This window comes from Protomyctophum parallelum (assembly GCF_964188405.1).
Source record: "Protomyctophum parallelum genome assembly, chromosome: 7".
In the NCBI taxonomy this organism is placed as follows: domain Eukaryota; kingdom Metazoa; phylum Chordata; class Actinopteri; order Myctophiformes; family Myctophidae; genus Protomyctophum; species Protomyctophum parallelum.
In genome coordinates, this window is record NC_139705.1 from 10,286,667 (window position 1) to 10,403,064 (window position 116,398).

The 116,398-nt window shown below is 42.3% G+C and overlaps 3 protein-coding genes across 3 annotated transcripts in view; 2 read left to right on the top strand and 1 right to left on the bottom strand.

Annotated features, from left to right (window-relative positions):
- The window catches only part of LOC310861919 (IQ motif and SEC7 domain-containing protein 2-like), a gene marked incomplete at both ends in the record, with an annotated part of 118,298 nt that extends 115,850 nt beyond the window's left edge, over positions 1-2,448 (bottom strand). Inside the window, one exon of the mRNA XM_083769655.1 lies at positions 1,601-2,448. Within this exon, the coding sequence (XP_083625781.1) occupies positions 1,601-2,448 (848 nt within the window). The remainder of the gene's footprint in view (positions 1-1,600) is intronic.
- A 22,443-nt stretch (positions 2,449-24,891) lies between these two features.
- Positions 24,892-58,352, top strand: LOC310861921 (PDZ domain-containing protein 4-like; the record flags this gene model as incomplete). Its single annotated transcript, XM_083769657.1, has 20 exons — positions 24,892-24,951; positions 34,344-34,394; positions 38,882-38,984; positions 39,743-40,049; positions 40,779-40,863; positions 41,578-41,676; positions 42,326-42,388; positions 45,124-45,225; positions 47,916-48,054; positions 49,930-50,254; positions 52,081-52,276; positions 52,839-52,985; positions 53,079-53,358; positions 53,756-54,182; positions 54,501-54,571; positions 54,888-54,972; positions 55,516-55,858; positions 56,715-56,855; positions 57,223-57,335; positions 58,118-58,352. 20 exons carry the CDS (start codon positions 24,892-24,894, stop codon positions 58,350-58,352), a joined length of 3,372 nt encoding a protein of 1,123 aa, XP_083625783.1.
- A 4,232-nt stretch (positions 58,353-62,584) lies between these two features.
- On the top strand, positions 62,585-65,692 carry LOC310861922 (uncharacterized protein; the record flags this gene model as incomplete). Its single annotated transcript, XM_083769658.1, has 5 exons — positions 62,585-62,668; positions 63,878-63,924; positions 64,159-64,296; positions 64,564-64,696; positions 65,688-65,692. Exons 1-5 carry the CDS (start codon positions 62,605-62,607, stop codon positions 65,690-65,692), a joined length of 387 nt encoding a protein of 128 aa, XP_083625784.1. The 5' UTR covers positions 62,585-62,604.
- Between the last annotated feature and the right edge of the window lie 50,706 nt (positions 65,693-116,398).

The window sequence follows — 116,398 nt, forward strand, 5'->3', positions numbered from 1 at the left end:
AGTACAGTATTTGAGTAAATATACTTAGTTACTTTCCACCACTGCCCTGGCGCCAGGCCTGACATCAGCACCAAAACAGAACCACACCAAGTACCTATGGATCTTCAGCCACATGCGAACTGTATTTAGCATAGCAAATCTGTTCCATCGTGCATCAAGTGCTGCTAGGTATTACAACTGGAAAAGGGGTGAGGGAGGAGAGAATAAAGTAGGCTGCTGCCTGCAGGTATCTTGTCCAGCTCCACACTTGGTCAGAGCTATCTACTAATGATAATACCTCACACACTCTTTTTAAGCACCCTGCAATGTTTGAGACACCTGCCTCTGAGTCTGGACTGAGCCTGCGGTCAGATACCGGTACCACCACGGGTTAAATGTGTCCCATTATCTCTCTTGTGTCTCAATTAACATTGATCTCAATCACCTGCCAATATGAGGAAACATTATACAGGGGCATCATCAACTGCCCCCTCTCCTATGGGCAAGAGAAGACACTGGTAATTGGGAAACTTCTACAATTTACCACTGTCTTTGGTTGTTCTTGTGCAAAGAAATAAAAAAATTAAAGCTTTAACAAACAATAACACAAAAAAACAGCTTTGCTTTGAATAGTCACATTTTCTGTTGGTGGGGTGTAAGGCATAAACTTTCTGGTCAAATTTAGCATGTGGACACACATTCCCTGACCAACATAAGCCTGCATGAGAGAAGCTGCAAGGTTAGTAGCGATCAGAGTTGAAGATGGCACAAGAGTTAGGTAAACCAGACATTTAAGGCACCATTGTTCTAGTTTGGTAAACAACTATATTATGCCACTTCTGCATGTTAGTACATTCCCAGATTATGAATGTGGTTTTCCTTACTCTTGGTATTTCAATTAGATTGTGTTAAGCTACAGTACTGCACTAGCAGGAATGTAGCGTTAGTGACACAAAACAGCCAATGTACAGTACACCAACTGTGGTATAGTGGTATCCATTGTAGAAGTCCCCCTTTGTGTACTATTGAACCGATACTGCATGAGTAATCTTACGCAATAGCTTATACAGTATATGGTACAGTATATAACAACTTATAACTCTAGTATCTTTCAAGCAAGTATCGTTACCAGACACTCCCTTGTTTCTTCCAGCCACTGCAAAGAGAGGAGAATTTGATTCATATGAAACAATTCCTCTTGAGGAAGGAGCAGGAATGAAGCGTTAGTTTGGCAAGCATGCAGTAAACAGAGACTTCTACAATGGCAATGTGTAAATAATACCATATTGGTAAAAATAAATGCATAAACTCATCATATTAAAGGCAAAGGTTAGGGGGTCATATTTTATGGATTAATTAAAGTCACAAGATCCCTTAAAGAGGATATTTAAATTGACCAACAGGGCACTTTGTGCACCATAAAACGGGACTGCATCCGAAAAGGAATAGAAAACCAAAGGGTCACATACTGTAATCCTTGTGAGAGTGAAAAGCCCTACTTGTTTTTGAAAGGTACTATGACAATAAAGGCTTCCTTCCTTCCTCATCAAAGCAGGTTTGCCTAACTCTTGTGCTACCTACCGCTCTGGCAGACGTAATGAATGGTAAATGTGTGACTTACGGTTTGTGGTGGTGCAGGGTGTGGGCGTGTTGATGCGAGTGCGGGTGGTGGTGGTGGTGGTGGTGGCTGTTGGAAGCATTGACGGTGTGCATGCGCTCCAACCTCTCCTTCTCCTTCTCCACAAAGTTGGTGTTGGTTCCGGTGCTGGTACTGGTACTGGTGGAGTGCCCGCGGGAAAGCCGGGTGTGGGTGGAGCTCCTCTGCTGCTGCTCTCTGGGAGGTACCGGGGGAGGTGGGGGTGGAGGCGCCGGAGTCGCAGCAGGGGGAGGAGCCACGGGGATGGGCGCTGCCGGGACCTGGCTGGGGATCGACACAGTGCTCGGGGCAGGGGGAGGCGGGGCCGGTATAGCGGTCGACGCTACACTGTTGGTGCTGTTATAGGAGTGGTGGGTGGAGGTGTGATGGTGCTGCTGATGGTGCTGATGGTGGTGGTGGCTGCTGTGGTACAGGGGGACGGAGGAGGACGACTGGGAAGAAGGCGGAGGCTGGTGGTGGTACTGATTGTGGTGGTGGTGGCCGTGGTGGGCCTTGGCGGTCGGAATGGAGACCGGCATACTCTGGGACTGGGGCGGGGGCGGCGGAGGGGGAGGAAGCGGAGGGGAGGGAGGTGGCGGAGCGGCGGGGGGAGGAGGGTTGCAGACGGAGACGGGCTGCCGGTCCAGGCGCAGGTCCTTGTTCTCCTGGCTCAGCCGGTCCAGCTGCACCTCCAGCTCCTCGATCCGACGACGCTGCGTCTCCAGGAGCTTCTGCTGGCTCTCGATGATGTTGTTGAGCTCCAGAAGGTACTCCACCGCCCGGTTAGGGCTCTCCGGGCTGCCAGCTTGGCCCGGGCCTTGGTTAGCATCCATAGCTGCTTGGAGAGTTTGTGAGGGGGGCTAAGCTGCTATGGGAGTTAGCAGTGGCACACAGCTATGGATATACAGTCCTGACAACCAAGGCTCAATGCAAAATGCTGAGCTGACACTAAACTGCTGTTTTTACGATGGGTAAAAGCCAGCAAACTAATTACCAGCTAAATTTCAATTTTTTTGGCACTCAAATACAGAAGCCGTTGTGGTAGCTGTTGGCTAACACAGGACTGTTACAGTAGCTAGCACAGGGGTGGGCAGTGTGCTGACATAGGCTCATTAGAAAACAGGCTATGGCTGAGACTAGTGCAGCTAATTGAGCACTGAGGGATAAATTTCAACACTACAGCCTCAGAGCTAGTCTAGAGAAGTCTTACAGCCTAGTGAGCTGATGAATTTAAAACTAAGGAATATCCTACAATAACAATGTAAACGTTATATATTGCCTAGCCTCCTGGGGCCTAATCAAAGGACTATGCCCAAGAAATTAAGTAAACATGTATTACCAACACAATATAAGCGGTATACACACAGCTAAGCACTATGCACTTAACATGATGTTTTGATTTTTGTTGCCGTACGGCCTAATAATAAGTCTGGGTGAAGTTACTATAGTGACTATTGACTAGCCTATAATCTAAGGCCTACAAACTATATAAACTAAAAAACTACAGCCTAAAGCCCTAAGCCCTACACCCTAAAAAAAAAACTACACTACCCAACACCCTCCCCCCCACCCAGAGCTAAGTGGGGGGGAGAGAAGAGGTTTTCTTCTAAGAGAGTTCTGATTTGTCAGTCAGGATGGGCCACTTAGTCCTTTGTTCCAATCAGACAGTTTTATTGGTGCATCAACCATTTCAGGCTCAGTCAAGTGTGCCCTGGGTGGCGTGTTCAAATCATGCTGAAAACAGAATTAACGGAGCAGGACAAATGTCTGTAATGTTGTCTTCCCCACCACTCACCAAAACCCAAAGCTGTCTATATGTCAGTATGTGTGGCTCACGTTTTTGACTGTCTATCTAACTGCTGTCAGAGAGTCAGTTGTGTCCTCACAGTATGTACCTCCATGTACAGGTAGCAGAACAAAAAATCGATTTCCAGGGAGGAGGGAAAGACGACACCACTGCTTTTTGAGTTGGAGGGGATATAAACATTAGCACACATCTCCATTGTTCTGGTGCAACACCTGTGAAACAAGTGAGACTGAGTTGGTTTTCAGTGCAAGGCCTTCCCTGAACACTGCAACACACTGATACCACCTTCACCACCACGTAAAACAAACTTTAAGGTTCCAATCAACTGTTTGTCAGTAGGAATAGGAATCAATGTTATCAGCTCTACTCCAGCATTGGTTCAGAAATGCTTGCCGTAAAACCATATCCAAAATAAAAAAAAGAGTGATATGTTTGTGGGCAGTGGGCTGAGGTCAGGAAACACTACAGAACAACAAAAAATGTTTATGTCATTTGAAAATCATCTCCTGGCAAATGAAGATAGAAAAGAAAATATTGAACAACCTCGCTGACCCATAGGTTCAGTCTGTCATCCTTGGTTCATCTGACACAGGAAGCCATACATACATGTCAAAGGTCATGTCACACATTTCTCATCAACTTCTTCTTTTTCCCAGATCCGGTTAGGCGCCAGCTCATGGTCATTCTGGTTATCATCTGGGCGGATGACACGTCTGGAATGTTCTCCATGTTGTCCGAGAGCCATACAATGGAAGAGAGAAGAGGAGAGAAACAGCAGAAGAGAAGAAATAGTGAAGGGAGACAATGAGAGGAGGAATATAAAGACAATGCAGCTTACGAAATGCTGGACAAGCTGTAGTGTGACTGTGACTTTTACATATTAGTCACTTTAACCACTAAATAGGCACAAATAACATGACAGTAGTGGTGTAACAGATAAGAGAACTACTCAATTTATATATTTTTTATAATTGTATCAATTATACAAAAATAATCAAAAATAGATGATTTAATAAAATAATGTATTAATATTAATCAATACATATTTTGAGGCGTGTTATTACAGCCAAAAACTTGCCACATAGAGCTTGTAGATCAACAGGCGACTTAAAGGGACATTTCACCACTGGAAGAACTAGTATTTGTAGTAGATAACAGTAGCACAATTTGAAATTTGCACCCATATGGCCTGAAAAGTAAGTCTGTGTGTTTGAGAGGGTTTGACTGGATAGCTGAATTACTACAATGACCATAATGCTTTGCACTGCCCCTCCTTGTGGAGAGGGGGAGGGTGCATGGAGGTGTGACTTTGTAGTACAGGAAGGAAGTGAGACCACATTTTCATGACAGGCTTTTGGTCATGAACATGGTGTCATGACTAAAAAAAAACATATTACGCACATAAAAACCTCAGGAAAGTGTTTATTGTGTCCATTAAAATAAGCTCTGGTTGCAAAAGGGGTGAAATGGCCCTTTAAAGCTGCAGCGCTACATGAAACTGAATTTATAATAAACAAACTGTTCAAACTCTAATACCAGGTATGTATGCCAACAGGATTATGGTTAATACTTGTATGTGCATTATGGTTAATACTTGTATAGTTAGTTAATAACAACAACAACAGCACTATCAATACTATGTGTGATGTATATGGTTAATAATACTAGATTTAGAGACCTCTGACATGTGATGCTCTCTAAAGAAAACATCCCACAAATCACAATGAAACTAATATAGGTTAAGAATTCCCAATTCCCAACTACTAAATCCACTGTTTGTTCCTTATTCCTTAACCACTGCCAAAGACACAGACGCACACACGCGCAGTCGCGCACACACCCACACACAGCCTAACAACTCAAGTTAACAAACCCACAAAACAGACAGAGAAAGTAGAACAAACTAATTTGTCTTCTCTTTTTCCCCATCCCTACCTCTCTCCCTCAGTCTGTCACAGTAGCCTACATTTCTTGCTCTCCCTTGCATCCATCTCTTCCATGGTTATTCCTTCTTTATATACCTTTCTTTCCACCTTTCACTGTCTCCACTTCCCTCCCCTGGCCCTGGCCCTCTCTCTCTCTCTCTCTCTCTCTCTCTCTCAGCACACTGTTGTGTGGAACACTGCAGTGTTCTGTTCCAGTGCTATCCATTTATTTACTACGGAGGGGTTTCACCCCAAACAAACCCTCCTGTGCTTCAAGCTGGTTCACCGGTCTATTTGCAACATTTCACCGAACTAATCAATGTAATTGATTATTAAACAGATATTTAATAAGGTATTTTATAAGGTAATTCAATAAAAATCTATCCTTAAATTGGGCATGCCATATATGTGATAACTTTAAAAAAAAATCAGATTGTGCAAATAGCTGATCTACAAGCTCACAATGTTATGAGCTTGTAGACAAGCTATTTTCACACTTTTTGCACTTTTTCTTGTGTGACACTTTTGCTTGTGTGACAAAGTATGCTACATAGTGTGTTAATAAATGTGGTTAATAAATGTTGATATATAAAAAAATAAAAAAGTATTATATTATATTTATATTATTATATAAAAACACACTTCTTAATATATGAATGATAGGGGGACCCACTGGACCTACGAGGAGGACCCACTGGACCTGATGACATTAAACAGATTCACTTCTTCAATCTTCTCCCATTAATGGCATTCAATTATTCAAAGCATGCATAGATTTGGATTGGAAACCTTTCTCCCTAATCATCTCTCTCTCTCTCTCTCTCTCTCTCTCTCTCTCTCTCTCTCTCTTCCTCTCTCTCTCCTGCATCACACTTTTCTATCTCAGTTTCCATCTCTCAGTAGTCTCTCTCCATTCATTTATCTCTATTTGTCTCTACCTCTTAATCTTTCTTACCAGGCCTCCATCACCACCTCTCTAATAGACACTAATGCAGATTGTGTGCTCATGTCTGTGTGAGGCTGTTGCAAACATCTACATACTGTATGGAACCAGACAGCAAGCTACACTGGTGTTTGTATCATGTAATATTATTATCTGTATGGGCATGCATGTGTGCTCATACACACTATGTCAATTATGAATCAGCGTGCATGTAGCCTCATGTGTAGTAGACTGTAATTGTGAACTATAGCATGATTTTTAGTGTTTGAAAAGATGTGCTTATAAAATGTGCTGTGTGTGTGTGTGTGTGTGTGTGTGTGTGTGTGTGTGTGTGTGTGTGCGCACACGATTACACCATACCATACAACAACCATTCATCATCTAATACTGCAATATGAGCTAATTCAAAAGCCCAGCTACACATTAGCACACACAGAGAGATAAGAGAGCCTTTTTAAACTTAAATAACTCTCACACACAATGACACGCGCACACACACGTCACACACACACACACACACACACACACACACACACACACACACACACACACACACACACACACACACACACACACACACACACACACACACACACACACACACACACACAAAACATGTCAAACACTGTACATTATAGGCTATATCAGAGCGCGTGCGCACACACGCGCACGCACGCACACAGTGATGCAGCACCATGCAAGGAAATTTAAAAAAAAAACATGTTCTCACTTGTGGCCTGTAATATGCTGCAGCTCCTGAGACGACGCCGGATGGAGAGAGGGATGTGATGGCACTGGAAGACGTGAAGGAGGAGGAGGAGATGGAGGAGAAGAGAGCTATTGATCCCCGTTCATCCTCCGTTGCTCCTCTCTTCTTTCCTCTGGTCGTCTCTGCCTCTTCTCCCTCGCTTTCTCTCTCTCTCCTCCGCCACTGTCACCATTTCCCCCGACCAGAGACATCCGTCAGTTCGTATTGCGTTGCATTCGTGAATCGTGACGAACCCTCCGAGCTCTCCCCTCTCCCTCCGTTGAGTCAGTCTCCCGTCGCGGTCTATAAATAATATTTGTAGCCTAAATAAGACTGGTATGTATTCTGCGTGTCAGCCTGATGGCGCTGTCCCTTCGGGGAGGAGGAGGAGGAGGGGGAAGATGTGGGTTATTTTTGGTGGGAGAACCGTAGCCTATCCCCGTGTTTGTCTTCTTGTCCAGCGTCCGCATCTGTTCCCGCTCCTCGTGAGTGAGTGTGAGTGTGTGTGTGTTGGTTCGATTCCCGTTGACGAGGGAAAAACACCAGCTTGGTTGAGTCCACGCAGACAGACTGCCTGACTGCAGCAGTCAGCAGAGTGGGATATATAGTCTATAATAGGCTGGAACAGAAACACGAATATAGAACAGAGGATATGATAGGAGGGTAAATCCCCATGCAGTTCCACGGCGGTTGGTCTTAAAAACGGAATGAATAAATAAATAAATCACGGCACAGTCAGTCACGGCATGACAAACGCGCGCACGCACGCACGCCGCGCACACACAGACACAGATCGAGAATCACATCACCCCCAAAACAAAATCCGTCCTGCTTCGTCGTCGCTAATTCCCCGATCTGTGCAACTCATCACTTCCAATGAACGAGAAGACATGCTATTATTGATATCACCTTTATCCAGCTGCAGCGTGCAGCCTGGCATGGGCCAGCGGCCAGCCCGTGAATGTATAGATCGATATAGCAGGATCCCTCTAATAAAATCCTAGTTGTTTACAGTCAAATAAAACGGCGAAAGCAATCCAAGACAAGTGCGTCTTTAGCACATTAAGCGCAACGTCACAGATTCGAATTGATTCCCACATTAGCAGCAGCTGCGGAACCATGCTGGTGTTTCTCCTCCTGATCGCCGCTCACTGTCCCACTGCGGGCTCTCCTAAAAAACGATCCTGACTCCTCACTCCTGTCTCAACAAAGTTAAAAAGAAATGTCGACTAAAAGACTAAACTAATAGGCAAGTTAAGGCAACTACAGAGGTCTACGCTCCCGCCTTCCGCCGGTGGCGTTGCGACGCATTTATCATGTGACCGGAACGCTAATTAACGGTAGGTAGAGAGAGGTGCAGTTTGCCTGCTTGGGGAGAGAGAGAGAGAGAGAGAGAGAGAGAGAGAGAGAGAGAGAGAGAGAGAGAGAGAGAGAGAGAGAGAGGGGGGGGGGGGGGGGGGGGGGGGGGGGGGGGGGGGGGGGGGGGGATTTAAGCATTGCACTACGTGAGATGGAGGAGACGGAGGCATTCCCACATTGTGTCCGTTATGGTCGTTCTCGCGTTATTATCAGTGGTGGAAAAAGTAATCAGATTTAAGTAAAAGTGTCAATACTGCACTATGGAAATACTCTGTTCTGTTGCAAGTATAATTTAAGTAAAAGTCCGGAATTCAAAATGTGCTTGAAAGTACAAAACTATATTGACATCAAAATGTACTTAGAGTACCAAAAGTACTCATTATGCAGAATGTCCCATTTCTAGTTTTCAAATGTATACAAATCTTTTGAAAATAGCGGTTCTACAAGTTCACAATGTGTCGCATCGCAACTTATTTTTTTACTTACTGTACTACAGTTAAGTAAATAGTTACTTTCCACCAATCGAGTAACGATTTGAGGTTCCTGAAAGATGTGAGTGAGGTATATATTGTTGGTGATTGTGAGACAGTCCCATTTCTCTCTTTCTATACCTTTCATCACATTCTCCTTCTGCATTTACACCTTGTGAACTGTATTTGCACTGGGCAGCTCTCACACTGACCAAGGCTATATGGTATAGTGAACTGTGTTTGTACTGGGCAGCTCTCACACTGACCAAGGCTATATGGTATAGTGAACTGTGTTTGTACTGGGCAGCTCTCACACTGACCAAGGCTATATGGTATAGTGAACTGTGTTTGCACTGGGCAGCTCTCACACTGACCAAGGCTATATGGTATAGTGAACTGTGTTTGCACTGGGCAGCTCTCACACTGACCAAGGCTATATGGTATAGTGAACTGTGTTTGTACTGGGCAGCTCTCACACTGACCAAGGCTATATGGTATAGTGAACTGTGTTTGTACTGGGCAGCTCTCACACTGACCAAGGCTATATGGTATAGTGAACTGTGTTTGCACTGGGCAGCTCTCACACTGACCAAGGCTATATGGTATAAGTGCAATATATATAGGTCTGTTTGAACTGCCTAGCAGTGATGAAAGAATACTCTCATTTTCTACTTTAAAAGTATACCATAGGTGTGTGTGTGTGTGTGTGTGTGTGTGTGTGTGTGTGTGTGTGTGTGTGTGTGACGTTGCCACCAAGGACAGCAGGGGGCTGAGGAGAGGTTTCAGCACCAAGGACAGCACCAAGCACTGGGTCAGCGTGCGCCCGTGTGTGTGTGTGTGTGTGTGTCTGTGTGGAGTGTTGTTTGGGGCCTGAACAGTCTGACATTGCCACGAGCAGAAGCCCGAGGTGAAGTTTCAGCATGCAGAACGGACAGCACTGAGCACTGGGCCATGGGTAATGTGTCTGTTAACATACTTTATTTTTTTAAATGTTCGCCTTTATTTTGTATATTTTATGGAGGGACAGACAGTAGGCTGACAGGAAATGGGGAGAGAGATGTGGGGAAGACATGCAGTAAAGGCCGTCGGGATCGAACCCGCGGCACACTGCCAGACTGGATTACCAGCCAAGGGGCCTGGACCACTGAGCCATGGCCCAGGCTCTGTTAACATTCTTGATATGATGACACCTTTTGGAAATGGCTCAGTCTAAGAAAACCTTTCCCCTAATAAAAATTGCTTGTTTGCAACTTGGAATTGGTTATTGGTGTGGGGCAGTGTGTGTGTGTGTGTTTGGGGGGGGGTTGGAGGACACAGAGAGAGTCTAATCTCACAAACCACTGGACCGATGGGGGCCTAATTCCTTGTGCACAATGCTAGTCTGCCAAGGAGGTAATTCCCCAATTGTATTATTTTTCTAATTTTCAAAATTGAATTGCATGTTAAAACTACAAGACAGAAAAAAAAACGGGCCTACAAACACCATAATCTAAAAGCATACATAGATTTGGATTGGAAACCTTTCTCCCTAATCATCTCTCTCTCTCCCTATCTCTCTCTCTACTGAAAATCAGTTATTATTCCATTTGTACACTCTCTGAGTTAAATAATGATAATTTGACTGTGTATAAATTACTGCCTTTCCCCTTCAAGTTATTTCGCACTATATCTCCCATGAGTCCACCTTATTCTGTCTGTTTTTCTCTCACAACCTTGAATACGGTCCTTTACAGTAGACTCTCCTCTCATTCTCTCTCACACTCACTCATCCATTGGTGATGTGATCATATCAGTGATGTGTGTTATTTGCTAATACACGCACACCAGTGTGTGTGTGTGTGTGTGTGTGTGTGTGTGTGTGTGTGTGTGTGTGTGTGTGTGTGGGCTCTGGATCTGCAGCTCTCTGCACTGTGTAGGAGTACAGGAGTCATATACAGTAAAAATGCAGAGCAATACCACAAATAGATACACATATACTGTATAGTAGATTCGAATTATAATGTGAATAGGCCTATATGACAGCATAAATGTAGCTGTTAAATGTAAACTCATAGTACCAACCTCTTTGGCCGGCGCGGTGTGTACACACCTGCTCAAACACATACGGTAGTACACAACATGCCTGTTCTATTGCTCTGCTCCCTTCAGCCATGATGGGTATAGCCTACTACACTGTGCTTGTCGTGACATCCCCCCCTCTAGTGGACAAAAGCTATAACTACAGGTTAAATAGGTACTGCAGTTTACTTGTACTGGCAACAATAGTAACTGCAGATAACAAAACATAACTCAGTAGTTCAAACTCAAACCTTTTAATTTCAAGGAGCACCAGTTTGGTGTACATGAATACCCTTTCTGAGTTACAGATCTGTAAGGGTTCATTTGATTCCTATAACTATCAATAATTTGGATAGATTGGCTGGGACGCCCTGGAATCCTCTTAAAGGATGTCACTGCTGGAAGAAACTGCAGTCACTCAATGTTAATAGTATTTGACTATTTGTAGTAGATTTTAAATTTGCACCCTATGGCCAGAGAAATAATGAAGTCTGTATGTTTGACTAGGGTTTGACTCAGACTGTATTGCTGAATTCCTACAATTCCCTTAATGCTTTAGTGCACTTCCCCTCCTTGTGGAGAGGGAGGAGGATGCATAGAAATGTGACTTTGTGGTCCAGGAAGGAAGTGAGACTGGTTTTTGGTCATGAACATAGCATCATGACTAAAAAAACATATTACACACATAAAAAGCCCAGGAAAGTGTTTCTTGTGTCATTAAAAAGCAAATGCAGTTAAAATCGTATTTTGCTTCGATTCAGGTTGACTTTATTGTCACTAAGGCCTCACTCACGCCTGCACAACAGATTGTTGTATAGCTGATGCATGAGACTTGTTGACTGTTCATTTCCAATGGGAGTCACATGGTTTGACACAACATTTTTGTTGTTTGAGGGGGAGGGGGGGAGGGGGGCAGTCGAAACACAGCCAAAGCCATGTGACTTCCATTGGAAATGCATTGGGGCGGCCATGACACTTACCCTTTGTTTACATCTACCATGCAACATTGTTGTATGCTAGATGTATAGGTGTGAGTGAGGCCTAGATTTCACATACATACAAACGTATGCTCGGAAGTAAAAACATGATCATAAAACAATGATAAAAACATGATAAAAAACGTAGAAGCACTCAATAGACGATAAACACTTATAAATAATATCAGTCAAAAGTGCCTAGAGCAGAGTACAGAAGGTTATTGTACATTATTGTCACTTTTCATTTAACACCCCGGTAGCCTGGGAACAAACTGTTCCTCAGCCTGGGTGCTGGGAGGATCTTGTATCTCTTCACCCTTTTGGACTTATTGGGTAAAAAAATATATTTTGTGGGGGTGGGTGCATGGTTCTTCAATTGCCCTGGATTTTTTGAAAGACTATGGAACAGTGGAACATTGTCTGTATGTATGTAGTGCACGCTACATCTGTCCCCTAGGGGTCAGTGTGTCTCTTCCCAGAAAGGTATTTAATATTGATCACATTAACTGCATTAACTTTTGTGATCCTGAAACTATACATAATTTAGTTTTTCTATTGACATTCTGGGAGAATCTACAGGATTGGTTGAATACCAAAACAACTGCTCTCACAAGAGAATGAACACTGTGTTTAGTGGGACAGTAAGCGTGAGTTGATAATGAACTGCAGTTACCAAAAAAACTAGTCCAACCATGCATCCCAAGCACCTTTCCTCTCAAAGGAAAATCATCTTAGTGCTTTAAGAATGAAAATAAAACACGCAATGCCTCTCCTCAGAGCTTAGTAAGCAGTGTGTGTGTGTGTGTGTGTGTGTGTGTGTGTGTGTGTGTGTGTGTGTCACCAACACACCAACAGAAAAGTGAGACAAACAAGCCCACCCGATCAGCTTCTATTTTCCAATAAAAAGCTTATCTTTAGTTTATGGCTTCGTTGCTAACCTTTTTGCTTATCTCAGAAACAGGGGTGTGTTTAAGCAGTCACAGTGTGAGCCGACGGTCCTATATCCCCTCGGCTATATCTCTGGACTCCAAGTCTGCACTGATCAAGCTATGTAGTAGTTGAGCTATTGGAACCAAACAGGTGGATGCAATCATGATTCATATTTATTCATTATAAGGGTCTATCTATGATTGTTGCCGTGGGAAGATATTTACAGTAGGAGGTGCTGAATGTTCAGCAGGGGGTGCGAACAATTCACGTGCACGCTCTGGACCTGATCTCCATAATGGAGCTGTCCTGTCCTGACATCATTCCGACATCTGCACTCCATATTTGGGCATATTAGAAATTGATCACACCTGATCACCCCTAGATCTCCATATATGGAGCTGGCCTGTTCTGACATCACAATGATGAATATCTGGGTGTGGCATGCATTTCCAAATGCATCGTTCCAAGTGGGCCAGTGCCCAACGCAGGGCTGGACTGGCCACAGGACGTACCGGGCATATTCCCGGTGGGCCGCGACCGTAGGGGGCCGCCATGATTGATTTTTGGACAGTCAGGCAGGCCACCAGGAAAGGTCCGGGCGTGCAGCCATTCTGCCAGTGCCATCATGATAATGTCACTGTACCTGTATCAGTGAGTGACAAAAACCCTGTACAAAGGGTTGTGTAGTTGTCTGTTGGTTTGTATCAGTCAGTGCTGCAGTCCCGTAACCAGAGTCCAGACTCCATTCCCATGAATGGAAAGGCCATTTCAAGGGGAGTGGTTACCAAGGCCACGAAATATTTTGACGTGGCCAAAAAAAAGGCAGAAAAGTGGATCGAGAAAATCATAACAATTTACTCATCTAGAGATCTAAAGATCAGGCAGAGGTCTTTTGATGAATATCTACCATGTTGCCTAATTTCGTGACAAACGATAGCACAGAACTGCCAAAACTGCTAAAATGGTGGAATTTTCACAGAAACAAAATAATAATATAAACATTTCTTAGGTTATATTGGCCCTTTAAAGATAATTAAAGACATTAGCCAATTGTCATATTGACAGCAGGTGCTCAGTTGAGAGCTGAAAGCCTACAGAGCAACAGATTATAGAATCACACTCTGCCAGGTGCACATATAACACCACCCTGACTATGAGGAGACCCTGTTGAAGACCCATGGCTTACTTCATACTCATAGTAGGATTGACTACTTTAACCTCTCCAGACTCCTGTCACCCTCTGTTGACCCTTAAGTTAAGACATGACCACATAATCAATACTCATTTACTCTCTCCATTCTCTCTGCTTTATATCCTCTCTCGCTCTCTCTCTCTCACTCTCTCTCTCTCTCTCTCTCTCTAGCCACCATGTGTTGTAGAAATATGTTGGATCCATCATCATTTGAATAAAAAAATATTGAAATAAGAATTATTTGAATGAGTTGAATTACCGTATGCAACTATGCATCTCTGAGTCTGTATATTTCTTGCAGGGTCGCACGGTCTCACCTCAGAGGGTGGCGTCATTTTGTGATTTTGGTACTACGCAGGTCAACGCAATTTGGGATGACTAATCAGACGAGAGACCCACGGGCCCCACCCAATTATGCAATAACTGTTGTATCCTCGAGAACTATGCAAGTCGGGAATGCATGCCGCATCTGCTGGTGCATTAACCGTTGTACCTGTTGTCAGAGTATAACTGTTATACCCTTTCTCAGAGGCTGAGCACCCCGTGCGACGTGCGTTACCCACTAACTGCCATGAGATGATCAACTAAATATGGAGATACACCTAGGTGTCTCTAATGTCAGGAGTTCCATTCTACACAATACAACTTGCGCAGCTGCACAAACATGATGCAAACCTTGGCCAATCAGAGAGAAGCTGATACAGATACAGACAGATGCAGATAAATGTGGATTGGAAAACGGTGGTCCGACTGATTTGGCACTGCACACCCCCGGGTCATTAAAGGCTATTTAGTATTTAGGAGGATTAAAACAAAAATGTTTATAGTTATCTTTTTTGTGCATGGCACAATTGCCCTCATTTGGTTCTGTCTTCTCTCTCTTTTTGAAGAGGTTCATCTTATTCAATCCTATTCTGTTACTCTTTGTTTTAGAATATCCATACATCCTTCTTCCTCTCCCCCTTTTCCTCCCTCTCCTCTCCTCTCCTCTCCTCTCCTCTGTAATTGCTTGTCAAATCTCTCAGTCCTTTCATACAGAACACATTCTGTGTGTGTGTGTGTGTGTGTGTGTGTGTGTGTGTGTGTGTGTGTGTGTGTGTGTGTGTGTGTGTGTGTGTGTGTCTGTGTGGGGTGGGGGGGATGGGGGGATCCTGGCTGTACCACTAGTGAAGTGTCACCTTGTCATTTCCTGCCACCTGCTATGTGTGTGATGGATGTTTGTGTGTGTGTGTGTGTGTGTGTGTGTGTGTGTGTGTGTGTGTGTGTGTGTGTGTGTGTGTGTGTGTGTGCGTGTGCGTGTGCGTGTGCGTGTGAGTGTGTGCGTGTGCGCTCATAATACTGTAGTGTCAGTGATAACCCCCTACCCTGCCTCCCCCTTTCTCTCTTTCTGACAGACAGACAGACAAGACAGACAGACAAGACAGACAGACTCCTCATGCATTGAAGGAAACATGAGTCAGTCCGTGGCTCTCCCCAGGTTGGCAGAGGGAGTGTATATAGTGCCCAGGATTGCATTAGATAATTGACACATGTCTCAGTAATTCATGTTTTAGACAGACGGCAGAGCAGAGGTCTTCCATTACTGTCAATTTCAAAAGCATTTTCGTGTGTGTGTTTAGAAAGAGTGTGTTTGATCATGTGTGTGAGGTAAATGTGTGACTGATGCTGCTGACATGTACTCTGTGTGTGTGCGTGTGTGTGTGTGTGTGTGTGTGTGTGTGTGCGTGCGTGCGTGCGTGTGTGTGTGTGCTGAAGCGTGTACTATATGTATGTTCTCTATGTCTGCTGGCCTACAGAGCCATTTATCTCTGTCATGTTAGTGTACACACTGTACATGTGTGTGCGTGTGCATGTGTGTATATTTCGTGTGTTCAATGTCTACATATCATGTAGTGTGAACAATTTCACCTTGGTTGTGTGTGTGTGTGCCTTTAGTATGTGTGTGTGTACACTTGTGCATTTCTCTGAGCATAGACGTGTGTGTCCACATGTGTGATTAATGTGTGTGCGCGCATGCATGCGTGCGTGTGTTTTTGTCTTTGTGTGGATATGTCTCTCTTTATTTAAATAAGGTATTCTGTATCTACTGTGTGTGTGTGTGTGTGTGTGTGTGTGTGTGTGTGTCTGTGTGCGTGTGTCTGTGTGCGTGTGTGCGTGCGTGCATGCATGCGTGCGTGCGTGCGTGTGTGCGCGTCATGCCTGTTGACTGTGTGAGTGTGACCATCCCTGGGTAATTACTACTCTTCACTGATATACTGCCCACATAGAGCAGCACAGGGGCGAGAGAGAGAGAGAGAGAGTGGGCTGAGGGGAGAGATAGAGAGGCATATAAAGAGGGAGAGACAGGGGCAGAGCGATAGAGAGACAGCGAGAGATGATGAGACCGTGCGGGAGAGAGGAAGATAACTGAAAGAGAGGGAGACAGAGAGAGAGACAGAAAAAGACAAAGAGAGACCAGGGGAGAGATTGAGGAGGGCTGAGGGAGGGACGGCAGAAAGGGAGACTGAGAAGGAGGGAGGGAGTGTAGAGGATGAGAGAGAGAGAGAGAGAGAGAGAGAGGGGTTATAGGTAGGTCTTATTTCAGGCAGAGGAAGAGTTATTGATTCAGTCTTCTGACAACAGGACTGTATTTCATTTAGATGGGGCAAGGTCCACATGATTACACACACACACACACACACACACACACACACACACACACACACACACACACACACACACACACACACACACACACACACACACACACACACACACACACACACACACACACACACACACACACACACGTAAATGAGATTTTATAAATAGACACACATGAATAGCTTTGCATGAATATGCACACGTACACACTTGTTAAAGAGAGATATGAACGATAGAAAAGAATAATGGTACTGGAACGAGTATTATATTTAGAGTGTTCTATCGTAGTAGTACAATTTACACTCTGCATACGGCCCCGAATGTGCATACTCTAAATACTGGTAGCGTTATTAGTACTATTCACACTATAAACTGGTATGATTTCAATCTAAATGTTATTAAGTGTAATTTCTTTTCTATTTTAAAATACTGGTACTATTTACACTTTAATACAGTCTAAATGCTACTGATGGCAGAGGGAAGGTGCATTGCTTGGCTGTCGGCAGTCAATGATGTTTCATTGGAAGGTGCCCTTTTCTTTGTTCCTTAGTAGATTTTGGGATTATTGGCTTCTTAAGGCAAGACACCATCTTTGCAGGCCTCCTGAACTTCGTTTTGGTTTTATAGTACATTTTGTCCCAAACGGACACAGTATAATACACGCTTCTCCAGATGTATCAGCCAGCTGTTTCATATTGCATTCTGATTGGCTATGATTGGGTTTCCGGAGGGCCTCGTTCAGCAAGCAGTGACACAAATCATGAACACAGCATTTATCTATACCCCAAATTGAATCACACATTGAAGGGCTTCTGAACAACGCACCCAGGCAAAAGTGATTACACATCCAGTTGTCCCACCCTTGCCACAAATGCTATACAAATATCACTGTTTGTTGCAGAAACGTGATGTTTTTCCCACACCAAATTAGGCACAAAATGGTCTTGTGACCATTGATAGGCCATACTCCATACTGTTTGCATGTAATTGCTCAAAAGTGAGCCATTTAAAAAAAATCACACCCGTGTGAAGTGAGGGACGCTCTTGTCATCATACATCTCATCTCATTCCGGCCAATCAAAACTTGCGCCCTCACCTTTGTCATCAATGTTACGCAATGTTTGTGTTTACGCAAACACTCAAAATTGTCCATTCATTGTCAAAGGCATTTAATGTTGGGTTACATACAGTAAAGCTGGACATCTCAAAAACAACACGTGCACACACACACACTCACTCACACAAACTCACACACACACACACACACGCACGCACGCACGCACGCACACGCAAAACAACAACGCCATATATCATGAACACGACATCCAATCTTGACCAAACTGGAACAGAATATTGATGTCTAGAGCACACCTCCAAAAGTGCTTTCACTTCTGCCCATCACTTCTGCCCATCACAAACAGTTACACCATCAGTCATACAAACTCATTGCATCCTAATGGCCTTGCCTGGCGGACATCTGCAGTGATCTACTTTTATACTATTGGTAGGTGGTACTATACATTATAAAGTACATCCCCACTCTCCTCGTCTGTCCTGCCATCAGCTTTGTCTTTCACTGTCCTGCTCTCCTCCCCATCATTATTAGGCCTACTTATTTTCTATCTCTCTTGACCCTTCTCTCCCTTCTGTCTTGTTAATCATTTCACTCTCACTCTTACTTTGACTCCCCTTCTCTCATTATCTCAACCTCCATCTCTCTAACTCCTCCCCAGGCTGTAACCCCCCTCTCCCTCACGCTCTCTCCCTCAACCTGCATTCCATTTCTCCCCGCTTTTTTGTCCATTGTTTTCCCTTCCTTCCTTCTCCTTCCTTCCTTCCTTCCTTCCTTCCTTCCTTCCTTCCTTCCTTCCTTCCTTCCTTCCTTCCTTCCTTCCTTCCTTCCTTCCTTCCTTCCTTCCTCCTCCCTCCCTCCCTCCCTCCCTCCCTCCCTCCCTCCCTCCCTCCCTCCCTCCCTCCTCTCCTCTGTGAAGGTTTACTCATGTCATCTTTTTGCTATACACCTCCTCTCTTTCCATGTATCTATCACTGTCCTCTTCTCCACCCTTCTCATGTAGCCTGCCCCTCCCTCCCCCCCTCTCCCCCTCTCCCCCCCTCTCTCCCTCTCTCCCTCTCTCTCTCTCTCTCTCTCTCTCTCTCTCTCTCTCTCTCTCTCAGCAATTTGCAGCTGCCAGGATGGGACGGGTCGCCCAGGTAACGGCAGAGAGAGGGAGCGAGAGAAGCTGGGGGTTAGTGTGTGTGTGTGTGTGTGTGTGTGTGTGTGTGTGTGTACACATGTGCATGTGTGTATACATTTGTGTGGGTCACGTTGTGTGAGGCCCATAAAACGTGTAAAAACATAATAGATAAACAGATACAAAACAAGAGCAACACGAGTCTGAAATGAGGTGCAGGGACATGGGGAGGGATGCTGCTGTCACGCAGAGAGCCACAGAACCAACCAGCCATTCAGAGATGGGAGGGAGGAACAGGGGCGAATGAGTAGGAGGACGGAGGAGGGAGAGACAGTCAGACAGAGGGAGGAAGAGAGAGAGAGAGAGAGAGAGAGGAGGGGCATGCTATCATGGAGAGAAAATTAATTGCCGGCTGGTGAGTATACTGGCTGCCTGCACTATACTGCTGCTGTTAGTGCAGATGTACTGCAGGCAGCTGCCTTCAGATACACACACACACACACACACACACACACACACACACACACACACAGACCATATAGACACTAACAGCACAAACACACGGCAAAGGACAAACGCACAGAAACAGCACAGACCACACGGCACAGCACAGCACACACCACACAGCACAGCACAAATGCACAGCAAAAGACTAACTGAATGAACTAAGATATTTCGGTTTATTTCACAGCTGAAGTGGTTCTCCCCCTTCTAGACACTGGGCAGTTCAACAGGAGGAGAGAAGACAGAGGACATGAGAGAGCAGTAGAACAGAACAGAACAGAAGAGAAGAGAAGAGTGGAGCAGTGGATTTCATTTTAATCTGGACAGCCACAGTGAGTGAGGGGAGGGAAGTCAGAGGAGGCTGAGCTTCACCCCAGGAGGACTCCTCTGCTAGCGAGAGTCCAGCAGCGAAGCTGGAGGATTCACGTGGGATGAACAGCCGAATTCTTCAAACGAATAAGGGAGCACTATACAGATTTCTTCTCAACTGAGGCAGAATTCAGGCAGCGAGGGAGAAAGTGCAAAGGAGACACAGCAGAGAAGATTCCGGTGAGATTTGATCCTGGACCAGCTGGGGTATACTCCTCGTTCCATAAGTTTTCAACCTACACCTTCTGAACTGTACTGAACTAATGACTAGTGACTAATGCCAAGACGTTATACTTGTTTACTGACATCACCCTTTGCCCTCTTCAGTTCTGCGCCAAGAGTGGATTCAATATAAATCAAAAACTGGATAGAAGAAGACAAATTAAATAGTAGGGAATTGATCCCAGACCCAGATAAGACGTTTTACTGGGAGAATGTACCGGTGATACAAAATCAGCTTGGTGTGTGCGGTGCTTCATGGTGATACAAAAGCTGTGCACACACATACACATGCTGATCTGACCAGTGGTTGTGTGTGTGTGTGTGTGTGTGTGTACATGCGTGTTATTGCCAGTCACAGTTTTTGAGTGTGCGTCTCAGCCAGCTAGACAAGCAGCCTGTGCTTGTGTGAGTGTGTGTGTCGGCAAGTCAGCATGTCTGTGTGTGTGCACATGCGAGTATTATCCTGATCAGTGTGTGGAACGGTGAGATCTTCTCTCTCCCTCTCTCTATACCTATCAGTGAGTTCAGGAGTGGAACTAAGCCGGATTTAACCTTTTTGGTCGACAGAATAGAATGACAGAGGAACAGAGCGAGAGACGAAGAAAAGGGAAGGAGCAAGAAAGGGGTGACTGAAGAAAGGAGGATTGTTTTCTTTCTCTCTCTCTTATCTTGGGACAACTGCCTTCACCATTATTTTTAAGATGATTTGAATCCCTAAAAATACCTGCTCGAAACCAAAAGCCTCCCAGGAGGACCAGTTGGATAGCTGTCATAAAGCGCTTCTGGAAAAGGGAATTTGTATTTAATAATTTAAGAAAACTTTGCAGGTATACGGAAATTAGGCATTGAGAGGGAGGTAAAATATATATGATCAGAAGGACGAGAAACTGTCTAGCAGACAGTGGTTACTAAGTACAATTACGGAGCCTTTTCTAAAGTTCATCACTTCTGCATTCCTCACATTTTGCATTATTATTTACTCACACATATTCCACGATCTGCAGTAGTTAATTTATTTTGCGGTGTGTTTAACGAGGCAATGGATGATAAACGAGAGAAGCACACGCCAACATAGATTATGTGCTATACAGATTAACTTTCTGTTACCTCGGGGTTTGATGAAGGTGGATCTACTCTTAAATGTTGCAACAGTGTACACACACAGGCAGGAACACACAGGTCACCCACATTCGAGCATGAAGAGATATTGAAAGTGACAGTTATATGCCGTTTATATGTGTGTAGGTGCAAGGAGGGAGGGAGAGTGTGAGTATGACATATTTAATGTAATTTAATGTCAAGGACCATTGATAGTTGGACAGAGTTACAGGAGAGCAGAGGAAAGAGGAGACAGAGAGGCAGGAGAGTGATATTAGGAGAGTTAATATAAAATAATAAAGGATAAAGCTGAATTGCTACAAGGTGATGCTAATCAGTGCACATAATACCAGGTCTGAAGTTCAGTTCTGATTTAAGGACTAGTGTGAGGAGTATAAACACCCATTGTCATATTTTGAAGTATGATTTAAATACATTCTATGTGTGTACATTACACTATAGGCATGGTATTAAAAAGCTATTGAAGTTAAAGTTATTACTGAGACACAAGTATACTGGTCTCTAGTGCCCAAACAAACTGTTTATTTACAATAACAGTGAGTGAATGGTTATATTTGACACTGCTGCTAGATTTGGAACTATAGTCCTACATTACAGAGAAGATAAATAACACACGCACTGTTTCTGGTATTCCTACATTGTTCTTACACAAGATCAACTAATCATGGCAGTTTACAACTGTGTGGCATCCTTTTAAATATAATTATATGTGAAAGACCAACACAAAGAACATAAGCACAGATACTAGTGGCTATCAATTTACATGGACTAGTTAAGTTAACCCATATACAAGATTTGTACAAAAGACAATCCTTTAAGGCCGATGAGGAATATAGTGATCCTGTTTCTGAATGTATAGTTGTGTAATAGGAAGCCATAGTTCCAAGTGTCTCACTTGGTCAGTGTGTCAAGAGGAACAGATACAGGCTGTACTGGCTATGAGATACCAGTGACTTTATGGCATTTTGGTGCATAGATGACTACTATATATAGGACAGATCATTCATGTGTTGTTTTAACTGACTGCAAAGCATTTGCTTTGACTTTAATTGGATTGGTGAGAAATACCTTCTGTTGAGAGGCGAACTGGAGAACGGGGAAATGCATCATCGATTCAACTGGGCATATTAACTGAAGCTGAGATGAATAATTTCATTCCATGGTTCTGAATTACCAGGGAATATACGAGTATAGATGTGTCACATGCATAGACAGCTAATTAAATTACATGCATAACTAATTACCTAGGTAAGATTAATTGCTGGTAATTAATGTTGTATGCATAATTTATTTGCTCTTTTTTCCAAGCCTCCGTTCAATGGGTTAGGACTCATGCATACATAAATGATGATGTAAGGGGGCTCCATATCTGATCAGCTGGATAACTGATAGATACTGTAATGGATTGTTTACATATTGTGGGAGATACATATTGACCCATGTACACTCCTAAACGATCATTGGCTGAGTCATCAAACGGAGACAGCTCAGAGGATATATTACAACTGAGTTAGGGAGAATATAAAGTAATTATACAAAAGCCTTTATGCACATCCAACACAGGAACTATATATATAGTATTAATTTATATGAATCAGATTTCCATAACAAATCCATAATATTCCAGTGCTAAAACAAATTGTGCATTTTAAATACAGTGATTGCACTTTGCTCCTTGCTCATTCACTAAGCACAACTACCAGTATAGCAGGAGATGTATTTGTCAAAACTGAAAATTAGCTGATATTGTAAAGTATATGACTTTGAATAACACACAAGCACAATATGAAATTATTATATATATATTTTCAACTTCTTAAACAGTTTTATGGCCATTGTCCATCAGAATCAGAAGTTTACCTTTAAAATCTCTCTCTAGTTAAGATAAACACATCACATTCACTGACAGACAGCAGCAATTGAACCAGTCTGCACCAGTAACAATTTATTAGAAAACACTTTTATATTTGAAATACAGAGACCAGATATTGGTCATTTTATAACAGGAGGTGGAACTTGATTTGTTTTGGTTTGTCATGTTGGAACGAATCCCCTCGTGTTGAAACACACGTGAAGTATACTGACATGAAACACTGACCCATGCACTGTCCTCAACATAGTAGAATAGATAGAACAGGTGTGGTGATTGATAACATCGTTAGAAACAATGCGGCATTCATTTGATTGACTGCTTTTGGGGAACTGTGTGTCTTTCAGTAAACATACACAAACAGGAACGCACGCACACGTACGTACACACACACACACGCGCGTGCGCACTCGCACACACGCCTGTCGTGAGTGGGAGTAACTTAATGAAAATCCCCTGGGGTGAAGCAATACATTGAGTAAACAAAGAAACATTCTCACGCACGCACACACTCTGTGTGCACACATTGCGACACACCACACTCAGTGCTTGCAAACAGAGAAACACACACTAGGTGCATATATTCCCCGAGCGTGACTTCTCATTGTGCCTCATATACACTCTCCCTGGAGACAAACCCCACCTCCTCTCACCTCCTCCCTCTCCCCGAGCATTCCACCAAAAGTCAGCAGGAATCCTCTTGAAGGCACGGGCACAATTTAACCGCTCTCTTTAATTGTTTATACATATGCACGACTGTTTGATATGAGACGTTGAGAGAGCTCATTTCCAGCTGTCCCCTGAGGACTCAACAATCTGGTGATTTATGAATAAAAATTAATTTCTTGCGATAATTAAAAGAGACACTGCGTTTCTCCCTCCAGAAGCGGGGAGAAAGAAAACAGCCTGTTTACTCAGAGAATCGTTCAACACAACAACAAAAAACATCAAACAGTCGCCTATATCTCCCACCCCCTTTTTGTTTCGTCATTTTCTGCTTTTCCATTTGTTTTATTAGGGCTTTTTTTGTTTTCTCATGAGCACAAAGAAATTAAACGCAGAGAGCTTGTTTGCAATTTGCCTTCAGTGCAGTCAGATACTGACACAATAAAGGAGCAACGCATGTGAACTGAACTGTACTTAACTGTATAACAGAGGAACTGTATTTGACTTTTTTATTCCATCGGGTTGCCTGAAGGAAAAACCATGATGTTTTTCTTACCTTTGAATTCTATTTGAAGAACTTTTTTTGTGTGCTGAAGGACCCTGTTGACCTGCACTGATTTCAGCTTCCTGGAAGTCTTTGTGGAGGACTGAGTGAGAAAAGAAAAAAGCACATGAAGGGGGACACAACTGTACGTTACGGCTTTTCTATATTGGAAGACCTGGAACCACTCCTTTGTGCCTCTTTGGACCTATACTGACCACTGATAATAACACCCTGACCTCTTTGTCCAAGACCTAATGACAATCAGAGAGAAACCATTGGGAAAAAAAGAGAGAGTGAGAAGTTCAGTAGTAAAGAGAGAGAGAAAAGGAGAAAGAAAGAGATCTGAGCTGGAAATAAGAGCTAATAAGTGAAAGCGACAAGGAGATAACTGTGCAAAGGGCACAGGCACACACAGCCCTTCAGGAGGGCAAATGTCAAGACCCACGAGGGCAAAAGAAAATAAGGGATAAAAGACAAAATAGGGACCCAAATCGTTCCACCCCCTGAGGACAAGGAGCGAGACAGAGAGATCAAAGGAAAAGGTCAGAGAGAAAAGAGGAGAGAAAAGAGAGGACATCAGAGGTGGAAGAGTATCGACCTTGAACCGCGGCTGCTGGGCTCCCTGCAGCGTCTAGAAAACCCCACAAAGAGAAAAGGTGACAAGAAGAGAAGGGGAGAAAGAGACATAAGAGGGAGATAAAGAAGAAAGGAGCACAGAGAAGAGAGGAGAGAGACATCATGGGGTGTAACATGTGCGTGGTGGATCGCCCAGAGGAGCAGTACAGAGTGATGTTCCAGGTAAGACCGCCTCCGTTCAATCAGTCTGTCTGTTAATACTGCTGCATGTCTGTCTCCTAGACAACCAGTGGTCCGGGGACCATCAGTGGTCCTTGAGGGGGTTCCAGGTGGTCCTCAGCTAAATGTTGGAGAGTTGGTAACCAAATGGACACTTATATTACTACTGCTCTCAAGAGTTCAATTAGGGTTAAACATCTGCATTATAGTTAAATTACAAGACGTCTACACAATTAGAGAATAATTGAAATTTGGATCAACGTTTGCCTGTTATCCCTCCAACAAAAATACAGCATGGAATTGTGGACAAAATAGTATCCAATGATAACAAATTCAATATTCTAAGTCTTGGGTCTGAGAGGCTAAGTCTCATCGAATGGTGGTCCGTGGCTCAAATGCCGAAAAAATAATGAGACTTGATGTGGAAAAAATTTTGAAAACCACTGTCCTAGACAGCAAGAAACATATAATAGAGCACATCGTGGAAACAGTTAAACCTGTTCAACCAACAGTACTAAAGAGAAACACTGTTGTATTCTATGGAATAGATGGATGTATTGGAAACTAGTAATAGAGAGAGACACACTGTTATGTACAATGGAAATAGAATAGGGTATATCATAGTAGAATGAGCTGAGAGAGGAGCTGTCCTTGGTGCTGAACAGCAGCACTCGATGTCATTGACGCTGAAACACTCACTACTTATAGGCGATCTCTTCAACCCTGTATAGGCAATATTATGTCTATGTCTGTTATCAGATTATTTTGCAGGATATGCTCTCTCTCTAAAGGTTTGTCTGCAGGCCCAAGGATCAACCGGGGGTGTGTGTCATGGCAACGCATGTGGCCCGTCACAAAAAGGCACATACTGTAACGTCTGAAGAGATTAATATAACACCGATGTACAGTATATCAAAAATGCATGTGTATCATGCGCCCAACAAAAAGTCACACTGTCTTGTTGTGAACATCCAGATGCCACTGATTGTCGGTACTCATGTGTGAACTAATGCATCATGACGTTACAGTAAATTAGCCAAAGGAAGACATCTTAGACATATTAGGCACATAAATATGCAAGGACGCGCACGCACGCACACGCACACACACACACTTTGTATACACTCCATTTATCAGTCTTTTCATGCACACTACAGTTACCTCTATTCATTTCCCCCTTACTTGCCAGTTTCCACATGTCTGTCTCTCACTCACTCCATCATTATACTGTAGGTCTTCTTTTAGTAGCTTTAGTCTCTCTCTCTCTCTCTCTCTCTCTCTCTCTCTCTCTCTCTCTCTCTCTCTCTCTCTCTCTCTCTCTCTCTCTCTCTCTCTCTCTCTCTCTCTCTCTCTCTCTCTCTCTCTCTCTCTCTCTCTCTCTCTCTCTCTCTCTCTCTCTCTCTCTCTCTCTCTCTCTCTCTCTCTCTCTCTCTCTCTCTCTCTCTCTCTCTCTCTCTCTCTCTCTCTCTCTCTCTCTCTCTCTGCTGAGCTACAGTATTCTTCTCCACAGTGACATCACACAGAACCATGCATGCGATTAGTCCAGTCTGATGTCAGATATTCCCTCTGCTTCCATCCTGACAGAAACATCAAAACAAGACAGGCTTCTACAAAGGACTACTGTAGATCAAACAAAACACACACTCACGCGCACGCACACGCCCACGCACACACACGCAGTGTAAAGCTTATGTCAAAATAGTCGAGGGAATGTGCATCAGGAAAAGACAAATGATACTGTACTGTATGTCAAGTACGTATCAAACAGATGCTGTACTTTGAACACAAAGTCAGATCATAAAAGGATTCAACAGCTGGGCTGTATGAACATTTTATGGAGTACAAAGATGAAAAACATTCATTTTATTGACTGAGCACTGACATTTCACATGCAGCACATCAGTATGAAATATGAGACATGATTGTGCTGATGTACTTTGAATGTTTCAGCAATGATATTCGTCACTTTTGAGATAGTGTGCGTGTGTGCATGTGAGAGAGAGAGAGAGAGAGAGAGAGAGAGAGAGAGAGAGAGAGAGTGTATATATGCGTGGGTGTGAGTGCTGAAATCTCATGAGGTCATCAGAATCCATTAAAGACCTCATTAATCAGTGAATCACACACACACACACACACACACGCACACACACACACACACACACACACACACACACACACACACAGTGACATCCTATCATACTGAGCCAAGGTGAGAGGGGGCATTCACAGTGTGTGAGACTGTGTGTTGTGTTTCGTGTGTGTGTGTGTGTGTGTGTGTGTGTGTGTGTGTGTGTGTGTGTGTGTGTGTGTGTGTGTGTGTGTGTCTGCGTGTGCGTGCGTGCGTGCGTCAGTGAGAGACAATATGCCCTGATTAGATGGAAACTGTTGCTAGGGCAGACCATCTGTGAATAGCCTAGGGCTCCACATGGGTGTGTGTGTGTGAGTAATGTTTGTTTGTGTGTGCATGTGTGTGTGTGTGTGTGTGTGTGTGTGTGTGTGTGTGTGAGAGAGAAAAGGAGAAGGGAAGCGACAAACAAAGAGAACATGCATGGAAAAGTTCATGTGTAAAAGAAAGAGAGATGGAGACAGTATTTTAATCTGGGCAAATAATCCTTATCAATTACCACTATTAGTACTAATGCCATCATTGCCATCAAACCAACAGGGTGTAGTATTGTGAATGCGTAGGCGTGTGTCTGTGTGTGTGTGTGTGTGTGTGTGTGTGTGTGTGTGTGTGTGTGTGTAGTCTGTGTGTGACTGAATGGGTGGGGTGATAAAACGTGACTGCTGTGTAATGGATAACAAACCAGTGTGTGCGTGCGTGCGTGGATTGCATGCACTGATGTGTGTGTGCATGCGCCTGTGTCCTGACGTGAAGATTGGAATGATGATGATCTAACAATCCAACAGCAAGCCAGGAGTGCGTGCGTACGTGCGTGCGTGCGTGCGTGCGTGCGTGCGTGCGAGCGAGCGTGCGTGCGTGCGTGCGTGCGAGCGAGCGTGCGGACTAGTGAGTGTTTTACAGATCAGGTTGTAAATTCACAGTCATGTGGAACAGCATGGAGCTGCTTTAGGAATCAGAAACCTATGCATAACTCATCTGTGTGTGTGTGTGTGTGTGAGAAAGAAAGAAAGAGAGAGAGAGGGAATTCTATGTAAATGAGTGGTGTCTCTCTCTCTCATTGTCACTACTCTTCTCCTTCCAATCGCTCAACACTCCTTTTTTTTCTCTCTCTCTCTCTCTGTCCAAGCTCTGTATTCTTTCTCTCCCTCCGTATCACTCTCTGAAGCATGTCGCTATAGGATGTCGTTTCTATGGTAACCCGGACCATTAGGAAAGACGTACTTATACTGTCTCACCCTGACACTCACATGCACGCGCACACGCACGGACACACAGGGAATCCCTGAGCTGCGCTCATAAAAGATCCTCCCTTTGAATCATTAGACAGAGAGCGAGAGGGGAGGGAGGGGGGGGAGGGAGGGAAGGAGAGAGAGACGAGAGAGAGAGAGAGAGAGAGAGAGTAGAAAGGGTGAGATGTATAACGTGAGATACAGAGGGATGAAAGCGAGAAAATAAGCCAAGATGAAGTCAGTGTGGAGAGACTGTGACACCATTTATGGTGTCAGTGACATTATAACGCGTGCACACGCACACACACACACACACGCACACATGCGCACACACACACACACACACACGCACACACGCACACATGCGCACACACACACACACACACACACACACACACACACACACACACACACACACACACACACACACACACACACACACACACACACACACACACACACACACTTTGAGGTCAGATCACTGGGTCTAGTGCACATGGCCATATGCAGGACAAACCCTATATCACCACATGTGTCATATATACTGTATTGGTCACATACTGTACAATACTTTAACCCAGAGGCTGAACTAATGAAACCCTTAGCCTATACGGGTCAACACTGAGCATTTTACTACAGTGTGTACTTTCACAAACATTTACATAATAGACCTATGAGTGTACAGTATATGAATGAATATAAATAAGAGAGAAACACACACCCACATTATATGAGAGAGAGAGAGAGAGAGAGAGAGAGAGAGAGAGAGAGAGAGAGAGAGAGAGAGAGAGAGAGAGAGAGAGAGAGAGAGAGAGAGAGAGCATCATGTATTCATAGACATGCTCAGTCAAGACATTAGCATCACAATGTTCCTCTGAGGAGACCAGGATTCATATGAATGTGTGAATATTAACGCCACAACGCAGTTGAATTATAATACTGCACACAACTATACAGATTTTAGTGGGCAAAGGAAAATGTACATCATGTGTACACACACACGGACACACACACATTTGCCTGTGGGGACCATCCAATTATAGGGTGGAATGAATAGTATCATAACGTAATGTAAATAAAAAAAACGCAAATGTACACCATCAATACAATGTGTGTGTGTGTGTGTGTGTGTGTGTGTGTGTGTGTGTGTGTGCGTGTGTGTGTGCGCGTGCATGCAACCATCAGACTCATATCTCTGGGTTAACTGTCACTACACTGGGAGACAGAGCACTGACAGAGGTCAGGGGTCAAACATTGGAGAGAAATACTGAGAAAGAGAGAGAGGGGGAACGGAGATAGATGAAGAGAGGTCAACCAGAGGTAAACCAGGAGAGAGAGGCACACACACACACACACACACACACACACACACACACACACACACACACACACACACACACGCACACACGCACACACAAGATAAGACGAGAGGAGAGGAGAGAGAAATATAACAAATACAATCTTTAATTAAAAACGAATTAAAATTCAACCAATATTTCAGGCTACCAATAACTTTAACACCTACCAATAAACAGCATTGGATATTAAATCTTAACGTATACTGTAACACAGAACATACTGCATCCTTATCATTGTTTTATTATCTCAATGTTACTCATTCCTGATATTCCGAAAATCTGTAATCCATAATTATACTCTGGCTTTTTCCATTAAAAAGAATAATGGAAATGCTTCCTGCCCTCTATACTCTCTTCCTCCTGCTACTGTACATGGACAGTTACTGTAGTGTACAGTATGTCTCTCCTACTGTAGTGTACAATTGCATTTTGTCACTGTTGGGTAGAAACCTTGTATGTCCATAATCGTTAATGTTCAGAAAATGGAATGTCATTTTTCAGAAATCATGAAAATAGCAGATCTACAAGCTCACATTGTGACACAATGTGACACATTGAGAGCACATTATGCTTGACAATTTAGTATGATGAAGTACGGCATTAAATTAATAAATACAAGATTTCCGCCTGACAGCGACGATTTGATATAGTTGTCACAAAAAAACAGTCAGATTTTCTGTAAGGACTCCCAACATGAAGGCAGCTTCCAAATCATTTTAAAACATTCTCCTACATCTATTAAAAAGGTGAGAGGCTTTTGAATCAATGGCAACAAGAATTAAAACAAAAAATTCTCTATTTCTTTTGAAACGGTGTCTCTCTGTTCTCATCTTGGATTCTTGCAATCTCTTCCTTCACTGTTCCATGAACGAACAATGAAACCTCATTTGTCTGTCTCTTCCGTGTGTGTGTGTGTGTGTGTGTGTGTGTGTGTGTGTGTGTGTGTGTGGTGGGTAGCAGACAATGACAAAAGAAGCAATCTGGGAAGACTGTTGATTTGAACAGCAGTGTTGATTTGAACAGCAGGTTGCATGTGTGTGGCTCTATATTATGCATGCTATATTGGAGAGACTGTGACACCATTAAAGAACAGAATGATTATCATATTTATTATTTACTAACATATGGTGTCAGTCACATCATTATCTCACACACACACACACACACGCACACGCACACGCACACACACACACACACACACACACACACACACACACACACACACACACACACACACACACACACACACACACACACACCAATTAGAAGATATGGTGGGACATGGGAGAAGTCGTCCTAAATGTGTGTTGAAATAAATAACCCTGGAGTCAGACATACTGAACACATACTGTAACAGTACAGTCCTGATATATAGACATGACAGATATATAGGCACTGTACAAACAAGTTACTTCACACTTTTGACATTGACACGACAGCTGAGAGGGAGACAGTGTAGGAGAGACTGACAGTATAGGCTATATAGTTCATATAGATTTGGTATTTAGAATGCTTTCAGTCAGTGTTGATTTGTAAAGCAAATTTTTACTTAGTTTAGTCATAGTCTTTTGTATAAATAGTCATATTTTAGTCATCTGAAATGTTTAGTTTTAGTCTAGTTACAAAATGTACTGTACAATTTATTTAGTCGAATGTGATGGCGTTGAAATGCCTGATTTATACTCAGCTGTGTGTTAAAAATAGCAGATCTACAAGCTAACAACGTGTTGCACTGCGACAAGTTGTGAGCTTGTCGATCTGCTATTTTCGGAGCGTGACACCTGCAAACAACCAAGCATAAAATGACTTGTCTTTCTACTGGATGGTTCTCTTCTCCACTAGTCCCGCCCCAAATTTCATTTGTTGACGAAATTGTCAGTATATTTATTCATAGTTTTAGTCATCATAGCTTCGTTTTATTTTATTTTATTTTTGTCAGTGAAAAAAGTAGAGATGTCCTGATACTGTATCGGTATCAGCCCTTATTTATTGGCAAATATGCCAGTCTAACCACCCCTTACCCCTTAAGGGGGTTGACACTATGGCAAGTAAATAAAATATTAGGGCATGTGGAGTTTGCTCACTCAGATGTGCACATTTGAGTGAGGAGTCTGCTATAAACACAACACGAGATATATAGCTATAAACACAACACAAGATCACAACACTGGTATCGGTATTCGGTATCGGCTATTACAGAAATTGTGGTATCGGGATCGGATCGGAAACAATTTTTTCGGGACATCCCGAGAAAAAAGGTAGTCGACTAACATTTAGTTTTAGTCGACAAAATCAACATCCAGCTATTGCTATACAGGTATACTCTAGCCAGGGGCACAGCCAGAGGAAAGCAAAAAGTAAGGAGAACAAAAAAACTAAACTAAACATGAAAACCAGTCAAACTGTCTGTCATTCACATCGAGGGAGTAGAAACACTAAACAATCCACATAAAAAAGTATGACAACAACAGAGCGAGAGAGGGAGAGAGAGAGAGAGAGAGAGAGAGAGAGAGACGGTGTAGGGGAAATAGACAGTATACGCTAGTTGAGAGAGAGAGAGACAGGAGAGACAGACAGTAGGAAAGCTGAGGAGGAGATGGTTTAGGAGAGACACAGCAGAGAAAACAAGCAGACTTATGTGGGCATATAGACCAGCAGGTGATAAGCTGCATGGTGAAACCATAGAGCTGTTGTAGTCGTCGTTTAGAATTCGTGCTTATTCAATTCAAAAGGAAACTTCCAGCATGACATTCCTTCTGGGTGTGTTTGATTTAGGTGTTACTGTGTGCCTGCCGCATGCATGGGCAACTCCTGAATTAAAGTATTAGGATGGCGTCCCTAGAGTTAATTATCGTCATGGTAGCTACTACTGATGTACACTTGAATGAGTAGGAACACAGTGGGGGGTAGGGCACACAGATACACACCCATGCATACATATACACGCATGCACATTGCACACACACACACACACACACACACACACACACACACACACACACACACACACACACACACACACACACACACACACACACACACACAAGCCTCATAAACCACACACCTATACTCATGCACACAGTCTGCCTGCCACTCTGGAGAAGCCATGCAATGCATAACAATCAGCTTTGGGACAGAGGAGAGGTGGTGGGACGTGTGTGTGTGTGTGTGTGTGTGTGTGTGCCATTTAAAATGTTATTTAGTGAAACTCAAGGTCACCACTGCTCTCAGATCACAGAGAAACTCATTACACAATACTAATGACTATAGAACTGGGTGTGTGTGTGTGTGTGTGTGTGTGTGTGTGTGTGTGTGTGTGTGTGTGTGTGTGTGTGTGTGTGTGTGTGTGTGTGTGTGTGTGTGTGTGTGTGTGTGTGTGTGTGTGTGCGTGCGTGCGTGCGTGCGTGCGTGCGTGCGTGCGTGCGTGCGTGCGTGCGTGCGTGCGTGCGTGCGTGCGTGCGTGCGTGCGTGCGTGCGTGCGTGCGTGCGTGCGTGCGTGCGTGCGTGCGTGCGTGCGTGCGTGCGTGCGTGCGTGCGTGCGTGCGTGCGTGCGTGCGTGCGTGCGTGTGTCTGTGTGATATATTGATATTGATAGATATTAAGTCAATGACTGTCACCACAAGCACATTCTGAATAACAATAAAGCGTGCTGCATACTATATCTACATCACACACACACACACACACACACACACACACACACACACACACACACACACACACACACATTTCATATTCTCCTATAAATATTGTAACATGTTGGTTCCTAATGATATCAGTAAAGTGTGTTGATGCTAAATTATTCTTACAGGTATATTGGCTATATGCTAATGTACCAAGTACGTGTGTGCGTGCGTGCGTGCGTGCGTGTGTGCGTGCGTGTGTGTTTACCATTACGTTTTCATATAGCTTATGAGGGAAATGGAAATACTGTACCGATGTTTGATTGGACTTGCCGTTGGCGTGTCTCACATTTTTCCTGTCATTTAATGCCCATGTCTGAACCCATCTGAACATAATCTGAACACCTCTGAAAGGCCTGGACACATTTTGAACACATCTCAAAGAACAGAGTTAAATGGCTCGCCAGAGCTGTGAAAAAGCCACAATACAGTAATTAACAAGCAGTATGCTATACAGCATTCCCATAGAAGCTGGTCCATGCATGACTGAATCCATGAAGGATTGGAATGACCTTTCCTGTCTCGGATGCCCTTTCCTCTACTGTCTCTTGTGGTTTAAAAAGAAAAAAGCCATTGCAGATGAAAACCTATATGACTGTAATGATACTGCCTGCCTCCCTGCCTGCCCTCTCTTTCTCTCTCTCTCTCTCTCTCTCTCCCTCTCTCTGTGTACAGTATGCACATTATCAAATCAAATCAAATCAAACTTCATTTCTGGAGAACATTTACAAAGACCAGAAGGTCAACCAAAGTGCTGTACACAATCATCAAACAACATCAAAGCAACACAAATATTACACAGGTTAATTAGGTCAAACATGAACATGAAAGCCAGGGAGAAGAGATGGGTTTTAAGTAAAGACTTAAAGGGCCTCTAAGGAGCGGGCAGACCTAATATGTAGGGGCAGACAGTTCCAGAGTTTGTATACTACAACCTTATATACTACAACTAATGACTAAACTCTCTCCAATCCTCATCCCCCTTTTGTCCCTCTATCAGAGAAGTTGGAGCAGCTCCCTGAGGCCTGTAGACAGACACACCAGTGTAAAGGTAAGTTACAACACTTAAATTTAGGCCCGACGTCTAAATAAAAAAAAGTTCGCTCTGAAAGAATATATATTCAAAGATTTGTGCCACGATTTTTCAAAAATAGCAGACCTACAAGCTTGTAGCGCGCCACTCGGTGGCGCGCTATGAGCTTGTAGATCTGCTATTTTTCAATAGCTAAAGTATAACATAATGCTTAGTTAAAACACCAAAACGGGTTCCCGTCCAGAATGGGTAACGAGAGAACACTATTGTAACCTCAAAATCCACATGCCTAACTTTATAACTAAACACGATCTTTAACCGCTCACATTCACTAATTTGTCTAATGCGATTCTGAATATTTTACTAATTGTATCCCTAACTGTAACCCACCTTTTAACTCATCGATTGCGCAAAACGCTCTAAAGCGTTTTATTAATCTCGAGCGCCGTCTGCGCATCACGCTCTAAAGCGTTTTATTGGTGTTTTTACTGTATACTGTACATCAACTTCTCTGACGCCCGGACAACACATAATGTAACACTGATCATCTCCAGAAAGATCCGCTATGAGATCCGGGAGTTTAAAGCCCCCCACCTCCTGAAAAGAGGCCTGGTCTAACCACATTCCAGGCATGCCGTATCCATTACGACGTACTGGGGAGGCTTTTTTTGATTGATTGAAATATTTATTAACAGTTTGTAGAATTTACAGTACATTTTAAGCACAAACTCAATACAAAGACTGTCAACTGTGAGTGGACGACCCAATTAAGCATTACACTTGTTTACAACAGGGTCCACATTGTTCAATTCATCAAAACATTTAAAGACATACAGACATTTAGAGACATACAAATAGACATTTCTATGTAGCTAAAGTACAGAACAGGAATTCATCATATGGGAAGCAAAAAAGGGAAAAGATACAATATACAGTGAGGGAAAATGGGGGGGGGGGGGGGGGGGTGGGGGGGATTCAGATTTTACAGAGGCCAGTTTCGAATTGCAGCCATCCGTAGGTGCCCTTTGAGAGCGGTTTTGAAGGAGTCAAGGGATTCACATGTCTTAATGACTGTTGGTAGGGCGTTCCACATTTTGGTGGCATAGGAGCGAAAAGAATTTAGTCCCTTGTTTGTGCCGAATCTGGGTTGTACATGGTTTGTTGCACTCCCTCTGGTGTTGTGGGTGTGGACTTCGTTTACATTAAGGAAGTATTTAGACAGGTACATGGGTATCTTGGTGGTGTATCGAATCTTGTGGACCAGACCCATTGCAAGATGCTGTACTCTGTCGTCGACCCTAAGCCATCCCAGCCTGTCAAAGTGGGCAGGGGTGAGGTGGGTTCGGGGGGTGAGGCCAAGTAGGAGCCTGACCAGTTTGTTTTGGGAGGTCTGGAGCCTTGTTTTAAGGGCCTTTGAGGTGCTGTGGTACCAAGAGGTGGATGCATAGTCAAAGAAACCTTGTACGAGGGCTCCTGTTAAGGTCTTCAAGGTGTTTTTGCTGACCAGTGAGGAGATCCTGTAAAGGAATCTTGTTCTTTGATTGACTTTTTTGATTACGTTGGTGGCCATTTTATCACCGGAAAGATTGGCCTCCAGGATGGAACCTAGGTAGGTAATTTCATCTTTTCGTGTGATAATATTGTCACCCACTCTAACCAAGAAGCCATCTGCCTTGCGGCATCGCCGTCCTGCACACGGCATAGACCAACGCAGATCAGGGGATCTAAAATGGAGCTACCCATTTTCTAGTGTGTGTGAAATTTGTGAATACACTCGATTACCCTTCCCCTCCTGTTTCTACATGGTTTCTCCCGAGGCATCTCTCCATCGCATTACAGTTTCTTCCCCCCCCCCCACTCATTCACACAGATCCACTCGACACAGCCCTCTCTAATTCTTTCCAACGACAACTCACCGGTCTGCCGCCTCATTCTCGGAAATATAAACCCGTATATAAACCAAGAATAATCTCCAACGGTCGATCGCCATTTCACGCACACGGACAGGTATACGCGAAACGAATGACGTATTCTCGAAGGACCGCCATAGGAGAAGCAGTATACATCTGACCAACTGTCTTTTTTTCGCCGTCGCGTCAGCCATGTTTGGACAAAGAAGCAGTATACTAGGCTAGCAGATATCACACCGTGGAACCCCCCCCACACTGCGAGTTGCGATCGATCGTTTTGCAGTTTGCAATGCTACTCTCATTCTCGGAAAAAAGATTCTCGGCAGTTGATCACCATAATCGCCATAGCGCCTTCGCCAGCCAATTGCAGTGATAAGGCGTCTGGGACGTAATCGACCCGTTTGTAATGGATAACTAATACAATCCTAAGCTGCGGAAGCCATCGTGTTGTCTGTCATTTTGTCGAAATCACAGCCAGCCGGGCTACGCTTATCGCTCCTGTGGTTCATGTCCAGACATGTCGTGGAACCCCCCCCCCCCCCCCCCCACTGCGAGTTGAGTCGCTCCTGTGGTTCATGTCCAGACATGTCAACCTCTCAAGTCACTGTTATGCTATCAAACGATCTGTTGATTTTGTTTACTGAGACAATGATCACATATGTGCATAGAATCATCATCATCATGACGTTATCATGACAGGCAGATATAAACATAAATAAATTATCATATACATACTACACACTGAATGAAAGCCCTAAATGTCTAATTTTAGGAGGAAAACAAATAAAATACACATATCCCATATACTGTTTGTCAATACTAGACTATTGAATCCATTTCATTTATAAAATTCTCTTTTTCAGAGAGAACTTTAGCCCATTCTGACCTGAGATCAGATTCATACGAGGTTTCCACTGGACACACACTGGTCTGATTAGAGAAAGCATGGACCTATAGAACTATTATTCACAAAATAAGGCATATAGCGACATGTACATACTATATACCGTATGAAACAGAAGACTCTCTGCTTTCATAAGAAAAAAACTAATACTGTAATAATAATAAAAATCACACCCATGTGAAGTGAGCAGTGCAATGTTGTGAAGTGAGCAGTGCAACATTGCACTGCTCACTTCACAGGGGTGTGATTTTCATTATTATTACAGTAGAAGTATTTTTCTTATGAAAGCAGAGAGTCTTCTGTTTCATACGGTATATAGTATGTATAGGCCTTATTTTGTGAATATTTAGTTGTCAGTTCCTTGTCTTGTCTAAAATACTCTGAGGATTTCAGAAAATGCATGGACCTGAAGAACCATTATTCACAAAATAAGGCCTATAGCGACATGTACATACTATATACCGTATGAAACAGAAGACTCTCTGCTTTCATAAGAAAAATACTTCTACTGTAATAATAATAAAAATCACACCCATGTGAAGTGAGCAGTGCAATGTTGTGCAACATTGCACTGCTCACTTCACAGGGGTGTGATTTGTATTATTATTACAGTAGAAGTATTTTTCTTATGAAAGCAGAGAGTCTTCTGTTTCATACGGTATATAGTATGTACATGTCGCTATAGGCCTTATTTTGTGAATAATGGTTCTTCAGGTCCATGCATTTTCTGAAATCCTCTCTGGTGGGCGCAAGCTGCATTCAACAGCCAATTACTGACAAACTATACATGGGACCATGTGTATTTGTTTTCCTCCTAAAAGTAGACATTCAGGGCTTTCATTCAGTGTGTAGTATGTATATGATATTATTTGTGTTCATTTTTATATCTGTCTGTCAATGTCTGTCAACTTCAACCTTCCATATCTCTGCTGTTTTTTCAAAAGAGCAGCGTGCAGTGAAAAGCAGGTTTTAGAAAAAGGTCAATATCTCCAGAATGGAAGATGGTAGAATCATATTTTTTTTTTTAAATTGAAGTAGACTAGTTTGGCTTCCTTTTGATTTATGCAATGTGCGATGTGCTATAAGAGGCCCCTCGCTGTGGGCCCCTAAAAAGTTAAAAAGTCCAATGTTAATCGCTTAGCAGAAGCAATCCTGAGTAGAATTTCAACAGTTAGCAATCAATGTGTTAAGGAGCCAATGCCTGTAATGCATTATACACATACATAAAATGCTTTATATTGCTCTATACTAAAGTATTGTGAGTATTCATGGGTGATTATAAGATTATTTATAATTAGGCTATTTCCAATGCATTACTGATAAGGGCTTCAAAAAGTGTTACCAAATCATAAAGAAATGATGACCAGATAAATGCCCATACCAATCTACCAGATAAAATTTGACTGGTAGAACTTTATCTGATAAATTGCTGTTTATTTTATGCAGTGGAGGCTCATATACACTAATGGAAATAGGCCGAAAGCCTTTCTTGTGTTTTCATTCTCGGTGATGCATTGACTGTATGTCGGAAAGTGCTCTAGCTGTGCTCAATTTATGTCAACCAAAAACAAATCAATCAAATCAATCAATCAGAGTAATACAAACACACAAAGGTAACAATACTAGGTCATTACAACAGACAAGTTGACAGACTTGACAGGCAAGTGATGGTATCATGTAACCCCCCCCAGGTGCGAGGGAGGAGACCATCTCAGCTCCCATTGGACAGGCCACAGAACTCCCAGGATCCTTTGCACCACCTGGGTTCGGTCAAGAAGGGTCACCGTCGGAGAGGTGCATACATACACGCGTGGGGTTTATGAAGGCTTGTTGTGTGGCTGAATGGAGGGCTGTGCTCTGTGCACACACGCATGTTTCCTTTCCTCTCTCTCTCCTCCTACCTCCTTTTCTCCTCTTTCCCTTCCAAACACTTAAACACCCTCTGTCTGGAGCTTAGGGAACTAACATCACTTATCAGGACAGGGTAACATGCATGCCAGTCATTATGAGGCCTGCATGGACCCAGTAGTAACCTCGAAATATATTGTTTACAATTTACATGGTTCTCCCAGTGAACAATTATTGCATTAACCACTTGAGCCACATGTCACTAGTACAGCGTCATGTCACATATACAGTACTGTAGGGACAAAAATGCCACATCTAGAAGCCCACAACCACAACCCGTCACATGGCCATGTGAATCTTGTAGATTGACCTTTTTCGAACATTTTCCAGAATTGCCTACAATCATGCCCAAGATAGGGGCGCCATGCAGGGTTGATGTGGTTAACGGATATTTAGACTGGAGATTCCTCACCAAAGTTAATGTTAACGTTTGTCATGATTGCTGCTGGTTCCCACAGTATGTCTGTCTGCTGAACAGCCTCAGTGTCTTATCAATCATGAAGCAAATGGTTTGATTCTTCAGTGCACTGTGAAATCCAGAGTCATGCATTTAACTCCCAGAGAGTACAAATTGGTATGTGTGTTATCAGCATTACCATCATCGAGACCATCATGGTCATGATCGATTGTTGCCGTGGTTACAGGCGGCGTGTTGACGTGTGCCACCGGGAGCAGCAGCACCAGCAGCACCATCACCAACCCCGCCAGGTCCCCCGTCGTCATGGTGACGGTCCCGGACTGCGTGGACAACGGCACGCAAACGGACATCAGCCTGCACGGCCTCCTGACGCTGGGGGGGAGGGGCAGGAAGGGGAGGGGCGCTCCTCACCCTCATCATCATCATCATCATCAGAAGCACCAGCAGGATGGCAGAGGAGGGGGTGACTCCTCTCCCCCTCCTCCCCCTCCCCACCTGGGAGGATCACACGGGACGACGACGTATGACCAGTTGTAAGTGGACTGATAAGTGTTTAGTTATTAGAATCAGTGGTGCACAATTAAGCACTCGACTCCAGTACTTGAGTCAAAGTATAGATACTGACTACAAGTAAAAGTTGCCCAGTCAAATTTGTACTTGAGTTAAAGTAATGGAGTACTTGCTTTTAAAAATTGTATTCGAAAGTACAAATTACAAAGTAAAAAACCCCCCAAAAAAAACATTTCAAGCTTGTGGATCTGCTGCTATTGATGCCTTTGTGTGATGCTGTAATGATTAAGTAGGGCGTTAATTAAAAATCACACCCGTTTAAAACAAAAAGAAGAGACAAAATAGCCAATTTAATTTTCTCGTCCACATATGACGTAAATTCTCCATTCATTGTTAATGGCATTTAATGTTTGTTAGGACAAGAATCTACACTATAGCCGAATATAGGAAGGGCTAGTGTCCCTCAAAGAAATAAGAGGTTTCGGCCCAAAAGCAACGAAATAACTTCTGAAGGTCAAGTTTATGGCAAGCTTCCGCTCATGCTTCTGCTATGCTACGCAAGGAATCTCGGGAAAACTTGCCTCCATGTTGCCTTAAGAGAGACACATGCCTCAGAGCCGAAGGAGGCGTCTACCTTTATATGTTTATATTTGAATGGGTCAACACTGAGGATTTTACTATAATGTGCCATTCTTCCTTTATCCTCCCCTCCTCTACTTTTATTCTGTACTTCCCTCTCCTCTCTCCTCCAGCTGTGTGTTTGAGTACAACGACCCTAACGACTACTTGGATGTGTCCCACCATGAGGTGGACAGACAGGTGGACCTGCAGTACATGGTGGACAGACATGAGGACATGCTCTACGAGGTAAGGCCTTCAGACTGCAGCTAATATCAGACATGTGACAAGATTGTATGTATAGAAATGAATTATTGATGCCTTTATGTTGCATATAGCACAGTAGAGACAGGAAACGGAGAGAGAGAGAGAGAGAGAGAGAGAGTGTGAGAGACAGAGTGTGGCACGCAGCAAATGTGGTAGGCCTATATAATGTGGTATGCGCCTTAACCACTATAGGCCTCATAGAAATTGATTATAAAAAAGTGATATAAGAGTTAAATAGAAGTCAGAATGGTGTTTGACAATGCTTAGCTTCATCTGTCGGTGTATTTCTCAGGTCTGTGAGGTTACTGTAGGCCTATGTGTGTTGTTATTGGGTCTCTGAGGGCTGCATGTGATATATGGAGTTGTACAGTATGCTACCTCAAGGTCATAGTACTGATTCATGTGCTATACAGTATATTACAGTGCCTGCTTGCTTTATGTGATCAATGTGCCTTTTTTTACTGGCCTTTTTTAATGTGCTATCTAAAGTTGTTTTGTGTCTTTTTCTTTTTTTATTATTTAATCATTGGCAACCTTTAAGGGTTAGGTTTATCAACCTGCCCAGATAGTTACATCTGGCATATTTTCGTTACAAAATAGTGATGCCATGTGTATGTCTGTGTGCTAAACTAAAAATAAACTCTCTCTTTCTCTCTCTCTCTGTAGGAGGTAGAGTTGTATAAGTCCAGTCAGCAGGACAAGCTGGGTCTGACAGTGTGTTACAGAACTGATGAGGAGGATGACCTGGGGATTTACATAGGAGAGGTGAGGTCTCTCTCTCTCTCTCTCTCTCTCTCTCTCTCAGTCTCTCTCGCACGCACGCACGCACGCACGCACGCACGCACGCACGCACGCACGCACGCACGCACGCACGCACGCTTCCTCGGATCCTGACGGTTGCCAGTTTGATTAAAAAAAAAAGCTCTGTGTCGGCAACACAGCGTGGTGGAGATCTGTGGTCCACAGAGCGCACCTTCCTACAGTAGTTTAGTAGTGTCATCTCTTTCAAATTTGCTCGCTCGATAATGGTCATCAATCAGACTTCCGTTTGATCACTTGGTTATTATTAGTCATTCGTTCACTCTGTCTCATTCATACACCCATCCTTTATACCTTTAGATTACTCCGCTTTATTCGTCAATCTATTCATTCAGCCATATGTTCATTAATTCATTCTGACCGGGCACCCATTTTGGTGTCGGCATCATGTTATGCTTTAGCTATTTAAAAATAGCAGATCTACAAGCTCATATCGCGCCACCGAGTGGCGCGATACGAGCTTGTAGGTCTGCTATTTTTGAAAAATCGAAGAGCGACTGACATTTTTAGAATCTGATCTCAGGTCAGAATGGGTTAATTCAGACACTTGTCCGTCACTCATTTTGTCTTTACTGTGTTCTGTACTATTCTATAGGTAAACCCTGAGAGCATAGCGGCTCAGAACGGACGCATTAGAGAGGGAGACAGGATATTACAGGTAGGCAGGCACGCACACACACACACACACACACACACACACACACACACACACACACACATACTGTGTGTTTACAAGGCCAGCCCGGGTGACAAGGATGCACTGTTAGCAATACAACACACATACAGTACACTATATACACGCACATGGAGGTCGTACAGTATTCGAGTACACAGCCTGGGTACCTCATGGGAGTAAACACAGGGAATCAAATCAGCTCTTATGTATCATACGCATGCATCATATATAGACCCATCTGTGACCTCCGTCTTTGCTGTATAGCTCTGGGACACACTAAATTGCTGGCTGGGTGGGTGAAAGATTGAGTATTTATCACCATTGTATAAAAAAATGTATTACCTAGTCCAAAAGTTTCTATTGTGTCTGTAGACAGGGTGGTAAAATGGTGTTCAAATCAGGTTTTTTTTACAGCCTATGCAAAATTGAACACAGAGCCCGATGAGTCTCAAGGTGACACTTCCCATAAACCACAGCCAAGAAACGCATATAAAACCTGGACCATGCCAACACAGTCCAAGCAACACTTCTACAGACACACAGGACTCTAACAGAGGGAAACATTAACATTCATTTCCTGGCTGCAGAACAACACATAACACATACGCTGTGAGTTGCGACAGACAGACATGTCAGACATGGCCGCTGTTGCACTCTCGCCGCAAGTCTCTGTACATGAGAGCTTGTCAGCATAAGCAGCTGCGATTTGGAAAACAGTGACAGGTTACGCCTGTAAAAAAAACAAAAACAATGACAGCCCTGTCCAATCGGATGGAGGCACAGCCCAGTTACTGCTGACCTAAAAATAGACAGAGAGAGAGAGAGAGAAAGAGAGAGAGAGAGAGAGAGAGAGAGAGAGAGAGAGAGAGAGAGAGGTGGGAAGGAGAGAGAGGGAGAAGTAGAGAGACAGAGAGATAAGGGTGGGTCCGGTGTGAGAAATAGAGTGGGTAAGTGGTGCTGAAGATAGGGACAGTCAGTGGTTGTGGAGAAGAGAGCGCGAAGGAAATTAATCTAGCTAGGAGAACAGAGCAGAAATAGAGAGAGAATGGAGAGAGAAAGAAAGAGAAAGTCATCCAGGTGGCGTGGAGTATAACCATCTGGTTCCGTTTGATTATGATTAATGAACATCAGACCTTCAACGGCAGACTGTTCGGTTGTATTGGATCTGTTACGCACAAATTCATTGTAGAAGAAGGGGCTATTGAGCTATGAAAAGTTCACACAGAAGGCACAATTAGTCCTAATAATATTATTTATTGTAGACAGTTGAAAGCCAAAGTCATGTGGCTCGCTGCACAAAGGTTTCCAAAGCATGTGGGTGTACGTAGGTTTATTAGCAGCCTGCTGTTCGCCACTGTTCTTGCCAACTGCCTTGGATTTGAAGTCCCCAGACATATTGGCAGGCAGAGATCTCTGATTGTGAGACTAGGCTGCTTTAGTCTACTTGTATTGTCCCTCATACGTTTGGAAAACATACTGTAGTGTCACTTCAAGTCACAGTTTCCTTACAAAGTACAGTACCTCCAAACTTTCACTAATAAGCTTTAGAAACTTGACTCTCCGAGAATCATTTAATCATATGTACATCATGAAATATGAGTACACAGGTCTGGTGTACATTTTCTCAGCATGGCTCGGCAGAGTCAAGCCATTTAGAAGAGGGTCTATGAGTCTGTCTGTGCCGGGCTGGAGCTAATCTTTTAAAATGACGTACCGACCGCCAAATTGCCTGCGCATATTAGTGAGCAAGTATTTCCTGGATTGCTTTTTTTCATTTTTAATATTATATTTACTTCAAATTTATAATGAATGTCAATGGGACTGATTAGGCTGAAACCTCGGCCCAAATTTTGAGTCATAGAAATGCCAGAAACTGACTGGCCCACCACAGGATTAGATTTTTGAGCAGTGGTAGCCGCTCCAACGTGTGGCTTTTGTGTGCCCCCATCCCCCATAATGCCATGTGGCAGCCAAGTCTATGGAACTTTTACGGAACTTTTTATTCCATATAAACTTTTCAGGCCAAATCAATGCTTGGATATAATAACACCAGATTAAGGTAAGAAAACGGCTAGTCCGGAATATTAAGCTTTATACTAACCTGGAGAAACAGGAAAGGAGACCACAAGAATAGATCACCAACGCCTTCTGTCACCATGGTTACCAAGCAGCCGAGTGATGTCACTGCTGGTTCCCATGACAGCTGGGATGAGGAGGGGGTTCTTTTGTCTCCAGGGCAGAAAACTAAAATCAAACATCAAAATGCACACATCACTACCAGCCCCACATGATGGCTCAACTGTCAGACCGTTCTGCACCTGTGTGTGTGTGTGTGTGTGTGTGTGTGTGTGTGTGTGTGTGTGTCTGTGTGTCTGTGTGTCTGTGTGTCTGTGTGTCTGTGTGTCTGTGCGTGTGTGCGTGTGTGTGTGTGTGTGTGTGTGTGTGTGTGTGCGTGTGTGTAAAGAAAATTGACATGTGGGTCATGAAAAGTGCTGGTACTACTGACACATTAATTAATTACATTTATCTGAAAAGGTCCTTCCTAAAAGCGAATTTTATAGATCAAGATTAGTCTCTCCACTGAAGATTTGATTGGAAAAGCCTCTGATATGAGACTGAGATCAAAGTCCCCCCCCCCCCCCTCCAGATGTCTACATCTTTAGACTTAGAGACTACCTTTTCCCCACCACTCTCAATCTGTTCTTCTTCTCTCCCAGATAAATGGAGTGGACATTCAGAACAGAGAAGAAGCTGTGGCCATTTTGTCCAGAGAGGACAGCATCAACTTCTCCCTGCTGCTGACCAGACCGGACATACAGGTGAGACATCATATAACATACTAGCTCACATACAGTACAACTGACACACACACATGACACACTGTACAGTAGCTACACATAGGCCTACTGTACAGCAGTGGTTCTCAACCTTTTCAGGCCACAACCCCCCAAAATGATATTTGAACTGGGGACTTCCAACAACATGATCATATTTGAACTGGTGACCCCCCCCCCCAAACCTGACAAGCACTTGGAATTGGAGGAGTTGAGGCATCTTGTTTGACATGGTTCCACGGATAAATATTGTCAAAAATATTTGGCCAATATTTGTCGAATTTTTACAATATACAGGTAGTTTGTTGGTTGCTTTTGATGCACTTATGGTCTTTTTCTTTTCTTTTTTTTATGTATTAAAAAGGTCTTAAAAGTTGCCACTTGTCTGGCAAGTTGCAAAACCTGGTCAAAACGTTGTTTGCTTTTGCACATTATAAGACTTTAGCAGCAGTAGGATTTTCTGCCGACCTTTTCTTTCTTTTTGATTACCCAAAGACAAGTACTAGCCCAACATACAGTACTAGTTGACATAATACTTATCATCCTGACATGCAATTAACATAGCATAGCTATAGCAAATATGACTTAACACAACCAACGATGTCAATGTGAGAACACAAAACAAGGTAGCGAGAGGCTTTGAAAAGAAACGTTCACTTTTTCAAATAGCTACATTTGTTTCCTTCACAATCAGAAATAAATAGATTTGTATTTTCCATATAGGCCTACCACTCAATTTTCTGTGCACTAGATATACACAATACATTCATTACACCTGTCTCTGTAAAATCCACATAGCCACACCACAGGGCAGCAACCTACTTTACTAACCCACTTTGTTCTCATTCACTGCTGCCTTATGTAGAGAGCAGTGCCCCACAAAACAAACACACACACACACACACACACACACACACACACACACACACACACACACACACACACACACACACACACACACACACACACACACACACACACACACATGCACACGCACACGCACACACACACACACAGTAATTACTTTGTGTGTTTTAAAAGGTAACAGGTGTATAGTTCATATCCACAATAGCACAGTGGACTCCTCAGTGTTGATTTCACTCTGAGATTGTAACTGGATCCTTACATTGAGTAATCTCAATGTAAAAACAACAATCATATAGATATCAATGTATTGTAAATAAACAATACAAAAACAGATAGTTAAAACGGGTGCTGCTATGACAAGTTGACGGATTAACGGATATTATTATTAGGTTCCCAAGTTGCATCGTTCTCAAGTAGGCCTATGGCCGACGGGCACGTCGTACAGGTCTAGTTACATGAACACTGAGACTTGTACGGTGTACTGTGGGTCACGAGTGAGAAAATTAATGTTCATTTCCCCGGGTCAAATTAAAAAAATATATAATTGTCACTCTGTGATTAATGACATGAACTTGAACCCAAACCTTCAAACATTTCCATTACATGCAGTATGACACACTGGCTGTCCTCTAGTATAGTTCCAACATGCAGTACATGCACTGTACTATGATAAACGTGCACACGTGTGTGCGTGCACACACACACACGCCCTGCGTGTTGATGAATGTTCACCATTATGACAGTGGGTCCCGCAGAGTGTTCATACCTGCTGAGTAAGTAGGAAACACCGAAACTGAATATTTATATACATGTCAGCTCCTCTTTCTCTCATATACACGCCGGCGCGCGCACACATACACGCACGCACGCACATACACAGTGTGTACATAATTAAAGCATTGGGATGCACACACTGGCAGCAAGCCAGCAACACACACATGCAAAGCTGCACACACACCCAAGCATAGGATGCACATGTGCACAATCCACACATGCATGACTTGTTTACGACCAGAGTATAGACCTAGACACACACACACACACACACACACACACACACACACACACACGCACGTCCAGTGTGCATAAGGACACGTCAGCCAGTAGAATGAGCTATCAATCGTCATGACAGCTATTTAGACAGCTGTGACATTTCAGCCAATCAGCTTCACTGTAATGGGAGAACAGGAAATGACAGACAGTTTAATGACTTCAGCAAAAAAAATTAGCACAAAACATACAGAACGGGTGAGGGATAGATGGAACTCATGGACAATCTTTCACATGCAGAACACAAAGGAGAGGAGAGGCAGAGAGAGGTAGAGAGGAGTGGAGGAGGGGAGAGACGGAGGGATGGGGGTGGGAAGAGGAGGAAAGACGTACAGCATGAGAGAGAGATGGATGAGATGGTGAAATGATGAGGGGATGAAGGAGAGAGGGAACGGAGGAATAGATCCTCGTGTCCTAGTTTATTCTCTCAAGGTCACACACACACACACACACACACACACACACACACACACACACACACACACACACACACACACACACACACACACACACACACACACACAATCTCAAAATAGAGCTACGTATAGCTGCCCCTGTCTGTCATGAATTGGGATATAAAGGATCATGTGTCTTGCTCGCACAGTTGTTCTCCCTCTTCTCTCTATTCTGTTTATCCCTCTAGTTCCGTTAAACTTAATACTCTCTTTCTCTCTCTCTCTCTCTCTCTCTCCCCCCCCTCTCTCTCTCACTCTCTCTCCCCTCTCTCTCTCCCCCCCCCCCCCTCTCTCTCTCTCCAGAACCCTGGGGAAGCAGAGGAGTCAGAGAAAGCGGCTCTAGAAGGAGAGGCAGAAGGAGGTTTCCACTCCTCCGCATCGCCCCACCTCCCGTCTTACTTCCAGCTGTGCAGGGGACTAGGAGAGGGAGGACGAGGCAGAGGTACCGGCTGAGATTTAAACAACGCTTCGTTTTTATACTCCACGGCATGACTGTAGCGTCACGTGACAAATACAGTTGCTTGATAAATGTTCCCATGCACCGCCATTGAATCCCTCCGTGGGGCGTCCGGCTTGGCCGGGCGTGTTCAAGGCGAACACAATTGGCTGTTGTGTTGGCAGTAGGCATGTAACGATTCACACAAACTCACCATACGATTCGTATCACGATATGAGGTTCACGATACGATTTTTCACGATATTAAAATATATATATATTTTAAAGAAACATTACCGTTTTTTAATTTTATATAATTTATCTTCCCCCCTGAGATTTTTTATTTAACTACATTGCAAAAGAAGTAGCATTACTTTTGACAGTGCAGAAACATAATTGCCTTCTTTGATGAGCATCAACGACCATCACCTGGGCACAGACACACACAGCTCCCCTCTACAGTGCTCTACTACTGAAAGTGACTATCATTTCTCTCCAAAAGCACTTGAATATGATGGAAAATGACTAAAGCTCACATTTCACATCACACTAGTACTAGCCCCCCTAAAAAAAAAGAAAGAAAGAAAATGTTTTTTTTTTTTTTTTTTTTGATTGTTTTATTTCAATGAATCGATTCATATCGTCGGGATTAATATCGATATATATCGATATACGATATATCGTTACATGCCTAGTTGGCAGTGGCGGTACAGGTGGCTGTTCAGTCAGTGGGGAGCTGCACTGAGAACAATAGCATCATGTACCTCAAGCATTCAATGAAGCAGACCACGTGTATCGGACGGGACACGTGATTCCCTACCAACTTCCCAACCTGGCAACCAGGTCTGGTCTGCAGCAACAAGGGATTCCAAGTACAATGGAATGGGGAATTCATTGACATTATTTATTATGACTGATTGGAAGGGGGGGAAGGCAGGCAATTACACACCTTCATATTGATCTGACCTCAACCCTGTAAGGCTGATAGGAGGGAGATTTGGTTCACTGCAGCTTCAGACCAAATCAGAATGAGTACCATGTTGTACTGTGAACATTATTCTTTAAAGATTATGTGCATGCATTCTATTTCTATATCTCCTATTCTTTTTTTTTTCTTTAAAATTTTTATCCCACGATTTTGCAACCCATTGTTTTCACCCAGTGTCAATTATCCTGGGCACTACATTTCTTCTGCCAATCTGGGGGGTAGCGGACCCACCTCATGCTTCCTTATATGCATGAGGAGTTCAAGCTGCTTCTTTTTCACCTGACGGGAGCGTTTCCCCAGCCGGACGTAGCGCCTGGAACACGTTATTCCAACCAGTTCCTTTCCCCTCCATCAGGCGCCCCGGCTGGCCAGGGGGAGGTAGTTTAGAGACCAGGATTTCTGCATGTTTTTTGTGATACTACCTACCCTAGGGGACACGGGGAGAACATGCAAACTCCACACAGAAAGGCCCTTTCGCCAACCCCACCTCAGGTATGGGCTATAGGGCTTCTAGTCCTTTTTACTAGTCGACTAGTTGTTTAACTACCTATTATGTGTAAAAAAAAAAAACATTTAAAAACGATGTACATTGGTGACTATAACTATAATCTACCTGATCTTGAGGCCTACAAAATTGGTACTAGTCAACTAGTATCAAAAAGGTCGACTAGTGGATTTACTAGTCGACTAGTAAACTATAGTCGACTAGTTGCTTAATGCCCTAGTATGGGCACGAACCCAGGACCTTCTAGCTGTGAGGTGACAGCACTATACCGACTGTGCCCCTATATCTCCTATTCTACTCACATTTTTTTACATTAACTGTTACCTTTACCTTTATCTGATATCACCTTTTTCATCTTATATTGTCTCAGGTGCTGTGGGTTGCGCAGGTGACGGGAGACACGCAGGAGGTGACCAACATGGAGACGAGATGGACGGAATGGGACGAGGAGAGGAGAAGGAGGACGAAGAAGAGGAGGAAGACGGAGGGACGTCCCCACCTGTCCCTCTCCCTCCTCTCCTCAGTCTGGCTCCTTTCCTCCTCAGCCCCAACAGCCAGGAGCTGGACAGCGGGCTCGGACGCACGGACGACAGCACGCGCTACGAGGAGTCGTCTGAACACGACCTGCTAGGGGATCAAACCAGCTGCTGTAACACCAACACCACCAACACGCCTGGCAGCATGAGGAAGTTCAGGCCCGGACACAGTCCCAGGTACACTATTTTAATCATCAACGTCTCACATAAACGTTTAGATAAGTAAACAAGGCGCGAGGAAATTGCAACTAGTTCACAGCTCCGGTACAACTAAACTTGGTAAGTTACAATTTAGACATTATCACTCTTAACCCAGAGCGATTTACAGTAGGCTAAGCAAGGTAGACACAAGTAGGGTTGGGATTCGGAACCGGGTCCGTTTCAGACCCGGTTTACGACATTGCGGATCCGGAGACGGTTCCATCGTTTTTGAGTGGTGCAACCACTCCAAGGAACAGCAATGTCCGTGTTCACCTATGCGCCTATGTATGAGCCTATGTGTTGTTCACCCACCTATGTGACATTAATGAGCACCAGTATATGACTATGAGTACCAGTAGGGGCGCTGTTGTGCCAGGGGGGATAGTGCTGCACTGTTGCCTGCTAATGAGAGAGAGAGAGAGAGAGAGAGAGAGAGAGAGAGGTGGGGGGGGGGGGAGTTGCACCACTCACCCCACCTACACGAGTGAGTGTGGTTAACAGAGAGGGAAATGACTATGAGGCTGAGCACGCAAAGTGCAATAAATGCGATGAGTTCCCTGCAAAGGTTGTTGCAACTTGCACCACCAGTTGCATGTCCACATTGAGGAAACATCGCAAAATCAATATGCCTGCCTACACGAGTCCACGACTCACAAGATTAATCTATAAGGCACATCGTGTTTGAGAGCCTGCGGAAAGCCGTCAAGCTGTGCCCCCACTCCCCGCAGCTCCACCACAGCCAGACGAGGATGATGCAAGACTGGTTCACTTTCCCCAGGCTAGCTAGTAAACGTTAGAAAATAAAAACTACTAACTTCTACAGAGCTGTTGTTAATGGTGTTAATTTAGAACGCCAATGACTCGCCTTTCTGTCTGAATCATGTTAACTATAGAGCCATGAATGAAATAATAATTTATTTTTCGGCACTTATTTTTTACAACTTATAAGCAACTGCTTTTTATTTGGCTCTAAATTAATTGCGCAACTGTTGAGAGAAAAAAGCACAGGAACGCCTACAGTTCAATACAAGGAGGATTTTATAAACCAAGAAAGCGCCATGGCTTGTTTCCATTAGGGTAACTGGGGTCCTTCATATTAAATTAATCTGAACATTAAAGACACAACATTTGTCACCATGAACAATATCATTATTGCAATGTGTACGGTATATTTAATATACAGTACAAATTGCAACAATGATATTGTTGTGGTGGCTAGCTGGTGGTGGTGGTGAAGTTTAAATAATAGTGCTGACAGCTTCCCTGTGTTAGCTGATCTCAGTGAGCGGGAGGGGTTATAGCAGTGGTTTTCAACCGGTGGTCCGGGGACCACCAGTGGTCATTGAGGGGATTCCAGGTGGTCCCCAGCTAAATGATGCAGAGTTGGTAACCAACTCTTGAGAGAGTACAATGAACCCGTGGGTCCATTTGGTTTCATTTTACGCTCTCAAGAGTTAAATTATTTCTAAACATCTGCATTACATAATTTACAAGAAATCTACACAATTAGAGAATGTAGGAGAATTGTATTTCTGATCGTTTGCCTGTTATCTCTCCTAATTTTACCAATACAGCATGTTATTGTGGACAAATTCTCAACGACAACAAAATATTAAAAGTTTTGGGTCTAAGAGGCTAAATGTCATCAAATGGTGGTCCGTGGCTCAAATGCCGAATAAACGATGGGCCTTGATGCGAAAAGGTTTGAAAACCACTGTGTTATAGGGTTGGATCCGGCCTTGAAGATAGCCATACCTTTTGTTGCTTATATATAGGCCAACATCATGTTCCTCTGTTCCCAGACCCAGTCCAAGACCCAGCCCAGGTCTAGGCCCAAGCCCAAGCCCCAGACCGAGCCCCAGTCCTGGGCACAACCGCGGGGACACCACCCCGCCTCTGCTCCACCTCCACCTGCGAGACCTCCAGCTCAGCTCTGAATCCATCCTCAGTCTTGACTGGGGGCCAGGTGGGGCAGGGTACAGCCCCCACCACCACCAGGTGATGATTATGAATACTGATGACACTTACAGAACAGAAATAATACCGATAACGATGCAACTGACGATACTATAGGTAATGATATTGCTGATACTGATACTACTGTTAATGAAACTGATATCGTTACTGCTGCTAATGATACTGATACTGCTGATATTACTGATACTTATGCTGATATACTACTGGAAGTGATACTGAATAGTGATGATAGCCGATAACAAAACTACTGACAATATTAAAGATACCATGATAGTAAAAGTTACGTTACGTTTTTTTTTGGACAAAACAATACCTTTTTTTGTTAAAAAAAAGGTAAAATATATATTTTTAGGTGGGTTGCAAATTCCATCTTGTCCACCACGTCCTTAAACATTATGTTGTCGTAAAAAACACAGAAGCACCCGGGAGGAAGTGGACTAAGAAAGGGGAGGAGCCAGACCGAGTTCCTGTTTCTACACACAAAAAGGAGGCGGTTCTCCCTGAGTCAAAAACAAAGGGGGAAACTTTTGACTGCCTATTAACACTTGACCTCCATTGTCTTTTTTCCCTTCCACTCCTACAGCAGCAGCACCTGGCCGTGCTGATGATGATGCCGGGACTGACGGAGGAAGAGTGCGAGCGCTACCGGGAGCTCCTGGAGATCAAGTGTCAGTACGAGACGCTCAGAGGACAACGGAGAGACCGAGCACTCAGCAAACACGCAGAGGAAGTCAGGGCGGTGGAGAGAGAGCCGGGGAAGGCAGGAGTGGACGTGGAAGGCAACAACAACGTGGAGGAGGAGGAGGAGACAGAGATGGAAGGAGGAGAGGTGGAGGAGGAGAGGGAGCGGCAGAGAGAGGACCGGTCGTGGTCACCTCCTCCTCCTCCTGTGATGGTGGAGCTGGACGAGAACTGCAACGAGACGCTGAGCCAACACGAGATGGCCCTGATCGAGGAGGAACTGCGCCACCTGGAGTTCAAGTGCCGCAACATCCTGCGTGCCCAGAAGATGCAGCAGCTGAGAGAGAGGTGCCTGAAAGCCTGGATGATGGAGGATGACGCTGGGGGAGGAGGAGGGGGAGGAGGAGGAGGGGCTGATGCAGGTATACACGGGAAATGTCTTCTCATGGCTTTATTGTTCTCCTTATTGTTTCAGGCTAGACTGGCTCATGCAGGAATTGATTTGTAAAAATAGGCCTATACTAAATATGATTATCAGCTTCAGGGTATAGTATGACATTATACTGTGCGCGCGTGTGTGTGTGTGTGTGTGTGTGTGTGTGTGTGTGTGTGTGTGTGTGCGTGTGTGTGTGCGTATGTGTATAAATCCTCCTATATAAAAAGACAAAATCAATACCACAGAATAAGTAGAGCTGTTTAACATCATTATTTATGACCACGTAAGCAACAATTACTCGTCCTTTAGGTTCGTTACTTCTTTCCATTGTGGCCTTCACCCGTCTCCAGAGCCAAATTAACTCTGGGAAACTACATGTTCAGGTTCAGACGTCAACGAAGACGAGCCTCATCACCACGAGCTGTCGGCCATTAACGAGCTGCCAGAGAGAGAGAGGCCAGAGGACAAGGACAGCACCAGCGCCTACAACACCGGAGGAGAGAGCTGCCGGAGCACGCCACTGGTCAGCACCGAACAGATCCCGCCCCTCCAGGAGGAAGAAGACGGAGGAGGAGGGGAAAGGGGAGGAGCGCTCTTGTCTCCTCCTCTGCTGCCCTCCCACGGCCGCCTCCCGCCGCTCAACTCCCCGCTCGCCCTGCGTCGGAGGGGGAGGGACGGGGAGGAGAGAGAGAGGTGTCACTCCAGCGTCAACTGCTCATATTCTCCCAACACATACCGCAGGTACCGGACGGCCAATGGCGAAAGGGCCGGAGGCTCAAGCTCCACCCCCTCCACGCCGACCAAATTCAGGTAGCACTTAATTCATTTCTAATAATAATAAAAGCTGGACATAAGTTACGATTTGTTCTATTTCAACTACATATTTATGAGAGAGAGAGAAAAGGGATAGTGTATATTAATGTTAATCGGTCAATAATGCAACTAAAGTAGTAGCATGGCCCAGCCAGCATACTTTCTGGGCACACATGGATAAAGTGCTGGAGAATATTGGCTCACCGATCTTCTGCTATTCTTGAGATACTCGTTTCTAATTACTGTATAAGAATCGAGATGCATAATATTTGTATATGAAATGTAACATTGTTGTCTGTTACGGCTCGTCATTAGGTCTCTGAGCAGAGAGGCGGGATGGAATTCAACAAGGGGCGGGGCCGATGGAGGGCAGGGCTCCAGGACTGGTAGGTATCTGAAGGCTGTGGTTTCATTCATCATTTAGTTTGAATAATTAGGGTAATTCATGAACTTTTTATTTTATTTTATATATATATATTTTTTTTTTATTGATAGGTTGAAAGTAGTCTGACAGGAAATGGGGAGAGAGATGGGGGGAAGACAAAGGCCGTCGGGATCGGGAGTTGATTATAGCTCAACCCGCGGTTGAGCTAACCGTCAGGCTGGCTCAGCAGCCTATAGGTGCCCAGACGGTTGAGCTATAACCATGTATTTCTAACCGTACATTATTAAATAAAAACGATAAAAATGTTACGCTCACAGGTGGTGCCACCAACAGGACTGGAGGTGGAAGTGCAGAATCCAGCCCATATCTCACGCGGCGTCATCAACACACTCACAGCCAGTGGTGGGAAAAGTACTCAACTTTTTTTACTTAAGCAATAGTATAAATACTGCAATGTATGTACAAGTACAAAAAGAAAAAGTATGCAGAATGTCCTGCTTCAAGTTTTCAAATGTATAAAAATCTTTTGAAAATAGCAGATCTACAAGCTCACGATGGGTCACATTGCGACACATTGTGAGCTTGTAGATCTACTATTTTCAAATGGCCGAAATTAAATGGTATAATAAACTAGTAAATGAATGAAGTGGAGTATAAGGGCCGATTCATACTCCTATTTTAGAGCCGAATAAAAGTCGGTTCGGCTCTGTAGAGCCTACAATGTGACGTCATTTGAGGTTCGGGGGGGCGGGTACCGTCCTAAAGTCGGCTCTGACGAGCCGAAATCATTTCGGCACTACAGCGCAGAAACAGCGGTAAAATAGGAGTATGAATCGGCCCTTAAAGTACAATATTTGGATCCGAGATGTAGTGGAGTATAATTTAGAGTATTGTAAATACTATAAATCGTACTTAGTATACTTTCCACCACTGCCCTGCTCACAGCAAACCTCTGGAGCGCTACCAGAGCTGCATCGCCCTGCCCTCTGAAGGCCTGGTCCACCCTCTGGACAGAGGCCTGCTCCACCCTCTGGACAGAGGCCTGCTCCACCCTCTGGACAGAGGCACAGACAGAGGGAGGGCAGAGGGCGCGGACAGAGAGATGGGGACAGGAAGCAGTGGTCCGGCCAGCCCTAGGAGTGTGAACAGTGCCCCGTGTGGACTGGAGGATCACCACCACCACCACCACCACCACCATCATACCAGTGCCTCGCGGCTGGGCCTAGCCTTGCCTCTGGGGTTGTCACACTCGGCACCTTCTGGGTCATCTCAACGCATGGAGTGGAAGGTACATGCACACAAACACACACACACATGCACAGACACATCTCAATGCAAGGTATGTACAGTATGTATACTAGAATCTTGGGCCATGTATTCAGCTTGAATCATGCTGTATTTTTCGCCCACCAGCACATCGCCGAGCCCTAGCTGTGATTACAAATGTAATTTTGCATCTTCACAAATCAAATAAATGTCAGAGTATGAGTAATTTGAGTATCCAGATGATGTGAGAGCAGCAGTCTGTCCATGGTTACTGAGCACAAAGCGTGCATTTGAAAATGCTGCGCATGCATCCAGTGATGTAGAGCGTATACATATTTTTACACATTTGGAGCATGAAGGATGGCATCTAGTTTCTCCTCTAAAGGTCACATTATGGACACGCTTCAGTGATGGAGAGTACGGTAAAAGATGCTTCTAAATGTCATCATGCCAGAGAAAAACTCATACACGCGTGCTTGTACAGTACATACACACACATGCTACACTTTGTGTCCAAAGACACACAAACACTCAACAAATGGATAATTAAAGGTCAAGTGTAGGCACTTTATAATATTATGAGGATTCAGTAGTGTACTGTATATATATTATATAAACCACTGAATCAGCATGCACAGAGACTTAAACATGTTTTACCACTATAAGCTTTACCGCAACTAAGTACCTTAAGCAAGATAGAGATAATACTGGAGTGGAAAATAAGGTATACTGTATCAATATGAAATACTGGTTCTATATACCGGACATGTCACACACCTACAGAAAACACACAGACACCCAATGCATGGAGTTAACGGCCAATATGTATCTGTGTATATAGGAAGTCCACACACAGTTTCCTCTTCTCTGGTTTGCAGGTGAAGGTTCGTAGCGACGGGACACGCTATGTGGCCAAGCGACCAGTTAGAGACCGGCTCCTCAAAGCCAGAGCGATGAAGATCAGAGAGGAGCGCAGTGGGATGACCACAGACGATGACGCTGCCAGCGAGATGAAACAGGTACGGCAGGACGACAACACCATGTTTCCTTATAACTTCCTCATTAGCCTCATTAGGTCCACACGCTGGTGGACGCTAAGGATGGCAATGGCGGTCAGTCGGTCCACATTGTGGGAGATTGCATGTGGAGGCACAGAACTGCCCAGCTACAACCACAGTATTCTTGTGTTGTCACTGGCAGCTGGCAAATATATTATATGAATACATTACTCATTTGTTCGATAACCAAGTCCTGACCTGTAGCTAAAACCTCAAATCCTTCACTGTTAATAGAATGTTGTTTTCCTACACTTACCACTGTTACCAGTCACATTGTATGTGAAATACGTGTGAATTGGACTCTTACTGCTCACTGTGTTTCCACTAGGGTCGCTACTGGAGCAAAGAGGAGAGAAAACAACAGCTGCTCAGAGCCAGAGAATACAGACGAAGAAGAGAGTTCATGATGCAGAGCCGACTGGAATACCTTAAAGGAGACAGGTGGGAAGTTGTTTTAAACGTGCCGACTTTAAACAAAATGTATTTAATGTTTACTTAAAACACATACTGTACAGTAAGGGTGCCTGGTGGCTCAGCTATAGTGAGTGAACGGACCACATGTTCGTTGTGCCTTGTGAGTCACGAGGACCTAAGTTCGAAGCGGACTGCCGGACTGCCGTCATGCCTTGCATATTTTCCTTCTCTCTCATATCAGTTTCCTGTCTCTATACACTCATACACTATGAAACAAATAAAGCACATTCGTGGGGATTCTGAGCATGGCTTTAACGATGTTCGACCACTTGTCAATTCACCCTTTGTCAGCCTTCTGATTGGTCCCTGACTGACTAACCAGCAGGCTCTTTCTGCCTTGTTCCGCCCCCGTTCCGCCTTGTTTATGTTGAATTAGCTAAAACACATTTTTGGAAAAAACTAAAAACAAATTCACAATGCCCAGTCACCGTGCTGCACCTGTGATGTTCCTTTTTACTGACACCAAGTTTAAAATAACAATTGAGTGCACAGAATATCAATATGAAGCAACTGAAAAACATGTTATTTAAATATAGTAGTGGACGGAGAGAGAGGATTGTTGTCCAACCACGAAACAGCAACCAATGGGTGCCAAGAGGGGCACAACCACGGGCGGGACTTGACAAAGGGTGAATTGTCCTCATCAATAACCACACACACCCCTGCGTCACCCCTCCCTCCACCCCCTCTCTATACCTCACCCCTGCCTCCATAACTCGTCGCCCTAATTCTGCTCTGCCCATTCCCAGGGTGACGGAGCAGTCCTCCTCAGCAGCAGATGGCGCCGACGGGCCCAGGTCTTGCCCCCAGCAGGAAATACCAACCAACAACATCCTGCTGCTGAGCCAAAGGAAGGTCACAAAGCGGAGGAACCGTCGTATCCTTGACAACTGGATCACCATTCAGGAAATGCTGGCTCATGGATCCAGATCTCCAGACGGAACCAAGATTTACAACCCACTACTCTCTGTCACGACAGTCTGAGAGGAGAGGGTTCTTACAGCGACTAGGTGATTGTACATGGACAATTGACATGATGTGTAGATAAAAGGAAATGCACAGGACTCTTGAAGATGTGACCAGTTAACTACTAATACGTTAGTTAAGAGTGAGGAGTGGAGAAAGGAGGAAAAAGGAGAGATGAGACAACCTCAAGAATGCACCACTCTAAAGAAGAAGCAACGCTGAACCAAATCTAACAAGATGGATGCAGGGGTTCCTTTTTACCATTCATGACCACTGAATCCAGTCTGGAAGGAGGCAATCTGAACGGGGCAGGCTCAGACTTTAAACTCGGCAGGACGTTGTGATTAGACTGAATGTCCTGTAACCAAAAGTTCACAGTTTAGATTTATTCGGCCATAGCCAACATGCCCTCCTTACCTGTCCTTGAGCAAGGCACTAACCTGCCCTACCTTTCTTAACAGACAGTGCTTCATACAGAATGATGTGAAGGAACTACTTTCTAATGACTCTGTGTGGAGGTTCTTCTGAAGAGTGTCCAGAGAATGGCAAAGGGTTGAAAGATCTCAGTGAAATAATGTAACACTGAATCTCCTCCTTGGTGCTTGTTTGTTTTGAGGCATGGACAAAAAGATGAAACTACAGGAGAGGAGAGGAACAGTGTTGTGAATATAGCCTCTATAGGTTTACAGAGACTTGAATTGTTATCTTGGTATTCATATAAAACATCTGGAAAGACAGTGTTGAATGATGTCCTAAATCTCATGCAGTAAATGGAATAGTGTATGTTCATAATATGAATTTTCAATATTTTATATTACCAATATGCATTGGCTATACATTATACAGTTATGAAGTTATTGTGAAGCAAGAATGTTGCCCTGAGTTGAGTTAATGCATGAAATAAACGAGAATTACTGATAATTATTGAACTTTAGACAAATTAATTCATACGGGTGAAAATTGTATTATATAGACTGATTTGTGTGTGTGCAGGCACTGAGTAACACTGGTATTTTACAGCACAGCTTAAGGACAAGCCATCTAGAACAGGGTTCTTACGTATGTACAGTACTGTATACTGTATGTATCTAGTCTGTACACAAAACAGAACCACACAAAACAACCACTTCTGCAGGGCAGGAAACAAATGCAGCATGCCATGAACTAGTAAAGAGCCATCTATGTATGAAAGTGCATGGTTACGTTTACGCTTGGCACAGGCTTGACCATAGAGATAGAAAAAACATTGAGGCGACATGACAATAATAATGTCCCAATTAAAGAATGATAAAATAGGCTGATGTTTTCATAATAATCCTTCAGTAGTAGACAACTGTCTAGAAATATGAACAAAAATTATCTAAGTTTGATTACAATTATTCCAAGAGAACAAGATACTTTAGTGAAAATCGTGAAAAGACATGCAGTAACTATAATGTTTTAGGTTGAGCAGGAGTTGAACAGGATTCAAGACTGCTAATTTGGGGTTACGGTGAGAGAGAGCGAGAGAGAGAGAGAGAGAGAGAGAGAGAGAGAGAAAGAGGAAGAGGAAGTTTGTGTGTGAGAGAGAGTGACGGGTAGATACATTTATCTCACAGGAAGAAGAGACAGTTTAAGGAACTTCAAATACTTTCTATATACGGTAGACACATTTACGTCACATATCAAATATTTTAGGAACAGTGATTTAAAATGAATATCAGACATGTTCTGCCCTGCTGCTTCATCCTTGGTAAGTGTATTATAATCTGTCCATAATATGTAAACATATTTATGCCTCTGACTAGTCTCCGTCTACAGTATAATATGTCTTATTTTTCTGTCTGTCTCTGTTTTTCTGCCGTGGCTCTGTGCGACAACAAGACTAGCCTTCTATAAGAGGGGTCTGTGCGTGTCGCAGTGTGTGTGTGTGTGTGTGTGTGTGGGTGTGTGCATGCGTGCGGCTGGACACGTGTCCAGAGTTAATGTTGAAAAATGGCTTTCATACTGTAGTATGTTTTATAATTAAAAATAGTCTATTTAAACTAATATGTAACTTAATTCTGTCTAGAGTCTAGACACTAGAGTCGGTCTATAGACACTAGGGTCTAGACTGAATAGGACCTACTTTCTACCACTTGATCATCAACTGTTCATGTTTGTTCCACAGCTCTGTGTGGAGTCACTCTACAACAACGTGTCTTTGAAGAAACTGAAGGAGAAGACATTACAATTACATGCAGGTTCTCAAGAGCTGGTGTTCTGTTCAAGTTATTCTGCAGAGGAACATGCACTACACGTCTAATTGGAACAGCTGACTCCTATGCTGAGAATGGTAGATACAGTATTAGAAATGAACAAGGTTGGTTCTTTAGTGAGGGCGTGTTCCATGTAACCATCAGACAGCTGAGAATATCTGACAAAGGGACATACTGGTGTGGTGTGGACAGAATATTCGGATATTCAGGGGAGGAGATTCGGATCAAAGTCCTCTATGGTGAGTATGAACGTAGATTATACAACAGTTCGTTTCGATGAAGCAATCTGATTGGTTGAAACAGCCTTCTAGCCGTGGTTCAAACGAGCACCACTCCACACCTAATCAAAACAAATAATTCAGCTGCTCTGTTTTCCCAGAGCGCAGCAAACTCGGTGGCTAGGCTAACTATAGTTTCTTGGGACATTTGTGGTCGTAGTGACTACATCTGTCATTAAAGAAATATGTTTTCAGCGATTTTCTTAGTTTTAAGGGTAACTGTTGTAACTTCAGTGATGCTTGCAGAACTCGACTACGTCTCGTTCCTGACCGCATCACTGTCGTGGCAATAATCACGTTAAACCGGACCCTCTCGTGTAATATTGCTTAAATATAATTGAATGCTCAGATAAAGGTTGTCAGGTGCACAACCATCATGTTGGAGGAGAGAAAGCAAAAGGACAGTTAAAAAATAAATAAAGTAAATATCAGTATTAGAAATGAACAAGGTGGCCCGGGCAGCTAGCGTAGCCGTCTGGGCACCTTGGCTGGTAATCCAGTCTGGCAGTGTGCCGCAGGTTCGACTCCTGATCCCGACAGCCTTTACTGCGTGTCACCCCCCCCCCCATCTCTCTCCCCATTTCCTGTCAGCCTACTGTAACTCTATCCCTCTATAAAAAATAAAATAAAGGTGAAAGCCACAAAAATCCAATCCAATCAATTGTGCGTTTTTGGTGGCGTTGCTCGGCCAATCAGAGTGTAAGTTGGCAGCTTGCAGCGTATGTCGGTGGCACCTCAACCGATTGGATTGGGGCCGTGTGCTGGTGGCGTCGCTCGGCCAATCAGGGATTGGGTGATGACGTAACTAAACATGTATTATCTAGAAACGGATGTGCATGACGTAACAAATTTGAGTTATAGGGAGCTTAAAATATAACTTAAAAAGTCCATGGATGCCGATAGTGTCCGTTTCTATTTACCCGTTTGCCAAAGAAGCTTCTATATGTACCCATTTGCCATAAAAGCTTGCATTGGGAAAGAGAACATACATAGGCAAGACATCCTTGCACGTTGGGTGGTCTAGAATATAATCTATTCTAGAATAGAATCTATTCAAGAGTCAGAGATAGTTGCACGCTCTGCTCGCGCCAACTTGTGTGCGAAGTGCAAGTTGGCAGCTCGACAGAGTGCATTTCTACTTATAATTGCATTCACTTAATAATATGATGATATTCACAGCTCCAACCACCATCCCTCGTCCTCCACCGGTTCCGGCTCCAGATGGAACAGTCTCTACTACTACAGTCACAGCAACGGTCTCATCAGCTGCCTTTGAACCCTTTTCACCTTCTGTACAAGAGGAAAACTCCTCTACAGACACAGGTAAGAACAACATGTCTGTCCGTCTGTTGGTCTTTTTGTTTGGCTGTCTTTGTGTCTCGTTGGCTGCTATAGTCTGCCTGCCTATTAAATAGGCAGTTAATATAGCTCACTATGTAGACAAATTTTGTCTACATAGTGAGCTATATTAACTAGGCTAGTTAGTCTTTCTACCTGCCTAGTTGGCTGATAGCTTGTCTGTCTACCTATACCTAATAGTTAGTTGTGTATATAGCTAGACATATATATTCTGTATACACCTGTCTGTCTGTCTATCTAGAGTAGTGGGTTTATTATCTACCTGTCTAGTAGTCTATCTGTGTCTCATTCAGTAGATACATGATAACTTCCTCTAAACTATCATAACTGTTGCAATGTGATGATGTAATCCCAGATCAAGGAACCATCATCTATGTTACTGTGGGACTGGTTGTCATGGTCACCATGCTGACATTGGCTATCGTGTTCTACTTCAGGACACAAACCACCAAACCACCTGGTAACACACAAACACCAAAACACCTGGTAACGCACAAACACCAAAACACCTGGTAACGCACAAACACCAAAACACCTGGTAACACACAAACACCAAAACACCTGGTAACGCACAAACACCAAAACACCTGGTAACGCACAAACACCAAAACACCTGGTAACACACAAACACCAAAACACCTGGTAACGCACAAACACCAAAACACCTGGTAACGCACAAACACCAAACCACCTGGTAACGCACAAACACCAAAACACCTGGTAACACACAAATACACACGTACTTTTGCATGCGTGCGCAGACTCACTCACTCTGCACATGTACACAAAAGGCAGGTTGCAGAGATATAGAGGCAGAAATAACTATAACTAGGGCTGCAATATTAGTAATTTAATATGCCATTGTTGTTATTATAATAAAATTTATATAGGCCTTGGCAATATTATTGCCAAGAACAATACCTACAGATAACCAACATCCACTTTGCTTTGAAATCACTTTTGGTAAGTTAGGAGTCCTAAGATAGGAGTCCTAACTCTGAAAAATAACCTTTATTATGCCAGGGATGATCTAAGTAAGCAAAACAAGTGATCAGCTAATTAATTCTAAAGGTTTTACTGTGAATCAATGAAAGTAAAGAACTCGTACACTGTACAGCAGGGGTACTCAACTGGCGGACCGCGGACCACCTCTCTGCGGACCCTAGGCAAAAAACAAAAAAATCTCTCCTAAGCTCAGGCCAGGCCAGCCACAGTCAATTTCAATTCAGGCAGTGTTGCTGCAGCACAACTACATTGTGTGTCTTATGTTAATGGAGGGAAGAAGTTAATAATATAAATAACATCAGATGGTACATTTCTCATGTGAAATTGCTGCAAAGGCCCCCAAAATGTCCCCCAAGGGCCCCCAAAATTCTGGTGCGCGCTATGCGCGCGCGCAGTGTGATTTGGATTTGGAGTTCCACTCCGGGCCTGCACTCTGCACCCCATTATTGGTTGGTTGGAAGGGGATCTGATTTGTATAAGCTTGGCTTGACCATACTAAACGGGCATAGAGCCCCGCTCTCCGATGGACGCCGCGCATGGGACCGGACCTCGGTCTTATATTATATTATCTTATATTTGTGGACCTTCATCATTTCTAGTTGAGGACCCCTGCTGTACAGGATGTACTTTGGCTGAATTATAACGCTAAATCTGTGTTTTGCAGAACCTTCCAACTCTTCCATAGAGGCAGTTTATGCCAATGTCAGAAAGGTGAGTTTGAGGTGTCTGAACAATTGTGTACAAAGCAAAATCCTGAGTGTAAATGTATTCCTACTATAAATTAACCCATATACAGAGTGTGTGTGTGTGTGTGTGTGTGTGTGTGTGTGTGTGTGTGTGTGTGTGTGTGTGTGTGCGTGCGTGCACGTGTTGGAAATTAACTTACAAAATATTCAATGCAACTACTAGTTGAGACTGAAACACATCACTGTTCTTTGCTCCTAGCCAGAAGATGGCCCGGCCAACATGACTTACTCTGAAGTTCAGTTCCACAAAAAGACAAATGCCCATCCAAACCCTCCACCTGCACAATCCACTGACTCTACTGGGTACTCTGCTTCAGTTTATGCCATCGTCAGAAAGGTGAGTTTGAGGTGTCTGAACAATTGTGTACAAAGCTAAATCCTGAGTGTAAATGTATCCTACTATACTAATATAAATTAACCCTTATATGTGTGTGTGTGTGTGTGTGTGTGTGTGTGTGTGTGTGTGTGTGTGTGTGTGTGTGTGTGTGTGTGCGCACGTGCGTGCGTGCGTGCATGCACGCCTGTTTGTTGGAAATTAACTTACAAAATATCCTATGGCAACTACTAGTTAAGACTGAAACACATCACTGTTCTTTGCTCCTAGCCAGAAGATGGCCCCGCCAACATGACTTACTCTGAAGTTCAGTTCCACAAAAAGACAAATGCCCATCCAAACCCTCCACCTGCCCAATCCACTGACTCTACTGTGTTCGCTCCAGTTTATGCCAGTCAGAAAGGTGAGTTTGAGGTGTCTGAACAATTGTGTACAAAGCAAAATCCTGAGTGTAAATTTATCCTACTATACTACTATAAATTAACCCTTATACAGTGCGTGTGTGTGTGTGTGTGTGTGTGTGTGTGTGTGTGCGTGCGTGTGTGTGCATGCGTGCGTGCACGCCTGTGTGTTGGAAATTAACTTACAAAATATCCTATGGCAACTACTAACGACTGAAACACATCACTGTTCTTTGCTCCATCCAGAAGATGGCCCGGCCAACATGACTTACTCTGAAGTTCAGTTCCACAAAAAGACAAATCCAAACCCTCCACCGGCCGAATCCACTGACTCTACTGCGTACTCTGCTGTCAAGTTAGATTAAAATGAGTTATAAACTTATAACAGCATGGATATCTCAGACCTAAAACTAGAAAGGGGCGAGCAGCAGAGTGCAGATCTCTGCCAGGAAGCCTATTACAGGGTGTAATTTTGTTTTCCACTGCATAGTATCTACAGTAGCTCTTTTTCCAGGTATCTCAAGTACCTGGAAAAATTCATGGTAGGACTGCACTGATTAGAATATGTACTATATGAATGAATGAATGAATGAATGAATGAACGAACGCATTATTATTTCCGACTAAAGACCCATCCCTTAGGGGATTATAAAACACCAAAAACAAACAATATCACATTCACTTCCCCCACAGAAACCGCACAAAAGAAAGTATTTGGTTAAAACAAAAATCTAAACAATAAATGCTTTCTTTGTCAGTTTGTCCCATGCTTTTTCTAAATATTCTGCAAGTGTGAATATCATATGTTAAAAAATCCATCCAAGTCGCTCTGTGTCGTTTAACAACATCAGATCTGTTTTAACACATGTTGAATAACTTTTGATGTAGCTCATGGTACTACAGTATGTGTATATGTTTTGATAATGTGTAATTAGATGAGGAATAAACAGACAAACCGACATGAGTGTTTGTGTCTCTTTGTGTGAAACAAAGATTAGATTTTTGTGACACCCTGATTTGATTTATAGAGGAATATTAAGTAAGTATTACGTTTTCTTTTACTTGGCTGCTACTCTACAGTATGTTTGTTTAAAGTGCTCTAAACAAACATTAAAAGAGTCCATAGACTTGGCTGCCATGATATGACGTAATTAAGAAAGGCAGACACCAACGTCTGGTGGTTCCCCACCGCCGCCCAGGGGGAGGAGAATGAAACATGTTAACTTCTGGGTCTCATCTAAACATGTCTGGGATCCAATGAGCCAGGCCCGCGTGGGGCTCCACCTGGACGGACACCACGTGGGGTCCAGGGACTATGACCAGGCCCAGGACCCTGGACTCTGTCTGGGAGGAGGAGGAGGACCCCTCTGTGGAGGAGGAGGACCCCTCTGTGGAGGAGGAGGACCCCTCTGTGGAGGAGGAGGACCCCTCTGTGGATGAGGAGGACCCCTCTGTGGATGAGGAGGACCCCTCTGTGGAGGAGGAGGACCCCTCTGTGGAGGAGGAGGACCCCTCTGTGGATGAGGAGGACCCCTCTGTGGAGGAGGAGGACCCCTCTGTGGATGAGGAGGACCCCTCTGTGGAGGAGGAGGACCCCTTTGTGGAGGAGGAGGACCCCTCTGTGGAGGAGGAGGACCTCTCTGTGGAGGAGGACCCCTCTGTGGAGGAGGAGGACCCCTCTGTGGAGGAGGAGGACCCCTCTGTGGAGGAGGACCCCTCTGTGGATGAGGAGGACCCCTCTGTGGAGGAGGACCCCTCTGTGGATGAGGAGGACCCCTCTGTGGAGGAGGAGGACCCCTCTGTGGAGGAGGAGGACCCCTCTGTGGAGGAGGAGGACCCCTCTGTGGATGAGGAGGACCCCTCTGTGGAGGAGGAGGACCCCTCTGTGGAGGAGGAGGACCCCTCTGTGGAGGAGGACCCCTCTGTGGAGGAGGAGGACCCCTCTGTGGAGGAGGAGGACCCCTCTGTGGAGGAGGAGGACCCCTCTGTGGAGGAGGAGGACCCCTCTGTGGATGAGGAGGACCCCTCTGTGGAGGAGGAGGACCCCTCTGTGGAGGAGGACCCCTCTGTGGAGGAGGAGGACCCCTCTGTGGAGGAGAGGAACCGGGCCGAGCCCAGGATGACGTTGCGGTCGCGGTCTGTGCAGAGGAACACTCCCTCCAACGTCCGACCGTCACTCATCCTGATCCTCATGGCTTTGTTCAGTAGACCCTGCAGCTTCAGTCTGCCCTGGGAGGACCAGGAGGATGAAGAGGACGATGGTGATGAAGAGGACGGTGACACTTCAGGCTCCTCCTCCTGGACCGATGCAGTGTTTCCGTCGGTCGTCGGCGATGCCGTTTCCATCTCCCGTCTATTCGGCTGTAACTTTCCGGCGGACCGCTTCGTCTGATGGACTAGCTTCCGTGTGACGGACTAGCTTCCGTGTGACGGACTAGCTTCCGTGTAAGTTTGTTTGGCAGCTTGTGTGGATGTGGAGAAGGCTTTGACGGGCATCAGATTATTGGACGTGTCTTCGGATCCTGCCGTATAAAGAGTCACGGCTGGTTCTTGGTGTTGTTAAACTTGCCACGGAGGGGGTTAGATTCATAGCAGCATCTGTCAGTATGTGCTCCATATTATATACACAGAATGTATATGTGTGTCCAAATAGATAATATGGCCAAATATGGAGTTGCCGCCCCAAATATGGATGAACATTTCTGACAATATATGGGAGATTTTGGACGTATCTAGTTTCTGCCAGGCCCTTTTTGTTCAAAGTGGGAAATTTGGTTATGCAGTTTTTTTATTGGCCTAAAATATTGTCTACACACGCACGCATCCACCTGCTGTCAACATCGAGCTTTTTTATTTATTGGGTTATTATGACCATAACCTCTCTCAGTATTACAAAAATAAATTTCTTATTGAAATGGTAAATGGTGCATTTATATAGTGCCTTTATCCAAGATTCACCCATTCACACCCATTCACACACATTCATACACATTCATACACCGATGGCGGCGGAAATCATGTAAGGCACAAGGACACTTATGAAATAATTCTAAAAATAATTTGTGATATTTAATGGTTTGGTGATGTATGCCCCTTCTGGAGATTCATGAATGTATATACATACAATATTTTAGGCCAATAAAAAAAATACGATATACCAAATATTCCACCCCACTTGACTGCCGGACTACGTGTCCTGTAGCTGTGATGACAGACCAGGCACTTCCTGTTCTATCACCACAACTTCTGCATTCTAAAAAGAGAACCTTTTACAGAAAGTAAATGATATCTTAACGTTAAATGTTGATGTCACCGGAGTGAAGTTGTGTGAGGGACATGTGAATTGTGAAGGTGTATGTACAGGGGCAGTGGCTCAGGGGTAGAGTGTCCGGTAAAAAAGCTGGATGTGAACCATAAGGTTCCCAGTTCGATCAGTTCGAGTTAGTTTGACTTTCGAAGTGTTCTTGAGCAAGACTCTGAACCCCTAATTGCTCCCGTTGTGCAGGTTGGTGCCTTGCATGGTTTCCTCTGCAATCAGTGTATAAATGTGCTTGTGAACGGGTAAATGTAATGCACAATCTATGTAAAGCTCCTTGGATAAAGGCGCTATAAATGCACCATTTACCATTTAACAGCCAAACAGTACATCAAGTGATGTGAAGTACTGTACCATGTTTACAAGTTCTGACTGAAGCCTAATTATCTCCATGAAGGCTGGGAGGCGAGATTATGCTTTCACCTCTGTCTATGTGTGTAGTCTCGTGTAGCCATATAGGCCTACTATTATTCCACAATCTTCGAATGCTACAGAGTCTGGAATTACACCATTTCTGTTCACAAATATATAGTTCAGATTATCTGGTAGCACCGTCCGAGACCAAGAACAATAGGAAGGAACAATACACTTGACGCAAACAAGCCTGTACTAATTAATAAGCAATAACAGTAAGGACATCCGCTTTACTCCCGGACTCAATGATGGAAGCATTTGGAAAAAACTATGTGCGTGTGTGTGCACGCGTGCATGCGCATGTGCACAGCCAATTTATGTATTTACAGTATCAGTCGGTTTCAAACTGAAAGTTCTAAAGAGGGTCTATTGAAATATCAAAATACCAAAGAACGATTGCACATAAAATGATTGGCAAAATAGTTCCACACAACTTACTTCTAAATAAGCAGCACAAGCAAGCAATATAACATCACTGTTATAATAAAGGCGACAAGTGAGGTCTGAGAGGAGAGGGTTCTTACAGCGACTAGGTGATTGTACATGGACAATTGACATGATGTGTAGATAAAAGGAAATGCACAGGACTCTTGAAGATGTGACCAGTTAACTACTAGTAATAATTAATTAATTTGCTAGTTAAGAGTGAGGAGTGGAGAAAGGAGGAAAAGGAGAGATGAGACAACCTCAAGAATGCACCACTCTAAAGAAGGAGCAACGCTGAACCAAATCTAACAAGATGGATGCAGGTGTTCCTTTTTACCATTCATGAACACTGAATCCAGTCTGGAAGGAGGCAATCTGAACGGGGCAGGCTCAGACTTTAAACTCGGCAGGACGTTGTGATTAGACTGAATGTCCTGTAACCAAAAGTTCACAGGTTTGATTTCTTCGGCCATAGCCAACATGCCCTCCTTACCTGTCCTTGAGCAAGGCACTAAACTGCCCTATACCTTTCCTAACAGACAGTGTGATGTGAAGGAACTACTTCCTAATGACTCTGTGTGGAGGTTCTTCTGAAGAGTGTCCAGAGAATAGCAAAGGGTTGAAAGATCTCAGTGAAATAATGTAACACTGAATCTCCTCCTTGGTGCTTCTTTGTTTTCATCTTCTTTCTTTTAATCTACTGTAACAACAAATGAGGCATGGACAGAAAGATGAAACTGCAGGAGAGGTGAGGAACAGTGTTGTGAATATAGCCTCTATAGGTTTACAGAGAAGACTTGAATTGTTATCTTGGTATTCATATAAAAACATCTGGAAAGACATTGTTGAATGATGTCCTAAATCTCATGCAGTAAATGGAATAGTGTTCATAATATGAATTTTCAATATTTTATATTACCAATATGCATTGGCTATACACTATACAGTTATGAAGTTATTTTGAAGCAAGAATGTTGCCCCGAGTTGAGTTAATGCATGAAATAAATCAGAATTACTGAGAATTATTTAACTTTAGACAAATGAATTCATACGAGTGAAATTTGTATTATATAGACAGATCTTTCCACAGGAGTGTGTGCAGGCACTGAGTAACACTGAGTAATGCTACACACCTGAAAGATAATACAATTAAATAGGAAATATAGTTGTTTGTGTTCTCTCAGAGTTCAGTTAGCACAGATATTTTACAGCACAGCTTAAGGCCAAGCCGTCTAGAACAGGGTTCTTATGTATGTACAGTACTGTATACTGTATGTGGGTGGGTGACGTGACATGGTGTCCCTGGCTGTCCTTAGTGTCACTCATGTATAAATAAGAAATATATTTATCAAAAACCTTCTGAATATTGTGCAGTACATTATGGTCCATGTGAACATACTCAAGATTAAAACATTTCATTCCTCATTTCTTCAGAATTGTCAACCAAACACAGCAAAACTCATATGGTGCGACTGTCCTGGCCTTGTTTCTCAAAGTAGGAACTTAAATAAAACTAAGGAAAAAAATGCTAAAATTCTTTTAAAAAATCCATAAATATAATATAGATGTCTATTTGTGAGCCTAATCTTTTCAAAGTCCAAGCATAATGTTTTCAGTCATTTCTGATCAAAAATATTTTGTCCCCCAAACCAAAATCATATTGTGTGACACCATTTTGGGAAATTTCAACAGGCAATTGTTTACACACCCATTGGGATAGAGAGGTACTTCTTCAGTAAGGCTGTTCAGCACTTGCATTACAATAGCATGACAGGTGCCTGTGGTGAATTATCATTTTAACATTTTCATAAAATACGATCTTGTTGGAACGCTGACAAATGCGACTCTTCCAAGTGTCTGTGGGTGTGACACCTTTTTCATTAAAAAAGCTTAAGGTATTAGATTTTTTGGTCATACTTACATGTAAATCTATGTTGCTTTGTTATAGCTAGCATGTTGTTAGCATGCTAATGTGTAGCTAGTAGCCTCAAGGTTATGTTAAGTGCAGAAAACGTAATATGGTGTGACACTTTATCATAATGGTGTGACTGTTTTCCTGTCACGCCATATGACTTTTTTGTCACACCATATGATACAAACTGTAATTTCCTACAGATATAGCAATAAATAACAAAGTCCCATGTTTCTTTTGTCCATTTAAACATTTGTTTTAAACATTTTCACCTAAAATCTGCAACTATCCACAATAAATTGTGTTTAATTTCGTTTTATTCAGTCATTGCCATGTTATTCAATGTTAAAGCAATTTTCCTGTTGCTGTTTTTCCTGAGTAATTGTTTAATCAATCTGTAAAGTTCAGTACTCACTAATAAGTAGGTTAAAACACAGTTTGCTTTGAAAAATGAAGATATGATCATACGGTGTGACACTAAATAATTTGGTGTGACGTTCCAAATAGTGAAAAAATCATACCTTTATTAATGATGAAACCATTAATGTTTATGGATTACATAGCAAATAGTCTAAGGAAGAGTCACAAATATTTGTGTAATTTTAGAGAAAGTTTTGTCACAATAAATGCTAAATATATTGAAAGACCGATAACATGGGCCTCACATTGAGTGTTGATTACGAAAATAATATACAGATTTAATACATTTTCACAAAACTATAGTGGATCACAGGTTAGTTATGATAAAGGACTTTGATAAAGTGAGCAACTTAAGAAAGTTGTACTCCATTTTCATTTTATAAACAATTATTGTCATGTCACACCATATGACGATTTTAGGCACAAGTACAACAAAATGCTGAATAAATTCTGATTCCAATAAAATATCTAAAAACAAAATATGTTTCCATAAAGATGAGAGTGAGTAGAACAAAAGTAAATCATTTTTATTCCTGTTATTTAAAGGTTTAAAAAAAACACATTTTTTGGGGTGTCACGTCACTGACCCACGTATCTATTCTAGTCTGTAGAGTAGACCAATGACAGCCCAAACAAAACAGAACCACTTCTGCATGGCAGTAAACAAATGCAGCATGCCATGAACTAGTAAAGAGCCATCTATGTATGAAAGTGGTTACGTTTACGCTTTGCACAGGCTTGACCATAGAGATAGAAAAAACATTGAGGCGACATGACATTAATAATGTCCCATTTCAAGAATGATAAAATAGGCTGATGTTTTCATAATAATCCTTCAGTAGTAGACAACCGTCTAGAAATATGAACAAAAATGATCTAAGTTTGATTACAATTATTCCAAGAGAACAAGATAGGGACTTTAGTGAAAATCGTGAAAAGACACAGTAACTAATGTTCTTATAGGTTGAGCAGGAGTTGAACAGGATGCAAGACTGCTAATTTGGGCGTACGGTGAGAGAGAGAGAGAGAGAGAGAGAGAGAGAGAGAGAGAGAGATAGAAAGAGGAAGAGGAAGTTTGTGTGTGATAGAGAGAGATGGGTAGATACATTTATCTTCCATGAAGAAAAGACAGCTTAAGGAACTTACTTAAATACTTTCTATATACGGTAGACACTAGACACACGCCACAAAAAGATTTTAGGAACAGTGATTTAAAATGAATATGAGACAGGTTCTGCCCTGCTGCTTCATCCTTGGTAAGTGTATTATAATCTGTCCATATGTGTAAACATATTTATGCCTCTGACTCATTTGTTAGTCTCTGTCTACAGTATATTATGTCTTTCTCTCTATATTTGTGTCTTTTATTTTTCCGTCTGTCTCTCTGCCGTGGCTCTGTACGACAAGACTAGCCATGAGAGGGGTCTGTGTGTGTCCCAGTTTGTGTGTCCCAGTGTCCAGTGTGTGTGTGTGTGTCCAGAGTTAATGTTGAAAATGGCTTTTATACTGTAGTATGTTTTATAATTAAAAATAGTCTATTTAAACTAATATTTAACTTAATTCTGTCTAGAGTCTAGACACTAGGGTCGGTCTATAGACACTAGGGTGACTCTAGACTGAATAGGACCTACTTTCTACCACTTGATCATCAACTGTTCATGTTTGTTCCACAGCTCTGTGTGGAGTCACTCTACAACAACGTGTCTTTGAAAAAACTGAAGGAGAAGACATTACAATTACATGCAGGTTCTCAACAGCTGGTGATCTGTTCAAGTTCTTCTGCAGAGGAACATGCACTACATATCTAATTGGAACAGCTGACTCCTATGCTGAGAATGGTAGATACAGTATTAGAAATGAACAAGGTGGATTCCTTAGTGAGGGCGTGTTCCATGTAACCATCAGAGAGCTGAGAATGTCTGACACAGGGACATACTGGTGTCGTGTGGACCAAATATTCAGAGGAGATTCAGTGGAGGAGATTCGGATCAGCGTCCTAGATGGTGAGTATAAACGTAGATTATACAACAGGTCGTTTCGAGGAAGCAATCTGATTGGTTGAAACAGCCTTCTAGCCGTGGTTCAAACGATTTTCTAAGTTTTAAGGGTAACTATTGTATAATTGCAATATTACAGGAGAGGGTGTGGTTTAACGTGACTATTGCCACTTCAGTGATGCTTGCGGAACTCGACTAGGTCTCGTTCCTGACCACATCACTGTCGTGGCAATAATCACGTTAACGCATAAATATAATTGAATGCTCAGATAAAGGTTGTCAGGTGCACAACCATCATGTTGGAGGAGAGAAAGCAAAAGGACAGTTAAAAAATAAATATAAATATAAATCCTGTCGGCCTACTGTAACTCTATCCCTCTATAAAAAATAAAATAAAGGTGAAAGCCACAAAAATCCAATCCAATCAGGGATTGTGCGTTTTTGGTGGCGTTGTTCGGCCAATCAGAGTGTAAGTTGGCAGCTTGCTGCGTATGTCGGTGGCCCCTCAACCAATTGGATTGGTGGCGTCGCTCGGCCAATCAGGGATTGGGTGATGACGTAACCAACTATGTATGTTTATCTAGAAACCGTTGTGCATGACGTAACAAATTTGAGTTTCAAATATAAATATAACTTAAAAAGTCCATGGATGCCGATAGTGTCCGTTTATATTTACCCATTTGCCAAAAAAGCTTGCATTGGGAAAGAGATAGTGATGCACCGAATATTCGGCCGCAGAAAATATTCGGCAGAAAATGGCTAAAAATGCATTTTCGGCCTATTCGACTTCGGCCCGAATAGGCAGAAAATATATCACCGAATAGTGTATGCAATTAATACATTCAAAAGAGCTGAATAAATGTTTTATGGACCCATAATAGTGAATATTTTTTAAGTTAAGTTTTGCAATAACCATTTATTTTGCCATAAATCAGGTAGCTTTAAGGTACGGCCATGACAGCAATGGTAGGAAAATATATATATATAATATTAATCATATTCGGTATTCAGTTCCGGCCAAGAATTTCCACTTAATAATTGCATTTACTTAATATTATGATGATATTCACAGCTCCAACCACCATCCCTCGTCCTCCACCAGTTCCGACTCCAGGTGGAACAGTCTCTACTACTACAGTCACAGCAACGGTCTCATCAGCTGCCTCTGAACCCTCTTCACCTTCTGTACAAGAGGAAAACTCCTCTACAGACACAGGTAAGAACAACATGTCTGTCCGTCTGTTGGGCTTTTTGTTTGGCTGTCTTTGTGTCTGGTTGGCTGCTATAGTCTGCCTGCCTGTTTGTCTACATAGTGAGCTATATTAACTATAGGCTAGTTAGTCTTTCTACCTGCCTAGTTGGTTGTTAGCTTGTCTGTCTACCTATACCTATTAGTTAGTTGTGTATATAGCTAGACATATATATTCTGTATACACCTGTCTGTCTATCTAGAGTAGTGGGTTTATTATCTACCTGTCTAGTACTCCGTCTGTCTCTCATTCAGTGAATACATGATAACTTCCTCTAAACTATCATAACTGTTGCAATGTGATGATGTAATCGCAGCCCAAGGAACCATCGTCTATTTTACTGTGGGACTGGTCGTCAAACTTGTCATGGTCACCATGCTGACATTGGCTATCGTGATCTACTTCAGGACACAATGCACCAAACCACCTGGTAACGCACAAACACCAAAACACCTGGTAACGCACAAATACACACGTACTTGTGAATGCGTGCGCAGACTCACTCACTCTGCACATGTACACAAAAGGCAGGTTGTAGAGATATAGAGGGAGAAATAACTATAAATAGGGCTGCGATATTAGTAATTTAATATGCCATTGTTATTATAATAAAATGTACGTATAAAGGCCTTGGCAATATTATTGCCAAGACCAATACCTACAGATGCCTACAGATAACCAACATCCACTTTGCTTCAAATCACTCTATTTGGCAAGATAGGAGTCCTAGCTCTGAAAAAGAACCTTTATTATGCCAGGGATGATCTAAGTAAGCAAAACAAGTGATCAGCTAATTATGTATAAAGGTTCTACTGTGAATCAATGAAAGTAAAGAACTCATACACTGTACAGGATGTACTTTGGCTGAATTATAACGCTAAATCTGTGTTTTGCAGAACCTTCCAACTCTTCCATAGAGGCAGTTTATGCCAATGTCAGAAAGGTGAGTTTGAGGTGTCTGAACAATTGTGTACAAAGCAAAATGTAAATGTATCCCTACTACAAGTAAGACGCGCAAACGCGGGAAGCGAACGCAGCTCGTGTGTGTGTGTGGTTGTTTGTGTGTGTGGTTGTGTGTGTGTGTGTGTGTGTGTGTGTGTGGTTGTGTGTGTGTGTGTGTGCTACAGCTGTACCGTGTGTGTGTGTGTGTGTGTGTGTGTGTGTGTGTGTGTGTGTGTGTGTGTGCTACAGCTGCGCCCTCTGGTGGCGGGCGGGTGGTGTCACAGCGGGACAGACACACAGACAGACACACACACACACACAGACAGACATGATCTGCAGGGTCTCATAGTTAGTGCTCATGGCGTTCGCAATCACTGCGTTCGCAATAATTTAACCCATATACAGTACAGTGTGTGTGTGTGTGTGTGTGTGTGTGTGTGTGTGTGTGTGTGTGTATGTTGGAAATTAACTTACAAAATATCCTATGGCAACTACTAGTTGAGACTGAAACACATCACTGTTCTTTGCTCCTAGCCAGAAGATTGTCCGGCCAATGACATACTCTGAAGTTCAGTTCCACAAAAAGTGCCCATCCAAACCCTCCACCTGCCCAATCCACTGACTCTACTGTGTACTCTGCTGTCAAGTTAGATTAAGATGAGTTATAAACTTATAACAGCATGGATATCTCAGACCTAAAACTAGAAAGGGGCGAGCAGCAGAGCGCAGATCTCTGCCGGGAAGACTATTACAGGGTGTAATTTTGTTTTCCACTGCATAGTATCTACAGTAGCTCTTTTTCCAGGTATCTCAAGTACCTGGAAAAGTCATGGTAGGACTGCACTGATGAATGAATGTACTATGAATTAATTAATTAATTAATTAATTAATTAACGCATTATTATTTCCATGTCTCGTCGTAAAGACCCATCCCTTGCGGGATTATAAAAACAAACAACATCACATTCACTTCCCCCACAGAAACTGCACAAAAGAAAATATTTGGTTAAAACAAAAATCAAAACAAAAATAAATGTACATCACATTATGTTTTCTTTGCCAGTTTGTCCCATGCTTTTTCTAAATATTCTGCAAGTGTGAATATCTTATGTTCAAAGATCCATCCAAGTCGCTCTGTGTCGTTTAACCACATCAGATCTGTTTTAACACCTGTTAAATAACTTGTGATGTAGCTCATGGTACTACGTATGTGTATATGTTTTGATAATGTGTAATTGGATTAAACAGACAAACCGACATGAGTGTTTGTGTCTCTACTCTGTTCCCTAAAGCAAATAGAGAAAAAACAAGAAAGAAACATTTTTGTGACACCCCGATTTGATTTTTTTGAGGAATATTAAGTAAGTAAGTATTAAGTTTTCTTTTACTTGGCTGCTACTCTACAGTATGTGTGTTTAAAGTGCTCTAAACAAACATTAAAAGAGTCCATAGACTTGGCTGCCGTGATATGACGTAATTCAGAAAGGCAGACTCCAACGTCTGGTGGTTCCCCGCCGCCGCCCAGGGGGAGGAGAATGAAACATGTTAACTTCTGGGTCTCATCTGAACATGTCTGGGATCCAATGAGCCAGGCCCGCGTGTGGCTCCACCTGGACGGACACCACGTGGGGTCCAGGGACTATGACCAGGCCCAGGACCCTGGACTCTGTCTGGGAGGAGGAGAGGGACCCCTCTGTGGAGGAGGAGGACCCCTCTGTGGATGAGGAGGACCCCTCTGTGGAGGAGGAGGACCCCTCTGTTGAGGAGGAGGACCCCTCTGTGGATGAGGAGGACCCCTCTGTGGAGGAGGAGGACCCCTCTGTGGAGGAGGAGGACCCCTCTGTGGAGGAGGAGGACCCCTCTGTGGAGGAGGAGGACCCCTCTGTGGAGGAGGAGGACAACTCTGTGGAGGAGGAGGACCCCTCTGTGGAGGAGGAGGACCCCTCTGTGGAGGAGAGGAACCGGGCCGAGCCGAGGATGACGTTGCGGTCGCGGTCTGTGCAGAGGAACACTCCCTCCAACGTCCGACCGTCACTCATCCTGATCCTCATGGCTTTGTTCAGTAGACCCTGCAGCGTCAGTCTGCCCTGGGAGGACCAGGAGGATGAAGAGGACGATGGTGATGAAGAGGACGGTGACACTTCAGGCTCCTCCTCCTGGACCGATGCAGTGTTTCCCTCGGTCGTCGGCGATGCCGTTTCCATCTCTCGTCTATTCGGCTGTAACTTTCCGGTGGACCGCTTCGTCTGACGGACTAGCTTCCGTGTGACGGACTAGCTTCCGTGTGACGGACTAGCTTCCGTGTAAGTTTGTTTGGCAGCTTGTGTGGATGTGGAGAAGGCTTTGACGTGCATCAGATTATTGGACGTGTCTTCGGATCCTGCCGTATAAAGAGTCACGGCTGAATCTTGGTGTTGTTAAACTTGCCACGGAGGGGGTTAGATTTATAGCAGCATCTGTCAGTATGTGCTCCATATTATATATACAGAATGTATATGTGTGTCCAAATAGATAATATGGCCAAATATGGAGTTGCTGCCCCAAATATGGATGAACATTCCTGACAATATATGGGAGATTTTGGACATATCTAGTTTCTGCCAGGCACTTTTTGTTCAAAGTGGGAAATTTGGTTATGTAGTTTTTTTATTGGCCTAAAATGTTTACACACGCACGCATGCATCCACCTGCTGTCAACATCGAGCTTTTTTATTTATTGGGTTATTATGACCATAACCTCTCTCAGTATTACAAAAATACATTTCTTATAGAAAATGGTAAATGGTGCATTTATATAGTGCCTTTATCCAAGGTGCATTACATAGATTGTGCATTACATTCACCCATTCACACACACATTCATACAGTACACCGATAGCGGCGGAAACCATGCAAGGCACCAACCAGCACAGGAGCAATTGGGGGTTCAGTGTCTTGCTCAAGGACACTTGTTCCACCCCACTTGACTTCCGGACTACGTCTCCTGTAGCTGTGATGACAGACCAGGCACTTCCAGTTCTATCACCACAACTTCTGCATTCTAAATAGAGAACCTTTTACATTATGTCCTTCTGTCAAGGACATGAAAGTAAATGATATCTTAACGTTAAATGTTGATGTCACCGGAATGACCGGAGTGAGGCTTGTGGACGTTGTGTGAGGGTCATGTGGAGGTCACTGGACACCACGGATGTCCAGTGTATGTACAGGGGCAGTGGCTCAGGGGTAGAGTGTCCGGTAAAAAAGCTGGATGTGAACCATAAGGTTCCCAGTTCGATCACGGGCTCCCCCAGAGTTAGTTTCGACTTTCGAAGTGTTCTTGAGCAAGACTCTGAACCCCTAATTGCTCCCGTTGTGCAGGTTGGTGCTTAGCATGGTTTCCTCCGCCATTGGTGTATAAATGTGCTTGTGAACGGGTAAATGTAATGCACAATCTATGTAGAGCTCCTTGGATGAAGGCGCTATATAAATGCACCATTTACCATTTAACAGCCAAACAGTACATCAAGTGATGTGAAGTACTGTACCATGTTTACAAGTTCTGACTGAAGCCTAATTATCTCCATGCAGGCTGGGAGGCGAGATTATGCTTTCACCTCTGTCTATGCGTGTAGTCTCGTGTATAGCCAGATACTATTATTCCACAATCTTCAAATGCTATAGAGCGGCGCAGTCCCTCCCCCTTTCAGAACAACGAACGGCCCAGGAAATGAAATGCAATGCATTCTGACCATAGGATTTTCTTTAAGTATTTATTTAAAGACGGTTACGCCACGGACAAAGCCAACTCGGATCGTGACAAATCATGACAATGAACACAATATTTTGGGCCGATCAAATCATTAGAAAGAAAATAAAGGCAGGAGATAACACTATTTTCTGGGACGTTCGTTGTTCTGAAAGGGGGAGGGACTGCGCCGCTCTATAGACCAGGGTTCTTCAATTAGCGGCCCACGGGCCATCTGCGGCCCGCGGAGCGCCCCCTTGTGGCCCACGGAAGAATTTCCATTTTTTGGGGGGGGGGGTCCCAGATATAAATGGCATTAAATTGGGGTCAGTAGCCTCTGCATGTCAAACTTGGGGTCCTTTTCAAATGGGGTCTTCCCTGAACATTAATTTCAGGGCAAGACCTCGACCTTGCGCGTGCCGACTCGGCCCCCAGCCTGGTACCGTAGTCAAAATATGGCCCTTGAGGAAAGTTAATTGGGGAACCCTGCTATAGACTCTATAGAAAAAATATAGTTCAGATTATCTGGTAGCACCGTCCTAGACCAAGAACAATAGGAAGGAATACACTTGATGCGAACAAACCTGTACTAATCTCCTCAGAGGTATGTTTCATGTGCTGTACATGATTTGGGTTTAGTTTTAGTTGTACTACTTTTATTGCTTGATCGTTATTTACCATATAGATGATAGTGATTGTAAAGTTGATGAAATTAATGTTTTTGTTAAATATGGACACCACAAAGATTAGCCTTTGACATGGAAAAACCTAATGGGGATCTTAATAAGCAATAACAGTAAGGACATCTGCTTTACTCCCGGACTGAATGATGGAAGCATTTGGAATAAACTGCGTGCGTGTGTGCGTGCATGCGCACGTGCACAGCCAATTTATGTATTTACAGTAACAGTCAGTGTCAAACTGAAACTTCTAAAGAGGGTCTATTGAAATATCAAAATACCATAGAACGATTGTACATAAAATGATTGTCGAAATAGTTCCACAGAACTTACTTCTAAATAAGCACCACAAGCATCTACTTCCTGCAGCTTGTCTTTGATTACATAACATCACTGTTATAATAAAGGCGACAAGTGATGGTTTAAGGAAGGCTGAGAGGAGAGGGTTCTTACAGCGACTAGGTGATTGTACATGGACAATTGACATGTGTAGATAAAAGGAAATGCACAGGACTCTTGAAGATGTGACCAGTTAACTACTAGTAATTCATTATATATAATATATATATATATATATATAATAGTAAGTAATTAATTTGCTAGTTAAGAGTGAGGAGTGGAGAAAGGAGGAAAAGGAGAGATGAGACAACCTCAAGAATGCACCACTCTAAAGAAGGAGCAACGCTGAACCAAATCTAACAAGATGGATGCAGGGGTTCCTTTTTACCATTCATGAACACTGAATCCAGTCTGGAAGGAGGCAATCTGAACGGGGCAGGCTCAGACTTTGAACTCAATAGTTGACGGCAGGCCGTTGTGATTAGACTGAATGTCCTGTAACGAAAAGTTCACAGGTTTGATTTCTTCGGCCATAGCTAACATGCCCTCCTTACCGGTCCTTGAGCAAGGCACTAACCTGCCCTACCTTTCCTAACAGACAGTGCTTCATACAGAATGATGTGAAGGAACTACTTTCTAATGACTCTGTGCGGAGGTTCTTCTGAAGAGTGTCCAGAGAATAGCAAAGGGTTGAAAGATCTCAGTGAAATAATGTAACACTGAATCTCCTCCTTGGTGCTTCTTTGTTTTCATCTACACACGTGAAAGATAATACAATGAAATGGGAAATATAGTTGTTTGTGTTCTCTCAGAGTTCAGTTAACACTGATATTTTACAGCACAGCTTAAGGCCAAGCCGTCTAGAACAGGGTTCTTATGTATGTACAGTACTGTATACTGTATGTATCTAGTCTGTAGAGTAGACCAATGACAGCCCAAACAAAACAGAACCACTTCTGCATGGCAGTAAACAAATGCAGCATGCCATGAACTAGTAAAGAGCCATCTACTGTATGTATGAAAGTGGTTACGTTTACGCTTTGCACAGGCTTGACCATAGAGATAGAAAAAACATTGAGGCGACATGACATTAATAATGTCCCATTTCAAGAATGATAAAACAGGCTGATGTCTTCATAATAATCCTTCAGTAGTAGACCGTCTAGAAATATGAACAAAAATGGAAGAGGAAGAGGAAGTTTGTGTGTGATAGAGAGGCTAATATGGTTTCCTCTGCGGGTTTGAGTAAATGGTGCGCTGTGACTGGACAGTCCTACACCTAAACCTAACGCTAACCTTAAACCCCGGGAAAACTACCTAAACCTAACCCTAACCCTAACCTTAACCTCAGTAAAACTATACCTAACCTAACCCTAACCCTAACCTTAACCTCAGTAAAACTATACCTAAACCTAACCCTAACCCTAACCTTAACCTCAGTAAAACTATACCTAAACCTAACCTCAGTAAACTATACCTAAACCTAACCTCAGTAAACCTAACCTCAGTAAAACTAACGCAGTGGCTGGGGGGGCGTTTCCAAGAACCCGAATCTGCAGAGGAAAGCCTTTTAGCGATAGAGAGAGACGAGTAGATACATTTATCTCACAGGAAGAAAAGACAGTTTAAGGAACTTCAAATACTTTCTATATACGGTAGACACATTTACTTCACATAACAAATATGTTAGGCACAGTGATTTAAAATGAATATCAGACATGTTCTGCCCTGCTGCTTCATCCTTGGTAAGTGTATTATAATATTTCCATATGTGTAAACATTTTTATGCCTCTGACTCATTAGTTAGTATATTTGTGTCTTTTATTTTTCTGTCTGTCTCTGTTTTTCTCGTCGCGTCTCTGTGCGACAAGACTAGCCATCTATGAGAGGGGTCTGTGCGTGTCCCAGTGTGTGTGTGTGTGTGTGTGTGTGTGTGTGTGTCCAGAGTTAATGTTGAAAATGGCTTTTATACTGTAGTAGGTTTTATAATAAAAACTGTCTATTTAAACAAATATTTAACTTAATTATGTCAAGAGTCTAGACACTAGGGTCGGTCTATAGACACTAGGGTCTAGACTGAATAGGACCTACTTTCTACCACTTGATCATCAACTGTTCATGTTTGTTCCACAGCTCTGTGTGGAGTCACTCTACAACTACGTGTCTTTGAAAAAACTGAAGGAGAAGACATTACAATTACATGCAGGTTCTCAACAGCTGCTGATCTGTTCAAGTCCTTCTGCAGAGGAACATGCACTACACGTCTAATTGGAACAGCTAAGTCCTATGCTGAGAATGGTAGATACAGTATTAGTAATAGAAATAAACAAGGTGGATTATTTGATGAGGGCGTGTTCCATGTAACCATCAGACAGCTGAGCATGTCTGACACAGGGACATACTGGTGTGGTGTGGACAGAATATTCGGATATTCAGGGGAGGAGATTCGGATCAGCGTCCTAGATGGTGAGTATAAACGTAGATTATACAACAGGTCGTTTCGAGGAAGCAATCTGATTGGTTGAAACAGCCTTCTAGCCGTGGTTCAAACGAGTACCACTCCACACCTAATCAAAACAAATAATTCAGCTGCTCTGTTTTCCCAGAGCGCAGCAAACTCGGTGGCTAGGCTAACTATTTTCTTGGGACATTTGTGGTCGTAGTGATCTGTCATTAAAGAAATGTTTTCAGTGATTTTCTTAGTTTTAAAGGTAACTGCTGTAACTTCAGTGATGCTTGCCGCATCACGTGGCAATAATCACGTTAAACCACACCATCTCGTGTAGTATTGCTTAAATATAATTGAATGCTCAGATAAAGGTTGTCAGGTGCACAACCATCATGTTGGAGGAGAGAAAGCAAAAGGACAGTTAAAAAATAAATAAAGTAAATATCAGTATTAGAAATTAACAAGGTGGCCCGGGCAGCTGGCGTAGCCGTCTGGGCACCTTGGCTGGTAATCCAGTCTGGCAGTGTGCCGCAGGTTCGACTCCCGATCCCGACGGCCTTTACTGTGTCTCTCCCCCCCCCCCCCCCCCCATCTTTCTCCCTACTTCCTGTCAGCCTACTGTTACTCTATCCCTCTATAAAAAAATTAATAAAGGCGAAAGCCACAAAAATCCAATCAGGCTTTGGGTGATGACGTAACTAACTATGTATATGTTTATCTAGAAACGGATGTGCATGAACTCACAAATTTGAGTTTCAAAGTTATAGGGAGCTTAAAATATAACTTAAAAAGTCCATGGATGCCGATAGTGTCCGGTTCTATTTACTCGTTTGCCAAAGAAGCTTCTATATGTACCCATTTGCATTGGGAAAGAGAACATACATAGACAAGACATCCTCGCACGTTGGGTGGTCTAGAATAGAATAGAATCTATTCTAGACCAGAGAATAGAATAGAATCTATTCTAGACCAGGGGTGTTAAACTGGTGGAAGAAGGGGCCAAATTCAGCCCACATGATTATTACAGAGACTCATTGACAGGACTTGACACCCGTTACCAGACAGAGAATCAGGAGGTCATCATGTTGGACTCTGAGAGAACAGACAAAACACCTTTTGTTGAAGAGGACTTAGTCAAAGGACAAGGAGTTGAACCCATACGTCTCGAATGGCTGGGTTCTAGTCCAAACGATGATAACAATTTTCGACATATAGACTAAATCAAAGACGTGAAACACGCGAAGAGATGGGTGATCGATTGGGGAAAAGGAGGCGATACGACAGACATGTTCAACAGGAGGGGCCTACATCGTTATCATCACCTTTATTTATACTCGGAAATACAGTTGAGCCCCCCTTTCAATGTAGCCGAGTTACAATACACAAAATACAGTAAAAAAACAATACATCCAACACAACATTATAAATCAGGATAAATTAGAAAGGAACTTTATGCAGAACAACCAGTCAGTAAAATAAATCAATTGAAGGAGGAGCAGGAGGACATCTATATCTGTACATGTTGCCACAGACCTTACTACAAACAATGGAAATGAAGTAATCCGATTATTAGTGATGGGAGATTAATCGGCAAACACATCGTTATCGGCTATTGTTCAGAAAATTAATTTCAGTTTGAAAACTCTATATCGATCCATCAATAGTTTTACCCTTCAGATTAGAAAAAGATTAATTTCACAGCTGCTGCTGCTACTACCCATAATAGACTATGCGGATGTCATATATCAGAACACCACCGATACAAACCTCTACCCCCTCAATGCAACCTATAATAACCTACGTAGATTCATACTGAGATGCCCATATAGAACTCACCATTGCTCCATGTATGAGTCTTTAAACTGGCTATCACCTAAATCACGAAGACACTCACATTGGCTACAATTTATTTTTAAATGTATTTTCTTTCCTTATCCACAGTACCTAAAACAATTTCTTGTCCGATACAAACCACACTATAATTTAAGACACACGGACCATCCCTACTTTACAGTCCCCACAAAGATAAAAAAGGAAAGTGGGCGCCGTGCCTTCAAATTTAAAGCTCCATCTGATCGGAATGACCTACCAAGTCCACTCAGATCAATCACTTCCCTCAACGTATTTAAGGAATCCATTTTCATACACTTTCTAACGCCGTGCTCATGCTTCTAAATTAACGTACTCTTCTTGGCAGTTGTCCTTGTTTTCCATAAATATAACATACCGACCGATCTGTATGTACCTTCATATGTGTTCCCTGCTGGCTCGATGCATGCTGGTATTGCATGTTTGTTTTAATTTAGTTCTTTGCCTAATAACATGTTCTTATTGTGCAAAGGGTATATATTTGTCCCCATGAACTCTGCTATTTAGGGTTGAAACAGTGGGGTGGGAGCTATCTTTGGGAGAGCTTTTGTTCTGTCTTGTTTTGTTTTGTCCTGTCTGTGTGTATGGTTGTACTGTTGTATCGCTTTGTGAACTGTATTGTACAATGTATCTGTGGTGAGGACCCCCTCTAAAATGAGATGCGACATCTCAAGGGGCTTATCCTTTCAATAAAGATATATATATATATAATAAGTCATATACTCGTGCTCATGACCACTGATACATAGATAGATACGCACTGCTACATAGATGGATACGCACGGACATTGCTGGTTGTAGGAGTGGTTGCGCCACTCAAAAATAATGAAAAAGCCTGAAAAATCCTTTAGTTTTTTTATTATGAAGGATCCAAATTATATCAGTGTTTTCTGGGGATTCTTTCAAAACAGTCAACAAGTTGGAACATTTTTTAATTCCGAGTTTATAAGCCTTTTTCAGAATGAAAAATGATTGTATTTTCTTAATACAGAATGAGATATCGGTAATATCGGTTATCGGCCATAACAGCAATTAATTATATCAGATATCGATATCGGCCAAAATGTCTCATCGGTACATCCCTACCGATTATATTAGAGTGGAAAACCATCCAACAAGGAGTATTTGATCCAAAATACAGAAAGAAGAGAAAATAAAAAATTGTAATGCATGTGATGGTAATTTAAAACAAGCTCCATTACCTGCTCGGGCAGCAGGCAATTTTATATTTGAACCTATTCCAGATCGACTTGACACCTGTTACCATACAGACAATCAGGAGGTCATCATGTTGGACTCGGAAAGAGCAAACAAAATTACTTTTACTTTTACTAAATTAATTGGTCAAAGGGACAAGAAATTGAGGAAGAGGGATTATTTTTTTCCATTGGTGTAAGTTTTATTTTAAATGTTTGTTTATGGGTTTAATTTGGCTTTATTTGTTATATTTCATAGAGGGAGGGACAGTGAGTTGACAAGAGTCAGAGATAGTTGCACGCTCTGCTCGCGCCATTTCCACTTATAATTGCATTCACTTAATATTATGATGATATTCACAGCTCCAACCACCATCCTTCATCCTCCACCAGATGGAACAGTCTCTACTACTACAGTCACAGCAAGACCAGAGGAAACCTCCTCTACAGACACAGGTAAGAACAACATGTCTGTCAGTCTGTTGGGCTTTTTGTTTGGCTGTCTTTGTGTCTGGTTGGCTGCTATAGTCTGCCTGCCTTTTTGTCTGCCTACATAGTGAGCTATATTAACTAGGCTAGTTTGTCTTTCTACCCGCTTTCTACCTGTGGGTGGGTGACGTGACATGGTGTCCCTGGCTGTCCTTAGTGTCACTCATGTATAAATAAGAAATATATTTGTCAAAAACCTTCTGAATATTGTGCAGGACATTATGGTCCATGTGAACATACTCAAGATTAAAACATTTCATAACTCATTTCTTCAGAATTGTCAACCAAACACAGCAAAACTCATATGGTGCGACTGTCCTGGCCTTGTTTCTCAAAGTAGGAACTTAAATAAAACTAAGGAAAAAAATGCTAAAATTATTTTAAAAATTCCATAAATATAATATAGATGTCTATTTATGAGCCTAATCTTTTCAAAGTCCAAGCATAATGTTTTCAGTCATTTCTGATCAAAAATATTTTGTCCCCCAAACCAAAATCATATTGTGTGACACCATTTTGGGAAATTTCACCAGGCAATTGTTTACACACCCATTGGGATAGAGAGGTACTTCTTCAGTAAGGCTGTTCAGCACTTGCATTACAATAGCATGACAGGTGTCTGTGGTGAATTATCATTTTAACATTTTCATAAAATACGATCTTGTTGGAACGCTGACAAATGCGACTCTTCCAAGTGTCTGTGGGTGTGACACCTTTTTCATTAAAAAAGCTTAAGGTATTAGATTTTTTGGTCATAATTACATGTAAATCTATGTTGCTTTGTTATAGCTAGCATGTTGTTAGCATGCTAATGTGTAGCTAGTAGCCTCAAGGTTATGTTAAGTGCAGAAAACGTAATATGGTGTGACACTTTATCATAATGGTGTGACTGTTTTCCTGTCACGCCATATGACTTTTTTGTCACAACATATGATACAAACTGTAATTTCCTACAGATATAGCAATAAATAACAAAGTCCCATGTTTCTTTTGTCCATTTAAACATTTGTTTTAAACATTTTCACCTAAAATCTGCAACTATCCACAATACATTGTGTTTAATTTCGTTTTATTCAGTCATTGCCATGTTATTCAATGTTAAAGCAATTTTCCTGTTGCTGTTTTTCCTGAGTAATTGTTTAATCAATCTGTAAAGTTCAGTACTCACTAATAAGTAGGTTAAAACACAGTTTGCTTTGAAAAATGAAGATATGATCATACGGTGTGACACTAAATAATTTGGTGTGACGTTCCAAATAGTGAAAAAATCATACCTTTATTAATGATGAAACCATTAATGTTTATGGATTACATAGCAAATAGTCTAAGGAAGAGTCACAAATATTTGTGTAATTTTAGAGAAAGTTTTGTCACAATAAATGCAAAATATATTGAAAGACCGATAACATGGGCCTCACATTGAGTGTTGATTACGAAAATAATATACAGATTTAATATATTTTCACAAAACTATAGTGGATCACAGGTTAGTTATGATAAAGGACTTTGATAAAGTGAGCAACTTAAGAAAGTTGTACTCCATTTTCATTTTATAAACAATTATTGTCATGTCACACCATATGACGATTTTAGGCACAAGTACAACAAAATGCTGAATAAATTCTGATTCCAATAAAATATCTAAAAACAAAATATGTTTCCATAAAGATGAGAGTGAGTAGAACAAAAGTAAATCATTTTTATTCCTGTTATTTAAAGGTTTTAAAAAAACACTTTTTTTGGGGTGTCACGTCACTGACCCCTATACCTATTAGTTAGTTGTGTATATAGCTAGACATATATATTCTGTATACACCTGTCTGTCTGTCTATCTAGAGTAGTGGGTTTATTATCTACCTGTCTAGTAGTCTGTCTGTCTCTCATTCAGTAATACATGATAACTTCCTCTAAACTATCATAACTGTTGCAATGTGATGATGTAATCCCAGCCCAAGGAACCATCGTCTATTTTACTGTGGGACTGGTTGTCAAACTTGTCATGGTCACCATGCTGACATTGGCTATCGTGATCTACTTCAGGAAACAATGCCAAACCACCTGGTAACGCACAAATACACACAAACTTGTGCATGCGTGCACAGACTCACTCACTCTGCACATGTACACAAAAGGCAGGTTGCAGAGATATAGAGGCAGAAATAACTATAACTAGGGCTGCGATATTAGTAATTGAATATGCAAGTGTTGTTATTATAATAAAATGTACGTATATAGGCCTTGGCAATATTATTGCAAAGAACAATACCTACAGATGCATATAGATAACCAACATTCACTTTGCTTGAAATCACTCTAATTGGCAAGATAGGAGTCCTAGCTCTGAAAAATAACCTTTATTATGCCAGGGATTATCCAAGTAAGCAAAACAAGTGATCAGCTAATTATTTCTAAACTGTACAGGATGTACTTTGGCTGAATTATAACGCTAAATCTGTGTTTTGCAGAACCTTCCAAATTTTCCATAGAGGCAGTTTATGCCAATGTCAGAAAGGTGAGTTTGAGGTGTCTGAACAATTGTGTACAAAGCAAAATGTAAATGTATCCCTACTATAAATTAACCCATATACAGTGTGTGAGGGTGTGTGTGTGTGTGTGTGTGCGTGCGTGCGTGCGTGGAAATTAACTTACAAAATACTAGTTGAGACTGAAACACATCACTGTTCTTTGCTCATAGCCAGAAGACGGCCCAGCCAATGACATACTCTGAAGTTCAGTTTCACAAAAAGACAAATCCAAACCCTCCACCTGCACAATCCACTGACTCTACTGTGTACTTTGCTGTCAAGTTAGATTAAGATGAGTTATAAACTTATAACAGCATGGATATCTCAGACCTAAAACTAGAAAGGGGCGAGCAGCAGAGTGCAGATCTCTGCCGGGAAGCCTATTACAGGGTGTAATTTTGTTTTCCACTGCATAGTATCTACAGTAGCTCTTTTTCCAGGTATCTCAAGTACCTGGAAAAAGTCATGGTAGGACTGCACTGATTAGAATATGTACCATGAATGAATGAATGAACGCATTATTTTTTCCGAATCCGTGTCTCGTCGTAAAGACCCATCCCTTAGGGGATTATAAGACACCAAAAACAAACAATATCACATTCACTTCCCCCACAGAAACTGCACAAAAGAAAATATTTGGTTAAAACAAAAATCAAAACAAAAATAAATGTACATCACATATGTTTTCTTTGTCAGTTTGTCCCATGCTTTTTCTAAATATTCTGCAAGTGCAAATATCTTATGTTCAAAAATCCATCCAAGTCGCTCTGTGTCGTTTAACCACATCAGATCTGTTTTAACACCTGTTAAATAGCTTTTGATGTAGCGATCATGGTACAATGGTACTATGTGTATATGTTTTGATAATGTGTAATTAGATGAGGATTAAACAGACAAATCAACATGAGTGTTTGTGTCTCTACTCTGTTTCCTAAAGCAAATAGAGAAAGAAACAAAGATTACATTTTTGTGACACCATGATTTGATTTTGGTTCAGTTTTAGTTGTACTACTTTTATTGCTTGTTTATTTCTTATCGTTATTTAGCATATAGATGATAGTGATTGTAAAGTTGATGAAATGAATGCTTTTGATAAAATATGTGTCTTTGTTGGACCCCACAAACATTAGCCTTTGACATGGAAAAACCTAATGGGGATCTTAATAAGCAATAAGAGTAAGTCAAGGACATGCGCTTTACTCCCGGACTGAATGATGGAAGCATTTGGACAAAATTGAGAAATAGAGAGTATGTGTGTGTGTGTGTGTGTGTGTGTGTGTGTGTGTGTGTGTGTGTGTGTGTGTGTGTGTGTGTGTGTGTGTGTGTGTGTGTGTGTGCAAGTGCGTGCATGCGCATACAGTATGCACAGACAATTTATGTATTTACAGTATCAGTCAGTGTCAAACTGAAACTTCTAAAGAGGGTTTGGTGAAATAGTTCCACAGAACTTACTTCTAAATAAGCAGCACAAGCATCTACTTCCTGCAGCTTGTCTTTGATTACATAACATCACTGTTATAATAACAGCGACAAGTGATGGTTTAAGGAAGTCTGAGAGGAGAGGGTTCTTACAGCGACTAGGTGATTGTACATGGACAATTGACATGTGTAGATAAAAGGAAATGCACAGGACTCTTGAAGATGTGACCAGTTAACTACTAGTAAGATTAATTTGCTAGTTAAGAGTGAGGAGTGGAGAAAGGAGGAAAAGGAGAGATGAGACAACCTCAAGAATGCACCACTCTAAAGAAGGAGCAACGCTGAACCAAATCTAACAAGTTCCTTTTTACCATTCATGAACACTGAATCCAGTCTGGAAGGAGGCAATCTGAACGGGGCAGGCTCAGACTTTGAAATCATAGTTAATGGCAGGACGTTGTGATTAGACTGAATGTCCTGTAACCAAAAGTTCACAGGTTTGATTTATTCTGCCCTAGCCAACATGCCCTCCTTACCTATCCTTGAGCAAGGCACTAACCTGCCCTACCTTTCCTAACAGACAGTGCTTCATACAGAATGATGTGAAGGAACTACTTTCTAATGACTGTGTGGAGGTTCTTCTGAAGAGTGTCCAGAGAATAGAAAAGGGTTGAAAGATCTCAGTGAAATAATGTAACACCTGAATCTCCTCCTTGGTGCTTGTTTGTTTTCATCTTCTTTTAATCTACTGTAACAACAACAAATGAGGCATGGACAGAAAGATGAAACTGCAGGAGAGGAGAGGAACAGTGTTGTGAATATAGCCTCTATAGGTTTACAGAGAAGACTTGAATTGTTATCTTGGTATTCATATAAAACATCTGGAAAGACAGTGTTGAATGATGTCCTAAATCTCATGCAGTAAATGGAATAGTGTATGTTCATAATATGAATTTTCAATATTTTATATTACCAATATGCATTGGCTATACACTATACAGTTATGAAGTTATTGTGAAGCAAGAATGTTGCCCTGAGTTGAGTTAATGCATGAAATAAATGAGAATTACTAAGAATTATTGAACTTTAGACAAATTAATTCATAAGAGTGAAAATTGTATTGTATAGACAGATTTTTCCACAGGAGTGTGTGCAGGCACAGAGTAACACTGAGTAATGCTACTAACCTGAAAGATAATAAAATGGGAAATTGTTCAAAAAATAGGAATTAAAAATATTCCAAAAAGGTAGCACATGCTAAAATTAAACAAACGGCAGACAAAGTACTCACATTTCCATTTCTTTATTGGTACACACCAAAAAGGAACGCTTACGCGTTTCGGCTATGCAGCCTTCATCAGAGAAGGAAATATAGTTGTTTGTGTTCTCTCAGAGTTCAGTTAACACTGATATTTTACAGCACAGCTTAAGGCCAAGCCGTCTAGAACAGGGTTCTTATATGTACAGTACTGTATACTGTATGTATCTAGTCTGTAGAGTAGACCAATGACAGCCCACACAAAACAACCACTTCTGCATGGCAGTAAACACATGCAGCATGCCATGAACTAGTAAAGAGCCATCCATCTAGTTTTACATTTCTTGGAGTGAACATCTCAGAAGACCTGAGCTGGAGCCTTAACACCTCATGTCTGGTCAAGAAGGCCCAGAAACGGCTCTTCTTCCTGAGGAAGCTGAAACTCCCGCAGAACCTGCTCATCAACTTCTATCGCTCTACCATTGAGCGTATCCTGACCTACGCCTGCACAGCCTGGTACTCCAGCTGCACCGACGTAGAGAGGAAGGACTTACAGCGAGTGGTCAAGACAGCGCAGTGGATCATTGGCTCTCCATTACCACACCTGAGTGACATTTACTCAAGCCGTCTCCACAAGCGAGCCCTAAAGATATCCAAGGACCCCTCACACCCCGGACATCACCTGTTCGAGACCCTTCCATCCGGAAGGCTGAAGGTCATTAAGGCCAGAACGAACCGGCTGTCCAACAGCTTTTTTCCAAAGGCTGTGAAAACACTGCTCAGTTCACATATACGCACGCACACACGTGCACACACACGTGCACAGTGAAAACACTGCTTGGTTCGCATACACGCACACACACTCGCATATGACTGTCCTATCTGGCAAGTGCAATATAGACTATGGGCAAACGCAATATGATATAGTATGCAATAGCATATGGGCAAGTGCAATAGTATATAGTATATAATATATTCCCCCATGGTCCCCTCCTACTGTTGATGAATTTGCACATGAATTTTATGATTGTGTGGTCCCCTTATTTTATCTTATAATTTTAACAGTGCATTAGAATATTTAATATTTATTAATGGCTTGAGATGACTTTACTGGACTGGACTATGACGGACTAACAGTTTTATGCCATGAAGTTTTAGCCCCTTCAGTGTTTTTTTCGTTGTCTTTGCGTCCTCTCTTGATACTGTTATATGTTGTGCTGCACTAAACAGAATTTCGTTGTATGTCTCATACAGTGACAATAAAGATCTTATCTTATCTTATCTTATCTATATGAACAAAAATGATCTAAGTTTGATTACAATTATTCCAAGATAACAAGATAGGGACTTTAGTGAAAATCGTGAAAAGACACAGTTTGTGTGTGAGAGAGAGGAAGAGGAAGAGGAAGTTTGTGTGTGATAGAGAGATACGGGTAGATAAATGTATCTCGAAGGGAAAAAAAGACAGTTTAAGGAACTTCAAATACTTTATATATACGGTAGACACATTTATGTCACAAAAATATTTTAGGAACAGTGATGAAAATGAATATCAGACATGTTCTGCCCTGCTGCTTCATCCTTGGTAAGTGTATTATAATCTGTCCATATGTGTAAACATATTTATGCCTCTGACTCATTTGTTAGTCTCTGTCTACAGTACATTATGACTTTCTCTCTATATTTGTCTGTCTTTCTGTCTGTCTCTGTTTTTCTGCCGTGGCTCTGTACGACAAGACTAGCCATCTATAAGAGGGGTCTGTGCGTGTCCCAGTGTGTGTGTGTGTGTGTGTGTGTGTGTGTGTGTGTGTGTGTGTGTGTGTGTGTGTGTGTGTGTGTGCGCGTGTCCAGAATTAATGTTGAAAATGGCTTTTATACTGTAGTATGTTTTAGAATTAAAAATAGTCTATTCAAACAAATATTTAACTTAATTCTGTCTAGAGTCTAGACACTAGGGTCGGTCTATACTAGAGGGTCTAGACTGAATAGGACCTACTTTCTACCACTTGATCATCAACTGTTCATGTTTGTTCCACAGCTCTGTGTGGAGTCACTCTACAACAACGTGTCTTTGAAGAAACTGAAGGAGAAGACATTACAATTACATGCAGGTTCTCAAGAGCTGGTGTTCTGTTCAAGTCCTTCTGCAGAGGAACATGCACTACATATCTAATTGGAACAGCTGACTCCTATGCTGAGAATGGTAGATACAGTATTATAAATGAACAAGGTTGGTGGTTTAGTGATGGCGTGTTCCATGTAACCATCAGACAGCTAAGAATGTCTGACACAGGGACATACTGGTGTCGTGTGGACAGAATAATCGGATATTCAGTGAAGGAGTTTCGGATCAGCGTCCTAGATGGTGAGTATAAACGTAGATTATACAGGTCGTTTCGAGGAAGCAATCTGATTGGTTGAAACAGCCTTCTAGCCGTAGTTCAAACGAGCACCACTCCACACCTAATCAAAACAAATAATTCAGCTGCTCTGCTTTCCCAGAGCGCAGCAAACACGCTGGCTAGGCTAACTAGTTTTTTGGGACATTTGTGGTCGTAGTGACTACATCTGTCATTAAAGAAATATGTTTTCAGCGATTTTCTTAGTTTTAAGGTTAACTGTTGTTACGTCTCGTTCCTGACCGCATCACTGTCGTGGCAATAATGACGTTAAACCACACCCTCTCGTGTAATATTGCTTAAATATAATTGAATGCTCAGATAAAGGTTGTCAGGTGCACAACCATCATGTTGGAGGAGAGAAAGCAAAAATAAATAAAGTAAATATATATACTATATATATAATATAGAAATTAACAAGGTGGCCCGGGCAGCTGGCGTAGCCGTCTGGGCACCTTGGCTGGTAATCCAGTCAGGCAGTGTGCCGCAGGTTCGACTCCCGATCCCGACGGCCTTCACTGCGTGTCAGGATTTGTAATGCATGTGATGGTAATTTAAAACAAGCTCTATTACCTGCTCCGGCAGCAGGTCATTTCCTATTTGAACCTATTCCAGATCGACTTGACACCTGTTACCACACAGACAATCAGGAGGTCATCATGTTGGACTCGGAAAGAGCAAACAAAATAACTTGTCTTTTACTAAATGAATTGGTCAAAGGGACAAGAAATTGAGTCTCAGAAGGAAGAGGGAATTATTTTTTCCATTGGTGTAAATTTTGTTTATGGGTTTCATCTTTATTTGTTATATTTTATAGAGGGAGGGACAGTAAGTTGACAAGATTCAGAGATAGCTGCACGCTCTGCTCGTGCCAACTTGTGTGCGAGGTGCAAGTTGGCAGCTCGACAGAGTGCATTTCTACTTATAATTGCATATACTTAATATTATGATGATATTCACAGCTCCAACCACCATCCTTCATCCTCCACCAGATGGAACAGTCTCTACTACTACAGTCACAGCAAGACCAGAGGAAAACTCCTCTACAGACACAGGTAAGAACAACATGTCCGTCCGTCTGTTGGGCTATCTTTGTGTCTGGTTGGCTGCTATAGTCTGCCTGCCTATTTGTCTACATAGTGAGCTATATTAATATTAACTAGGCTAGTTATTCTTTCTACCTGTCTAGTTGGCTGATAGCTTGTCTGTCTACCTATTAGTTAGTTGTGTATCTATCTAGATTGGGTTGTTTATCTGCTAATGTACAGTACCTGTCTAGTAAGTAGTCTGCCTGTGTCTCATTCAGTAGATACATGATAACTTACTCTAAACTATCATAACTGTTGCAATGTGATGATGTAATCCCAGCCCAAGGAACCATCGTCTATGTTACTGTGGGACTGGTTGTCATGGTCACCATTCTGACATTGGCCATCGTGTTCTACTTCAGGACACAAACCACCAAACCACCTGGTAACACACAAATACACACATACTTGTGAATGCGTGCACAGACTCACTCACTCTGCACATGTACACAAAAGGCAGGTTGCAGAGATATAGAGGCAGAAATAACTATAACTATGGCTGCGATATTAGTAATTTCATATGCCACTGTTATTATAATAAAATATATATAGGCCTTGGCAATATTATTGCGAAGAACAATACCTACAGATGCCTACAGATAACCAACATCCACTTTGCTTCAAATCACTCTAATTGGCAAGATAGGAGTCCTAGCTCTGAAAAAGAACCTTTATTATGCCAGGGTTGATCTAAGTAAGCAAAACAAGTGATCAGCTAATTATTTCTAAAGGTTCTACTGTGAATCAATGAAAGTAAAGAACTCATACTCTGTACAGGATGTACTTTGGCTGAATTATAACGCTAAATCTGTGTTTTGCAGAACCTTCCAACTCTTCCATAGAGGCAGTTTATGCCAATGTCAGAAAGGTGAGTTTGAGGTGTCTGAACAATTGTGTACAAAGCAAAATCCTGAGTGTAAATGTATCCCTACTATAAATTAACCCATATACGGTGTGTGTGTGTGTGTGTGTGTGTGTGTGTGTGTGTGTGTGTGTGTGTGTGTGTGTGTGCGTGCACGCCTGTGTGTTGGAAATTAACTTACAAAATATCCTATGGCAACTACTAGTTAAGACTGAAACGCAACACTGTTCTTTGCTCCTAGCCAGAAGATGGCCCGGCCAACATGACTTACTCTGAAGTCCAGTTCCACAAAAAGACAAATGCCCATCCAAACCCTCCACCTGCCCAATCCACTGACTCTACTGTGTTCGCTCCAGTTTATGCCATTGTCAGAAAGGTGAGTTTGAGGTGTCTGAACAAACCAAAATCCTGGCAGCAGGTAAAAGAAATCCTGAGTGTAAATTTATCCTACTATACTACTATAAATTAACCCTTATACAGTGCGTGTGTGTGTGCGTGCACGCCTGTGTGTTGGAAATTAACTTACAAAATATCCTATGGAAACTACTAACGACTGAAACACATCACTGTTCTTTGCTCCTAGCCAGAAGATGGCCCGGCCAACATGACTTACTCTGAAGTTCAGTTCCACAAAAAGACAAATCCAAACCCTCCACCTGCCGAATCCACTGACTCTACTGTGTACTCTGCTGTCAAGTTAGATTAAGATGAGTTATAAACTTATAACAGCATGGATATCTCAGACCTAAAACTAGAAAGGGGCGCAGCAGAGTGCAGATCTCTGCCAGGAAGCCTATTACAGGGTGTAATTTTGTTTTCCACTGCATAGTATCTACAGTAGCTCTTTTTCCAGGTATCTCAAGTACCTGGAAAAAGTCATGGTAGGACTGCACTGATTAGAATATGTACTATGAATGAATGAATGAACGCATTATTATTTCCGTGTCTCGTCGTAAAGACCCATCCCTTGCGGGATTATAAGACACCAAAAACAAACATCACATTCACTTCCCCCACAGAAACTGCACAAAAGAAAATATTTGGTTAAAACAAAAATCTAAACAAAAATAAATGTACATCACATTATGTTTTCTTTGTCAGTTTGTCCCATGCTTTTTCTAAATATTCTGGTCGCTCTGTGTCGCTCAGATCTGTTTTAACACCTGTTAAATAACTTTTGATGTAGCTCATGGTACAATGGTACTACAGTATGTGTATGTGTTTTGATAATGTGTAATTAGATGAGGATTAAACAGACAAACCAACATGAGTGTTTGTGTCTCTACTCTGTTTCCTAAAGAAAATAGAGAAAGAAACAAAGATTACATTTTTGTGACACCCTGATTTGATTTATAGAGGAATATTAAGTAAGTATTAAGTTTTCTTTTACTTGGCTGCTACTCTACAGTATGTTAGTTTAAAGTCCTCTAAACAAACATTAAAAGAGTCCATAGACTTGGCTGCCATGATATGACGTAATTAAGAAAGGCAGACTCCAACGTCTGGTGGTTCCCCGGATGTGAACCATATGGTTCTCAGTTCGATCACGGGCTCCCCCAGAGTTAGTTTCTAAGTGTTCTTGAGCAAGACCCTGAACCCCTAATTGCTTCATACACCGCCATCTGTGTATAAATGTGCTTGTGAACGGGTAAATGTAATGCACAATCTATGTAGAGCTCCTTGGATAAAGGCGCTATAAATGCACCATTTACCATTTAACAGCCAAACAGTACATCAAGTGATGTGAAGTACTGTACCATGTTTACAAGTTCTGACTGAAGCCTAATTATCTCCATGCAGGCTGGGAGGCGAGATTATGCTTTCACCTCTGTCTGTGTGTGTAGTCTCGTGTATAGCCAGATACTATTATTCCACAATCTTCGAATGCTATAGAGTCTGGAATTACACCATTTCTGTTCACAAAAATATAGTTCAGATTATCTGGTAGCACCGTCCTAGACCAAGTACAATAGGAAGGAACAATACACAAACAAGCCTGTACTAATCCCCAGAGGTATGTTTCATGTGCTGTACATGATTTGGGTTTAGTTTTAGTTGTACTACTTTTATTGCTTGTTTATTTCTTATCGTTATTTACCATATAGATGATAGTGATTGTAAAGTTGATGAAATTAATGTTTTTTGTTGGACCCCACAAAGATTAGCCTTTGACATGGAAAAACCTAATGGGGATCTTAATAAGCAATAACAGTAAGGACATCCGCTTTACTCCCGGACTGAATGAGGGAAGCATTTGGAAAAAAACTGCGTGAGTGTGTGCGCGCGTGCATGCGCATGTGCATGTATTTACAGTCAGTGTCAAACTGAAACTTCTAAAGAGGGTCTATTGAAATATCAAAATACCAAAGAACGATTGCACATGAAATGATTGGCGAAATAGTTCCACAGAACTTACTTCTAAATAAGCAGCACAAGCATCTACTTCCTGCAGCTTGTCTTTGATTACATAACATCACTGTTATAATAAAGGCGACAAGTGATGGTGTTAGGATATTGTGCTCTGGGGCAGCAGAGGGTTTCACATATACATACATCAGTCATATCATTCCACCTCATGCACACATGGTTTGTTTATTTGGTTTATTGTGTTGGCACCGCCTCTACCTCACAAAATTGGAGGCCGGCCACGGCAAGTACGACGTCATAAAATAGACGTCATCAAAACGGGACGAGAGACGGAGGAAATGTTTGGATAGCATGGTGTTTAGGGAGTGAAGCAATTGTTAGGGGATCTCGACTCAGTAGTACCGTCCCATACACACGGAGGCCACCGCTCAACTGCACTGGACCTTAGAGTATATATGAATAGAGACGGCACCCGGAGGAAACCCTGAGGCGAAATGGACATAGTGGCCAAATTTTGTATTGCAGCTCGAGCCAGTGCTGGTCCGTTGACTATCATTGCGCACGTTCATGTTATTGGGGCCATGACACGTGAACGAATGTTTCATACGTGAACGCGCACAAACGGCACAATGATAGTCAACGGCAGCGCGTTCATGTGTTTGGGGCCAATCCATCCCAGAATGCACTCTGTTCCTACACGGAAGGAGGAGTGAAATCGCCTCATGCGCTTTTGAGCAACTTAATGCAAGTGGATGGGAGGAGAACTCGGGTGTCTTCTCTATTCATATATACTCTAAGCACTGGACCAGAAGATAAGCAAGTAGCAACGGATGGATAGCGCTGTCCTACGTTAGCTTATAGTTCCCAGGTGCGTTGAGAGTAGTAGTGGAGCTTCGCGTATGGAGGACGGTTACTGACGGTCCCTTGTTGCCATCCTGTGTCGGCGTCGTGCAATACATAAGAAGAGAAAATACCCTACAGGGGAGAAAAACAGAAGAAAACAAACGAAAGCTATAAAAATAATACCTACGCGGGTTGTTATCCCCGCACCTGAACGACTACTGATCCAGCACCTCGCTTCGGCTGTGGGCCAACGACAGAGCTGGCCGTAGCCAGCAGGTGAGTGGTTTTGATTGATTGATTGAAATATTTATTAACAGTTTGTAGAATTACAGTACATTTCAAGCACAAACTCAATACAAAGACTGATAACTGTGAGTGGACGACCCAATTAAGCATTACACTTGTTTACAACAGGGTCCACATTGTTCAATTCATCAAAACATTTAGAGACATACAAATAGACACTTCTATGTAGCTAAAGAACAGAACAGGAATTCATCATATAGGAAGCAAAAAGGGAAAAGATACATATACAGTGAGGGGAAATGGGGGGGGCGGTGGGGGGATTCAGATTTTACAGAGGCCAGTTTCGAATTGCAGCCATCCGTAGGTGCCCTTTGAGAGCGGTTTTGAAGGAGTCAAGGGATTCACATGTCTTAATGACTGTTGGTAGGGCGTTCCACATTTTGGTGGCATAGGAGCGAAAATAATTTAGACCCTTGTTTGTGCCGAATCTGGGTTGTACATGGTTAGTTGCACTCCCTCTGGTGTTGTGGGTGTGGACTTCGTTTACATTAAGGAAGTATTTAGACAGGTACATGGGTATCTTGGTGGTGTATCGAATCTTGTGGACCAGACCCATTGCAAGATGCTGTACTCTGTCGTCGACCCTAAGCCATCCCAGCCTGTCAAAGTGGGCAGGGGTGAGGTGGGTTCGGGGGGTGAGGCCAAGTAGGAGCCTGACCAGTTTGTTTTGGGAGGTCTGGAGCCTTGTTGGGCCTTTGAGGTGCTGTGGTACCAAGAGGTGGATGCATAGTCAAAGAAACCTTGTACGAGGGCTCCTGTTAAGGTCTTCAAGGTGTTTTTGTTGACCAGTGAGGAGATCCTGTAAAGGAATCTTGTTCTTTGATTGACTTTTTTGATTACGTTGGTGGCCATTTTATCACTGGAAAGATTGGCCGGGGGACCGGGGGTTGTTGTTGATACGGGGGGCGGTGCCGTTTTTGATTTAGTTTGACACATGCATACAACATCACGACACGTCCACGTCTTTTAGGTCAGGGTAGCTCCTATATTGTTGTTAATTAGCGAGCCACGGGAGCAACCCGTGACAATGGCTTAAGGAAGTCTGAGAGGAGAGGGTTCTTACAGCGACTAGGTGATTGTACATGGACTAGTAAGTTAATTTGCTAGTTAAGAGTGAGGAGTGGAGAAAGGAGGAAAAGGAGAGTTGAGACAACCTCAAGAATGCACCACTCTAAAGAAGGAGCAACGCTGAACCAAATCTAACAAGTTCCTTTTTACCATTCATGACCATTCATGGAAGGAGGCAATCTGAACGGTGCAGGCTCAGACTTTGAACTCAATAGTTGACGGCAGGCCGTTGTGATTAGACTGAATGTCCTGTAACCAAAAGTTCACAGGTTTGATTTATTCGGCCCTAGCTAACATGCCCTCCTTACCGGTCCTTGAGCAAGGCACTAACCTGCCCTATACCTTTCCTAACAGACAGTGCTTCATACAGAATGATGTGAAGGAACTACTTCCTAATGACTCTGTGTGGAGGTTCTTCTGAAGAGTGTCCAGAGAATAGCAAAGGGTTGAAAGATCTCAGTGAAATAATGTAACACTGAATCTCCTCCTTGGTGCTTCTTTGTTTTCATCTACACACCTGAAAGATAATACAACTAGAAAAAGTGCCCTACTGGGCACAGGTCTCCACCAGGATGAGCAGATGTGAAGAATTCCAGGCAAAGGTTTTTCCTTGGCCTCTAGGGAGTTGGCATACAAAGTTATCCACAGATCCGTGCAGTTAGAGGTAAAAACACTTTTCGGCCAGTTATAGCGCCACCTTGAGGCTGAGTTGAAATTGTTCATGTGGCATTTCGTCCTCTGCCTAGTGGGAATGTGGGTGCACAATTTCACGAAAATCACGCGATGTGTTCATGATTTGCAGCATTTTGTTTGAAACTGAGCACTCCTGTGAACTTTGGAAGCCAATCTTAACCAATCAGGATGGAGTCTGAGAAATCTGAAAGACTGGTTTCGTTGAATGGCTCTAGAGAGACTGTGTACCAATTTGCGTGATGTTTGGACAAAATCTGTAGGTGTACTGTGCAAAAACTTGTTTTGCACAAAGCGGCCTCCTGGTGGCGCTATAACAGGCCGTTGTGGAAATCTGAAAGACTGGTTTCGTTGAATGGCTCTAGAGAGACTGTGTACCAATTTGCGTGATGTTTGGACAAAATCTGTAGGTGTACTGTGCAAAAACTTGTTTTGCACAAAGCGGCCTCCTGGAGCGGCCTCCTGGTGGCGCTATAACAGGCCGTTCTGGAAATCTGAAAGACCGGTTTCGTTGAATGGCTCTACAGAGACTGTGTACGAATTTGCGTGATGTTTGGACAAAATCTGTAGGTGTACTGTGCAAAAACTTGTTTTGCACAAAGCGGCCTCCTGGTGGCGCTATAACAGGCCGTTCTGGAAAGTTTGGGGCAGAGGTTCATCGTTGGCATCCAGGGAGTGTGTGTGCAAAATTTGGCATCGACCGGGTTAACGGTGGCTGAGATTAGCTGGTCACGGACGGACACACGGACACACGGACACACGGACGGACGGACGGAGTGCAAAACATACTCTCCCCATGCCTTCGGCTGGTGGAGACAATGAAATGGGAAATATAGTTGTTTGTGTTCTCTCAGAGTTCAGTTAACACTGATATTTTACAGCACAGCTTAAGGCCAAGCCATCTAGAACAGGGTTCTTATGTATGTACAGTACTGTATACTGTATGTATCTAGTCTGTAGAGTAGACCAATGACAGCCCACATGAAACAGAACCACTTCTGCATGGCAGTAAACAAATGCAGCATGCCATGAACTAGTAAAGAGCCATCTACTGTATGTATGAAAGTGGTTACGTTTACGCTTTGCACAGGCTTGACCATAGAGATAGAAAAAACATTGAGGCGACATGACATTAATAATGTCCCATTTCAAGAATGATAAAATAGGCTGATGTTTTCATAATAATCCTTCAGTAGTAGACAACCGTCTAGAAATATGAACAAAAATGGAAGAGGAAGAGGAAGTTTGTGTGTGATAGAGAGGCTAATATGGTTTCCTCGCTGTGCTTCCTGCGCTGTGACTGGACAGTCCTACACCTAAACCTAACGCTAACCTTAAAGGACCACTTCACCACTTTTCAACCTATCTTCATATAATAGGTCCTCACTTATAATCATGAAGAAATGGCGCAATTTTTTTCTACTCGGTCTGTGTCTCATAGGACAGATGTGGGCAGTTCAGAAACCGTCTTCCAGTGACATCATCGATGGGGAATACAAGCTAATAGAAACTGCAGGCTTTCTAGTCCTGAAAAGTTCCAATGCGAAAATGGAAGCCATCGTTCTCACGATAATGAAAATCTAAACATTATTGTAAAGAAATCTTGTTTAAAAATAAATCTGCCTAATGATGATGTCACTGGAAGACAATTTACAATTACAATTTACAATTTAGGAATTTAGCGACTTACATTAAGCAAGAACAAAAAGCATGGGAATACATCACATAAAAGCATTTATCATGAAACATGCGTAAGCTAAGAAAGTAACAGTGGAATATCTATATAATGAAACTATACATATAAACTATACATATATACTACTACGTATGCTATACATATGTACTATGGTGTGCTATGACTATATACAATGCAATTATAGTGCTGTCTACATAACATGCTATAAGTCTGTATCAAATGCTATCTAAGTCTACAGAAATGCTATCTAAGGGGGTAGGGTAAGTGCTATGGGCCATGATGGAGTCTGAAAAGGTGGGTTTTCAGACTACGGCGGAAGATTTGGAGTGAAGACGTTTTCTAAACTGCCCACAGCCCTCCTATGAGACACAGACTGAGTAGAAAAGAATCGTGCCATTTTTTCATGATTATTAGTGAGGACCTATTATATGAAGATGGGTTGAAAAGTGGTGAAGTGGTCCTTTAACCCTCTAAGACCCAGCGTTGCTTTTTAGCAACAATTTTATTTTATTTTATTACTAAATTATTATAATTTTTTTCTGTTCTTTTTTCACCTAAACGTCATCAGTGATGTTCATTGCAATGCCATTTCAATAGCATTGGTCATGATATTTGCATATAAATACCCCCCACAGAGGCTGAAATTCATACAAATAAAAAATGTCTGGACTCTGTGCAATTTTGAAAAAATTTTAACCTAAGACTTTTGACCTTTACCCTAATAAAAGTAGGTAAAATTATTGTAATATATGTTTTTTTTGTGATCATTAGGTAAAACTACCTAAACCTAACCCTAATCCTAACCTTAACCTCAGTAAAACTATACCTAAACCTAACCCTAACCTTAACCTCAGAAAAACTATACCTAAACCTAACCTCAGTAAACTATACCTAAACCTAACCTCAGTAAAACTAACGCAGTGGCTGGGGGGCGTTTCCAAGAACCCGAATCTGCAGAGGAAACCCTTTTAGCGATAGAGAGAGACGAGTAGATACATTTATCTCCCAGGAAGAAGAGACAGTTTAAGGAACTTCAAATACTTTCTATATACGGTAGACACTTTTACTTCACATAACAAATATTTTAGGCACAGTGATTTAAAATGAATATCAGACATGTTCTGCCCTGCTGCTTCATCCTTGGTAAGTGTATTATAATATTTCTATATGTGTAAACATTTTTATGCCTCCGACTCATTTGTTAGTATATTTGTGTCTTTGTGTCTTTCTGTCTGTCTCTGTTTTTCTGCCGTGGCTCTGTGCGACAAGACTAGCCATCTATAAGAGGGGTTTGTGCGTGTCCCAGTGTGTGTGTGTGTGTGTGTGTGTGTGTGTGTGTGTGTGTGTGTGTGTGTGTGTCCAGAGTTAATGTTGAAAATGGCTTTTATACTGTAGTAAGTTTTATAATAAAAAATAGTCTATTTAAATAAAAATATTATAAATATTTAACTTAATTATGTCTAGAGTCTGGACACTAGGGTCGGCCTATAGACACTAGGGTCTAGACTGAATAGGACCTACTTTCTACCACTTGATCATCAACTGTTCATGTTTGTTCCACAGCTCTGTGTGGAGTCACTCTACAACAACGTGTCTTTGAAGAAACTGAAGGAGAAGACATTACAATTACATGCAGGTTCTCAACAGCTGGTCATCTGTTCAAGTTCTTCTGCAGAGGAACATGCACTACATATCTAATTGGAACAGCTAAGTCCTATGCTGAGAATGATAGATACAGTATTAGAAATGAACAAGGTGGATTCCTTAGTGAGGGCGTGTTCCATGTAACCATCAGACAGCTGAGAATGTCTGACAAAGGGACATACTGGTGTGGTGTGGACAGAATATACGCAAAAGATTCAGCGGAGGAGATTCGGATCAGCGTCCTAGATGGTGAGTATAAACAGGTCGTTTCGAGGAAGCAATCTGATTGGTTGAAACAGCCTTCTAGCCGTGGTTAGTTTTAAGGGTAACTGTTGTATAATTGCAATATTACACGAGAGGGTGTGGTTTAACGTGATTATTGCCACTTCAGTGATGCTTGCGAAACTCGACTACGTCTGGTTCGTGGCAATAATCACGTTAAACGCTTAAATATAATTGAATGCTCAGATAAAGGTTGTCAGGTGCACAACCATCATGTTGGAGGAGAGAAAGCAAAAGGACAGTTAAAAAATAAATATAAAAATAAATCCTGCCTACTGTAACTCTATCCCTCTATAAAAAATAAAATAAAGGCAAAAGCCACAAAAATCCAATCCAATCAGGGATTGTGCGTTTTTGGTGGCGTTGCTCGGCCAATCAGAGTGTAAGTTGGCAGCTTGCTGCGTATGTCGGTGGCCCCTCAACCGATTGGATTGGTGGCGTTGCGCGGCCAATCAGGGATTGGGTGATGACGTAACCAACTATGTATGTTCATCTAGAAACTGTTGTGCATGACGTAACAAATTTGAGTTTCAAATATAAATATAACTTAAAAAGTCCATGGATGCTGATAGTGTCCGTTTCTATTTACCCATTTGCCAAAGAAGCTTCTATACAGTATGTACCCATTTGCCAAAAAATGCTTGCCTTGGGAAAGAGAAAGAGAAACCGAATATTCGGCTGCAGAAAATATTCGGCAGAAAATGGCAAAAAATGCATTTTCGGCCTATTAGGTTTCGGCCCGAATAGGCAGAAAATATATCACCGAATAGTGTATGCAATTAATGCACTCAAAAGAGCTGAATAAATGTTTTATGGACCCATAATAGTGATTATTTTTTAAGTTAAGTTTTGCCATAACCATTTATTTTGCCATCAGGTGACAGCAATGGTAGGAAAAAAGATATATAATATTAATCATATTCGGATATTCGGTATTCGGTTTTCGGCCAACTGTTTCCTATATTCGGTATTCAGTTTCGGCCAAGAATTTCCCTTTCGGTGCATCCCTAGAAAGAGAACATACATAGACAAGACATCCTCGCACGTTGGGTGGTCTAGAATAGAAATAGAATCTATTCTAGACCAGGAATAGGAATAGAATCTATTCTAGACCAGGGGTTTTTAAACTGGTGGAAGAAGGGGCCAAATTCAGCCCACATAATTATTACAGAGACTCATTGACAGGACTTGACACCTGTTACCAGACAGAGAATCAGGAGGTCATCATGTTGTACTCTGAGAGAACAGACAAAACACCTTTTGTTGAAGAGGACTTAGTCAAAGGACAAGGAGTTGAACCCATACCTCTCGAATGGCTGGGTTCTAGTCCAAACGATGATAACAATTTTCAATGTAGACTAAATTGAAGACGTGAAACACGCGAAGAGATGGGTGATCGATTGGGGAAAAGGAGGAGATACGACAGACGTGTTCAACAGGAGGGGCCTACATCGTTATCATCACCTTTATTTATACTCGGAAATACAGTTGAGGGCAAGCCCCCCTTTCAATGTAGCCGAGTTACAATACACAAAATACAGTAAAAAAACAATACATCCAACACAACATTATAAATTACAAAGGAACTTCATGCAGAACAACCAGTCAGTAAAATAAATCAATTGAAGGAGGACATCTGTCTGTACATGTTGCCACAGACCTTACAAGGAGTATTTGATCCAAAATACAGAAAAAAAGAGAAAATAATGGAAAAAACTGATTTGTAATGCATGTGATGGTAATTTAAAAAAAGATCTATTACCTGCTCGGGCAGCAGGCAATTTAATATTTGAACCTATTCCAGATCGACTTGACACCTGTTACCAGACAGACAATCAGGAGGTCATCGTGTTGGACTCGGAAAGAGCAAACAAAATAACTTTTACTTTTACTAAATTAATTGGTCAAAGGGACAAGAAATTGAAGATTGTGGAATAGACTACATTTTTTCCCCCATTGGTGTAAGTTTTATTTTAAATGTTTGGTTATGTTTGGCGAAAGGGCCTTTCTGTGTGGAGTTTGCATGTTCTCCCCGTGTCCCCTAGGGTAGGTACCCTCACAAAAACATGCAGTAATCCTGGTCTCTAAACTGCCTCCCCCTGGCCAGCCGGGGCGCCTGATGGAGGGGAAAGGAACTGGTTGGAATAACGTGTTCCTTCCACGCGCTACGTCCAACCAGGGAAACTCCCCCCTGTCAGGTGTAAAGGAGCAACTTGGACACTCAAGCATGAAGGAAGCATGAGTTCAAGTCCGTTGCTCTCCCCAGGTTGGCGGAGGGTGTGTAGAGCCCAGGATCACATTAGATGATTGACACAGGGGTGAAAAATGGGTTACAAAATTGTGGGATAAAAAATATATTAAAAAAAAAAAAAAAGTTTGGTTATGGGTTTCATCTTTATTTGTTATATTTTATAGAGGGAGGGACAGTAAGTTGACGAGAGTCAGAGATAGCTGCACGCTCTGCTCGTGCCAACTTGTGTGCAAAGCGCAAGTTGGCAGCTCGACAGAGTGCATTTCTACTTATAATTGCATTTACTTAATATGATGATATTCACAGCTCCAACCACCATCCCTCCTCCTCCACCGGTTCCGACTCCAGATGGAACAGTCTCTACTACTACAGTCACAGCAAGACCAGGTAAGAACAACATGTCTGTCCGTCTGTTGGGCTATTTGTTTGGCTGTCTTTGTGTCTGGTTGGCTGCTATAGTCTGCCTGCCTGTTTGTCTGCCTACATAGTGAGCTATATTAACTAGGCTAGTTACATCTTTCTACATGCCTAGTTGGCTGATAGCTTGTCTGTCTACCTATTAGTTAGTTGTGTATACTAGCCCTTACCCGTTGTGAGATATTTGCCCCCCCCCCCCCCCTGTGGCCGTGGGGGGTACTGCTCCCGGGTGCGTTTTTAATTCACTAATACATTCATTAATAATCATTAATGTGTCAAATCGAAAAAAGAGGTTTATTATTAAACTACCTGTCTAGTAGTCCGTCCGTCTCTCATTCAGTAAATACATGATAACTTCCTCTAAACTATCATAATTGTTGCAATGTGATGATGTAATTCCAGCCCAAGGAACCATCGTCTACTATTTTACTGTGGGACTGGTTGTCAAACTTGTCATGGTCACCATGCTGACATTGGCTATTGTGATCTACTTCAGGACACAATGCACCAAACCACCTGGTAACGCACAAACACACACAAACCACCAAACCACCTGGTAACACACAAATACACACAAAACACCTGGTAACGCACAAACACCAAACCACCTGGTAACGCACAAACACACACAAAACACCTGGTAACGCACAAACACCAAACCACCTGGTAACGCACAAATACACACATACTTGTGAATGCGTGCGCAGACTCACTCACTCTGCACATGTACACAAAAGGCAGGTTGCAGAGATATAGAGGCAGAAATAACTATAACTAGGGCTGCGATATTAGTAATTTAATATGCCATTGTTGTTATTATAATAAAATGTACGTATATAGGCCTTGGCAATATTATTGCCAAGAACAATACCTACAGATAACCAACATCCACTTTGCTTGAAATCACTCTAATTGGCAAGATAGGAGTCCTAGCTCTGAAAAAGAACCTTTATTATGCCAGGGATGATCTAAGTAAGCAAAACAAGTGATCAGCTAATTATTTCTAAAGGTTCTACTGTGAATCAATGAAAGTAAAGAACTCATACACTGTACAGGATGTACTTTGGCTGAATTATAACGCTAAATCTGTGTTTTGCAGAACCTTCCAACTCTTCCATAGAGGCAGTTTATGCCAATGTCAGAAAGATGAGTTTGAGGTGTCTGAACAATTGTGTACAAAGCAAAATGTAAATGTATCCCTACTATAAATTAACCCATATACAGTGTGCGTTTGTGTGTGTGCGTGTGTGTGTGTGTGTGTGTGTGTGTGTGTGTGTGTGTGTGTGCCTGTGTGTTGGAAATTAACTTACAAAATACTACTAGTTGAGACTGAAACACATCACTGTTCTTTGCTCCTAGCCAGAAGACGGCCCAGCCAATGACATACTCTGAAGTTCAGTTCCACAAAAAGACAAGTGCCCATCCAAACCCTCCACCTGCACAATCCACTGACTCTACTGTGTACTCTGCTGTCAAGTTAGATTAAGATGAGTTATAAACTTATAACAGCATGGATATCTCAGACCTAAAACTAGAAAGGGGCGAGCAGCAGAGTGCAGATCTCTGCCAGGAAGCCTATTACAGGGTGTAATTTTGTTTTCCACTGCATAGTATCTACAGTAGCTCTTTTTCCAGGTATCTCAAGTATCTGGAAAAAGTCATGGTAGGACTGCACTGATTAGAATATGTACTATGAATGAATGAATGAATGAACGCATTATTATTTCCGAAGTAAGTCAAGGACATGCGCTTTACTCCCGGACTGAATGATGGAAGCATTTGGACAAAATTGAAAAATAGAGAGTATGTGTGTGTGTGTGTGTGTGTGTGTGTGTGTGTGTGTGTGTGTCTGTGTGTGTGTGTGTGTGTGTGTGTGTGTGTGTGTGTGTGTGTGTGTGTGTGCACGTGCATGCATGCGCATACAGTATGCACAGCCAATTTATGTATTTACAGTATCAGTCAGTGTCAAACTGGTTTGGCGAAATAGTTCCACAGAACTTACTTCTAAATAAGCAGCACAAGCATCTACTTCCTGCAGCTTGTCTTTGATTACATAACATCACTGTTATAATAACGGCGACAGTGATGGTTTAAGGAAGTCTGAGAGGAGAGGGTTCTTACAGTGACTAGGTGATTGTACATGGACAATTGACATGATGTGTAGATAAAAGGAAATGCACAGGACTCTTGAAGATGTGACCAGTTAACTACTAGTAACTTAACTAGTATTAATTTGCTAGTTAAGAGTGAGGAGTGGAGAAAGGAGGAAAAGGAGAGATGAGACAACCTCAAGAATGCACCACTCTAAAGAAGGAGCAATGCTGAAGATGGATGCAGGTGTTCCTTTTTACCATTCATGACCACTGAATCCAGTCTGGAAGGAGGCAATCTGAATGGGGCAGGCTCAGACTTTGAACTCAATAGTTGACGGCAGGCCGTTGTGATTAGACTGAATGTCCTGTAACCAAAAGTTCACAGGTTTGATTTCTTCGGCCATAGCTAACATGCCCTCCTTACCGGTCCTTGAGCAAGGCACTAACCTGCCCTACCTTTCCTAACAGACAGTGCTTCATACAGAATGATGTGAAGGAACTACTTTCTAATGACTCTGTGTGGAGGTTCTTCTGAAGAGTGTCCAGAGAATAGAAAAGGGTTGAAAGATCTGTGAAATAATGTAACACTGAATCTCCTCCTTGGTGCTTCTTTGTTTTCATCTACACACCTGAAAGATAATATAATGGGAAATATAGTTGTTTGTGTTCTCTCAGAGTTCAGTTAACACTGATATTTTACAAGCCGTCTAGAACAGGGTTCTTATACAGTACTGTATACTGTATGTATCTAGTCTGTAGAGTAGACCAATGACAGCCCACACAAAACAACCACTTCTGCAGGGCAGGAAACAAATGCAGCATGCCATGAACTAGTAAAGAGCCATCTACTGTATGTATGAAAGTGGTTACGTTTACGCTTTGCACATGCTTGACCATAGAGATAGAAAAAACATTGAGGCGACATGACATTAATAATGTCCCATTTCAAGAATGATAAAATAGGCTAATGTTTTCATAATAATCCTTCAGTAGTAGACAACCGTCTAGAAATATGAACAAAAATGATAGAGGAAGAGGAAGTTTGTGTGTGATAGAGAGGCTAATATGGTTTCCTCTGCAGGTTTGAGTAAATGGTGCGCTGTGACTGGTCAGTCCTACACCTAAACCTAACGCTAACCTTAAACCCCGGGAAAACTACCTAAACCTAACCCTAACCTTAACCTCAGTAAAACTATACCTAAACCTAACCCTAACCTTAACCTCAGTAAAACTATACCTAAACCTAACCTCAGTAAACTATACCTAAACCTCATCATCATCATCATCATTTATTTAACTCACGGCCATGATCACATGGTTTGGAGCACAGATTCATAAAAGTATATAATCGGAAGTATACAATACATTACAGATTACACGATATACATAGACATATCGGAAGGCTTTCCCTATTTATACAGTGGAAGAACATTTTTCAGAAAAGCACCCAATTTATAGATTACTTTTTGTTTTTCAGATTTTAGTAATGCAATTAACATAGAAGGGTGGGTAAAAAAATAAAGTGGCAGGTATTTTTGCCTGAAATTCATAATGCCAGTATTCTTGCATTCCAACAAAACATGATAGTCATCTCCAATTCTGCCATCATTACATAGGTTACAAATCCTCTGACTTCTTTCCAATCCTTTATATCTACCGATGACCTTTGGGATTCTTGTGTTGTTTAGCCTAAGGTTGCAAATAGCCTGTCTATACTTACGGTTTTCACATAGAAGGTATTTTTCTAGTTTGAACTCTTGTTTGTATTCAACATAGATGTCACATGATGTCATACTATTGAGTTCACTTTGCCACTTTAGCAGAAACTGGTCTTTCAACCTTTGTTCGACAGTTCGCTTCAACCAGTCAATGTTATTACATTTCCTAACCTCAGTAAAACTAACGCAGTGGCTGGGGGGCGTTTCCAAGAACCCGAATCCGCAGAGGAAACCCTTTTAGCGATAGAGAGAGACGAGTAGATACATTTATCTCCCAGGAAGAAAAGACAGTTTAAGGAACTTCAAATACTTTCTATATACGGTAATAATAATAATAATAATAATAACTTTATTTGTGTAGCACTTTTCAAAAACAAGTTTACAAAGTGCTTAACATACAATACACAAACAGGCAATTAAAATCAACAATGAAAATTTGTCAAATACAAAATACAAAAAAAAAAAAAAAGAGATAAGAAACTGGGACTGTTCATTCAAACTCATTAAAAGCCTTTAAATAATAGTGGGTTTTTAAGAGTTTTTTTAAAGTGGACACTGAAGTGGTCTGTCTGAGTTCCAGAGGTAGTTGGTTCCACAGCAGTGGAGCCCTAGCAGCAAAGGCTCTGCCGCCTTGCGTCACCAGCTTTGTGTTGGGGGGGGTTGAGTAAAACTTTGTCTGCTGATCTGAGGTTACGGGAAGGTATGTGCGGGGACAAGAGGTCGGAAATGTATGTAGGTGATAGTCCATTTAGTGATTTAAAAACAAACAAGTTAATTTTAAAATCAATTCTGTACATGACTGGTAACCAATGCAGTGAGGCGAGAACAGGAGTATGGTCATATCTCCTGGTCTTTGTAAGAACTCTGGCTGCTGTGTTTTGAACTAGTTGAAGGCGATTGATGGATTTTTTTGGGAGTCCAGAAAAAAGAGAATTGCAGTAGACACATTTACTTCACATAACAGATATTTTAGGCACAGTGATTTAAAATGAATATCAGACAAGTTCTGCCCTGCTGCTTCATCCTTGGTAAGTGTATTATAATATTTCCATATGCGTAAAAAAATGTATGCCTCTGACTCATTTGTTAGTATATTTGTGTCTTTTATTTTTCTGTCTGTCTTTCTGTCTGTCTCTGTTTTTCTGCCGTGGCTCTATGCGACAAGACTAGCCATCTATAAGAGGGGTCTGTGCGTGTCCCAGTGTGTGTGTGTGTGTGTGTCCAGAGTTAATGTTGAAAATGGCTTTTATACTGTAGTAAGTTTTATAATAAAAAATAGTCTATTTAAACAAATATTTAACTTAATTATGTCTAGAGTCTAGACACTAGGGTCGGCCTATAGACACTAGGGTCTAGACTGAATAGGACCTACTTTCTACCACTTGATCATCAACTGTTCATGTTTGTTCCACAGCTCTGTGTGGAGTCACTCTACAACAACGTGTCTTTGAAGAAACTGAAGGAGAAGACATTACAATTACATGCAGGTTCTCAACAGCTGGTGATCTGTTCAAGTTCTTCTGCAGAGGAACATGCACTACATATCTCATTAGAACAGCTGACTACTATGCTGAGAATGGTAGATACAGTATTAGAAATGAACAAAGTGGATGGCTTAGTGAGGGAGTGTTCCATGTAACCATCAGACAGCTGAGAATGTCTGACAAAGGGACATACTGGTGTGGTGTGGACAGAATATCCATAAAAGATTCAGCGCAGGAGATTCGGATCAGCGTCCTAGATGGTGAGTATAAACGTAGATTATACAACAGGTCGTTTCGAGGAAGCAATCTGATTGGTTGAAACAGCCTTCTAGCCGTGGTTCAAACGATTTTCTAAGTTTTAAGGGTAACTATTGTATAATTGCAATATTACACGAGAGGGTGTGGTTTAACGTGATTATTGCCACTTCAGTGATGCTTGCGGAACTCGACTAGGTCTCGTTCCTGACCACATCACTGTCGTGGCAATAATCACGTTAACCGCTTAAATATAATTGAATGGTCAGATAAAGGTTGTCAGGTGCACAACCATCATGTTGGAGGAGAGAAAGCAAAAGGACAGTTAAAAAATAAATATAAAATAAATCCTGTCTAAAAAAGGCGAAAGCCACAAAAGTCGAATCCAATCAGGGATTGTGCGTTTTTGGTGGCGTTGCTCGGCCAATCAGAGTGTAAGTTGGCAGCTTGCTGCGTATGTCTGTACATGTTGCCACAGACCTTACAAGGAGTATTTGATCCAAAATACAAAAAACGGATTTGTAATGCATGTGATGGTAATAAAAAAAAAGATCAATTTTTTCCATTTACTTAATATTATGATGATATTCACAGCTCCAACCACCATCCCTCGTCCTCCACCGGTTCCGACTCCAGATGGAACAGTCTCTACTACTACAGTCACAGCTAGACCAGATGGTTCTGTAACTGTAACGGTCTCATCAGCTGCCTCTGAACCCTCTTCACCTTCTGTACAAGAGGAAAACTCCTCTACAGACACAGGTAAGAACAACATGTCCGTCCGTCTGTTGGGCTTTTTGTTTGGCTGTCTTTGTGTCTGGTTGGCTGCTATAGTCTGCCTGCCTGTTTGTCTGCCTACATAGTGAGCTATATTAACTAGGCTAGTTAGTCTTTCTACCTGCCTAGTTGGCTGATAGCTTGTCTGTCTACCTATACCTTTAGTTAGTTGTGTATATAGCTAGACATATATATTCTGTATACACCTGTCTGTCTGTCTATCTAGAGTAGTGGGTTTATTATCTACCTGTCTAGTAGTCTGTCCGTCTCTCATTCAGTAAATACATGATAAGTTCCTCTAAACTATCATAACTGTTGCAATGTGATGATGTAATCGCAGCCCAAGGAACCATCGTCTATTTGCTGTGGGACTGGTTGTCAAACTTGTCATGGTCACCATGCTGACATTGGCTATCGTGATCTACTTCAGGACACAATGCACCAAACCACCTGGTAACGCACAAACACACACAAACCACCAAACCACCTGGTAACACACAAATACACACGCACTTGTGCATTCGTGCGCAGACTCACTCACTCAATCTGCACATGTACACAAAAGGCAGGTTGCAGAGATATGATATGATATAATATGTATAATACTTTATTGTCAGTTCACACTGAAATTTGTCTTGCGACACAGCAGCCATGTATGCAGAACACATATACAAACACAAAGAACAAGACAATTTACATACATAAAGACATGAGCAATATCCACCGCTTAGATTATCCTGTGGCTACTACATCTCCTGATTAAGCCTCAAGGTCGACTGGTGGACAAAGGACCTCTTTAGTCTGACCTTATTGTATGCTGGTACACCATATCTCCTTCCTGAAGGTAGCAACCTATATTCTCCATACATCACATGCTTAGTATTAGAGGTGATATTCCTTGCTAACCTTAGGATGCTGTTATCATACGTGGATGTATAAAGTTTCTGAAGTTGTTGTCCAACAATCTTTGAACAAATGTTCAGTTGTTGCAGCAGTTGTGACTTTAGGGCTGCAGACAAACATCCGTACCAGGTGGTACATATACGTATATAGAGGCAGAAATAACTATAACTAGGGCTGCAATATTAGTAATTTCATATGCCATTGTTATTATAATAAAATGTACGTATACAGGCCTTGGCAATATTATTGCCAAGAACAATACCTACAGATGCCAACATCCACTTTGCTTGAAATCACTCTATTTGGCAAGATAGGAGTCCTAGCTCTGAAAAAGAACCTTTATTATGCCAGGGATGATCTAAGTAAGCAAAACAAGTGATCAGCTAATTATTTCTAAAGGTTCTACTGTGAATCAATGAAAGTAAAGAACTCATACTCTGTACAGGATGTACTTTGGCTGAATTATAACGCTAAATCTGTGTTTTGCAGAACCTTCCAACTCTTCCATAGAGGCAGTTTATGCCAATGTCAGAAAGGTGAGTTTGAGGTGTCTGAACAATTGTGTACAAAGCAAAATGTAAATGTATCCCTACTATAACTTAACCCATATGCAGTGTGTGTGTGTGTGTGTGTGTGTGTGTGTGTGTGTGTGTGTGTGCGCGCGCCTGTGTGTGTGTTGGAAATTAACTTACAAAATATCCTATGGCAACTACTAGTTAAGACTGAAACACATCACTGTTCTTTGCTCCTAGCCAGAAGATGGCCCGGCTAACATGACTTACTCTGAAGTTCAGTTTCACAAAAAGACAAATCCAAACCCTCCACCGGCCGAATCCACTGACTCTACTGTGTACTCTGCTGTCAAGTTAGATTAAGATGAGTTATAAACTTATAACAGCATGGATATCTCAGACCTAAAACTAGAAAGGGGCGAGCAGCAGAGTGCAGATCTCTGCCAGGAAGCCTATTACAGGGTGTAATTTTGTTTTCCACTGCATAGTATCTACAGTAGCTCTACCATCCTCTACATTTCCATTAGATCAAAGAGATTGTAAAGAGCCATCCCTTGCGGGATTATAAGACACCAAAAATCACATTCACTTCCCCCACAGAAACTGCACAAAAGAAAATATTTGGTTAAAACAAAAATCTAAACAAAAACACATGTTTTCTTTGTCAGTTTGTCCCATGCTTTTTCTAAATATTCTGCAAGTGTGAATATATTATGTTCAAAAATCCGCTCTGTGTCGTTTACAACCTGTACTAGAAGTATGTTTCATGTACTGTACATGATTTTGGTTTAGTTTTAGTTGTACTACTTTTATTGCTTGTTTATTTCTTATCGTTATTTAGCATATAGATGATAGTGATTGTAAAGTTGATTAAATTAATGCTTTTGTTAAAATATTTCTCTTTGTTGGACCCCACAAAGATTAGCCTTTGACATGGAAAAACCTAATGGGGATCTTAATAAGCAATAAATAAAGCAATAATAAAGAGGGTCTATTGAAATATCGAAATACCAATGAACGATTGCACATAAAATGATTGGCGAAATGGTAATAAGCACCACAAGCATCTACTTCCTGCAGCTTGTCTTTGATTACATAACATCACTGTTGTAATAAAGGCGACAAGTGATGGTTTAAGGAAGTTAAAACCGTTTGTAGATGATAGAGTTTAAGAACAGTGTTTTAAATTTATTTGGAGACATTATTTGTCCTGTTGCCTGATCCTTGGTGAGAACGATCTATCTCTCTGCCTGTCTCATTTCATCCCTTTCTACAGTATTGTCATCTCTCTGTCTTACCGTATTTATACTGTCTCTTGTCTGTTTGAATAGGACCTACTTTCTACCATCAACTGTGCATGTTTGTTCCACAGCTCTGTGTGGACTCTGTGGAGTCACTTATACAACAACGCGTCTTTACAT